Source organism: Polyodon spathula, chromosome 4 (assembly GCF_017654505.1).
Source record: "Polyodon spathula isolate WHYD16114869_AA chromosome 4, ASM1765450v1, whole genome shotgun sequence".
In the NCBI taxonomy this organism is placed as follows: Eukaryota; Metazoa; Chordata; class Actinopteri; order Acipenseriformes; family Polyodontidae; genus Polyodon; species Polyodon spathula.
Window position 1 is genome coordinate 11,114,901 of NC_054537.1, and position 144,179 is coordinate 11,259,079.

At 36.0% G+C, this 144,179-nt stretch overlaps 6 protein-coding genes across 10 annotated transcripts; 5 read left to right on the plus strand and 1 right to left on the minus strand.

Annotated features, from left to right (window-relative positions):
- Positions 1-35,925: 35,925 nt before the first annotated feature.
- LOC121314173 (sorting nexin-16-like) lies at positions 35,926-51,450 on the plus strand. The gene is made up of 8 exons (XM_041247177.1): positions 35,926-36,056; positions 40,260-40,725; positions 42,991-43,077; positions 45,159-45,307; positions 46,916-46,985; positions 47,739-47,875; positions 50,059-50,160; positions 50,695-51,450. The coding sequence occupies exons 2-8, from the start codon at positions 40,360-40,362 to the stop codon at positions 50,792-50,794; spliced, it is 1,011 nt and encodes a 336-aa protein (XP_041103111.1). The 5' UTR covers positions 35,926-36,056; positions 40,260-40,359; the 3' UTR covers positions 50,795-51,450.
- A 3,008-nt stretch (positions 51,451-54,458) lies between these two features.
- LOC121314175 (charged multivesicular body protein 4c-like) lies at positions 54,459-62,441 on the minus strand. Its single transcript, XM_041247180.1, has 5 exons — positions 62,155-62,441; positions 58,036-58,213; positions 56,582-56,696; positions 55,889-56,000; positions 54,459-55,295 (listed from the first exon to the last, which is right to left on the minus strand). Exons 1-5 carry the CDS (start codon positions 62,339-62,341, stop codon positions 55,228-55,230), a joined length of 660 nt encoding a protein of 219 aa, XP_041103114.1. The 5' UTR covers positions 62,342-62,441; the 3' UTR covers positions 54,459-55,227.
- A 426-nt stretch (positions 62,442-62,867) lies between these two features.
- On the plus strand, positions 62,868-67,040 carry LOC121314174 (AN1-type zinc finger protein 1-like). 2 transcript variants are annotated; one of them, XM_041247179.1, is made up of 8 exons: positions 62,868-63,016; positions 63,292-63,334; positions 63,520-63,559; positions 64,050-64,183; positions 64,269-64,360; positions 64,623-64,741; positions 65,649-65,804; positions 66,836-67,040. In XM_041247179.1, exons 1-8 carry the CDS (start codon positions 62,962-62,964, stop codon positions 67,010-67,012), a joined length of 816 nt encoding a protein of 271 aa, XP_041103113.1. In that variant the 5' UTR covers positions 62,868-62,961; the 3' UTR covers positions 67,013-67,040. The 2 variants fall into 2 exon arrangements, with proteins under 2 accessions (XP_041103113.1, XP_041103112.1); XM_041247178.1 differs by lacking the exon at positions 62,868-63,016 and having other exon boundaries at positions 63,023-63,334.
- Positions 67,041-70,369: 3,329 nt separating this feature from the next.
- On the plus strand, positions 70,370-76,962 carry LOC121314177 (inositol monophosphatase 1-like). The gene is made up of 10 exons (XM_041247182.1): positions 70,370-70,588; positions 71,314-71,391; positions 72,175-72,308; positions 72,954-73,058; positions 74,713-74,758; positions 75,210-75,318; positions 75,729-75,837; positions 76,127-76,128; positions 76,464-76,625; positions 76,744-76,962. Exons 2-10 carry the CDS (start codon positions 71,329-71,331, stop codon positions 76,860-76,862), a joined length of 849 nt encoding a protein of 282 aa, XP_041103116.1. The 5' UTR covers positions 70,370-70,588; positions 71,314-71,328; the 3' UTR covers positions 76,863-76,962.
- Positions 76,963-79,091: 2,129 nt separating this feature from the next.
- On the plus strand, positions 79,092-86,943 carry LOC121314178 (inositol monophosphatase 1-like). Of its 2 annotated transcripts, XM_041247183.1 has the most exons (9): positions 79,092-79,738; positions 82,656-82,743; positions 83,043-83,176; positions 83,398-83,502; positions 83,614-83,659; positions 84,221-84,329; positions 84,678-84,786; positions 85,671-85,822; positions 86,703-86,943. In XM_041247183.1, the coding sequence occupies exons 2-9, from the start codon at positions 82,681-82,683 to the stop codon at positions 86,840-86,842; spliced, it is 858 nt and encodes a 285-aa protein (XP_041103117.1). In that variant the 5' UTR covers positions 79,092-79,738; positions 82,656-82,680; the 3' UTR covers positions 86,843-86,943. The 2 variants fall into 2 exon arrangements, with proteins under 2 accessions (XP_041103117.1, XP_041103118.1); XM_041247184.1 differs by lacking the exon at positions 79,092-79,738 and having other exon boundaries at positions 82,078-82,743.
- A 3,755-nt stretch (positions 86,944-90,698) lies between these two features.
- Positions 90,699-105,117, plus strand: LOC121314179 (inositol monophosphatase 1-like). Of its 3 annotated transcripts, XM_041247186.1 has the most exons (10): positions 90,702-90,835; positions 94,493-94,517; positions 95,349-95,441; positions 95,723-95,862; positions 96,051-96,155; positions 96,954-96,999; positions 99,267-99,375; positions 101,796-101,904; positions 102,250-102,401; positions 102,561-105,117. In XM_041247186.1, exons 3-10 carry the CDS (start codon positions 95,379-95,381, stop codon positions 102,683-102,685), a joined length of 849 nt encoding a protein of 282 aa, XP_041103120.1. In that variant the 5' UTR covers positions 90,702-90,835; positions 94,493-94,517; positions 95,349-95,378; the 3' UTR covers positions 102,686-105,117. The 3 variants fall into 3 exon arrangements, with proteins under 3 accessions (XP_041103121.1, XP_041103120.1, XP_041103119.1); XM_041247185.1 differs by lacking the exon at positions 94,493-94,517 and having other exon boundaries at positions 102,561-105,116; XM_041247187.1 differs by lacking the exons at positions 94,493-94,517; positions 102,250-102,401 and having other exon boundaries at positions 90,699-90,835; positions 102,561-102,657.
- Positions 105,118-144,179: the final 39,062 nt, after the last annotated feature.

Genomic DNA, 144,179 nt, shown 5'->3' on the forward strand with positions numbered 1-144,179 from the left:
GGATGTGATATCTGAGTTTCAAGATTTAGGATTTAGGCCAAATCAATTTCAAACTGAATTAGCACTGAGTTTTGAGCATCACAACTCATGAACTGCACTTTCTCAAGTGACACACCTGAATAAAGTGCATTTTTAAAACTAATTTAGACAAGAAGTACTGCATGATTGCATTATGACACGTATGATGAATATCAAGCAATTTTTAACTTTGCAATGGGCTCTGTCCATACCTGTACTATTAGTAGTTTGCCTTTGTAAAATTACCAAACATGAATGGCTTAGTGTAGCCAGTTTTGGCTATAAATAAAAATAAATATATAGTCAAGCCCCTATATAGTCAAAAGTCAATCTATATTATGTATATTTTTATTATTACAGCAAAAACAATAATTTACTTTATGAATATCTTAACAATGTAATTGTACATTATCTACTGGACACAATTCAATCTAATTATTCAGAGTTTGCTGCAGCTTGGAGTTTAAATCCAATACTCTGATACATGGAAAGGGAGATGAAGAAAAACATCCAGACTGGAGTCATTCAAAGAATTCAAACAAAAATGGATTGAACACATCCATCCCTGGCAATAGTTAATCAGTTATTCAGCACTAGAACTGTGTGAATCAAAAGCTGTTGAATGGGTGATGTTCTAGGGGCCGATAAAGAGTTTTTTTTGTGCAAAGAGTTAAAGAAAGCATGCCTAAGCAAATCAACGAATAATGAAATATAATGGTGGAGATGTTTTTCTAATGTAGAAGATTGAGCTATCACCAAAAACAACCTCACAGACGCAGCAACAGTCTCTAATGTCTGTTGAAATGTAAGCTGTAAGCACTGGGCTGCTTTCATGAATGGGATTCAGCTGATGTGATTTCAGCTTACAAACATCATTATGGATGATTACTAGTGTGTAGTTGTCATGCCGTCAAACACCTATAAATACCTCCAATGTTTTGATTCAAACACAGGCTCCCTTGAGAAAGATATGTACAACATATCGAAACGTTGGGCAGCTGGCTCTTTGAGCTAAAATATATATTACTGTATCAGGAATTCTTATATGCCAAATAGCCACAGTCTATTTAAGCAATAGTGACCATCGATGAAGGCTCCGCCCTTTGATAGATCAGTGACGTGAGTACTTCGTCCCGTTGTTGGTTACAAACTGTATTCTGAGTCTATAGTAACACAACTTTTAGACAGCAGTCGTGAATCAGGTGCTAATTTAAGCTGATATGTGCTTCAACAAAAGTTTTTACTGTTTTTTTTTTTGTTTTTTGTTTTTGTTTTTGTTTTTATAGCAACAACTTTATAATAGTATAAATATAAGAATATTTGATTATATCACTCCCCTCTAAGTGGTGTGTACTGGTAAAATGAAATCCCCCAATAAAACATTCTATCAGAGTAGCATTTATGAAGGAAAGAACACTTCTGTCCGATGTATTTAGTAGCTGGGGTATGGAAGCTTCTAGACCCTGTCTATCTGCCTGCTGAGAGAATGGATGGAAGGCATCCAAGCTTTGCATGATTGTTGTAGTGGCCAGCCACCTCTGACTGAATGTGAACCATATTTAGCACTGTCTAACCTTGCCGGAATGAGCATCGATTAAGTCAAGAACAGATAACGCTTACTCTCCCTTGTTCCAGAGGATGTGCCACATAAAGACAAATCATTTGTCTTTGTCAACTCTGACTGGAACACATGAAGAATGAACACTTTTCAAGCAGGGTAGAATGCAAATTCCTCCTGCATGGGTGTACGTGAGATAATTGAGCTTTTCAGAGTGTCCAAAAAAACCTAAAACAGTTAGAGAAATATAAAAGGTCGACAATTTGAGTCCATTACAATTTTTTCTGATCATAGCATGTGTCTGTATAATATGGCACTAAAATGGTACATATTGGTGAAAACAAGACTTATATAACTGAATAAACAATATCAATGCTTCATGAATATTCTAGGATTATGCTTATAATTTCAATTGAATATGTTCAATATCTTCTTTTCCAAGACTTAGTTTTTACTACAATTACCAATCACCCTACTGTCTCTAAAATATAGAAAGTCTTAAAATATAAGTATCTTACACATAAGCCCCAAATCATTTTGCTGCAGATAATTTTCCATATTTAATTTAATAATGTTATTTGGCATATCACAACCATATTATCCTATGAATTACTTAAATGATTTACTTGAATTATTTAACTGATGCTATTGTATTGATTATTTAGCATATGGAACGATATTGAATGACTGCTGTAGCATTTGCTGCATTTCTTTGTTTCTATTTGCATGATATATTAGTATACAGTTAATGTTAATTGCTGCTAGCTGACTCTTCCTAATTATAAGCATTAACGTATGAGACAATCCTTCACTACTATCATAAACACCCTAACAACCAAACAAGCAAGATGGGCTGAATGGCCTCCTCTCGTTTGTAAACTTTCTTATGGTCTTATGTTTTTATGACCGCCTGGCCAAATATTATTATAAAATGATATGGCTGAACAAGATCACATGACTGTACAGGAAGAATTGTCTTCCTGCACAGCTAGTGGCTTAAAAATAACATTCTAGATATTTAATTTTTTATCAGTGTTTGTTAGTCAAACACTTACAGAAATACATATAATCTCACAAATCAATTTTCTTGGATTTCTTTTACTTAAAAATCTTGAAATCTCAATCCCTTCGGCTATGGCAGAAGATCCAAATTCAGGATCTGAAATCAGGGTGGAGAGCGGTTGCATTGAATCTTAAAGCCTAGATTCAGATTTTCAGGAATAAAAACAAAGTTGCAGGTGGCAGTGTGTATTATTAAGCACTGAGCAGTTTTGTTCAGATTGACTGATATGAATGACAGTCTGAATATGAATGCCTCCCTGACCGTCTGGGTTCAGTGTGAGTGATTGTGCAAAACAGTGCAGGCTGGAATGTCATTCCTTTTTTTATAGTTTTAAAATAAATACACCTTCTTATTCATTTTACCTATATGAGATTATAACCTACATGTTAGTTTAATTGGAACCTTGAGTGTGATCTGGGGGGCGGCATGTAGCTCTGTCCTGCAAATACTGTCAATCTCCCTATGTAAACCAAAATTCCAAATCATGCCCTTGTTCTGTGTCTTACGTTTTCTACCATCCTCCCCTCCAACTCCATTACGCCTTCCTCCTCCACTATACAGCTCCATCTCTGCCACAGTCTCCCTCTGGGGGCAAGAGAAGCTCACTTCCTAACCTTAGAGGCCTTGACTTGATCCCAATTACAAATTTGGAAAAGCTGGTCCCAGGAGATTCATAAACGTTTGCTTTACCTAAATTCAATTCTACCTAATATTTCAGTCATATCACCCCTAATTCTTCATTGGCTATAGATTGAGTTCCTGCAGGCTATCTTCACCCAGGGATTGCTCTGTCTGCTTTTTGTTGGATTCTCTCAAGGGCTACAATGTCCTTCTGGTTCTGTGGTGACTTGAATTGAACACAGTATTGTAAGCAACCTCATCATAACCTCATTTGATTACTCCTCTACACCTTTCACTATATCTCTAAGCATTCTGTTTGCCTTTTAATTGCTTGCCCAGTTGGTCTGGTTGCTGACAGTGCTGAGTCTATTACAACACCAAGGTCACTTTCTGTTCTGCTACAGGAAAAGATTTTGGTAAGTGAGGGATTATTCTCCTTGGCTAATTTCTCAGGTCAATAAGGGCTTTGGACAACAAACTACTGGAGCAGTATAAAAGTTTAATTTGTAAGCTGGTGTGAAAGGGGTGTGGGTAATTCACTGACCAGGAGACAGACAGGTGTATTCGGGAAACACCACACAGGTGCCCAGTTTTATTTTAGACCGGCTCTTTTTTTTGTATTTTTCTCTCCGGCAGAGGGCACTGTTGACCGTGGGCTGCCTATCAACGATGATAGACAGCACCACGGAAATACCACAGCTGGTACACGAACCGCAAATGCACTCGCAGGTGCTCAAAGAAATAATAATGAAAACAGAAGGCGAAAAGAACAAGGGAAAATAAAACAGTAATAAAACTACAAATAAAAGGTGCTGCACTCGGCAGCGTTATCCCGGTCGCCGCTACCCGCACGACCCGGATCACCGTCCTACTCTGTCGGCTATCTCGCCTGCTCTTTCACAATACGCCGGGGTCTGCCCAAGGGTTCCCCGCTCTCTCTCTCTGTCTCGCTGATTCCCGGTCCCGAATCAAAGTGTCCGCACCCTTAGCGCGTCTAAGTGGGCAGACCTGAGGAAACAACAGAGCGTTATTTTATAGGACCGACAATCACCCAAGACCCGCCTCTCGGCCATTCAGAGAGGGGGAAAGTCCACACTCACACTTTCCCACCTCCCCGTGTCACTGCCATGACTCACAGGCGGTTGTTGGGCGACTGCCGCCCTCTTCCTGCAGCCCGTGAACACGCCAGCAGAGTCAGCACAGATCTCTCCCTGTTACAGCTGGCTTGGCACATCAAAAGAAAATAAATATAAACAAAAAAAGAACTAGAAAGGAGACACCTTTTGCATTACAACAGAATTAAATGATGTATTGACTTTGTATGCTAAAATATTGCTTTTTTTTAAATTAAAGCATTACCATGTAGTTGTTGCTGCATGTACTAAAACAATAGTAAACAAACATACTGTTTGTATGCATCCTAACATCAAATTTACTTTCTAATAAGTTAGTTGACTTTCCTTGCCATAAAAGGATAAGATCATTTCCATTCCACAGCGTCACTTCTGTGTATCCCACTGTCATTAATCTGTCTGTCCAATTAGTTAAAAGTTAATGACCTGCTGTATTCTCTCATTAGCAGACTGTGATTTTTAATTAAAGACACACTTACATTAGTAGGCACATTTCAATTTTAGCAAAACCTAATTTGGACACCAATCAAAAGCTACTGCAAAAAGCAGAATGTGAAGTTTAGAATGCTTTTAATATATTCTTTTATGTTTTATTTGTACCATGTTTATTTGTTATTTCCCACAATTCATAAACAATTAATTTTATCCAAAACAAAAAATCTATTAATCAGGAACATCTTATCTCATCTTATTGGTGCCATAAACAGTATTATAAAATTGACTGGAATGTTAATGTTCTAATCACCAGCAAAATTGTGTAAAGTTTTCATTATAGCATGAACACCTCAGCAAAAAAGAGTTATCTACAAACAGGTACAAAAAGGTCAGACCTGGATTGATGAACATGGTCAAGCTAAACTAGGTACAGTTGTGGCTGCAATGGTGAATATCTCTGAAAAAAGGTTTATGGGTGTCATATATAATATATTACTTGTTGTCAAATTGATCATCTCCTCAGATTGTTTGCTTAATTTCTGCGACTCTAAGAACATTGCTGTCTTTATGTACTGTACCATTTATTTGTATTTCTATGTTTGTCTATTTCTGTTGGAAGTGGATTAACTCAATGACAATCTTTTACATTGTGTGTGTGCAATTAGATGCCATTATAATTAGCGTAAATAAATTAAAAAATGAATAGCATGTGAATAAAATGGGGTTTACAGTAACTCAGACTAATCTGTTGCAATTTTTTGTAATGAAAATTGGGAAGGCTCTGTGGACTTGCATTGGAGTAACAAGCTTGTTTTAATTCTGCCAGGCTAATGTATGTGTTGTTAAAACCTGATAGAGTTCAATCAGCTCTCTGGAGATGAAACCCATCTTTGGCATCCAAATTGTAGTCAGAATGTATTGTTTCAATTCCCTTGATTAGTATATCCCACAGTTTCTAATCCTAGCCTTTGCTTGGAATTAAGGACGTGAGAAATTTGACCAAACAGTACACATTCACGAGTAACATGCCTTCTGGATTTCTCAAAGCAGGATGTTCTTTCAAATTGAGGATTTTTATAAACAGAAGTAAATCTAAAGATTGTATGTCATTTAAATTAAGTTAAAATCAGCAGAATCCTTTTGTAGGCAATTGTACGTTACCTTTATGTACTGTAGAACTGTCTATCTATTCCACACGCAAGGAATATTAACAAGGCCTATGGGGTGACTAAAATAATGTTGTCTACAGACAGTATCGAAATGTCAGAGTTCAAGCAACGCACCTCCAATGATGTACTGAACAATATATATATAATATCAATATATATATATATATATATATATATATATATATATATATATATATATATATATATATTCAAAAGTTAAAAATATTGCCGTGGCCACATTTGGATTTCAGTTTATATGAAGAAAATGTGTCTTGAGACTGTTACATGTTTTATTGTTTTGATTTTATTGGCATTGACAGATCATTTCTGCCATCATGTATGACTGTGACATCTCCAAAGTACATTTTAAATACTCTAACTTCATAAACTAGTTATGCAATCACAGCCATATAAATATGAAAATTGCTAAATGCAGGATACTAACCTTAATATGAAGAGACACATGATTTTGTTGTGATGAAAATAAATATATTTGTACTGTCAACACTGTGGCTTGCCATTTGAAAATGAGTAAGTGACCCTTGTTCTTTTAAGGTCAGTATTCATCCATCAATCACCTCTTTCTCTCTCTCCAGTCATTCTGTGCCTGCTAATCTCTTTGTACATCACTGAGTGACAGACACTGGATGGCTAACTGTGAAGTATGGCAGAAGAACCGTGTCTAATCATGCCAGCCAGCCAACCAGCCAGCCAGCCAAGGGATCCATACATATAAAAGCAGCAGTCCTGACAAAACAAACAGCCCTGCCTGCGTGAAGGATTCACTTCCCCAAGAAACATTTCTGTTTATTCTGTTTAGCCATATTTTTGTTGCTTGAGACACAGATCTAGCCAGATTGCAGCAGTTTTCCGTACTACTTGTTTGCCTTAAGTGTTGCTATGCAGTTCTGATTTAGGAAAAAAAAATCAGCCTTACCAATGCAGATTATTCAATTCATAGTCATTTAGGGGAGGGGATATTTAAATGTCCGTGTCTGCTTACTAAGTAGGAAAAGAACGACTCTGAATATCGTGAGGAGAGCTTCATGTGTTGCCATGAAGATAAAAACATTTAACAAGAGACATGAATTCATGTGTTGTTGCGCACATTCAGAATTACACCACGCATTAGCTATGTGTTTGTCTTGTTTCCTTTCTAACACACACACACACACACACACACACACACACACACACGGCATTTTACAGACTGCTGTAATTTGAATAAATCCTCAATTTTTTTTTTTTCATTTTCATATTCTAGCTTTGTGATGGCTTGCTTAACAAAGAGGCCTGGTTATGCAGCTGAGAAGGCTTTACCACATATCTGGAGACACACTTCTTCAGGTGGGGGAAATACTACTAATACAAATAATAAATATGAAAATGCACATACAGGATAAAAACTGCCAGGTTACAGAGTATTAACAAAACTGTTTTTGTATAGAAATGACAGGGCGAAAAGAAGCATCAGGCTTTGTAAATCGAGCCCTAAGCTCTACACTCAGTTATCTCTTGCTAAAGCGCATATGAAGGCAACCAAACCACAGTTGAAATTCTGAGCAAAACACGCTACTCATGGAATATTGAGGAAAACATTGGCAAAAAAACTAATGCTGCATAAAATCCCGATTTTTTTTTTTGTTTGTTTTTTTATTAGAAATGACGTAATATAAATAATATAGATACACAGTCTATTCATGAAGACTAAACTTACTCTGTTTTCCACCCCTATAAAAATAATGATAATGCATGAATAAACAATCTACAGAGTATCAGAGGAATGCTAGAGCTTCATTCATCCATTGGCATATACCTCACACAGAAGGAAATGTGATAAATCAGCCTGCTAAAAAGTGGTATGAGAACTAAATAAGGGCTGTGAAGCGATTAAAAGAAAGAATCGTGATTAATCTCATGATTAAAAATTGTAATCTTTGGTAATCTTTATTTTAATCACATATTTAATTGATACAATTACTGCATCTATTGCATTAGTTTGTTTTATTACTGATGTTATTATTATTATTATTATTATTATTATTATTATTATTATTATTATTATTATTACCGTTAAGGCCTTACATGGTCTTCAAGATCTGCTTTGCCCATATGTCCCCGGTCGTTCCCTGAGATCAGAAAATGCTAATCTTCTAAAATTCGTTTGAACTCTGTCGGAGGCAGGACATTTAGTTATAATGCTCCTCGTCTTTGGAACTTGCTCCCAATTCATAACAGAAATGCTAGCACAATTGAATCTTTTAAATCCTATTTGCAAACTTTGTTTTTTTGGTCTGTATTTGTATATTTGAATATAGCTTTCTACAGTATATTTATATTTAAGCAGCGCAATGAGTTAACACGAGAAGGTTGGTTTTATTATCTGCAATGATGGCATTCTACTGTCTCAAGCACAGTAAGGGGTGAGTCCAAAATAGAATGTTTTGCAACTGACAATTATTCAGCTTGGCAACAGGCAGAGATGGAGTCTAGACATAAGGAACAAAATGATACCAAACAACCTTTACTTTGCCTTTAAAATGCTAAGAGAGTCAAGACAGAGGAGTACAATTAAAAAAAAATCTCCAAAGAAATTAACAAGCTAATCGCAGAAATTAACTATTGACAGTCCTAAACCAAATGCAATTAGAAATAAGCACATAGGAAGATCTTTCATTCTTTCCTTGAGACTTAAAAGTACATTTAGAGTTAAGCTCACTTGGAGCAAGACTATTATATTAAGTGAATTAACTTCTGTAAAGCCTGCTTTATATTTTCAAAATAAAGAAATAACACTATGAATAGGCCTGCTCATATCATAGATAGTGGTTGAAAATAAAGATCTACCACTGATGATGATGAAGAAGGATTTGGTTGTATCGCAGGTATTCGTCTCCTGACCCTTCAACCAACTGTAATTAAAATGTACAAACTTACTAAATTGCTTTGTTAACTCAGATTCCTCCCTTGCCAGCAGTTTCTGGCTGCAGCCTTGGACTTTCTAAATGGTCTGGCTCAACACAGCAGGGCTATGTAACACTAATTTCATCCCACGTTACTGCCGGATTATCTCTATTTATCTGAATTGAGATGAGATGAAAACTAAGCTGCTAAGTATTCTAATGTTCAATTTCACTGAAGCTCATCATCAGACTGACCTCTAAATTCAAATTCACTTGCATTTCAATGAGTAAATGAAACATGCCAGTAAGTCATTACTTATCAAATAATTGTTGCTTTTCTGTAATTATGATTAAATGCACACAGCACTATTCATTGCAATCCATTAATGAATTTTAAAAGTTATTCTAAAGAATTACTATAAAAAATATTTAGAAAGCAGTACAGGGAGGCATATTTCCAATTTCCAAATTTCCACAGCTTCAGCAATTCTAATCCTTATGGTAGTGTACAAATGGAGCTAAAATCCAGCACTTTAGGTTAATTATATAAAAATGATTCAGTCAAAATGTTTTGTACAGTACATTTTCAAAATACTGGTAGTAAATCTATAATAGGATACCCTACTCACCCACATTTCCCACTACATGATATTTTTATAATAATACTGACAAATACCTGAATGCGAATTCTGCAGGAACAGTGTAAGGCCTAAGGCAATAGAATGTGGTTCTTTATTAAGCTGGACTGAGCTGAGTGGGGGACGGAGGGGGGTGATGCTGGGACACCAGAATCACTGTCGAGCCCTCTTGAGGTGTTGTGGGCTACTCAACGAAACATCGAGGATGGAAGGTGCCCACTTGAAGACCCCAGAGATGTACCCTACTTAGCTCAGTCCAGACGGTTGTCATGTTGATGCGTTGGGGAGACCTCACTGGGTTGATCCCCAGAGCCAGCATCGCAACCGTTGTGTGTGCTGATGTGCTGGGGAGGCAAAGTGAGCTGATCCCTGGAGCCAGCATTACACTTCAGCCATCAACACCTGACAGAAGGATATCTACATCATCAGATGGAAAACAAAGCAAATGGATGGCGATGCAGATGGATCACATTAGTTTACTACAAAGCTATGTCTTAGCTGGTGTGAAAGAACTATCTTAGCGAGAGCCGGGTTCAAATCAGCATGAAGTTCAATATCTACTCTCATGTAATGGAAATTATTGTTGTTGTTGTTATTGTTATTGTGTATCCAGTATACCAGTAGTTCATACAAGTTTTAACACATTTCTCAGTAGATGTTAATCAACAGTTTTGTAACTTTCTGGAACCTCTTTGTGTAATTTTGCAGCAAGCTGATGTTAAGCCCCACATTTGTCTAGAATATTTCTCACGGTTTCCACATAACTGGTAAAACATACGTAGTTTAGTGCACAGCTACAATATAAATATAATACAACTTGCTAGACACATCAAAAAAAAAATAGAAAGATAGAAAAAGCACTGTAAAGAGCAAAGAATACAGACAGGTAAGGATAAGGCTTAACAGCATAACTTATTATTTTAAACTATTTATATTTAAATGTCAGACAACTTTATTATGTTTTTTGTACTAATATGCTGTATTTGTGCCAACTATATATAACTTTATAAAAATGGTGTCTCAGTCTTATTATAAACCTGTATTTCTGTTCTACCTGCTTATTGTTTAATTTTCTTTTATAGCAGTTAATATCTGTGTGAATATTTAAAAGACAAAAATGAAGATTAACTGCAGCCGCTTCTGTTATTAGTGCAAATTACTTGTCAACCCATAATTAATATAAAATAGCTCAGAGTGAATAATGAGCCTCAGAAGAATACTGGTATGTGTTTCATACTGACTGAGCTGTGCTTATCTGTCACTAAATGATTTTGTGCAAAATTCATTTTGGAAGCATGAACTTCATTCCGAAATTTTCTTTTCACTGTCAGAACAGAACAGTTTTGATAGTTCTGTTATTTGAACATTAACACAGCTTCTGCTTTGACATGTTACAAAGTGACAATTCTTAGTATTCTTAACCAAGTGTGAAACATGTAGATTTTTTAAATGTAAACATTAATGTATACAGTAGGTTGCTAGAAAATTAATTAGAACAGTAACTGGTGTGGCTTCAATGGCTATGAAAATAGTATAAGAAGAATGTTGCCATCAATATAATAATAATAAAAGTCAAATAGGGTTTTATTCTCGACTTAGATTTTTTATTTTTTTTTTAAATAGGTAGGCTCAGCAGACATCTGTTTTAAAAATAATATCCAACCATGTTTTAAGTCATTCAAGCTAAAGTTACTAGTATTGACTTTTAATATATTTTTTAAGGTAAAACAGGAACATCTGCAATTTTGCCTATTATTACTAAAACTGCCTTTTAGTGATAACATGGAGATGCAGATTTTTTTTATTCATATTTCAAATAATTACAGTTGCCACCTGTCCCTGTGTTCCTTGGATCATTCTGGTTTTGATGGACTCAGGATTTTAAAATGCCTTTCTGGTAAAGGTCACGTTTCTAATCTTAAACTTTGAACAACCCCCTTCCAGCTTGGATGTCCCGTTTTTTTGTACCTCGGAGATGGAAACCCTTAGTACACTATGCGGGACGCCATTTGCAAAACACCTTTTTTTTTTTTAATTTAAATTGCTCTGTTGTGACAGGCGCAATACGTGATATAAAACTACAAACTTGTGCATAGACAAAAGATTGGGATGTACTTAAGAAATATGTATGATGGAACTGCAATACTAAAGTTTCAGATGCACAGTAATTCATTCACCTATATTTAAGAAGCTTATAAATATTTTAATTTTTTTTTTGTTCTTTTTTTATCTGTTTAATTAACCTGGATACAGCTAAGTTGCTTTTATATATTAATTATTACTTTAGCAGACTTTGTTTTATTTTTTACTTGATAAAAGCATTGATTTTTCAGTGACAGAAACTTGTTAGTTACAATGAGTGGTTTCACACAGTGCACTGGCAGTGGGTTGACCTTCTGTGACAGATCAGGTCAGTTTATAGTGATGTGCAATTATAGTGGGCCGTATATGTCTGCTTTGTCTTCGAGATAACATGTCTTGAGCACAGCCTCTTGGTTTTGTTATTAAGTTTTATTATTGTTTGAACCATAGGTTTACCTTCATCTTTCCCATGCTGATTCAGACACCACAATAAATACCTAAAATAACACAAATAATAAATTCTAAGTCTTGCAGATGTATTCTGTGCTTGATCTTATAGCCCTTATTTCCTGGACCCCCTTCAATATCTGACCATAAGGGTAGATATAGGATTCAAAAAATTATAATGAGCCCAGTATATGAATGTGGGAAGTGTTAGTCCTATTTCCCCATGTCTTCAAATGTCATAATGTTACAGAGGACTGACTGATAGTAATGGAAAGCTTTGCATAAGTCATATTTTAACGAAGCCTATGTGCTTGCATAAATGTCTCATTAAAACCGTTGCTATAAACACAGTTGGATCTCGCATAGTGACAGCATAATGCAGTTTTTTTTTAAACTGTCAGATTAAGATTCAGTTGTAAAAATGACTCATGGTTACTTTCTTGGCACCTCTCTTCTAATTAAAGCTTTTTGTGTCCTGTTTCATAGATGGATATACGAAGTGTTGGCTATGCCAGGATCTCTGATATTTACAGTGTTTGAGTCCAGCTGGAATGCACCAGAACTGGGTTCTGGACCTTTTTGGAACCTTTTTGACAATATAAATCTTTCCCAGCAAACTATGTTCAAACTTGACCACACACATGATAAAAAAAGTGTCAAAGAATATCACCTTCACTTCGTTCTGGACATTTCTGACTGAGCGTGGACATGGACTCACGTCAAATGACACGTCACGAACCGATAATCCTTTTGTGTGCTCATTGGAAAAGAGATTTTTTTCTCTTAATTTGTATATACATATCTGTAATGTATGATAAAAAGCATAGTTGGATACTGTCCTACTTTTCTGTCATTAACAAGAAGCCTAAAAACAACTTTGACAGGTAAGTTACATTTTCATATTCCATATTAGTGTACAATACCATATTTATTAACAATCAATAAGTAAATACAGCAGGGATGTAACTGTTACAGTATGTATACGTTAGCACTGTATGTGCATGTTATACAAATGTATGAAGACATTTTAGTTAATATATGCTTGAAACCTGTATAACATATTTTGTTTGAATCAGTTTTACATTTGTTTTACTTGTATAGAACGTCACCCAAGCTATTCGGATGAACAGGCTTCTATTGTATGTTTTTCTTAAGCATGGTTCGCATGGGACTAAAATCAGGTGTCTTCAGAGTTGGTGCAATGCTTACAATAACATACCTTCATACATACCTTCCAGACAAATGGAAAAATTTAAAATGATAGCTACCAGTGTAACATGAATTATATTAAAACTATGTGCAGAGTAGCATAGAATACGAAATTACAATGAAAAAATTACTGAAGTTTGGTTAAGTGGTATTTAAGACCTAGATGCCCTTAGGTAAAGTGAGGAATTAGTAGCTATGTAAAGTATTTTACAGTTACTGATTTCAGTATGATGAGTAACTTATTGTGTTTAATAAACAGTACAGGATTTAGAAAAAAGATGATCTTCCCAACATATAACATATTTGTTTCTGAAGGCAGAAAGCAACATAACACAGTACCACTATTCAAATACTTAATACACTTGAATCTAAAAGAACACCCAAAGACTCATATTCACCTTGTGCGTAGAATTAGTCTGCTTGATTTCAGAGAATTTCAACCTCAGATCTGTCTCTACATTCATGCAATTTCTGTAATTGTTCTTGATGTAAATAAGGGAAGAAACCTTGTTTCACATAGATATGTTGAGGCAAAGTGAGCGAGTATTTTGACTGTTTGTGACAATGAAGTGAAGTCTTTTTTGAATTGAGAGCCAGAACTGATCAACAGGCATATCTTTGAAATTATCTCTCAAAACAGCAACGTCAATGAAATTCACTTTTAGACTCACAGCAATCTTGGCCTTTGCTACGAAGTCCTCTGAAAACGGATTTCGAACTCAGGCGAGAAACAGTCACCATGGTTGGGAGACAGTCAGCATGGTTTTAGGAAAGGAAGATCGTGTCTAAATAATATGCTTGATTCTTTTGAGGATTCAACATCGACAATGGATAATTGCAAAGCATATGACATTTATTTAGATTTCTACAAAGCTTTTTACAAAGTCCTGCATAAAAGATCGATTTTCAAACTGAACGCAGTAGGGATTCAAGGAAATGCATCCAGGTGGATTAGGGAGTGGTTAACATGTAGAAAACAGAAAGTACTGATTAGAGGAGAAGCCTCAAAATGAAGCGAGGTAATCAGAGGAATACCACAGGGATCAGTATTAGGTCCTCTGCTATTCCTAATCCACATTAATGACTTAAATTCTGGTACAGTAAACAAACTTGTTAAATTTGCAGACGACACAAAAATAGGAGGAGTGGCAAACACCATTGCAGCAGCAAAGGTTATTCAAAATGATCTAGAAAACATTCAGAACTGGGCAGGCACATGGCGAATTACATTTAATATAGAAAAGTGTAAGGTACTGCACGTAGGCAATACAAATGTGGAGATTTGATAAAGGATCATTCAGAACAGAAAATAGCAGGCACTTTTTTACACAGAGAATTGTGGGAGTCTGGAACCAACTCCCCAGTAATGTTGTTGAAGCTGACAGGCTGGGATCCTTTAAGAACTGCAAGCGCATAAGTCTATAAGTTGGTAATGGCTGCGGTTATACAACAGAAAAAAATAGTTATAGTTTACTTTTTCTTTTAATAGAATTGATAACATCATCATCATGGAAAAATGCTATTATTATTATTATTATTATTATTATTATTATTATTATTATTATTATAGAAAACACAAGCATTTTAATAAAAACAGTTAGCACATATCTCGCAGGCACATGCAATCGTTTATTTTTGGCCAATCTAAACAATCTTTATATTTTCAGTTATCATTTATTTTCAAAGCATTTCCCTCTTCAATAAATATGATTTATTTTCTGGCACATGCATATATGCCATTAAACCTTCAAAGGGCTCAAAACATTTTTATTTTTTTTTTTAAATGTCTTTAATATGGAAATTTTGAAATTATGCACTGTTCAATAATATGCTTTTTCAATTGGCATTTCATTTTCAATATGACATGAATTCATTAATCGGTTGCCTTTATGCTATTATAGATGCAGTAAAGAAGGATTTCCCAGAACAGACTGGCGTTTCAGTCAAGCGTTTAAACACCAGTGCAAATGTGATGCAGATGCAGCTGAGGCAATCGACTGCACATATTGAAAACTAATCAAACTGCCCACCCTAACTGGCGAGTACTAGCAGTTATAATATGTTATATTATATGTTACATTTTATCACTTAACTCAAAAGTGCTTCTGTTTTAATATTTTGTCTAGTGTCTTCTTGAGGTAACGATAGCGAAAAACTAGCGTAATTTTTATTATAGTCTGTAGGTGTTCAACAGTTACAAAAGTAAATATATATATATATATATATATATATATATATATATATATATATATATATATATTAGTTTTCAGCTTAATTTTGTTCTTAAAAACAGAAACTTGGCACGTGTGATTGATTGTACCTGCTGCTCAGTTACTGCAGTAATTAAGTGCCAAGTATTAAACAACTCTTTAGAAAGAATACAGAATACAATTAATACAGATTAATTAATACATTTTAAGAAATAAAAAACAGCCACAGAACCAGTACCTTCTGCAGTAGGACCAGCATTACAAAGGTATTATAAAGCAGTACTAGGAAAGGTCTACAGTACCACAGAAGTACTACAGAACAAGTACCACAGAAGTACTATAGTATTCTATAGAATCTGTCAAAAATCTTTTGGGCAAGTTCCCATTTTTGTCTGTGCTTTTAATCAGTTTAACAAAGATTTAAAAAATCAGGGACCTTGTTTAACATTATTTACTATAGCATCAAAGGTAAACTTTAAATGTGCAATTGTCTTTAAAATAGTTTCCACTTTGCTTCAATGTTATTTAAAAGCATTTAGATAGAGGCACAGTAGGCTTATAATGAAGACATCCAGGACATAAGGCATTCGGGCAGAAAATCATGGAAACAGTGGAAACTAAGTCTGCAAACAAACGTATCAACTTTTCAACAGTATTCTTTAGTGTTACAGTGATAAGATGATGAATATAGAAACAATTATCACACCCATTTCTTTTAGTTGTCTACATGGAACAGGGCCAGACCCCTTTGCAATAACACATTGACCCAGAAGGGAAACGACGTGGTGGCTGCAGATTGGAGAGGCGGTTGCACTCTTTGGCGAAGGGGTCATGTGTGACAGCATGAAAGGGGACAGAGAATCGTAACCTGTTCCTTCGTTTGGGTTGAGCATTTAAACTGTAAGGACTGTGAGAGACCCTGTGAGAAATAAACATTTGTGAGTGTTTTTGATTGTTTGTCTGTAATTGTCTTGTTTTGTAAATTACTAGATGGCTAAGCACGATTCCGTAGCTGTCGCCAAGGGCCAGCACCAACCCGTAACAGCACTGCATGATTGTCACTAATAAACTTGTATCACCCACCACGAGCACTGGTGCACGCACCCAGGACTCGTGACCCTGTTAGTATTATTGTGGGGAGAATATCTGTGTTTATTGTTTGGGATTGCAACCCGTTGTTATTGACGCTGCGCAGTACATATTTTTGTGTATTGCCGGGGTCTTATTATTTGGTCACCAGACCTGGATTCCTTTCCAACTGGATTATAACTCTCTTTGTCTGTTTATCATGCACTGCATCACTTCTGCACTTGTACCACTTTGCCAGAGGCTAATACATATTTAATCAGCAAAATAATTGAGGGACATTTTACAGGGAATATGTGTCAGGGGGCTATATTTCATAGGAAAATGTATGACAATTATTCTGGTGGGTGGGACCATTAGTTCGGTGACGGAGACGGAGACGGACCACAGCATATCATGGGCTAAAATAATCTATGCAAAATATTTCAGGGGGGATTGAATTTAATGTAAAGTGTGGAACTTTTTTCATGGAGGGCTAGATTTCATAATGAAATTTGGCCCGGGGGGACCGGGGGAAGAGGATTATCTATGAAAATGAGTCTGGGGCGATGACCATTTTTCATGTGACACATGTCAAGGTCAATTAACGGAACAATACAGATTTATGAATCAGACAAATAATATGTTAATGAGAAAACTGGTCTCTAAGGACATGTTATCCTAACATCACGACGAGTGATGTTTTTTGACGGTAAATGGCGTTTATGCATCACCCGATGAAATACTGTCATCTTAAACATCATTACTTGCACAATAAAGGAGACAGTAAGTTTTATGCATATGGCCCAGTTATATTATAAATGTAATATTTCCACTAAACAAACAAAGTTTAATGCAGTAGTTTTCTTTTCCTTGCAAAAGCAAATTATTTTGGAATTATTTATTTATTTTTTTGTACGATACTCTTTCAAACAACCGTAACAATTTTTTGGTGAATTCCCTTTTACACACTGGGGATTTTAGTACAAGTTATACATTGACGGAATGTCACTTGTGATGTGACTTCTGTTATCCCCAAGCACATTATTAAATGATGAGAAGGATCATTCTGTGACCTTGCTGCACTGATACTGCTAAGCATCACAGATCAACTACCGTAGAGCTGAAAACTGTAGTTTAATGCTTCTCTAGAACTATAAAACATCCTCATTCCTTAACTCTTGAACTGCTTCACAGTAACAGCAATATTTTCTGTGCTGGGATGTTGTGTTCAAACAGTTGGATGTTTTTGTATAATGCTAAGTTATTTAACTTGATTTTCCTCAAATACACAGCATGCACTGGTCAGGTCAACAATTATGAACGTCTCTGTAAAAATCACAATCACTTCCAGTTTACACAAGACATGCTCAAACTGAAATAAATGGCAATATTCATGGGTTCTATGACAATGGTGACCACCGTTGAATTAATCGTATTCTTAATTATCAGATAGAGAATAAGTCAACAAACAGCTTCTTCTTTCATACACAACTTAAACCTCTTGCTGCTAAATATGTTTTCACATACTATTTGTAATTATAATTGTATTGTATTAATGGCTTATCTGACAATTTTCAAAATACACCCAACATAATAGCTATTGAGGTTTAAAACAATAGCTTTATTACTTAATCATATAATTGATATCAAGACTGACAGCATTGGTTGGGAACTTTCCATTTCAAAGAACAATGTGGCAGACAGTGTTGTTTTGGCACATTAATCAATCCCTCCTACTATCAATTAAAGTATCTAATGTCTTGGAACTGTCATCCTTGTCAATAAAAATGCAATTGATCTATGCTAGCATTAAGTTTACCCTGATAGAGTGGAGATATATTGTTTGTATTAGCTTTCTGAGGTAAAACTAGAAGAAACAAAGTCGAACAGGCACATTCTAGGGACAAGGTCAGCCCTGTAAAGATGTACAAATGTAAAAGTTTATCAAGACACATCTGGCCCAAATTTGCAGTAGGAACTATTGGTCAAGTGGTCACATTTGCACCAACTGTTTTTTGTTGAGGTAAAAAAGCAGGAGGAGAGGACCAGGTGTGTAAAAGCCATTTCCAAGGCCAAGCAGGGAGAATGGATGAGATAGGAAAGTGTGGAACAACGCAAGATCAGCTGGCAAGATCTATGGGCAATGGAACAGAGCAGGATTAGTTTCCTCATCAGATCAGCATATGATGTTCTCCGATCACTACAGAACCTAAACCTCTGGGTGAGTGAGGATCTCTCATGTCCTTTGTGTTCATCACCTGCAACATTAAGGCACATTTTGACAGGATGTATGTTGGGTCATAGCCAAGGATGGTTTACTTGGTGCTATGATCAGGTTCTGCGATGTTTGGCTTTAGCATTGGAAGACAAGCATAACCTGACCAATAAGTTGCCACTAGTTCCACCAAAGCATTACACACAAATGACAATATTCCTCCATCCAGGAGAGCAACCACCAAGAAAAGGTGTTAAAACTAAGCCTCACCCAGGACAACTTGAAGCTGCTAGAGACTGGAAGATGCTGGCAGATGGTCAACGGCTTATTTTTCCACCTGAGATTGCCACCACTAACCTTTGACCAGACATTGTCTTGTGGTCTGGATCAGCACGCCTTGTTCATCTGGTAGAGTTAACAGTGCTATGGGAAGATGCTGTGGATGTGGCATATGAGAGGAAGAAACTTCGGTATGCTCAACTAGCTGCTGAAGCAGAACAGCGAGGATGGAGAGTCCGAGTTTACCCAGTGGAAGTTGGTTGTCGTGGTTTTGTGGCACACTCTACAACTCGGTTTCTCAGAGACGTCAGGTTCAGTGGCCAAGAGTTGCGTCGCACAGTGAAGAATTTATCTGAAGCAGCAGAAAGGAGCAGAAACTGGCTGTGGTTGAGACAGAAAGATTTTGGATGGGGATCTCAGGCACAATAGAAAGAAAGCAACACTGATGTACAGGTAAGTAAGCTGGGATGAGCTGAGTGGGGAATGGAGGGGGGTGATGCTGGATCACCAGAATCACTGTTGAGCCGTCTTGAGGTGTCGTGGGCTAGTCAACGAAACACAGAGGATGGAAGGTGCCCACTTGAAGAATCTAGAGATGTACCCTACTTAGCTCAATCCAGATGGTTGTCATGCTGATGCGCTGGGGAGACCGTATTGGGTTGATCCCCAGAGCCAGCATCGCAGCTGTTGTGTGTGCTGATGTGCTGGGGAGGCAAAATGAGCTGATACCTGGAGCCAGCATTACACTTCAGCCATCAACACCTGACAGAAGGATATCTACATCATCAAATGGAAAACAACGCAACTGGATGGAGATGCAGATGGATCACATTAGTTTACTGCAAAGCTACGTCTTAGTTGGTGCTTATCTTGGCTAGAGCCGAGTTCAAATCAGCATGAAGTTCAACATCTACTCTCATTATCACATCTTTTGGGGTTAACCCTTTTTGACATAAAACTTGGCACCTTCATGGATATGACATCTTTATATGGCTGGACATTTTATGCTAACGTGACTGTTTCCGTACTTGTGAAATGTTTTTAGGCAGGTATCACTAGGATTTGAACCCATGTGTCAACATGTACAGTATAGGCTTGGCACAGTGCTGTAGACTGGTCATGCTGCCTTCAAGGAGTAGTGTTTTATTGTATTTATCCAAACTTCAGTTGTCACAAATTTGGATGCAGTCGCTCTATGTGAGGTTATTAAGAGGTTATTACATATGCCAGTTGAATAACTTAAAAAATGAATACCTTCTATTGAGTTCAAACTGATTTTTGCATTACTTAGTTCACTTTTGCATTCACTAGTCTGTATAATTTCCCACAATATTGCTGAATTCCATCCTCATTTACTGCATGTTTTGCCTCTTCAACAAGGAAAACAAGAAGTTACAGCGTTTAGTGCTGTCAAGAAAAAAATAATTGAATGGTACTGAAACAATTGAGATAGCTGCGAAATACAAAAGATTCTTCAAAATGTCCTGTATAGGTAGTCTTTTTCCATCCGTCTAACTAAGCTGGAGTGACTACTGTGACTCCCAATATGCAAAGCGTTGTCCTCTAACTTTAAAACAAGTTATTACACTCTAGAATGAAAATTGTGTTTGTAGCTCTTTAATCCTAAGGAAAAGCAGAAGTACATTAGATTTAGAGTAATATAAAATAATTTGTGCAGCAAACAAGCCTGAGACAGTAATGAACATGATGCATACTTGATGACACATACCAAAGCCGGTTGCATTTGATGTGATAATTCATCATCTACAGTCTCAACACTTGCATGTTAAGTGATTTTATTATTATCCTATACTGTGTGTGCAGTATTTATTTATTTATTTTTATAATATAAATCTGTGTCACTTTATTAGAATCTATAAAGGAAGATCAGGCATATGAGCTATTAAAATAATGTTTCTTTGAAGTTTTTATTTTTTTCTGTGTGGGATTAAATGCATTTTGATATTCATTAAAAACTTTCCTAGACTGTTGTTGGCCACTTCAAGCAGTTTCCAAGACTATCATTTTTAGCTTTGTTGTTTTGTTTGATTCCCTGTTTTTGTTTGAATGTCATTTAAAACAATGCCCTCTGTTCTGATCATCTATGTGTTTTATTGTGTTCAAATTGTAGCTGCTTATAAGGTTCTCTTCTGTTGTGTTGATCAAGTAGTCTGGACACAGATATCTCCAATGCAAGAAAGGTTTTTATTCATAAACAGTAAAGAGCAAGACAACACAGGCAATATAGTTCTTGTCACTCTTAATAGCATCAGAGGATGTTCTTGTCTGAGCCCACCTCTGGCATCAGTAAATGTTCTCTGAGCACAGCACTTCGTACAGCACATATATACATTAAGCTCATATACTTCCTTGACCATATTTGGTCTATATTTCCCTAGTGTGATACATGGTGTAATACAAATTTCAAACACACTGACAGTTAACACCTGCTTTCTCTCAAGGGCAGCAGAAACTTAGATAACAAAAAATTAAGCACATATCCATCACAGGTTCCAGATACCAAGGAAAACTCCTGCATCCCTCCTTACATGAATGAATACACCCCAGGCAAGATAAGAGAAGCTGAGCCATAAAATGTTCAGATGCCACCACACAGAGTGTATTGCCAATATAACTAGAATCCCAAACATTAAGCACAGTTTCAATAATCTCTCAGTTGTTTAACTTTTAAAGGGACACATAAAATCTTACATGCAAGACTTATTTGATCAAATCCACTGATCATATCACTACATTGACTCCCCATTAAGTTCTATACTCTTAATCTACATATTTTTGGTTGAGTTTTAACCATCATAACCCCATACTTTCACTATGACAAAATGGTATGCTTTAACTGTGGTAGACCACAGTAAACCTGAGGGTACTCTTTTCCCAACTGCTTGGATGTCAAATGTTAAATGCATTCAGTTTGTGAATTCATATTAATATCTCCCTCTACCTGTTACTAATGCTGTCAAGCTGTCAACCATTGCCTGATAGACTGATTTCAAGGAGAAAACTGATGTTAACAATTGACAAGCAGCTCAGTTATGAGAAGAAGAATACATTTCAAGAGTGAACACTATGAAATGTTGCTATGATAGGCCCTGTATGCATCAATAAAATAAAACATTCTTGTCATTGATCATTGTTATGTCATCTTTTTAGAACTTTGACCAACACTAAACCTTTCAGTATATATTACGTTATAAATATATTTTAAAATCATAGGGTACTCCATTCAATCTTGACTATATTCTTAAATTGATTTATTTTTACTTATTAGTTTTATTTTAATTAAAAGTAATGTCAGCCAAGAATAGATTTTTTTTTTTTGTGCTGCATATATCATTTTCACAACTTTCTTCTCTGAGATTCTATCAGGCAGTAAATTGTCATATTCTTGATCCTGTGAAGGGATATCAACACAGCTATAAATATGCTGATTCACAGTCCTTGATGTATAAAAACTATTTGCTTAAGCTTTATCTTTTAAATAACTTCTTAAGATGGAAGATAGAAAGGACAGAAGCTGAAAGGCAATCTAGTTTTTCTTTACTTTAAAAGAACATAAGACAGATTTAGCTTCTCAAAAAAGCCATGCAACTGTTAGAAGCTATATTTTTCATACCAAGTCTCCAATGTATGGCTCTCTAAGATAACTGAAGACTCTCCATCAGCTCTGGCAGTTGTATTCATTTGAGGTGAAATTTAGTGTAAGAGATTAAAGCTAGGACCTAGTTCATTCTGTATTGGTTATAAATGGATAACATATGGGGTAGGGCTGCAACTGTGAAATGATTTGCATCAAAAATAGCATCAAACCTTTGGAGAGCACGCTGAAGGGTTACAATGATATTTATTAGTCAGCAGCCTCAGTTGGGATACTGTGACAACAATGGTCTCACTCTGAAACCAGCACAGGTTTTTAATTAGGTATAAAATTGACATGCTTGCTCTATATATTGTATTGCATAAGTAAAGGAGACATTGTCATATGTGCTAGGCAAAATAGTACAAGAATATGCTAAGATAATGCAAAACAAAACTGTTATTTCAATGCTGTTCCTTCCTTTACAACCACTGCATGCTAATTACCCACATCATGTTAGCCGGCAATTTTTGTCTGTAACAAAAATAGTAACAAACGTCATGGAAAACATACATTTTGACAGCTTCTTTAAAACTCTTTAAAATGCTTCCTATTTTTACTCCAAGAAGAAAATTGGAAACAGCTTTCCCACAAAATGTATTCAAAGAACTGGAATATTATAAATATTTTAAAGTTCTTGCCAGGAAAAGTGAACATATTACCCCTGTTTTAGCCTCCTTACACTGGCTCCCTGTGCAGTATAGAATATATTTTAAGATTTTGCTGTTAACTTATAAAGCCCTGAATGGATTAGCACCTAGTTAATTGCAGGAGTTACTGGCCCCATATCATCCAAACCACTCCCTTGAGATCACAGGATGCGGGGCTACTGGTTATTCCTAGGGTCAACAAAATTAACAGAGGAGAAAGGGCTTTTACATGCAGAGCCCCTAAATTATGAAATGCTCTCCCTTCTTTCGTCAGGAAAGCTGGGACTGGAACAGTTTTTAAGTCTGAAAACATACCTTTATAAAATGGCTTTCCTATCTTAGTGGGTTTTAATGTAACTTCTATATATCTGCTTTTTAACATCTTTTTTTTTTATATTTACTGTTATTTTAAATATGATATTTATTATGTAGCAGTTGTGTGTGTGACATGCCTGGGGACCTTTATACAAATGTATTGTGTTGTGTAAATGTAAATGCTTTTTGCAATGTACTGCACAGTGCTTTGTGATACTTTTGTATGAAAAGTGCTGTATAAATGCAATAAATAAATATAACCGGTATTTCTTCTATCTATCTATTGTAAAAAAAAAAAAAAAAAAAAATTAAATTAATTTTTAAAAAATACATAGAGGTATGTATGCAATTGAAAAATATATACTTAATATACAATGATGCCCACATGCAAAATATGCTAGTAAAGCAAATGCTTCTTTTTGAAAAAGCATGGAAATGTTACAGTCTGACATCAGTGAAACAACTCTTCTATTGTTGTAACCCTAGCACAAACTACAAGAAACAGAATTATTAATAGCCTATTTCCCCCTATACAACGTGCTCTCTGTACTTATTTCACTGCATAAACTGTGTTTATTTTCATCAACAAAACAGTTTATTTTAAGAGACAATAGAATACTGTTTGTGACAGGTAATTATTTCGGTGCTTTAATCCACACAGTCTCTTAATTTATTTTGGATCAACACCCTGTTTAAACTATCATTTTTTCAACTGACAGAGGAAGATGAGAATGTTGAAATGTGTTTAAAATGTATGCTGGCAGGTGAAATTTCTATCCTAGGCAAGTTCTTATATGTCACGCATGGCTAGAATCAATAGTTAAGTGATTTGACTGGTTTCCGATTGCTGACATGTTCTGAAAGCAAGAGGCAGTTTCATAGCAGGCATCAGTATTTCAGCATTTGTTATTATTTTCCAGGTTCCTTTTCTATTGCCATCTTTTACATGAGGTTTTACATTCCTTGACCTAGTACAGGGCTGTCACTATGCTCATGCTTGACAAGCTGGTATATTGCACTACTGGTGATTCTTAAAAAATAAATAACAGGGTTCTTCAAAATATATCATTACACATCCCCACGTGTTGCTACAACTGTTAACATACCTGCAATTTTTCTTGTGATTGTTTGAACACTGTTGTTTACTCTTTAAAGTCTGTTTATTAATATATACAGTAACCCCCCCCCAGCTTGTATTGAGACACAGGGTAATATAGATACAGTACCTTTACTTGTTTGAGGCTTATTCTTCATTCCATATTCATGTCTCTGCCCGGTATAGAGTGGTGAAGTCACTTTAAATTATCGTTGTAGCATTTTCCTTTTCTCTCACACACATCTGTTTTGTCCAAGCATGCATTTGTCTCTCTGTGGAGCACATTTATACAGAAAAGGAATATTAAGGCCTCAAGCTGTAACTCCTGGGAACTATACCCATGTTTTCCTCACCAGTTACAGCTAGACATGTTCTTATACAAGTCTAGAAATGACCCTTCTCACTCACTAGGAACACATTTTTCATATACAAGTTGCCATAAGGAAACAAATCCTTGGAGGTATAAAGTATGTACCGGTCTACCAAAGAAAGCTGCTTCTCATAAGCCTCACAATAGTTGAGTAAAAACTGAAAAACAGTTCTTTATTAGTTCTCTAAAATAACTCAAAACAAGATACAAAGTCACACATTAGAGGTGCCATGAAATGACACTATGATGTAAATTTACAACACGCAAAGAAACCAGTGTTTCCCTATGCATTCTGTTGAAAACAAAAGCATTAGCACAATAGTATATCTTCAGGTGTATGATTTAATGTTATACTTGCAGTACTGGTACAGGTTTACACAGACATATATCACTTTCCAAATTGTTTGGAAAATGTGTTTGTGCATTTCTGAGGTTGCAGATTCAATACGCAGCCATAAGCCTAATACTGAAAATGATTTAAGTAACATGTGAAGAAGTAAATCTTTTATATTTAAAAAGTTATCTTAGAGGATGTTTTAGGTTGTTGCAATTTCCATACATTTTTATCTGCACATCAATGGTTCCAGTTGAATAAACAATGGTATCATTTAGGTGTTTTCTTTATCTCATCATCACCCAACTCAGAATAGATGATTGTTCTGATATGCTTCAAGAGCAGTGGCTAAAGAAGTAGTTTATACCAAAGTAAGGTTTATACCATAATTTTATCTGCCACTGGCTGTTTATAAATTGCTCACATTGGTGCATCAAAGCTTTTCCAGGCACATGATGTGTTGCTGAAATCTTTTTAGTAAAAGGTTGCTTGTGAATAAAATATTTTGCAGGACTGGTTCTTTAGTACAAGATTCTCTACAGCACTGTATACTCTTTGTGGCATAACAAAAAATAAAATAGAAGTATTTCTCAAATGCAAACTACCTAAAATTGCGATGTCAATTTCTATGCTTGCACGCAAATATCAGCAGCCTGCAAAATGACAGTTTCAGGTCCAGTACTTATTAATGTTTGTTGATAAAAGAGAATTTAAAAAATACTGACTCTCTGTTATGGTATTTCTTGGAACATAATTCAAGTTTTTTACAAAGCCAATTAATGTTTTATTTTTATTTTTTTAAATCCCCATATTCCCAGGGGATGAGGTAGCATTGTTTTCTGATGAGAATTAATAACTTCGTGTCAGATGGACCCTTTAAAAATGGAATAATAAGAGTTCATACTAACAGACCTGAACACTGTTACCCTGCTTTCCTGTTTTTTTGGGGTTTTTTTTTGGTTTTTTATACATCACATTAGTACGTTTATACTTAAAACTCAGGCACAAGCTGGTTTAGGGTCCATTAGATTAGAAGCCCTTTCATACTTAGTTCGTTTATAAAGATCCAATTTTTAATTCACTTGAAAACTAACTAAAATGTTGCCATTTTTCATCTGCTATTGGTAGAATGGGTTACAAATATTATGGAGAAACACCAACATTTTCTGAAATTATTTTTAAGAGCAACTGGAAGGGGTGGCGGCACATTTATTTCCCATTTTATCATACTCAGATGCCAGCTGCTCAACACCTCATTAGAAAATAATAATAACTCTTAATTCATAGTAACTCTTGTACAATTCTAAAACCCTTAATTTAAATCACATATGCCTTGCCTGGAGAGCTTGACTGGCATTCTGCAGTTTAGCCCCCCCTCTAAATTTGAATCTGCTGTTTAACTTTTGATGATTCCGGTACATCTGTTTTAGCAACTTGTCCCATCCGTCAGGGATTACATCTGATATCAGAGCTTTGCTGGTTGTAATCTAGACAACTTTAGCAGTAACTATACTTGGGAGCAGTGGTGTTTATCTGCAGCACTAAACAGCCCATGAGTTTCAACGTCAGGAAGAATTCACTGTCACGAATGAGCTGCAGATAAAAGATTATGAACATGTTTTAGTTAAAAGAATTATAATGAAAAATATACAACCGGTAAAAAGCTTTTTACGGTAGCATTATCTGTTTTAAAAATGTAGAGCATGAAGAGGCTTCCAAGCCTAATTACTCATCATCACCACTGCCTGACATATTGTGTTACAAAAACCACCAACAAAAATCTGAGTTAAGTGACGACAGAAACTGTATCAGACAGACTTTTTGTCCAACAATGATTCAGCGCTCATAACTTATAAAAATATGAACAATATGAATTATAAAAATATTAATTATTATGTATATTCTTGCTGCTGTTGTGTTGTTAATGAGATTTAGAGCTTTTAAAGCAGGGTTAAGATTTTAAAGCAGGGTTAAAACAATTTTAATAAGACCTATTAAAACCTCTTAATGTCCCCTTGTGCTAGTCTCGTTTACTCTCATGTCGTAAAAGATGTGAATGTACTGGAAATAGGTTTTCCTAATAAATTTGTTCAATGTGAAAATCACAAATACATTATTTTTGCCTTTGCTTAGCCACACTTTTAGAAAGCTGTGTTACATTCCTGTGATAGGTGACAACAAACTTTCCCCCTGTTTTATTATTGCTTTGTGTCTCCACTGTTTCACTTTTTAAAAAACATCATTAATTATTAATCCCTTTATCTTGACACAATAAGTAGTCATATAATATACTCTGACAAATTGACTCTGTAATATGATTTCAATTAAATAAGAAAAAGCCTAAGATCAGGCTAAACAATTAATTCATACAAATAGGGCTTACCAGGTTACATTGTGTCAGGAAATAAAACATTGGGCTTATAATATTATTGAGTACAATAATATTTTCCAAACCACATAAAAATAAGTACTTACACATGTTAGTATAATAGCTGATAATCTTTAGCAATTATAGTTTCATATAGTATTAAAAACAAATGACATTTGGATAGGTTTAAGCCATTAATTCTCTTTTTAAAGTTAAACCGAAACAAAAAAAAGCCTCATTTTGTAAAATTATAACACAAGATTGCCATGTCAAAGAAACGATTAAGACTGTTAGCAGACAACTGAGCTGTAACTGAGAGTTAGCAGCCTGTCCAGAAGTTGGGTTCCATCCTCTGACTGAGCAGAGAAACATGAAAAAAATACCTGTAATACCTGTATTGTAATCTTGCAAAATTCATTTTTTTATTCAATATATATTTGTATTTATAGTGAATAATACAGTACAAATGTATATTGAATAAAATCTAATAATACTGTGGCGCTGAAGACAGCGGAGTTTCTCCCTGTGGCGCTGGAGACAGCGGAGCGTCTCCCAGCGGAGCGTCTCCCTGTGGCACTGGAGACAGCGGAGCGTCTCCCTGTGGCGCTGGAGACAGAGAAGCTTCTCCCTGTGGCGCTGGAGACAGAGGAGCTTCTCCCTGTGGTGCTGGAGCTTGGCACTCCGGCAGTGGTTGCGCTGACAGCAGCAATGCTGATAACAGCATGGGGTTTTCCGGTGGTGGCGGTGTGTCGCTGGCAGCAGCAATGCTGACCTCAGCGCAGGGCTCTCCGGCAGTGGCATTGGCGCTGGGCACTCTGTACATGAGCCAAAGAAAGGGAGCGGTGGCTGTCCCCAGAGGCGAGCGAAGAAGACACCTCTGGGAGGGGCAGTTGAGCACAAAGTGCCCACACTCCCTGCATATGAGGCACCAGCTTGAGGTCTCAAAAGTGCTTATGTAGGTGTGTGGCAGAGATGGCTGCAGGGGTGACGTCAGACCAGGGAAGCAGTAAACAGACAATACGTATGGGGCAAAAACTGCGCTACTGAGCTCGTATTTATTAAATAATAAGACAAAACACTTTTATAAAACACAAAAGAAAAGGGTACATTGGCCAAACAAATAAACAATAACAAATACAGTATTTCACAAAAACGAGTACCTTAATTTATCAATTTATTGCTCTCAATTTACTATATTCTTCTCAGCTCTTTAAGCTCTTCACTAATGAGGCTGGAGTGGGTCGTTTATTTTCTGTGGCCTGAGCCTTAATTACTCATTAATCTAATAATTAACTTATTATGCTCTGTAGCCAGTGGCTCCTTTTTCTTTAGCTCCGGCACCAGACTTTCCAGCAGCACAAAGGCTGGTGCTGGATTTAACACCGCAACGGGTGGGCACTCCGTCACAAGGCGTCCCCGCTGAACTTGTCCTCTGGCACTCGGGCAGGCAGCACCTCGCTTGCATCCGCGACTGGCCTTTCCTTCCCTTCTAAATTTTCTTTACTTTCTCTGTATTTTTCTTTTTTTCAAACTTGCAGTTCCTGTTCTGAGTCTCTAGTGGTGCTACTTGGCTTCTGACACCACATGTGGCAGGGTAGTATCTACTGGCAAGCTATTTCAACCAGGATGGGAGACTCAGACACAAGAAAGCTGTAGGTTTAAATGCACTAACATACAGCACAAGGACCAAAACAAAAGGTTCTACAGAAACTCATGAAATGTAAACACAGGATGGGATAGCATAGATACCTCCACCTCTATCACCAACATGAACTCTAATCATTACTAACACCCATGATCACCCTATTTATACACCTGTTAATTATTGAATCACTTATTCAATTCAAGGCTCCAGCCACATTCCCACGTGTTTTGACAGGGAGAAATGTAACACCCTACTTGCCAACACATTATTCCCCACAGCAACACATACACGCATACCTCGGCATTGCAAAACAGAAGGGCATACTTAGAATTTGAAGTCTAGAGTTTAAGAACATACTACAAGAAAAGGCCATTGAGCCCATCAGTGCTTGTCTTGTTCCTTATATCTAATTGATTGCAGACGTTTTGTTGAATCCTAGTGATTCGATAGCAAAAAGGTGTCTATGTAACTAAATCCATAGACTCACCTCTCTGTGTAAAAATGTGTCTCTGTTTTTGCCTTAAACAGTGACTAAGGTTAACTTTGTTGACTCCTTTTAGGATTAAAAAAAAACACAGTTCTGATTATATAACTAAGCATTTTATTAGCCTTTCAAAACTCTCCTCACATTGCCTGATTGCTGACAGCAACAAGTTTACTGCAAAGCTCACATATTATTCTTACTAGGCCTGTTCTAGTACAAGACCACACATTTGGTATTTTAATTCTACATTTTTGTTACCGGCATGGATGAAGGGATACAACCTTTAAAGGAGTGTAAGCCACGGTTTTAAAATCAATTTCCATGGTAAACTTATATTGGGGTATCATTTTATTGGGGTGCTTGTTTATTATAAGCACACTGTTAAGGCAGGTCTGCTGCTGTAGTGTTCACTGCTACACGAGTTAGTACTTTACCTTTTATGGTAAAATACTGCCACCTTGTGGTTCTGTTGGGTTAGTCGCAATTGCGGCCTTTTCGACTTGTTTCTGCACCAGTTTCTTGCAACCCTAAATGTTTGTGGATACATTGCACTAAACTATTGGGAAGGCACAGCTGATAGAAATGTGAAGTAGTCATACTGTTATATTTTAATTTGATTTTAAAAGTGTAATCAAAGAGCCCAGTAAGGTGATGGTGACCAAACTTCTGAACACATTTTATAATAGGTAGCAAATGCATCTTGAGTCACTATGAAATCCTCATGTTTCCTTATTTTCCTGTGGGTGCTGATAGGGACCAAATCAATATTTGAACTTCTTAATCAATTAATGAAGGTAAGAGTTTCCTCATGAATGTTGACTTAATTTAGAAATCTGTGAACTTGTAACTACAAGCAGCATTAGGGAATTGATAAATACAGAAACATCTTTAAAAGCTGTAGAGTAATCGTGATGATGGCGTGTCTGTTTCACGTTCCTCAGCAATAATGGAACTTGTTCGTACAAAGAATTGACTCAGGAGTTAACAGTGAGTGCCATTAGTGTCACAGCAATGCCAGTTATCCCTCAAATATTGGGTACATTTCTGTGTGCTCAACTTCTTTTAAAAAAGAAGGCTATGTTGGCTGTCTAGTTTGTTTATATTCCCTATACTTATGGTAGTAGACACACAAGATTCCTCCTTTATAAATGATGTGTGCTCTGTCCCACATGTTGCTTTACTTCTTGCAGCAGCTGAAGGTTATGAATGTCAACTGCAAGGTCCACTGTTGCTCAGAGAAGCAAATTAAATTGAAAGCAATAACTAGTGTAATACAATTCCTGTCAACTGCCTTAGCTGTCTAATGTATGCACAATTCGGAATCTTGTACAGCAAGGAACATACATATTAAGGTCCCAAGAGTCAGTTTACAAATATTAAAACTCTGCATCTAGATTTATTCCACTTGAGCAGCATGACACTGGCTTAGTTGCATAATTTCCTCAACACTCCTAAATATCACTTGGGTGTACATGGGACTGATAATACATCTTCATAACTTATTACAGGTGGTGCTATATACTGTGCTCTCTTTTTGTCCAAAGATTTAATCTTTGGACACGCTTAATTATATTTAATTTCAAAACTCTTTCTTCTCCCGTTGCTTCATTAAGTTATGGAATATCACATGACTGTTCATTCTTACATTTTGCATTTCACATCATAAATCACACACTGCTATCATTACACTGCTAAGCACTTCAGCCTTTTTGAAAAAGAGCAGAAAATGCTGCTCGCTAGCAATGTTAAATGTTACGGGTCAGGGATGCTGACTAGATTTTTACAGTTACAGTCCAGGTCCATAGAAACCAAGGCTAGATGACAGTGAAGAATAAATTACCTGACAGAATTCTATCCACTTATTTTCAATTAAAAAACTAATTGCTTAGCCAATCAGCTTCCGAGTAGAGCATCATTATCCTCTAAACAGATACAGACTCTAGAATTGTGCAACTCCAACATAAATTTCAAGCAGCAGTCTAGTCTAACTATAACCTAAAAATTAATTGACATTGGTTAAGTACATAAGACATTGGTTGGACATTCATATTTAATCAATAGTCTTGAATATTTACCTTTTCTTGGCTGCACTGGAAGGGCTAATTGGGGAAGTCGGGGAAGAAAATAGAAACTAAGGCCCCCCATGGACTGCCATGTGGCACTGATTTATGGGGAGACATTTGACTTGAGCATCATTGTGTTGACAAAAGGATGTTGTGGACAAAATGATGCTTGAGACAAATGGCACAAGTCTGTTTTTAAATTGTTCAAAGGGGGATACATGATAATTCTTCAATGACTGGCACCGCAAATTCTTTTAGACATGTTTGAGATAATGTGCAGCAAAGTCTGTTCTCCAGAACAGTATTGCTTTTGAGACAGTTTCTCATGAAAATTCAATAACTGTTGTGGTCTCGAATACAGAGGGACCTGCCACATTAATTCCCATTCCCATAAGAAATGGTGACATGAAAACGCCATGTGTACTCAAACCACTCTAAGTGAAACAATAAGTCAAGCAGACAGCAAATAAAAACATATCTATGGAAACCTACTGTAGGGATCAACAAAGGGTAAACAAAGAACACTGGAGTCCAGATGCAATGTGGGAATATGTTTACTGCTCAACCAGCCTGGACAACACAGCAACAAGGAATTAATACACTGAGGTACATCTTGACCTCACATATGTTCTGTGTCTGGAACAACATTATAACACATGGCAAGAAATTAATAGTTTTTTGATATTGTTAGGTAAACGTGGAAGCAGAGCTCAAAAGTTCAGTTTCACCCATATAGACAGGTAGGATATATAAGACAGGCACTCATTGGTGCAACTAAGACCAGCTTACCTGAATCCTCTCCTGACGACAGATCATCTCCATACCTAAGCTATCTCAGTGAGAATTAGGTAAATGATCATTATCTGATATCTGTTTAAAACTGTTAACGCTATAGATGTGTACCTTTTGGAATATTTAAATCAATACATGGAAACTTACTAGCATAGGCATTGGTATTGTGTGTACTAGTTTGCAGACAATTAATTCAATTTGTTTTCTTACCCTACCGTACTCTTTTTCAGACCTCTGAGATACAATACATTGTTACAAAATGGGTCCTACTGTACATTATTGTGGCAGAGCAAAGCTCTGCCCTTTAAATTGGCAGGGATGGGGTTAACTTCCCCTGCCTGCCTGGGTTTATTATGTTCAGGTGGCTGGGGTTGATTAGTTGATTAGGTTGATTAACGATCAATCAGCGCCCAGCCACCTGATATAAAAGGAGGCCTCTGCTTCTCATTTGGGGAGAGGGAGCTGAGGAAGCAGGTTGTTTTTTTTTTTGGTTGCTTGGAAAGTTTGAATCCAGTGAAGGCATTGCCCAGCCTGGAAATTGTTATTTTTGTAAGTTTTGCTTTTTGTCTTTCTTTGTGTTGAAATTGCTTTGTTTTGGCCCTTGTGCCCTTTCATTTTTGTGTTTATTTATAATAAAATAGTTATTTTTTGAACTGCAGTCTGTCTCTGGGCCTCTTTCCACTTGCCAGCCTGCCACAATTATATATAATTTTAATCAATATATTATATGGAAATTGTATTTAAATGACAACACACTTTCAACAGCTACAACCTCTGTATTGGCCACAAGGGACTTAAATGTAAATGTAATGTAAATATATAGGCAACCTCCATCACTGTTACCAAATTTTGTATTTAACTGTCTTATTAGAATGGATTGATTTTTTTTGCTAAAGCGCTTTGCTATATAAATGTGAATAAATAAATAAATAAATTACTACATTGCCTCTTTCACCCGCTGTAGATGTTATAAGCGTGTAGGTCCCCTTCTGGCCTTGTCGGGTGCCTGACCCTTAGTGGTCACTAAAGCTTGATATGATCACATAGCCAAGGCAACTTTCCTCCCTGACCCCACAGGCATATGGAACGTTCCCTGTGGGCCCTCAGCGGGTCCCCAGCAAATGGGCCTTTTTCAATTTTGTTTTTTTTAGTGTGCCCAATTATTTCACCCCCGATTTTCTCCCCAATTTGGAATGTCCAATAATTTTTTCTCCTCACTGTCAGCTCAGGAGATCCAAAGTTTCAGCAGGCGTCCTGTGATCGAAAACCAAGCCAGCTTACTCTTTTTCACCCAGGAAATCAAAACTGGATGATAGCGAGCTACTAGCCCTGCAGGTGTCCGCTCTGAGTTCACTGGGCACCTGTTCAGTAGGGTTAGCTGTACGATGCGGAGAAACAGTCCCTGCCAGTTTTGCCTCCCTAACCCACGGGAGCACCAGAGCCAATGTGACGCTCCCTTCTGAATCCCCAGCGAAGACCAGTGACTCTGCACAGCAAGGACACAAACCTGCACTGTATGACTCACCCTGCACAACATGTATTTTCATTTGAAAAATATCACAAGCAAATGATTAAATTGTACACCCCCCTTAATTAACCAATCAGCTGCTTCTCCTTATTACAGTCATCCTTTGCAACCAGTGAGATGCTTTCACTTAGAAGACAGGCAGGGATAATGACCAAGGAAAGGAAACAACCACCAAGGGCGTTGTTGATTTTTACCTCTAGCAGCTATCTTGACAGTTACAGTAAAAACCTCTCAATGTGATCAGGTTTGTACACCTTTGTTTTGATCACACAAAACACTTGATTCATTCGAGAAAGCAGTAGGTTTTGTTTTGGCTGAACTGCAAATGGAATGCAATTTATAACTACAATATGAGTTCGATGAGCATTCTATTAGGCAGTTTCCTCTGTACCAAAATTGCTTCCAAACATAATTTATCTCAATTTAATTTACTTTCATTTACCTTAAATCAAGTCTAAGAAGAATCCAACCAAAATAGAGTATCTGGTGAGTGACGACCACCTTTGGTTTCCATGTTATTTGTAATGTATAATATTTTGTAAGGTTAGATTGTACACACACACGTTAATGAAGCTGAAATAAACTTGTTTTACTCAGAGTGGTACACTCCCTAATAAACTCACATGTTCTCATTGTAGCCTTTAATTTATTCACCACCCCCTGTCTATGGCAAGCCAGATTATAATTTAGAAATATCTCAAATAGCATTTTAAGATATCTTGAAATATTTAGAGATAGCTGTAAATCATTTGCAGATATATTTAAATGAATTTGAGATGTCTAAGTATACCATATTAAAGATAACAACTTAATTTTCAGATACTTCTAAATTAACAGGAAGTGATTTCGAGCTATCTTTAATTTCAGAGATCTGAAAATTATATAAAGATATCTCAAAAACATTTGCAGGTATCTTAAAATAATTAAATATATCTGAAAATGCATTTTAGATATATCATTTAAAATTCCATAAAATCTATCTAGAAATAATTTTCAGATATATCTCTAAATGTATTTATATGTCTTTAAATGATTTAGAGACATATTTAAATATCAGTTTTTTTCTTATTCTTTTCTTTTTTTTTAATAGCACACCGCGTTAACCAGCCTTATGTCACTTGAACCCGTGACCAGTATAAACGCTACTTTGCATGTTTTCACCAGAACAAGAATATGCTAAAAACGTAGATATCTTAAGTAATTCGATTTAATATATATATATATATATATATATATATATATATCTATATATATATATATATATATATATATATATATATATATATATATATATAATATATATATATATATATATATATATATATATATATATTTTTTTTTTTTTTTTAAGTGTCATTTTTTTTTTTTTTCTGTTTTCAATGTGGACTAACATTTGAACTCAGTTACAAAGAATAATTGAGAATAAATAGGTAATTCACAAATACAACCAGACATTACAACTCCAAAACACTTCCAGCAAACAGCCTCCCGGGAAAAGTAAGTTTTCGATTGGCTTCTCGGTCTACGGGTTACGACATGAACGCGGTGACGTGTTGTTACTGGATTAATAACGCCTTTAGCGTGTGGTGTCTAGGTGTTTTAGGATGCGGTAAAAGATGAGAAAGAGTCAGATAAGTTCCACATAAAAACTGGGAGATGTTCTAATGAAAGGAAGAGAGCATAACACAAAATAAAGACCACTATCGCCGTGAGTATGAAACAGTATTGTCACTGTATGGGTCATATGAGGGTTTTGCAAGCAGGATTAAATAAAGCACACGATCTTGTTTATATAGTGTGGAACAGAGAGCAAACATCACGCTCGACTTGTTTTGAAATGAGTTAACTTGGTTTTGTGAAAGAAATTCTGACAATATATATCGGGCATAATGTAAGTTCTGTCTAAAAACAAAATGTAAAACACTTCAGGAAGTACAGGCTGGTGTACGACATAATTCTGCTGTAATATAGTAATACAGTCTCTCTCTCTCTCTCTCTCTCTCTCTCTCTCTCTCTCTCTCTCTCTCTCTCTCTCTCTCTCTGTGTGTGTGTTAAACATAGTTCTACCGTAATCGCCACAAAAGACCACAGTAATATTACTGATTGTGTTGTTGAAACTTTATTATCACGTGTTTGATTGTCAACAACATAAACAGAAACACGTGTTCACATTTGTGCAACTTGACAAATGTAAGTGGTTGTAAAATATCCATCTGTTGACGTGTAAAAACGAAAGAAAGAAAGAAAGTAAGAAAGAAACTTGATATCTGTGCCTGTATTATGTTATATTATATATACTCAGATCAAGGTCACAGCATCGGATCAGTCGCATGCTCTTGTATTCTTTAACAGAACCTGCTTTATAGTCAGAATTTGTACTGCACGTTTTATCAGCACTGGCATATAAACACCGTGTACGTAAAACTATGACAGTGAGTGCCAGTGTTTGATAGCGGTTAAAAGTTTCAGTTTCAATAAAAAATATATCTAAAAACAAAACACAAAAAAAAAAAAAAAAAAACAACAGCGTAGACATGAGCAGAGCTACAGCAATTTTATGTTTACTCCTCGGCTCTGTTGATCAGAGCTTGCTTGCGGAGTTAGGCGTTTTTGTCAGGATGCTTTCATGTATTGCCCTTTGCCAAAGGCACTTTCAAAAGCAGCTGGTAGCCTAGTCCATTCACGCAAGAGGTCACTACAGCGGACAGCTATTTTTAAGTGATTATCTCCTGTAGAAACTCTGTTTTGACATCACTAATGCATGGTATCCTCTTCATCGACGTCTAACGAAATTAAAACGCCTGCCGTCTAGTGGTATTTGATAGTACTACAAAAAACATAAGTGGCAGAGAAAAGTTGAGCAGCCGCGAGCACCACAGGGATTTCTGTAAAATCCTTTTATACAAAAAGAGCAGATCAGGGAAAAATATACTCAAAGAAAGTAATGTTTAGGGAATAATGCTATATGTTTTGTTTAAATACTCACTTTATTTGTTCACAGTTTATGTTAAACCATATGACCACTTAAGTGGACGTCATGCAGTGTTAAGGTTAATATTGCACATTAGGCCTGTGTTGTTCTATAGGCCTATGCTAAGTATGTTTTGTTACAAGAGCTATATGTTGCAGTGCTGCCCACAAATACACATTTGGATCATTTTATCTTCTCTTGACTGTTAAATAATTTTAATTGAAGATTAATTTTCTGAATTATTATTATTATTATTATTATTATTATTATTATTATTATTATTATTATTATATTATTATTAGCAGCAGCTGTGTGATAGTAGTAGCAGTTTTATTAGTAGTAGTGTTATTTCCTTATCCAGGCATCAAGAGCACCTAGTTACAGGGTAGTAGAGGAGATTCCATCACAATCAAGTGACAGTGATAGTGATGATGGTGAATGGCAGCCAGACATGCAGGGAGCCCGAGGCGCAGCACTGAAAGTGGCAGTGTCAAGGCCACCCCTGAAATGAGGTTCAGTGTGGGGAAAAACCAGCCAAAGCTAACTGATGCAAAAAATGCTAATTGTGCCATGATGCGGCTTGTACACGGAAAACTAAGTACGTGTGCATGCAGTGTCTTGAGCCATTGTGTCCTGGGTGCTTTGCCAACTTCCACACCCAGCGCTAACATCAGACAAATTCAGTTCACTAAAGAGGGAAGAATGGTAACTTGATGTGTATGACACTATGAAGTAAAAAAAAAAAAATGTGGACATATGTTTAGCTTCTTAAATTTTGTTCTAAAAAAAAAAAAAAAAAAAAATTTTTTTTTTTAAATGTTTTTGTAGGCCCTGAAGACTAATAAAAAACATTTGAAAAAAATCTTGTTGAAGGTTGTCATAATTCATGCATGAAAGGGCTATATTCTAAAAGCAATGCATTTACGGTAGTTGTGATGGTCACATGTAAATATTATATTTTGGCATAGGAGTTATCTGTATTGAGGATCAGGTATCAGTGTTACTGTAGCATCCTTGGGGTGAGGATGAGTTCATTATTAGTTCATAGCATCATTTCATGACTCAGGGTTTATGGTTTCAAAAATGTGATGGATAATTTGAGGCTGAGTGGTGATTACTTTCCATACAGACTAAATCCTGAATGACACTTAGTCAGATAGACTGTAAAAGCGTCAGAAGTGGAAAACTCTTTAAATTCTGTAGTTGAATCAAACTAATACATTTTGTGAAGTTGTGTTGGACATGTTGGCAATTTTTTTAATTAGCAGTATTATATATAGTATATATATATATTATATATATATATTATATATATATATATATATATAATATATATATATATATAATACCATATAGTACGTATGGTATCACTAATGTGTGTGTGTGTGTGTGTGTGTGTGTATATATATATATATATATATATATATATATATATATATATATATATATATATATATATATATATATATATATATACAGCTCTGGAAAAAATTAAGAGACCACTGCAAATTTTTCTTAAATCAGCATCTCTACATGTATGGCAGCCATTCCATTCCAGTGTCTGTTTAATCCAACACAGGCACACCACATTCTACTGAATGAGTTACTGATTAGGGGATCACCTGAACCAAATCTTATTTAACAAGGAAAAATATAAAAACCACTCCTGTGGTCATCACTATAACAAGATGAAGCAGCACACACTGGGGAAAACAAAGCTACAGACCGACAGAGGGCGAAAATGACTCTCCACTGACTGGGATGACCGCCAACTCATTAGAATGTCACTCAGTAACCGTTGGATGACATCAAGTGACCTACAAAAAGAATGGCAAACGGCAGCTGGGGTGAAGTGCATGGCGAGGACGGTTCGAAACAGGCTCCTAGGGGCAGGGCTGAAGTCGTGCAAAGCTAGAAAAAAGCCCTTCATCAATGAGAAGCAAAGAAGAGCCAGGCTGAGGTTTGCAAAAGACCATAAGGATTGGACCATAGAGGACTGGAGTAAAGTTATCTTCTCTGATGAGTCCAGTTTTCAGCTTTGCCCAACACCTGGTCGTCTAACGGTTAGACGGAGACCTGGAGAGGCCTACAAGCCACAGTGTCTCGCACCCACTGTGAAATGTGGTGGAGGATCGGTGATGATCTGGGGGTGCTTCAGCAAGACTGGAATCAGGCAGATTTGTCTTTGTGAAGGATACATGAATCAAGCCAAGTACAAGGTTGTCCTGGAAGAAAACTTGCTTCCTTCTCTGACAATGTTCCCCAACTCTGAGGATTGGTTTTTCCAGCAGGACAATGCTCCATGCCACACAGCCAGGTCAATCAAGGTGTGGATGGAGGACCACCAGATCAAGACCCTGTCATGGCCAGCCCAATCTCCAGACCTGAACCCCATTGAAAACCTCTGGAATGTGATCAAGAGGAAGATGGATGGTCACAAGCCATCAAACAAAGCCGAGCTGCTTGAATTTTTGCGCCAGGAGTGGCATAAAGTCACCCAACATCAATGTGAAAGACTGGTGGAGAGCATGCCAAGACGCATGAAAGCTGTGCTTGAAAATCAGGGTTATTCCACCAAATATTGATTTCTGAACTCTTCCTAAGTTAAAACATTAGTATTGTGTTGTTTAAAAATGAATCTGAACTTATTTTCTTTGCATTATTCAAGGTCTGACAACACTGCATCTTTTTTGTTATTTTGACCAATTGTCATTTTCTGCAAATAAATGCTCTAAATGTGTGTGTGTGTGTGTGTGTATATATATATATATATAATTATATATATATATATATATATATATATATATATATATATATATATATATATATGTATATGACACATACACAATCCATGCAACCAGCGTTGAAACTTTTATAATATATGGTTCTTGCACTTCTGCAAGCTGACATTGTTAATCCATATTTCTTTCTTCCTTTTAGCATTCTCAGAACAAGTCTCCGCTGCTAGCTACTTTGCATTATTTCTTCCCTTTATGACTGGTTCAGAACTACTGTGCATGCAGAGTGTTTTCTCAAGGAGATGGCTACCCCTTTTGTCCCTGTTCCAGTTCCCATGGATAGTGCCTCACCAGGTATAGCCAGAAGCAGATGCCAAAGAAGTTCCTCATTTGGTAGCATATCCACCAGTTCCAGTTCATCCAAGGGCCAGGCCGAAGACTGCATTACAGGCAGCAATAAAAAGAGTAGCATTTCTGACCAGCCTAGTTCTACTCCACCACAATGCAAAAGTCCAGTCATCAGGACTAAACTTAATGGCGCAGACTCTTCAATTGAATACTCAAACTCTCCCATTGGACAAACCTCAGAATCAACTGGCTGGGAGGATAGACCCTCTACGCCAACTGTGCTGGGCTATGAGGTGATGGAGGAAAGAGCCAAGTTCACAGTAAGTGCCCTCCCCCTCCTACACACTTTCAGATTGTAAGAGAGGCAAGTTGGTTTATACAGCTGTTGGTTAGTCTGATTTAAATGACAATTGTCAGAACAGAAAAGCAGCATCAACGTGCTGATGTGGATAATTTATGAAATGTGTTCAGTACCATTCACTGTAATTTTTTTATTCTAGGATGTGTGAATAAAAAGATTAGTCACGGTTATGTTGAAAAATATATCACAGGATGCAGCAAACATAATATGCCTGTTGCAAGCAGCTACAAGGAGCATTTTGATAATACTGACTTAAGATCAGAGTTACAGGGAACAGGTGTGAGAATAATGGAAAACACTTGGGTGGAAACAGTAAGTTGAAAAAAAAAAAACATTGCAAATCTGCTTCATTTAGCATCAATCACCACCTGTGTTAACTTTAGAAAGATAACCTTTCCATTAAACCAGTAATTCAATTGGCTTCAAAACTGTGGTTTCAAAAAGATCTGAAGTGCAATGGCATTTAAATGAAAAACCAGGTGAATGCTGGTAAAAATGGCAAGTAGTTACTAGTATCATTTTCATCATTTCCCTTTCTTTTTTTATGAAGGTTGCAATCAGTCTAAGTGGTTGTAGTTTCTGTTGCTCCACTATTTATTTTTTTTAAATCCCCTTTTACCTGGATTGGGGTTTGATGTGAGCTCCAGGAGTGATCAGCTTTCATTTTAGGAGATAAGCAATAAACAAGGAAGTGAAGATCACACATCTATCAAAAAACACTCACTATTTTCTTACTATTTTATCAACAAACGTGAAGAAAGGTCAAAGTACACATACAACGTGCGAATACGAGTGCTGAGATCACATGCGTGACGATGGAGTCTATTGCGCTTTTTATTTGCCAAGTAGAATTGTTGTTTTTGTTATTGTCAGTATCACTTCCTTTGCAGTAAAAATCTCTATTCAAGAATCTAACTTGTTTTGTTTTTCCCCCATTACTGATTTGGTCAAATATTGCAAACTGTTTTAGCAATTGCTACTGCCTACAGTACTGTCACTGTAATGACTGCAGCGCGGTCAGGCACTGGAGTTATAAACAAGAAAGAATAACTGATCTATCTAGGTTAGAACATTCACAAACCTGTAAGACCCCCCAGTGTACTGTGCTTTAGTTAAAACGTGCTTCATAGTAAGGTGTGGTTTATGGCTGTGCTATTTTAATTTACAAAGCAGATTTGAAATCCATTCTGCAGGAGTGTCATCTTACCCTTTCAAAGCCGCTGAAGTGCCTTCAAAGAATGTGCTGTGCAATTTAAAATGATTGTAAGAAGCTTTAATGTAGTTGTCCAATGTGCTCAAAAAAACTGCTCATAGACAAATCTAATTGCAATAATCATTTGTTGTTGTTATTACAGTGGCAGACGTGTCTTGCATTTGAAGTTGGTGGCTTTGTGGATAGCTAATCCATTGGTTATTTATATACATAGTAGGAAAATCTGTGTGCGTATATACTCAGAATTTAATTAAATGCTGCATTTTAACATCACTGCATTGTCTGACAGACATTATAAATACAATTACACTGAAGATGTGACAATTCGGTGTTACTGTCCATGTGCTGTCTGCAAAAATATTTTTATGCAAAAGTTGATCAGATGATAATAGAGGGATTGAATATGTGTGGAGAGTTTTGATCTGATGTTGCATCAGTAAGGAATTGCCCTCTATAAAAAAATCCCCTTAACTTGCCCTGGGGCAACAAGCATACATTTTCATGGGTTGCATTCTCCGCTATATAAACTTCATGACACATTTAACATAGCAGATACAATAAACAAACTGTACATTACTAAATCATAAAAAATAAAAAAATGCAATTATATGACTATCATATATGTACATATTGTAGTATAGAAAATAATTCCAGTACAAAACACTAAATTCCATTTTCTACATCAAGGTCAAAGCACAAAACACCCACTGTACATCTAAAGTTTGTATCGGAAAACATTTATAATCCTATCTTAATTTAAACTCTTGTGGGAAGTACTGTAAGTGAGGACAATGTAATTCAAGATTAGAGTGCAACTGAAAAGCCATATCACCTCGTCTTGTGTGATATGAAAAACTAAGCAAGGTTGGGCCTGGTTAGTGCTGGCAAAGTTATCTCCAATGTAAACCAGGTCCTAGTAAAAGTGCACTGGTGTTTTAGTCCTTTGGATAAGATCTTAAAAGCTACATGGATGAATTATAAAACATATGTATTTTTCTTATATTTCTTTAGGTTTACAAGGTCCTGGTAAGGAAAAGTCCAGAGGAGAGTTGGGTGGTCTTTCGAAGATACACAGATTTCTCACGTCTGAATGATAAGGTTTGTACTTGAGACCTCTTACTGTATGAGCAGTCTTGGGCTCTCTCAGTGCAGCTGTTACATTACACGGCAACACATATATGAAGAATTGCACTCTAAATAGTTAGGCTACAGTACTTGTGATGGGCTTTATATTAGTTGTGTCACCCCTCGCCATACTGTGGATTCGGATATATTGCAGTCCTGGAGTTGGCTCCCCATTTTTATAGTCTAACTGTAGACACGTAGACAATTTCATTTAGAATTACTGTTCATTTTATTTCATACTGCACATCACAAACAAAAATATAGAAAACAATTAAAAACAAAGCATTAATATTGTACTGTTGTCATATACACACGCATTGCACAGTAACACAAAACAAATTAAATATCTACTTGCTGAAGTGTTTTTTTTATTTTAGCCAGTGAGGTGTTCACCTATGGCAGCAATTTACTAACAAAAGTCACAGGGCAGTGATGTCCGCTCCCTAGCAACAAGCCTCCTATGTTGGGAATGGGTTCTTTCAATGCGGCGCGTTTGTTTATTTGAGAAAGGAGAGGAAGATTCATGAAATTAATTGGAGACTTAAGTTGATGAGACGCAATTACCCTCTGCAGTGTGAATTAAAAAAAAAAAAATACTGCTTTTTATACGAAAAATGAGAAAAATCGGCTTGCGTAGATGATTTATATTTGACCCTGGCGTCCCTGATAAAATTAGGGAGTGGTTGTACGGTATTTATTAGCCTATTTGTTTTTCTATGGGTCTTTTGCTATATCGCTGCCCTCGATATATAGTGGGTTTATGTTGGACCCCGACACCCACGATATATCGAGTGGGGGTGTACTTTATCCCAAATGTTGTGATGCTCATTTCATTTTCGAACCACACTTGAAATATTTGGGTTTACTTACTGCAAAGCAAGCACAGTTGAATTTAAGGGATGAGTGCAACTGTAAATATGGTTTTAGATGTTATTCATTATCTTTTGATGTCCAGAAGACAATGAATAACATCTGCTGCTTAAACGTAGCAGCAGAATAGGGTTCTGAATACATTGTGAGTCGGTTCATTGAGTTTGTCTTTACTTCAGTAATGATGTTAAGCAGAATAAACTGTTCTTTGTTTTGCAGTGTTCCTACCAGTCTAACTAACAAGATGTGATGTATCTGAAGATAGTAATTATGCAGATTAAATATTCACTAGAATTGCAAATGAGCTGGCAATATTCCAAGAAGTCTTGTAAAACTGTATTTATTAAACTTTATTATGTATTGACACAAACTTTCACTGTTCTGTCTTTCCCATTGGAAAGGGTATTGTTCCATTGACATCTTTTTTTTTTTTTTAAATGTAATTAATTTTATTCATTAAGGCTACCCACTGTGATTTTACCATGTTTCACAATCATATTATTGAAAGGAGCACTGTGCTTTATTTATGTGACCCAAGCTGGCAATTAATTTGTGTAACAAAACAGAAATATACAGAATGAGTCCTTGAGATTGAGAGAAATCTTAATAAGACATACATGTTGTTCAGCAGTCTTAACATACAAGTCTAAAATACCCAAATGCAATAAGTCATTTATGTAGGTTTCAACATGAGCATTCATACCCCCAACTGTAATGCTCTATTAAAGTACATAGCGCCATCAAAATAATTCCAGTAAATCTTAAATCTGTACAGGCATCACTTTGTAGGTCTCACATTTTCTACTGTAAAAGCTGCCCATAATATGGTAAATCTGTATTGGTTTTTAGTGCTATTTTTTTTTTTTTTTAAAGTAATAATCAACAAAATGTACTGTTAAATAATTCCAACTTGTTAACTCTATTTAATGTTCTTTAGCCAGATTTCCTTTGCTTCAGTTTAGCTTCGACCTAGATGGGGGTGTATTTTGGGTTAGGTTCCTAACATATACACCACTTTGAATCAAAAACAAATAATGCAAGAGCAGTCTTTCTAGAAGACTGCTCTTAGTCTTTCTCTTAATTGTTAATTAATACATGCTTAAAGATGAAGCATAACCATAGTGAGGTTAAACAAGGCAGGTATTAAGTGAGGATTTACTGGGCCCTTAATCATTGTTTTTTAGTTGAAGGAGATGTTTCCAGGTTTCCGTCTCGCTCTTCCTCCAAAGCGCTGGTTCAAGGACAATTACAACTCGGACTTCCTGGAAGACAGACAACTGGGACTGCAGGCATTCCTACAGAATCTGGTAGCTCACAAAGACATTGCTAACTGGTACGTAATATAACAGAAATAGAGCAAGCATACAGGGCCAGATTTATCAAAGCCTTTCCACCAAAACACCAAAAAGAAATTCAAGCAACTTTTAATCTTGCGTATGGTATGTATGGTCATTTTGGTAATGTGTTCAATTATTTATTTATTTTTTTTGTCTTTAAAAAAAAAAATGCTGCAAATTACATTTTGGTATAAAGGCCTTTGTAAATCTGTCAGTGCGTCAAAGCTTTAAACACAGACTGAAGGGAAGAGGAATGAAAAAAAAAAACTGGGTTAATACAGTAATGGGGCGTGGGCAGAGCTCTTTGAGGAGGTAACTTTAGCAACTTCAAAACCAGGAAATAAAACTAGGCAACCTACAGTAGTTTGAGAATTCCAACAACTCTGCAGTTTACTTTTCATTCAGGTTTTATTTTTTGTTTGTTGAATTATTTCCTCTTTTTTTTTTGACTAGCGCTTGGGTCTATCTTTAATTGTCTTGCCACTGCATATGGCCTGTGGTCAGCTTATGAGACTGACACATTTCTTCCATTTCCTCTGTGGTTAGTATCATTAACAGCTCTGCTTATTAGTAGTCCTGATTTGTTTATCACGAAGCAGGTGGCAGTGACATACCAAAAATATGCTGAGGAAAAAGTTATACTATGTTTAAATATAAGTATCTGCATATGGTTTGGTGAGCATAAAGATATACTTGGACACGAGGTAATCTCAACTTGATAATCTTTAATAACAAACCAGTAGTTGCAGGGAGCAATTTCGGTTTAATTTACTGAACGCCTAAACTTCACGTTTAAACATGTTTAAACTTTAACATGTTGGGAGTGTTTGAAACCAATCAGAAAACTGTCTTGAGAAGCCCTTCGTCACTTTTCCTAAATTACTTTTACATGTATTTGCACAGCATTTAATTGTGTATGGTAAACCTGTGAAGAAATATCTCGTGATTTAAGGATGCACCCATTGATTCCATGTCGATAATTGGATATCGATTCTGATAACATTTAAAAAATAATTCTTCTGTTTTTAAATGTTTTACTACTGCCGGTAGCTGACACAAAGGTTCAAGAATGCAGATGAAATATACTGAAGTCACAAGCATACAAACAGTGGTTATGCATGAACATAGAACAAATGTTCATATAGCGTTAACAAGAGAAAAACATTGATTTTAATATTAAAGTATAGAATACAAATTCCAATTCTGGGGTTCTGGCAAATATAGTGTTATACATCCCCGCGTGTTTGCTACAACTGTTTAAATAAGTTGCCTGTCATTTAAAAAAAAAAACTGTTTGTATGGCCTGTGTAGTGTAGACGGTAGTGACGTTTGTCTCCTGTCAAAAGCTCCCAAGTAAATGTTGAGAAATTTGTTGATATTTTATTTTATTTTTTTTCATGTATTTGAACATGATTGTGGGGCACTGAAGCTTAGGGAACATTGCAGTTGTCAAGAACTGGCTTGCAGTATTTCTAAATGAGTTCGTTACCAGGGAACAGGCAACCGCTGCCTCCAGACTGTTGACAACCTCTGAATCAATCATATATTTTCTAAAAGGCGTGGTGGTTTGTTTTGTTTTTTTTTGTTGTTGTTTTTTTTTTCAGCCTCCATGTGCGTGAGTTTTTGTGCCTAGATGACCCCCCGGGTCCATTTGATAGCCTGGAAGAGAGTCGGGTAAGTCCAAATCGGTTTTGGCAATCGCAAAAATGTTTAACCAAAAATGTTATATATATATATATATATATATATATATATATATATATATATATATATATATAATAAGTGATTCTAAACATTTGAAAAAAATCAGAATGTATACATATTTCTGCTGAATGAGCTCAAAGAGCAAACCAGTTGACATTTATTACAATTTTCCTACAGTTCTTTTATGCATTTAACATATTACCTTGACTAGAAATGATATTTAAATTGGTACATATTTTACATATCAAAAATGAGGGAGGAAGCTGCTACTAAAGCATATCTACTACAATGTAGAGTAGCATTAATCTTTTTAATGACTTGGGAATGATCATGGCAATAATAGTAAAAAAATTCTTGCTTGTTTGGTAATCAAGAGGTACAATGAAAAAGGTGATAATGATATCATACTTCAGTCATACCATGCAATGCTATATTTAAAAAGGCAAATTTTAAATCTGACCATTTTTGCTTTGTAAGCGTGTTCCTCTTCTAATGTCCTGCTTTACAGGAACTTGTCTGAAAATAGGAACTTACCTTGATTTGTTTCAGCTTAAAGGTTTCTGGAGCAAAATTGTGTAGTGATTTTAAAACATGGGACTTCTGAGTCTTTATTAGGGGTGTTTTGTGTTAATTAGGTAGACTTATGCAGTTCTTTCAATGAAAAAGATCTGGAAAGGTAATAGTATATTTAGGAGTTGACTAACTTATCTTTTTATTTTTAAGGCTTTCTGTGAAACTCTTGAAGAAACCAACTACAGACTGCAAAAAGAGCTAAATGAAAAGCAGAGAGAGATAGAACATTTGAAGACAAAAATAGAAGAAAAACAACAACGTATAGATTTTTTGGAAAGCGGGATCAAGTAAGTTCACTTTATATTTCATTTTTTTATTTCACTGGGGTAGTAAGTCTATAAAAATCGGTGTATAGGTCGCACTGGTGTAAAAATCATGCCCTCCTTTTTGAGGCTGAAGTTTTAGGAAAAAAACTTTTTTGTGTATAAAATATATATTTTTTACAATTGTTTTTTTTTCCCCCTACATGCTGAACACTGATAAAGAAAGAGAGATGCACAGGTTTAGTTTTGAAATAACCCTTGTTTGCAACATTTTATTCCATAAATAATTTTACAGTGTTTTTAATTAAACTGCTAGAAAGTTTTTTCAACATTTGTAATATTTAAAGAGGAGTAATTAAGTGTAAAAATCAAGTTATACATCCCACATCACATCTGTATTAACCTATTTTACTTTAGCTTGTAAAGTACCGAAACACGTTCAGAAACATATCGTATTTGCTTTACTGAACATTTCTTTCCAAAACCATACTTAGAAAACAGTTCCAGTTGCATTGACGTTTACAAATTCGTTGTATTAGTTCAAGTTTAAAAGAAAAGTATTAAACAGCGTTGCTTGCATCAATAAACAAAGCAAAAAAAAAACCCAAAACAGTAAACTAAACAGTGCACCATCTAATAACCAGTAAAGAAAAGTGTTGCATACAGTGCAGTACAATTGCATTCAATTTACAGCTGTACAAATACATTTATTTTGTTTTGTTAATCAGAACCATGCACATACTTTACAAGTGTACCACTGTGTTACAGTGACATGTAGAACAGGTTACAGTATGTATTATAGTCATTCAGTGTACTCAATTCAAACAAAATGTTTTCTACATCGGGCTATAAACACTTTCCTCCTCTATCAGCTCGTTTTTCTTTTGCCATTTTAAGTTTGGCTTTGTTTCGTCTCCAGTCGCGTACTATTTTTTCAGCATTCGATTGCCATGCATTTCAACAAATTCAACTATGTGCAATTTTAAACCTGTTGAGTAGCATTTTTGTGTTTTGTCTGATTGTACTGCTTTATCCCGTCTCAGTCATCTGCATTGTTCTACAATTGCACTTACAATGAATGGAAGATAAGTTTACTCTGCTTCCTAGCCAATAGCTGTTTGATACTGTTCCCAGGGGCAAGTTCATTCTGAATATTGACAGATCAATGGCTCAGGAGGGTGGGAATAAGGATGTTCTTAGAGACTGGCAGCTATTGTGTTAACAGGGAAACACTGTGAAGTTTTCATATTTCTGAAGATTGATAACTTTAACCACTATTTTGTTTTTCCATGTACGCATTTATTTGGGTCGAGAGGAGGTCAGTCAAGAGTCTGAAAGCTTGCGTTTTATGTTCAGAATGACTAAGAGTATCGAGAGTAACCAATTCAATTTTTTTTTATTAGAACAGTGGTTTTGTGTTTCTGCCTAGCAACTTGACCTGAATGACATAGATCCTGAAAAAATAAATTGGGTTGTTGATGGTTAAATTTGTGTGAGCCATACCCGTGGCTGTAATAATCCCCATGTGGCTCTGGTACAGTAGTTTAATATTACACACACTGGCGCATACGTCACACAGGTGTATTAGTCACAACCCTCTTTTAAGGGCCCCGCAAAAATGTCTAGAAAATCGACTTATTCAACGTTTTTACAGTATATTCCATACGAACAGTGTGAATCCCTGAGACATCGCACTTGCAGTAACTTTTTACAAGTGTAATGAAAGTGGATATACTACTGCAGTGTAATGAAAGTGGATATACTACTGCAGTGTTAATAACCTAGTAGCAGTTAATTGCTCTTTTTTTGGAAGTAATTTTTCTTTTAAAATAATAAAATAAAAAAAATGTGCACCATTAGATACCAAGATGACTTCTTTATAGAAGTCCCCTTATTTGATTCTGTACTAAAGAACATGGCTGAATCAGTTTGTTTTCGATGTTCTAGAAGAACAATGCAGACATCAGGAGATCTAATCTATTATGTAAGATAAGACACTCACGTCTGATAGTGCTCACCTCATCAGATAAGATTCTAATTTTGAACTCTGATCTTCATACAGAAGCTTGTGTTAGTCACGTATTATTATTATTATTATTATTATTATTATTATTATTATTATTATTATTATTATTATTATTAATAATAATAATAGTTATATATAATGTCTGTTATATAGTATAACCAACCTTGGAGGTTTCATTTAGCCAAGAAAACAGCTGCAGACCATCGGAGCAGGGAAGTGGGTGCAGTGACGATGTGGAGTCCTCTGCAGTGGAAGCAGACCAAGAAATGGGAGTGGAAAATAGGTAATGTCACATATTCATAAAGGCAGTCAACTTTATCACTTGCAGTACCATGCCTTGCTGGGAAATACCAAAACTAGATTTTATTAATGTTTCACATCACTGAGGAATCACCCTGCATATCATAAACAACTACTATATAACCCCTAAAACAGGTGGATTCCCAGTGCTGTAAAATTATTTAATACAGAAATGAAAAGATTGATCTGAAGTCGTAATTTCTAGACCTGCAGAAAAGAGGATGATCTTTTGTCTTAGAATGGGTTGTTCATTTTTAAATAATCTTAATTGTTAATTTCATTTTTAAGAAATGCAGAGCTGATAATATTCAACCACATGAGTTAAGTTGGTTGTTAATTTTTTTCATCTACTTTTTTCTGCTTTTATGATCAGCCTGTTTTGTAATAGTTGCTTACAGCAGTGCTACACATGCTGTTGGATGTTCCTTTTAGCTGTTCAGCAGTGCTACAGATGTGTGTGTGTGTGTGTGTGTGTGTGTGTGTGTGTGTTTTTTTAAAATTCTTATTTTATTTCCAGTCCTCGAATACATGCAGCCTGCTGGTGTGGACCTGCATCGGGAAACTCTCCTCCTGTGATTGAAGTTGCTCAAGCTGCAGAACTTTTTGAAGAACATTGATTAGGTTTTTCTAAAACTGCGTTTTGAGTATTTAGTTTTTACTTACAGTGCTGCTCAAGACTTCTTGCCAGATTATGCAGAAAAAAATTGTCAGCAAACAAGTTCACTAAGTTTACTGATTTGATTACCAAAGCCAGCCAAGGTAAACATGAATGTGTGTAGCTCTGTTATTGGGCTAAAATAACCAGTTTACTGTAGCAGCCTCAGTACTCCTAAAAATCTACAAAATGACAAATGTTGTACTGCATTATTTGCTTTTGTGCAGCTTTTGATGTACATACCTGTGTAACATTTGTAATATATATTGCCGTATGTGTTCACTATTTTCAGACAGAAGCTCTTTGTCATTGTTTTACTCTTTTGGACCTGGTGTATTGATGGTCTGATCTGTCAGTTACTCACTGTCATGCAGCTGCAAGGCTTGCACTATGCAATCAATCACTGTTTTGTTTTAACCTCAAAATTAACGTGGGGGGGGAATAGGCATGACTATTCTTCCAGATCACATAGATTTAAATACTTGTGCTACATTCAGGGCTCTAAGTTTGTTGTCATTTGAAAAGTGATTATGTGCAAATAGGCATTGGAAACTACATTTTTACATTGCCATGGATATTTATTATGATCATAGCTATACATAGATTACATTTATTAATAAAATATTTTGAATGTTTTATATATATTTTATATATATATATATATATATATATATATATATATATATATATATATATATTATTTAGAGGGTATCTCCCATTCGAGAGGCGGGCGATCTTATTCTCTGAGTGAAATAGAAATCTAAATCTAAAGATTATTAATGGTTTGATTCCATACGTAGGATTGTAAACAAACATGTAGGAATATAGGAGTGTATTACCAAATAACTTTAGTTAGTATGCAGGTTACAGCTCTGGGAAGAATACTACTGTTATTTCAGTAAAAGCCTTATTCAGTGTGACAGCACAACACCTGACCAAACTCACATGTACAGAGGAATGCTGGTTTTAGTACAATGCTAGATTATCTTGCAACTTTAAAAAAAAAAACGCTGCTTTGTTTTTAGGGGGGCGCAAAGGTTTATGGGGTTGCATTGTGCATTTTATACATTAAAGGAATCCTTTGTGTCAAGTTTCTTGACCAAGCTGTTTCTTTTGTTTTTTCTTTGAAAAGTAACTTTGTGCCTTTTATGTGTCTCATTGTTTCATGCACAATCAGTTTACCAGCTCAGCTTATACCTTATTCTTCACACTTTTAATACGTAAATGCTACAAGTGCCTTGCTTTCTTTTACTATGAATAAAACTGCATGTCTTAATTCTGCTACTACTTTTCATAGTTGCTGCTATGACATGTATTCATTTTTTATTAGTAAGTTACTCATGGTGGTATGCACAGTGGAATTCATTGGCATTTGATAGTGTAGGAAATGCTCTTAAGAGATTTTTATGCTTTGTCTTTATTCTTCCTCTGGAAGAAAGATTTATTGTCAAGTGGTGGCCCAGAAATAACTGACGATTATTTCCTAAAGGCAGATCTGCATCCCGAAGTAGTCTGCATTGTGCCTTTGGTAAAATGAGAAATATTCCTTATGTAAAAAAATATTTTATCTTTTATTCGGATCTGAGTTGTCGACCTGCAAATTTGTTTTGTTTTCCATGATGGAGTATTTGGGCGATTACTTCCCAGATATTTGTATAGCATGGATAGACTGGCTAAAGTATCAATGAAATTAAATGTAATTGTATTTATGTGCTTAAAATTCTTTATTTTGCATAAATTCAGTTTTAATAAATTACATGATTATGAAGTTGTAGTCTCTTATTGTGCCCCACGTTACTGATTTTGGGTAAGCAGGGCACAGCCTCTCCCGTCTTATTGACAGGACAGGAACTTGATTTATAGATAGGGCTTCTGATTTTCTATTTTTTCCCACTAACTTTTCTACTCTCCTTTTAAAAATTAAATTGTTATCTGTTATGCTTTTCGTGAATCTCAATCGCAGCTAGCTGGGACAAATATCTGAATATTCAAACAAATATTTTTTGACATGTATTTGGATAGATGCTGTAAAATAAAGGCACACACACGGGCCACGCCCCCTGCCCCTGCTGCAATGCTGTCTCTGCCTGCATTCTGAGCAACATAATGGCTTTTCTTAGTTTTTGAAAACAAACGAATATTTAAATTGAGCAAAGTCACAACTGAGAAATGTGTTATAGTAAAATGTATGTAATTTAACTAAATGGGCTTTCTAATCATAAGTCTTACTTTTTCAAATTTATTAATGGAAATACAATCACACAGAACAATTATAATAAAGTATGTACAGCATAAAATACTTTGTCATTATAGCTTTAATAAAGAATAAATGCTTATTAACATGCTGTGATCTCGTTTGGACGTTCTGCTTGTAAACCAGAAATGAAGACTTAGACATTTTAAAAGCCAATTAAGTTATTTAAATCAGTTTTACTATTAACAAGTGTCTCAGTTGTGGTTGAGATACACAAATAGCTAACAGGTATCAATTGAATTCTTAAAGGATAGTAGACAAGTCAAGGTAAAACCAGAAGCCTCATTTATAAAGCATTAGTAGTGAAAGGTGGGTCTTTAAATGGTAACTCTAATCTGAGGTCAACAATGAAGAGACTACTCTTTTGGTAAAGTGATCGTTTCAAATAGTTGTAATAAGAATTGCACAAGACTAGTAAACAATGTTTGAAATAATTTAGCATTGTTTCATACAATCATTAATGCTGACTAATTGCAGTATATAATGAAGTCTTGCACTATTATGTTTTTTACACTGTGTAATTTCACTTATCTGGTTTTGCACCATGTTGCTTTGATGGAACAAACCACTTACTCCCTTCCTTGATAATGTCTGTAGATATTTGGGATAGGTTTGATTTTGTCATTCAATTGTTGGGGAGTACTTTGGGATTTCATAAACGTGCTGTATAAGTCTGCCTCTCTAACTACTTTTAGGGAAATTTAAACCAACTGCTCCGTAAACAATAAGGTCACTCAAATTGTATTGCACATTTAATGATTTTTTTTTTTTTTTAATGATTTCTGTGTCCCATTGTTTAAGACTGCTTATTATATTTTAAAAACTAAAAATAATGTACTATTTTTATTTATTTATTTGATCACATAATGTAACTTTACAGAGGGAATCTGGATTGTTTACCACCTCCACAACATGCACTGTGTTTGATATAATATTGTGTTGACATTGCCATGCTCTTTACTGGATACATGCTATGTTAAATGAACTGGTATCTCAAATCCAACAGAGCCACCTTGTGGTGAAGAGATGTAAATATATAAACATGTTTATTTTATAAATGTGTAAGTCATCAGCAACAGTATTCATATTTATGCAGCTATATATTTAATATGACACTTGCCATATTGTGTGTTTGCACCTTGTAACTCCCATCCATTTCAGGCCCTGGGGTCACAAATAAGTTATTTTAATTCAGTGATTTTGGCTTTATTTTTGCATTCAGGACTAAAAGGGATATAGTAAAGGGTCTTGTTTAATTTCCCAAGTAATGACCACTAACCACCATCAAAACAGCCTGAAGCCCCTCTTCAAAGCAAATGATGGCCGTAATATGTCTAGAAATTCATGCAAGAACATTTACAGGTACAACGTCTTCTGGTGATTGTCCTTACAAGTTTATTTTTTTTTTTTTCAAAAGCAGTACAATAAGGTGCTACAAGAGTTAATAATCACAATGCATTTGATATATTATTGCATTGCATTTAAAGAGGAAATCACCTGTAATAAGAAATATATTATTCAGCACATTACTTAGTGTCATTTTGTGAGCTTTGAGATACAAGAATGAGATTATTTGAGCAAGATGTTTTTCACCTTGTATGCTACACTTACAAGACTTCATGCAACCCAACAACAGTCACTTAAATGGTGAATGAATTAATATAAAATCTCCAAATATTAGGAGACATGCTGGCATCATGCTGTACATCTTCAGAAGTATGTCCTATAATTCATGTGCAACACAACCTTGAAAGTGATACAAGACCTTCAATAATTAAAATGCAATGCAGAGTAGGTTTATCAACCTAATCCAAAAGTAAAGAACAATTACACCATATTAACAATATTTGGTTGTAATATTATAGTTACTAAGTCATCAGGCCCTCTGCTGTCAATGAATGCTGGGTTTTTGTCGATTACAAGCTTAGAAAAAAAGTACTTCGTGTTTAGATAAAATATATATGTATATATTTTTTTAAATAAAAAAAGTTTTTCACTCCAGAAAAACAGTAAAAAAAAAAATCCCCAAAAGCACCTCAATACAAAGTAAAAAAAAAACCCACAATACTACAACATGTTCAGTATACTTAAATCTACAACGTAGTCTTTTGTAAGTAAGCATGTAAATATTTTTTAACGAATTATGTTGCCCAGGCTGCCAGCTGTTCCATGTCAAGGTCGTCATTGACATCCACCTTCTTCTTGGAAACTAGAAAAAAGAAACCGGAACATTTTAACATCATGATGTTAATGGGTGTACAGTACAATTTGATAAATGAAATTTATTTTTTTCTTCATCAAAACATGCAGGTTCAAAATTAAACAGTTTTAAAACAAAGAAATGTTGTGTTTCTAACTGCATGGTTATGATTCATAATTTTAAGTGCATTTCAATGCTTATTTTCCCCAACCCAGGCCAATCTCGGAAATTCCTGTTGTGCATCACAGATCACTGGGGAACTGTAGAATCATGTTGCGTTTTGTTTTGAAGAAACCGGTGCTAAAAAAACAACATAACCATGGGCACATTAGAAATAAAAATAAATCTGGCTGAGAAGGAGAACACAACCAAACAAACAGCCAGGTTTTGTAACTGTGCTTATCATGAATTTTCATTGGACTACATGTAAAGTGAGTATGATGAACAAACAGCTCTATGGTTCACTGTCACCTACGACATGCACCGCCTGTGGGTTGGGGAGATCATAATAGTGTATACTCAAAGATTTAACTATTAATTAATGCCAGGAGTAGGTACCCTGTTCCTTTTCCACATTGCTATTATCAATCTGCTCCTCTTACCTGGCCTAGATGGCAGAGATGCTGATGGAACACTGGGCAGTCCTCCCATGCTAACCATGTTCTGGTCAAGTTCCTCCTGTTCCAACTCCTCCAGCTCAGCCAGCAGCTCATCCTGTAGATGCAAACAGCACATACTTCAAACTCTAATTGAAATCAAGACTGGAAAGATACATTATCATGGACCAATGGTGCTGGTCCTTCTAACCGTATTACTTTACTAAAGGGAACTGTTTCTCTATTAGTGAAAAGTCCTAAATAAATGGGTTTAATTTGGAATGCATTGAACCACTGCTACTATAAATTTACTGGTGTTAATCAGCATGCACACATGTTAAATTGCACAAGATTTGGTAGATGAGAAGCTCCATCTACCTAACCTGGCAGCCCTTCTGGCATTGCTCAATCAGCTCACTCTCTCTTCCCTCCCTTGCTTTTTGCCCTTTCTTACTTTCGGATGGCCAGGCCCTTCTCAGTTTTTTAGATCCACTTTCTCGTATTTCCTAAATTGTACGTACAGCCTTTGATATTATCGGTCCTTATTCATAATGAATGGACTGTCAAGGTGCATAAATAAATAAAAGTGATAGCAGACATCCAGCTGAGCATTACACATACTGAATTTGTCACATCAACCTCCACTTTTATTACATATAAAACAAACGCTTAAACAGTATTCTTATACTCATACATTACCTCATCATATTGTTCCCCAAATCCAACTGGTCGGGAGATGGCGTCTGAGATTTCTTGTGCAACCTCTTGCTGCTCATTAATGTCCTGCATAAGCGAATCAATTTTATCCAAGTCCCTGAAATGTATAAAATACAGATTTTTTTTGGAAGAAGAAGAAGAAGAAGAAGAAGAAGAAGATTTGGAATCAGATTTGGCCCTATTCTGTGTTCAATCACAACTTTAATTTATACCATTTCTCAAAGTGTCAAAACACCTGGAAACACTGTAACCGCACATTTCATTCTGTGGTTTGTGTTGTGGAAATATACATGTACCACACTGTAGTTCTGTACAAAAAAAAGGACAGTGATTAATATGGTACTCAAATAAAGGATTTGAAACTTACAGTAGGCCCTAAATAATTAAACAAGTATGTGAGTAACAAACCGCTGCCACACCTGTAAACACAAAATCACAGCGAATAGTATCATTAGAAACTTAACATCACTGAGCTGCATCACCTGTATCCACATGTAAACATGTAAGTGTGACATAGACAGTTCACATGTTTAATCCCACATTCCAAAATCCAAATAACTTTTAAACAATGTTCTAAACCATGTTTCATCACAATTGCAGGACAAAAACACCACTGGCCTGAACAAGTGAATTTGGCTTTCTGGTAGCTTAAAGCTGGGTCTACACCTGAGCGATCAGTTGCATGCAACCTAGTCGCTTATATGTGGACGTTCCTGCAAACAGCTGCGAGCAGTTGCGCACCAGTTGCTTGAAGTAAAGCCAGGCTCTACTTTCCAAGCAACCTCCTGAGCGACTTTTGGAGATCACGTGGCAATTCGCGAACTCTGATTGGTTCTCGTACAATGCTGACTGCACGGTTTACATATCCTGTCATAATGAAGCACTATTCCGAAAAACTTTAAAATATATATATATTACATGGCTTTGTTTTTTCTTTAGGGAATATGGCATTTAAACAAAAAAAAAAGATAAACAGCCTATTCTTCCTCGTTAATTACTGCACACATTACGACCTGACCAAAAAAAAATTGTCACCTCATTACATACAACTGTAAACTTGTAGAGACGGGACAAAAAAATAAAAATAAATAAAAAATAAAAAATAAAAAAAACACGTGTCAACTCAGTTGTCAAAACCCCAAAAAAATAAAACTACTTCACTTACAGATGAAATAAAAATGTATTAAAAACCTGTCACCTCAGTTATCATAAAAAAAAAAAAAAAAAAACCGTGTTGCACAAGTAATTGCTCAGATGTGGACACAGCAATTGTTTGCATCCGAGTTGAGCGATTTCAGCAGCAGTTGGGTTGACAAACTGATTGTTAAGGTGTGGACCTGGCTTAAGATATGATGGTTAGAGATTTATTTCTGAAAGTTGCACTTTCACTATTCAACTCAAATGTTCCAGTTTACTTCACCTATTTTTCTACTTACATGTTCTCATGCGCTCCTTTAATGGCTTTAGCTGCATATCCCATATTCTTCAACACTTCTGTATTTGTGTTTGCATTCTCCAACGCTTCTCTCTGGAATTCGATGGTAGAAATTGTTCCATCAATCTGAGCCAGCTGCTGCTCGAATCTCTTTTTTCGTTTTAGTGCCTGTAAAGCAGCTTTTAAAATAAAGGAAAACTTTAGTCAACATATTAAAAAACAGTAGTCATTCTAAATATCTGATGTACTTAACAACTTTTGTGGTTTTTGATGTACATACAATTGTTCAGCACATCAATATTTGATGCTGTTTAATACAAACTGCACTGTTAATCAATTAATTACAGCAGAAATACATTTTTAGATATGTCACTGTTAGGCCATATTATTTACTTTAAATCTTTTAATTTTACCCTTCTCAGATCTTAGACAAATTCAGTATTGTGAATGAATCAATATATTTTGTATCGCTCATTTATGAATGAGCCATTTATGAATAAAGTAGCTGAGTGAATAATTTTAAAATGAATATGATGTCATCCAAATATTCACCATTTAGGATTGATTTATTTAGAGTGGTAAAGTCCCAATCTAATTGTGTAAAACTTTTTATTAAAAAAGTAAAAGAAGGTGCATTAGTTCTCCTCTTCCTAGCCACACTAATTTTGACATACAGTAAGCACACTATCAAAATTAGCAGTGTAGAACCAAACATCAATATCATAATTAAACATTATCATAGTTAAACACCTACACAAGTCTCTGATTTTTCTATCATTCATTTTTGAAGAAATGTAAGTATCAAAAATCTTAAACAAAGGCACTTGTACAAACATGAAAATGGTCCAGTCCCCACTGGGTTGAAGATCTCCTTTCAAAACTAGACTGAGGGATGTTTCTAACTCAGTTTACCCATCAATGCATACATGTACCATATGACTGCAGATAAAAATGGAGCAGATGGCTTTGTGTTACAAAGAAAGAAACAGGAGTCGAATTTCCATACTGAATGCAATACTAATTGCAGAATGTGCTCAGGAACTTGAGATGTCTCTTTAAACATAACACCGATCAATGGTGTCAATGCTAATGCAAATGGTTAATTACCTAAATAAAACTTTGCAAATCAATAAATAATAATGAAATTACTTTAAAGTGTATTTATGAACAAGAACATTCCAAATCATTATTTACAAACAGTGATCTACAGTAGTAATTAGTACTGTTGTTTACTATCAATCCTTTCTGCAAGGTTTCTGCAAAAATTCTTTTGACTGATAGAAATGAAGTGTATTGTGCATTTGTGCAATGTATTTTCCTACAAAAAAATTATCATATGCTACTGTACAGACAAATACCAAGAAGCAATACATTGATTAAAATGTAAATAATATTTTGTTTGTTTCTTGACCAATTATCTACAAATGTGACAATTTTACAAATACAGCAACTATGCATGATCTAAACCTGACTACTGGATGTTTAGACTTGGCACTGAACTTTAGTTTATGGAGTCAAGCAATTTAATGCAGCTTGTGTTTTATGTGAGCTGACATGAACAAGCACAAAAACAATCTTAAAAAAAGAAAACATATAATTTCAACACAACCAGAAAACTAAATTGTAGCACTAGTCTATTTTAATGTTTGTAAAAATCGCTGCTCCAAGCTTAGGCACTTGTATAAATTGTACTTTTTGCTAAAATTAGAACAAAATGTCATAGCATGAAAATAAAACACAACTATGTTGAGACTATGAAATAATTTCAATAGCATTTGCTTACTTTGTAGTACAGTACTGTGGTGACAGACCACTTTACATGGTTACTGATTGTGCTACTAAGATGTACACTAATGCACATGTGGTATAAAGTGCTTATTTAACACATCATCTATAGTTTCTATAGCATTTTTTGGTTTAGGTTTAAGCAACACCCTTGAATAATTTCAGCAAGTATTGTACAATATAATACCCAGATCACAGTATTTACTATAATCTGGAGTTAATACACAAAATACCTTTAATATCAGATGTGCAAAACAATTGCCTTTTGATTTTCACATAGGTGTAGGCTATCTGCTGAAACTATCATGCTTTCAAATATACTGATGCACAAAAGAAATGCAACACACGGGCTAATGGACTTAGTTAAATATTATAAACATAGATATCCAACAAAATCACAGAAAATGTGAACAGAAAATACTAATCAAAGAATAGTGTGAAGTTTTCAGTATGAAACGTGTCACAGTGTCAAAATGAAAACATAAAGTTAGTATCGGGTATGACTTCCCTGAGCATTAACACAATCCTGGCAGCATTGATGCATAGACCAGATCAGTCTCTCAATAGACTGGTTTTCCTGTGTAGCTGCAGGCAGCTGGCAAAGGCTGGCTGGTCGCAGCTGTCTCCTGTGGATGACAATGGCAATTTGGTCCCACAGATTTTCTATTAGACTCAGGTCAGGAGAAAAGAAGACCTTGACATTGTTTTCTTGAAATTGTGCAATTGTAATCCTAGCACTGTGTGGCCTTGCATTGTCCTGCTGGAAAATCAACACTTCCAGATTGGCTTGCAGGAACAGAACAATTATTGCCTCAAGGGCTTTGTCAATGTATCATTGAGCAGTGAAGTTATCCTCAATCAGCACCAAAGGTGTTCTTGTGTTAAAGGAGATTCCTTCCCACATCATCACACTATCACCACCCCACCAGTTGGCTTGAACAATGCAAGAGTCAGCATAACGGTCCTGGGCCGGTGTGGTGAACCCCTGCCTTCCAGGACGTGGCCTGCCCCTACAACAACTGGTTTCCTGGTTTCTCTGGACTAGTCTGCTGATTATTGAAGTTGAACATCTCACTCTACGGGCAACTTCTCTCACAGAGGCCGCCTTCAATCGTGCCGATATTAACCAGATGATCTTCATTACTCAAACACATCTTTTGCTGTTCTTGGGTTCATTAAAATCATGTCTTTTCAAATGGCTATTTATGCTATTTTAATTCAACTCAAATACCAAACACTGAGCACCTGACGTTTTAATGAAATCTGATGACTTGAGCAGTATTTTGTTATCCCAAGGAACAACACTACTCAACAATCAATAAACATATCTGCACACTATTTAAAATATAACATTATACATATGCCCAATGAGCTATTGATGTAAAACTTAGGCAGTTTCATTGTGCATCAGCATATACACAGTAGTAGTCTAGTTTCAATACTTAATGACTACCAGTCAAAACCTGTTTAAATATTTGACCTTGCATATGGTACAATACTGTAGGGCAACAACCTTTAAATGTACTTCATCTATAGAAAGAAACAGAAAACATGCTTATGTTGTTGATTGTCTACAGTTTGCATGTGCCCGCCTGTTAATGATGGGTATACAGTAGTCTGAAATAAACATCCTTCACACTGTCTTGCTAAAGTTAGGTTGGAGTTGCCAATATCTGGAAGTTCCTAACATTTTCAAAATGCACAATACATTACCATACACTTCATTAACTGCACTTCAATTCACTTTACAACAAGTCCCCATGCTTTTTTTGCAGGACAGTCCCTTTTAAAATAGCAGTCTAAAACCAGGGTAATAACGAATGAATGGGTAAAGACATACTGCAATACCCCATACTACAGAAATTATCCAGTTAAGGACCGACTACTGTATATAGTATGAACTTGGCCAACAAATCACCATGTAAAGCCCTCACTTTATTATTAAGATAGATTATTTATTGTCAACAGCATTCTCTCGGTTCTCAAGATAATACTGTAAACAGGTAGCCATCTCCACAGGGGATATAAATTACAAAACCTGGCGACGAGATGCATTTACCAGAATCACTTGCACTACGTATGCCCTGTTCGGCGTGTATAAGGTTTATTAGAAGAACGTTCAAAAGAGTATTAATCCAAGGTCTGAAGGATAAGTTAGTAGCCTAGCTCGTGCGCGTCACAGAGTGCAACAGGCATCCTGTTTGTTGTTGTTGTTGTTTTTTTTCTCTCTACGTCTGTTCCATAATTAAAGGTAGTCAAACAAACGTTTCGATTTTTTCACATCCCACCCACCGCTATATTTCACATCTTGTATTATTCGAGGTATTGTCCTTACCTCTTTTATTCTTGGTACCGTGCTTTTTAGCAGTGGCTAGCTCTTGTTGTATTCTGTTTTCCAGGTACTCCTGTTTTTTAGTTAGCATTTCCTCAGTCTCCCTGAGTTTGTGAATCGCCTCTTGAGTGGTCGGACCTCGGTTTTTCGAAGTCGACCCTACTTTGAAAAACTTGGAAATTTTACTCATTATGTAAAATGTTCAAAACTGTGTGATCGAAATGTAAATAGAAAAACCAAATACAAGAAACTAAACTTTCGATGCTGTACCAAACAAACGACGACGAAATATGTCACTTCCTCATAATTAAAACGTCAGGAATGAAGGGAGTGTCGACAGCCTCGCCAGGTACATTACTTACACAGTACAAAACGCGTCATCACATAATTACACTACGTTGTTCTATAGAACTGACTCTTAATGAATTACAGTGCACCGCTGGGATGTCATTTGGATGCGCATTATTTAACTTAATTTACTAATTGCAGATGACTTCATTTCTGAGTGACGTGTCTGTAAAATTATCCCAAAACAGGAATGTTTTGTTTTCGTTTTCGTTTTTCAGAGAACACGTTCAACGAAATTGATACAGTCTAGTAGTGAGGCTGGCTATGGAGATCTTTTCATACACTCGAAATATCAGCAATCCCATTTTATAACATATATTCAATTCGAAACATATTTCAGGGGGCGGGGGAGTTTCTTCATTAGTTTCTAATGATGTGAACATTATTGTTTACTTAATTCCTGCCGGCCCGTCATAGTCATAGAAGTGAGTCATATTTCAAAGGTGAAAGTTGAAAACAAACATGGCTGAACTGGATATCGGCAAACACTGTGTTGTGGAGGACTGTAAACAAAAGGGTAAAACAAAACATCTAATTCCTTTAAAACGGGTAATTAATATCGCTCATTTGAGTACGATAAATGAAGGTTGCTTGCTGACAACTATGGGAATCTGATATCTGGTATTGAGCAATGGTGATGTGCAACACATTTTCTTGAAAGTGCGATTGATCAAACAAAGGTACTGTAGAAAGAAAATGTACACTTTATGGGTTTGTATTTATTTTTTATTTTTTTTATAAAGCGTAAACGTATCTTGTGTGATGTAAGTGGCTGTAATTGTTTATTTTCAGATTTTCTGCCATTTGTTTGTGATGGCTGTAAAGAAGTTTTCTGGTAAGGCCTTTTATGTAGTACTGTATTTACTTTTAACAAGTTTGAAGAGAACAAATGAATAATACAATCAGTCAGTCAGTCAATCTTTATTTTATATAGCTTCATAGTGGACCATCGTCACAAAGCGCTTCATGGTGCACTCACACAAGTTTCAATAATACTAGTATGTTGTTTGTTTTTTTAAGTGTCGAACACCGAAGAAGAGACTCGCACTCCTGTTCTGAGGTATGTGTATGTCGGTGATTATAATGCTCTGCTACTCAAAAGTGTTTACTGTAGAAACAGGTAGAGGACTGCTGACCTGTTAAAATATTTCTGCATAAATATGGTAGCTGCTCATGTGTTACAGTTTTGAAAATTAGTATTAATCATTTTTAAAATTATTAATTAGTTATGGATTTTTCAGGTGTGTTTGCAAGTGTGTTTGCAATTGTATTGTAGTTGAAGTCAGTCCTTTGCACAAGTGTTGCCCTTTCAAATAACTTAATTTGAACACATTTATACACACGTTTTTTGTTTGTTTAACAATGAACGTGATAGTTTCACTGTGGATTCACAATATCCAAGATAATACATTTTGTAGAACACAGCACTGCAACTTCTCAACATGTTAACGTTTATACTAAAATGTGTACTGAATAAAATTTATAAAAGAGAGTATATAAATTACTGACGTTTTCTGTGTAAAAACAAAACAACATTTCTTTTAATGTAGATCAGTATAAAAAAGGAAACCGTGAAGTGTGGAGGGAACACCTGCCCTTCCTATCCATGCACATACCATGGGTGCAATGGGAAAGAGCTGTTGCCAGTTGTCTGCTCACATTGTGAGAAACATTTCTGCCTAGTGTAAGTATAGCTATTACGAACACAACTAGTTCTATCCAGTCAGTGATTTGAAATCCTCTAAGTTGTCTTTTTTTGCATTTTACAGCCACCGTCATCAAGATGACCATGAGTGTGAGAAGCTGGAGGTTCCCAAACCTCGCATGGCCGCCACACAACAACTGGTTAAAGAAATCGTAGGTTAGTATTGCATTTATATATTAAGATGTTTAGAATGAAAGGGTGTGACTGCTGTTCAAAAAAAAAAATCTATATGTTCTGCATGTGGTCTTGATAGTTGTACTTTGATTTTATTTATTTTAAAACAGTATTATAAATTAAGAATCACTCAATCGAGGAAAAGGAAATTGTGGTTTAAAAATGTTTCTTGACTTTGATTTTATGTTTTTTCTTAACGCATACTTCCATATTGCAAGCCATTATACATTGTGTTACTTTACAGAATCAAAGAAATCTGCTCCAGCCAGAGGTAGAAGAGGTGCCAAAAACAGTGAAACTGCTGCAAAGGTTGCACTGATGAAACTGAAATTGCATGCAGTTGGAGATAAATCATTACCACAGGTATTTATTAGTTTAATTGTATCCCTTGTTATGTTATGAAGTCCTGTCCACAGATCAGGTGTGGAATAAGCAGCTGCAATGTTGACTTTTTGACACCAGTTTGCCTGTGAATATGTATTGTGCTGTAGAGGAGCATCCTCTTGGAGTTGACAGGGCCATTTGTGGACTATGGGTTTGATTTTTAATATGTTGGTGTGTGAAAGAAAAGTAAAACTGCTAATTTTACAAAACTACTGTCAAACAACACAAGTTTTATTTAAGGTCACAAAAGTGTTTTGTTATTTACACCTAATGTTAAAACCAATCATGGACCACCTTACCCAAGGCAAATGCAATTTGCACCGTTACTGGTGAAAGGAAAATGTTACTGCTAATGTAACAAAACTAGTACCAAATAAACCGGAACGTTAATTTAAGGCCCAAAAGTATTTTAAAATGATTTCTGTACAATAATAATGGAAAGTGTGTGGTAAGGGAATACAATTATTACGAGACAATCTCTTGAGTTGTTTAGTTCAGAGGAAAAAAATGTCTCCACTAGGTGGTGTAGTTATTCTGCAAATTTATTGAAATTCCAGACCAAAAAGTATTAAAAAGATTACACAACTCCCAGACACAGCTCTCCCATTGTTTTCTGTGCAGGTCTGCCATTGTGTTATTACTCAATAATGGAATGTCAAACAGAGCACAGTTCAGATGAGACCTGTACTAAAACCATTGCATACTCATTCTTCACTCAGCTGCTTGAGCCCTGCTCTTTCAGTGGACTATAATAGTAAATGACAAAGGTAAATAAATTAGTAACTATAAAAGAGCCCTCCAACTTTGACTCGAGTTCCATTATTGACTCATAATGTGCTATAGCAAGGCTATTATCCCTGAATGATTTTTTTTTTTCCCACTGCAGACTGAAAGAACTTATTTTCAAGTGTTCTTGCCAAAAGGAGGCACAGATAAAAGTAAACCCATATTCTTCTGTTCAAAGTGGAGTGTTGGCAAAGTGGTGGATTACGCGGCATCGCTGGCAAGTCTCAAAAATAACAATAACGTACTAACAGCCAAGGTAACTATATCTGTTCTGATAAACTGTGCCTTGACAAAGTCTTGAATTGAGGAAAGAGATTTTTTTGTTAAACTGTTACAAGATTTCCATTACATGAGAGTAGATGTTGAACTTCATGCTGATTTGAACTCGGTTCTCGCCAAGATAAGCACCAACTAAGACGTAGCTTTGCAGTAAACTAATGTGATCCATCTACATCTCCATCCATTTGCTTTGTTTTCCATCTGATGATGTAGATATCCTTCTGTCTGGTGTTGATTGCTGAAGTGTAATGCTGGCTCCAGGGATCAGCCCATTTTGCCTCCCCAGCGCATCAGCACACACAACGGCTCCGGGGATCAACCCAGTGCGGTCTCCCGAGCGCATCATTTCACAAAACTGTATATGTCCCCACTTTCCAAATCAAATCAGTACCTTGTGTTATAAGCACACTCCTAGCCTAACATTTCCCCAGTACATCAGCACTAGATGAAAGATACAACATAACTATGCCACCTTGCTGTTCTGAATGCATTTGGTCATTGTATAATAATCCGTATGTGCCCAAATATCTACATAATGCCACACTGCTATGTCCAAAATCACTGTTCTCAAGCATCTCTTCTGAGCCAAAAAATACGACTTCCGCATGCACCCTCACATGTGCTCTGAAACGTGCCGGCACATTCCCAATGAAGCGTTGTATAAGCTATAGTAGCTCCGTGTGGAAACACACTAGTCTGTGACAAACATGGTCCATATAATTTCAGAACAGCGAAGTGGAATAGTTTACGTTTTATCTTTCATGTAGTGCTGATGTACCCTTTTTAACATAACCATCACCCCTATTCATATCCAAGTCAAAAGTTATGAAACTACCTTCACTGTGAGAAAACAAAAATGTATAGTATGTTGTTTTTTTTTTTTTTTTAATGTTTGAAGCTCATTTTGTTTATTACAGAATTAATGTGCACATTTGTAATTTCCACCAATCCTTCAACTGTTTCACTATCTGAAGCAATTACAATGTCCTAATTTTGTTTGTTTTGCAGAAATTGAGATTGTGCCATCCTCTCTCGGGTGAAGCGTTACAAATGGACAGTACCTTGGAATCATGGGTGTCCAACACTGTGTGTCCTCTCTATAACGGTGGAAATGTCATTTTGGAATACCTAGACAATGACTGTAAAGGTGTAGATGATGTGAATTCCTATTTTGCCTGCCCTTAATGAAACAATTTATAACAAATTATAACAATTTAAATATATTTACATAATATATATATATATATATATATATATATATATATATATATATATATATATATATATATATATATATATATATATTGCATTTTAAAAATGTTCATGGACACATTTACAACTGGTTTTGTCTTTCATTTCACAATTTATTAAAATACTTTTTTGAATGTACAATTTTAATTTTTTTTCTTTGTTTTTTAACATAAATGTAGTGTTCTGGGTGGAGAGTGTGTGTTAAGTGTGGAATTGAAGGATTAAGATCACTGAAGTTGGTGTTTTAGATCAGAAGAATAAATCAGTCCACTAGGTGGTGTAGTTAGTTTTCATAGTTGCATACTGTATTGTATTTAAAAATAAGTTATAAATATGCAGTGTGCATGCAGACATCAGTAGTTAAGTGTAGCCCAAAAGTGACTGCTGCAGTATTCTTTGGTTTGTGTATGCTCTGTTAGGATTGATAGTTTATGTATAAAAGGGGGATATGTAATAATAATAATGTGATTGTCTCGTATGACTGAAAAGTGATGTGAAGCATGTTGGTGTGTGGTTGTATTTAGAAGTGTTTTATGTGTGAAGCTGCACCCTAATTTTGTTTTAAAGGTTTAAAATTCCTATCCATAATTAGATTCTGTATTCTTTTCACTTCCCTTTTAATGTTTAGTGTAATTAAATTTTTTTTAAAAAGATACATTTTTTTTACTTTTTTTTCAAGTATTTCTTTCTTCGTGCACTCTGTCAATCCTCCATGTAAGTAAACTGCCATCTGCTCTCTGTGCTGGACATTTCCCCCTTGCCCCACTCTTACAGTAAAGGATAGTTTAGCATTTTTTGGTGAAAAGTTTGTGGTACCGACCAGCATTGAGAGTCGTGTGTCTCCCCTAATAATAACAATAATAATGAACCAGAAACAAAATACCAGCATTTTTTAACTTCAGTCTGTAGGTTGCTCATTGTTATTCTGGATAGTGGAGTACAGTACAGAAAGTAGAGGTTAGTTGAAAAATACACAATGGCTGAAGTCCCAACCTGAAAGTCTTCTGTCAGTTAAGAGCTATTTAAAGGTGTATAATTAGGAGGGGTAACTACTACATACAGTTTTTCTCCTACACTGATAACACATTTTGAAATTTCATAATGTAATTTGTATTGCCAGTCATAATTATGCACCCTGGCTTGCATTTAGTCATGACACATGTTGCCCTGATTTGACCTCATTTCTGTCACATTCCCAAGTAGGAACATACTGCTCTGTATAGATTATTAATATATGCAGACTCACTGACCATCCTACTTTGAGAACTGTAAAATGTGTTGTTCAAAAACACATTTACAGTAGACGTTCAATTGTGTATTAAACTGTAAACCTGTAGAGGTGGTCTTATTATTGGATGGGGAAGAATTGCAGAGTTCAACCAACACACAGTCAAAATAAAGTACTTGAAAATGAGGACAAGAGGATGTAGTGTAGCTGACACCTTTTTACTTCACTCATGTTTTCACTATTGGGATGTATCCTGGAATAAATCAAATTGTGAAGTTTGAGGGTTAAATATATAAAATGATATCATGCTCATTCTTGAGACTTGTAAAGTGTGTAATTTCAATGGCAATATGTTTTTATTAAGCCTGTAGAACCTAAGAGATGTTTCATATTCTATAGCACAGTTACTGTGATTCAGCAGTTTCTAGCATTGTACTGTATTGGAAATATTAGAAAGAAAAAAAAACATTTGAAAAACCAAAGCTTCTCAGTCCAATTAAAAGTGGGGTTGGTGGTGTTAATGAAACAAAGAGGTAAGAGCATGTATTTGAAGAAATTGGGTAGCAATCCTTTATGTGAACACAAATTATTCCATTAAACATTTTCATCGTATTGTTTTTCTGATGATTCTATCAATCATACTTATAAATAAATGTGCCTTTGACTGCAAAATCGAGCTAGAAACACAACACAGTTTGTGGAAAAGACCGTCCCCTGTTGCTCTTGGAACTTTTATACAGTTTATTCTAACACCCCTCTATGGTTATTTACTGACTTGAATATTTGGCCTCGATCAAGCCTTGTCAGTTGGATTGGTTATACCCTGCTCCTGCCCGGGTGAAGGTGGTGGGTACCTGTTTGCTCTGCTGGATGGAGATGTTAAATTGACCATGGGGGGGGGGGGGGGGGAGCTATATTTTTCATGAAAGTTGTCTTGTCTTAATGTTGATTATTTCAAAATGCAAAATTCCAACATGTAAGCAAAGTACTTTACACAGATTGTTCATTAATTAAATAAAAGACTATATATATGTACACTACTGGCAAGCTTTTTTAGTGTGAGAATCTGCTGTGTGGCCACTCTGATATCAATATTTAAATGTTGTTGGTCTCCATTATCCTGAATCCAATCACACATAACCAACATGTAGCAGCCAAGTTTGCAGAACATTTTGACCGACAAACATTAACTCTTGAGTAAATGAGAAAAAAGGTTTACTTTATTTAAGCATTGGAATTACTCACGCTACAGCATAGATTAGATTCGATAGAGTAAACACCATGTGTTAGTAAATCTGCAACTGCTGGTATGACCACCTAGTACAACCAGACTTCCAGCACAAGACATCTGACCAGTCACCAGAGATACTGATTGCAGAGCTCTGTGAATGTCAGACTGTGTTAACATACTTGACATACTGTTACTTATTTCTCAATTTTGTTTTATTGTTGAGATCTTGGCTGACTTTAGCTTCTTTGGCCCTGCACATGATAAATGTTTTTTTTTTTTTTTTTTTTTTTTAATGTTATTGCAGATGTGTCCCTAAGCTAACATCAATCAAGAAAGTGTTTTTGAACACGCCCGTTTACTATGCTGTATACCGCAATACACTTGTATAAGGGGTTTGGTATACATTACTTGTACATGTGCACCCCCTCACTTGACAGACTAACACGTGGTAGTAATAGGAACATTTTATCCCACTGTATTGATACCCGCACAGAAAAAGTCATTTGGATAATTACTTATTTATTAAATGAAATTGCTCTTTCGTTGACGCCACGTGGTTTGGAGCTCTTACCAGCCATGGAGAAGCAACTACTTTTCATACCTGCTGGCTGTTCACGTATTCTGCCACTGACGCTCAAATTGTGTAATTCAACAGGACCCTTTATATTTCTCAGGGGCCTTATGGCTGTAGAAGATGTATTTTGTAAAAATAATCGTAATAAATAATAATAATAATAATAATAATAATAATAATAATAAATAATAATAATAAAGCAGTGTTAAAGTATTTGTTTTACTCATTGACTGTCAAAGGACTGGTGCATATTTAATATGGAGATGTTCTGTATTCAGTCTGGTGTCAAAATAAAAAATACATTTCAAGTGTACAATTTAGCAGCACTAGCTTTTGTCATCTATGGCGGAGTAAAGTGAGTGCCTTCAGTTGTGAACGCCCGCCCCCTGCCTGCGGCAAAACACTTATTCATCAGGAAATGGTCTACCGCACTGCACTGCAAAACGAAAAAACGGATTATTAGAACATTCGCAAAAGGTATGTTTCGTGGTGAAACCAACAATAAATACTTGTTATCTACGTTACCAAAGATCTAGTAAGTGAATAGCACAATTTTAAAATAAAATGAATAATAAACACTGTTATGATACACCGTTAAAAAAAAAAAAAAAATCCGATAATGAGTAGCCTGATTGCCTAATCGCATAATGCAGTACACAACAGACTACCTTGATGTTATCAATGTGTTTTTCTTGCTAATATAAATATTAAGAATGCTACGGTATATCGAGGTGAAGTACAATCAGGCCCGTGCTCTCTATCTATCAGTCTATGTATCTATCTATCTATCTATCTATCTATCTACGGTTAGAATTTAGAAAACAATCTCTATAGAGTACAACCCCTCCCAGCAGCAGCTTGTCTCGCCGCGCTGAAACAAGGCTGAATGATGCACAATACATTAAATAAATCATTTACAAAAATGCAGTGCAGTATACTTCAACACAAATGTATTGTTTTGAACGTGTAGTCTACCAGAATCCTGAACTGCGGTCAATGTTACCTGTGGCAGTATGACGCTCGACGTGATTCTTCTTAAATTTCATTAGCTAAGTTCTCAATTTCAACCAGCCGTTTACTGCAGTACATATTAATGACTGCCTATTGAAGGACGCTGGTTTTGTTTTATACAATATTACGTCAGCAGTCGTAATTGCAATTACTGTATTCAAGTAACCTTCCACTTTATCGTGACACTTTAGGAACTTATCTGAAAAATGGCAGATCCGTGGCAAGATTGTATGGAAATTGGAATCAGTGTGGCCAGACAGGCTGGGGAGGTAAGTCTATCCTAAAGTATTAAGTTTATGTAAGCATTTCGGAGTGCTGTATTAGAATCACGAATCCGCAGCGACGGGAATTAGTGGAATTCAGTTGTGATGAACCCTGGTCTGGACATACTCAAATCTTTAATGTTATAAGAGTCGTGGTCATGCCAATAATACGTTCGGGACATCCTGTCAAACTGCCATAGGTTTGGGCCTGTATATAGAGTCACAGCAGTGTATTTTCAAGTTCTGTATTTCTATCTCTAACTTGTCTATATCTGCTTTCAGGTTAAAGTGTTAATTAGCAAAGACAATTCTGTTTACTCCTGTCACCAGAATAGAATATTAGATGCTGTATTTTTTTGTAACACGTGAAATAGTATGACCCCAGATCATGATGCTGATAAGTGAGGAAATCAGTGCAAGTAATTGTTAACTTGTTCTCTTGTTAATCAGTAAGTAGATTAGCTAGGAGGCATAGAACTGAGGTTAAAAATGTGTCAAACAACCAAACCCTTCAAACAGTATTCATAGGGCATAGTCAGTGCAAAGAACCAACCCCTTCAAACACGATTCACAGGGCATAGTCAGTGCAAAGAATCTTTAAACGTAAGTGATAAACATCAAATAAATGTTTCTTGGTTTCAGAAAAGTTGGACTTATCACGTACTTGAACACTGCCGTCTTCAATCATTTGTAAAATCATCATCTCCTGTTCCTCAGCTACTAGGCTACACTGACATCAGCGTTACTTATTTTGCATAATGTGATTATAAAAAAGGGTGTTTCTTGCAGGTGATACTTGAAGCTTTAAAAAATCAAATATCTGTGATGTCAAAAAGTTCCCCTGTAGATCTGGTAACAGAGACTGATCAGAAGGTGGAGTCAATGATTATATCTTCAATCAGAGAGAAATTTCCAACTCACAGGTGATTTTTTGAGAAGTGGCACATTATGATTTTATTTTTAATTTTTTTTGTAGGATGGGAAAACAGTTTGAAACCAATTTCCTGCCTATTTTTTCTAACTAAAGGAGGATCTAAATAGATTTATATATATAGATATATATATATATATATATATATATATATATATATATATATATATATATATATATTTTAAAAAGATATTTCATAGAGTATATCTCCTTTTTTTTTTTGTATAAAACAAATTAAAACTTTCTTCTATTTCATGAAGCAAGTGAGAGAAAAAAAAAAACATATTTTGTTATTGATTTTGATGATGGAGTGTTGCCAGGTAAAGTACTAAACATGTTTGCCTTTTCAGACCATGTTTCTGCTACATGATTTAAAAGCTGACATATTTGTCAAGGTTCTTTTTGTAGGTTAAATATCCATCAGTAAAATCAGAAACTTCCATTGCACTGATAGGTTCAGACAACTTCTGAAAGATTAGTTATTTTTTAAAAGAAATGTGTTAATGGGGGGGGGGGGGGTGAGTTTCTTTAGCTAAAGTCTGAAACTAAGTTGAAACAGCATTTACAATTTAGACAAAAGCTTTTAACATTTTTGATCACCTTTTAAATTGTTTGGGATGGTGTTCTTTTTTTTTAGTTTTATTGGAGAAGAGTCCGTGGCAGCTGGAGCAGCTAGCATACTGACAGACAACCCCACTTGGATAATCGACCCGATTGATGGGACCACCAACTTTGTGCACAGGTATTTATAACCTTTAATTATATTGTTTAGCATAGGCTGTGCAGTAACAAAAGTCACTCACATTTTTGCATATTCCTAGAGAACTGCTTATCCAATTTCAATTGAACGTGGTTTTGTGGTACCGACTCAAATACCTCTAATTTAGTAGATGCACAGTAAGAGTTGGTTCATACTTCTGTCTCAGATGAATGCATTTTGTCAGACGTAGAGAACTATAAAAGCAGTACAGCTTCACTCCGACCATGTAGCAAATGTTGACATTTTTCAACATTATCTGACCCTGTGTGATTTCAGGTCGCAGAGGCATGAGAAATGTCTGTACGACTTTCCAAAATAGACGCACGCCGCAAGAGTGTGGATGACGTAATTAAGACTCCGACACCGATCAGAAATGATGTCGGAGTCTTAAGTATGAACCAACCATAAGGCTGAGGGATATCACTGACATGCTTGATTTGTATTACTTAAACGGGATGTAAACAGAACTAGTCTAGCAGTGTAATAAGTGTGCCAGTTTGAATTGCCATGACTTCAGATTAATGAGATTTACAAGAGGTCAGACTTCAGAAACTTGAGTGGAGTAAACAAAAACTTATTTTCTGCACCTTTCATTCCAGTCCTGAATTAAATAATGTTAGAATTCAGACAGCAAAAGTGTTTTTTTTTTTAACTTTCCAGACAAGCCATGCCTCAAGCATGGGATATAAAAGATGACAGATTAAATATTATTTTTCAACTTGGCCTTGCATTCTGTTTTCAGTATCAAGTGTCTTTGTATTTTGACGCTGAACAATGTTGTAGGATAAACCTTTTTTTTTTGTTTTTGTTTTTTTTAGCTGTTGTCGGTGTTGTTCTCAGCGCAGGTGTGTCAGAAGCAGTCAGAGTACTGAAATGACACACAGCATAACCTTTACTCAGGATAAGTGTCAGCGCAAGTGTCTTGCAGTCATATGAACATATTGGACATCACCCTCCATGGTGCTAGGGTATGCCCTCATCAGTAGAGTGAATAGTGCTGCATCTTCAGCAGACAGTGTTGATGAAAGTGAACCCAAACTGTTCCAAAGGGATTTGTCCATTGGTCTGTGCCTACTGGTGCAAAATGATCAAACCCTACCCTAATCAAGCCCCCTCCCCCTCTCTTCAGTGAGTTTGTAGTGCAGTTAAACTTCCCACATGACACAGGTCATGCGAGTCGTCCAGACCCAATGAGAAACTAGCATCATCTGAGGTTGCTAAGCAGTAAAACATTTTTAAAACATTGGCTGGTGCTAGGATCTCACGCTATATCACTATATTTGCAACCCTGGTTAATCTGTTTTCCTAAAATGAATTGAACTGATATTACAGACAAATGTGATTTACAATCTAAATTATTTTAACACGAATATGGTTTCTTCTGTAAACAAAATAGGTTGACATGATAGCAAGATTGATTTTGAAGCCCAGCCTTTAATTAACTGCTTTAAGAATATCACTTCTGTGTTATAAATACTGTACTCCCCTGTACTTGTCTTCTGTTTTTCACTGGAGACGAAGGCTGGAAACAGTCCACTACCCTGTCTACTACCCACTCGTGCACCTCACTGAAGGAGGCTGCTTACTTGCATAAGCAGGGATTTTTGTAACTTCAGCTGTTATGTTTTCTTTATAGGTTCCCATTTGTGGCAGTTTCTATAGGATTTGCTGTCAACAAACAAGTAATGTTCATAACTACCTCATTGTGAAACTTTATATACCTGTGCTATGTACTATTCAGTGTGTTGTGGATTAGCATGTGTTTTCCTTATTTATTTATTTTTTACATAAAAAATGTTTTTATGTGTGCCACAGGGTCAAAGCCTTGTATCTCAGAAACTATTTTAATTTATGACATATTTGCAAGGTTATATAAACTCTTCACATTTCATGCTTCAAGCTCACCATGAAATTGACCTCTGACCTAATATGGCTGATATATTGAGGTCATGTGACTTTTTGTCTTAATGTTTGGTATTTTTTTTCTTAAGTTCTTTTACCAGAGTTTCAGTGCCATAGCATTTTTTAAAATTAAAATTCATGTGTTTCTTTTAAAGAAGTTATGCACATTTAAGACATATGTAGCTAATGGAAGTGAAAAATGGCTAAGGTTTTTCTCTTTGTGATTTATAGATCGAGTTTGGAATCATTTACAGTTGTGTTGAGGATAAAATGTATACAGGAAAAAAAGGGAAAGGAGCATTTTGTAATGGAGAGCAACTAAAGGTATCAGGACAGGAAGGTGGGTAGTAATGTGAGAAATTTGAGAAGAAGTGTAGTTTAAGGGCCAAACAAGTCCAGTGTTTGTGTCGGGCTTCATGGAAGGTCGTCTGTATCATCTGGCACCGGGTGTTTTACTGCTGTGTAGAACCAGAAAACCACAATGAAAAAGTATGACAAGCAGTTAGTGTTGCTGTTTAGCACCTGAATAATAATAATTAAAATGTTGTAATGTATCCTTAATGGATGCATTTAAAAATATTTATATTATACCCAATTATAAATACATGGTTGCCAGCTATAAAAACATAACGTTTATAATGGTCTGTATTGAAATTTATATTTTTTTCAGGGGAAATGGATAAGGTTACTCTTTCACTAGTGTTGAAACATCAATGTTTTTTTTTTTGGTTTTTTTTATTTTGTATCCAGATATAACCAAATCTCTTATACTAACTGAAGTGGGATACAAGAAAAATCCAGACATTGCGAAAACAATGTTTTCCAACATGGAAAGACTTGTGTGTATTCCAGTTCATGGGTAAGTGCTACCTCCCTATGTTCTGTTTCATGAATTAATTGAGTAAGAAACACGGCTTATTATCTTCTTGACATTTTAAGCGTTTATTTTTTTATATATTTAAGCCAAAATCTAGAAACACAGACATAGACACCCCCCCTGTGTTTCCTGTGTCGGTACATACCTTTACGCGTATATCTGTTTACAGCTCAGCCTGGGAATGGCTATTGAGCACCCTTAGTGAGGTCATGTTTCCAGTTATACATGGTTTCAATTCCAGCCGCGTCAATGTAGTGGGTGTACACAGGAGTTGTCTAGTTACATGTACAGTTGTGGATTTATAAATACATGTTCAATTGAAAGAAGTAAATATGTTTTACAGTACTCAATTGTTACTGTATTTCATGATTAGAGATATTCAGGAGTTGACAGAATAAATTATTTGACACTTAATTCACAATTTCTTAATTCACAGTTAGGCCATGTTAACTCTAAAAGCACATTTTGTAATGTCACTGCCAGCAATATATATGTGTCATATATATATATATATATATATATATAATATATATATATATATATATATATATATATATATATATATATAATATAATCACGACACTGTGTAATATTTCACTTTGCTCCAGTGTCCGGGCCAGACACAATTGTTGGAACGGCTGCAGTTAATATGTGTTTGGTAGCTACTGGTGGAGCTGATGCCTATTACCATATTGGAATCCACTGTTGGGATATGGCAGCAGGAGCTGTTATTGTTGCTGAAGCAGGTGGTGTTGTAATGGACACTAATGGTAAGAAGTCCCTGTCACACACATTTTGAATATGTTCTGATTTGACTGGTGTTTGGAAATACTAGTTATTCACGGTACTTGTTTTTTTTTTTTTTTTTTTTTTTTTTTTTTTTAATAGGAGGACCATTTGATTTGATGTCCCGAAGGCTGATAACAGCTAGCAGCAAAGCCGTTGGAGAAAGAATAGCTAAAGAGATTCAGGCTTTTCCATGTGGACGGGATGATGGGAAGGATTGAGATAATATATTTTTATTTGTATTAAATAATATTGCACTTATTACATTTAATGAACGTAAACTCTGCGATTGAACTTTAATATACCCGTATTTGGTTATGATAACTTTGCCAATATTATTTTTCACTGTACTTTATTTACATCATCAATCAATCAGTCTATTTTATATAGCGCTTTTCATAGTGGACCACCATCACAAAACGCTTTACAAGATGCAGTAACAACAAGAAAATAATACTTTAAATACAGAGAAATACATAAATCATGAGATACAGTGAAAAACAAAAAGCATAATACATGATAGTAGCATAACACATAAACAGTACATTAAATACAGTGGAAAGTGCATAATACTTGATAGTAACAATACATAAAATAGTAGCAGCAACACAACAGCTAATAGCAGATATTTGGCTTAAAGAGCATGGAAAGCAAGAGAGAACAGCTGGGTCTTGAGAGTTGATTTAAAGCGAGTGACTGTGGGAGAGAGTTCCAAAGAGTTGGAGACATGAAGCTAAACAAGCGTTCTCCAAGTGTGGTGCACTTATGCTTGGTGATAACAAGCAGTTCAGAGCCAGAGGACCTCCACTTGCATGCAGGGTCATTGCGGGTCAGCAGGTTGAGGAGGTACTTGGGACCTGTGTGATGAAGGGCATTGTAGGTGAGCAGGAGAGTTTTGAAAATAATCCTCAACTTTACAGGTAGCCAGTGCAGCTGGGCAAGACGGGGGGTAATGTGATCACGTTTTTTACATCTAGTAAGGATCCTGGAAGTGGCATTCTGAACTAACTCCTGTTGGTTTGTAGTGCGTGCCAGTAGACCACCATATAGTGAGTTGCAGTAGTCGACCATTGGAGTATCATCCTTACTAATGTACTACATGGGATCGTGGGTCCATTTCAACCATCTAAACAGCAACAACTCAAATACCTTTGTCCTAAAACTCATAAACCTGACCTTCACTTATTGAGTAAAAACGTATTTACCTTACACTGCTAATATGATATGTATTTTTTTTTAACATTGTCCATTCCTTTACTGTGGCCCAGCTGACACTGCTTAAACAAAGCCATAGGGCTTACTAAGATTTCTGGGGAAAATATGTGAGTTAGAATGACTGATGGATTTGGTAAAGCATTTTTTCTCAGTTTGTACAGTAACCTCCATCAAATATAACTGAAAGAAGAATGCAGTTTTAATTATATCCATGAAAACCAACATTTATCCTTTTAAAGTTTTAAAAACAAACCTTCATTAGGATAACAATTCTCTCAAGTTCTTCAGTGTTTTGGACCCGAGCCTCTTACTGTACGTGCTGCACATGGAAATGTACGTGGGTGAGATTCAGGGCTATAAACAGTGAACGGGGTGAGGCTACTGCTGTCATATGTGGGGACCACCTTATATATACCACTTTACCATTTTTAGGCACATAACAAAACTCTTGAAACTTTTTGGAAGATGGTTTAAATGTGTAGTCTTGCTGCCATGCTGATGTCCTCCACATGCTTTATATCGGACTGGATGACTTCCAGAGACATTCTGTGGTCCTAGGTGTACAACCCCCAAGCTGTTACTATTACTATGAATATCCAAGGAATTATGTATGATGAGCAGAATAAAGTGTATGCAATTCCAGTTCTTTGAGGAGGACAGAAACTTGTACATAAAATAAGATTAGGTAATGCAATTTAAATGGAACTGGAAGCAGGGATACAGGAAACAATTTTTAAAAAGTACAGTGACTGGACTGAGGCATGAGGTAAAGCAACCAACTAGGAAAGAAGAAGGTAGGCGAGGAAAGGAAATTCATTTAGATGTAAAGTCAATGTAGTAACTTGGCTCAAGTTAGATTAAAGAAGGAGAACAAATACTATATACAGTATAGGAGGACCCAACTGTTTGCCGGAGATGTTACAAATGTTGAAATGCCTAACATCCCATTCAGCAACGACATTTTAAAATCTTACGCATCAGGATAAATTAAAAAAAAAAAGTTTTTCCTATAATTTTTGATAAAACATGTGCTTCAATTAAAGAGCTTGCAAGACCTTAGCTCAGGTTGGAAAAAAATAGTTAAGAGTTTGAATACCACCAATGCAGGTTTTTAAAATAAAACATACAAAATAATGATTTATTTAATAAGTATTGACTTTTGGTTGTAAAACAAACAAACAACAACAAAAAAAAAAAAAAAATCCCAAAACAATCTAGTGTAGAAATAATATTAGATTTCCCTTTTTTGAGTTGATCTTTTACTTTATTTTATTTATTTATTTACAAATTGGCCGTTTTCTGTTGATATCATATCTTTTCAGAGCCGATCATTTAATTTCTACTTGTGTGTTTTTGTACACGTAAAATTTTTTGTGTATTATTTCGAGAATAATGAATGAACAGAAACTATGAATGATGTGGTTTTCAAAGGACCTCATACATATTTGTGTTGTCTGCATCTTGTGTTGAGACAACAGTATTTAATTTAATCTGTGACGACATTCTCAATCCACAAGAAAATATGGGAACAGACGATATCTGTCTTTTTAAATAAATATCTTAAACTGTTCAAATCCTGTTTTTTTTTTATACCAAAGCATAGACATATTTCAGCAAATGCATTTATCATTGGGTCAAAAGGTCAGAAAAATAAAGTGCTATCTACAAAGGGCCACATTAAACTGTATACGTGAGCTAGAAGGTACCATGGCTCAAGACCGTCGTACTTTTCCATTGACTTGGCTACTGACCAATAACTTCCCTCTTGCCCAGTAGCTAAGCTATATAAGATGCTGGTAGGTCCATTGCTCTGGCAACACACTTAAAAATCAAGTACGAGGAGAAAGAATACGGTCAAGAAATGATATTGCAATAATTCAATGTAAGTCTTACGTTACAATTTGTATTTATTTATTTACTGAGGCAAATTCTTAATTTGTTGTAGAAATGTTGGCTGAATTCTGAAAAACTCATCGAGAGCAGGGGTTTGTTAGTAAAACAAAACAAAAAGCGTAATTTTTCTTTCTAGTGTAACCGCAAAGATTTATTTAATATACGCGTGTATTTAAAATACAGCTTGATAAACAACACTTAGCAGCAGTAACATTGTGTCTTGAATGTTACGTCCAGATTAATAACAGTGGAACATACAAGTTAATTAGAAATTAAATTAAATCCGCACACAGCCCGGGAGGGAATGGTTTCGTTGTCAGAGTTTGTGTATTATTTCGTCATCTGTGATGTACCGATTTAAGCTGTGTTAACACCGATTCCGTTTAGAGGGTTTGGTCCAGACTCTGTACGTTTGGCATGAAGTGTTAAAATCAAAGTACGCTTGGGAAACTAATCGTAGCCTACCTAAACTTTAGGTGGTCTCGGTCTGTTTGGCAACTGATCTGGTTTGCCTGCTAAATCTCAATGTGATCAACTGCTGGGATCGGTCCTTTTTAATTTAATTATAGGGTAACCTGACAAGTAAACATTTGCCAGACATCCCGGAAAAACTGGGATTGTTCCAGTTTTCAGCCATAATTTGTTGTCTCGTTTGGAAACAATAACATTGCTAAATCCTCACAGCTTTGCTATTGTAGTCACTTTTTTTTTTTTAAGTAGTCATCTGTGTGGTCAGCAAGTTAACAGTAGATTAAATTAATGTATTGGGTTCTGTTAGCGCCATTGGAAAAAAAAAAAAAAAAAAAAAAAAAAAAAAGATTATTTGAGTATATCTAGGTACTAGCTGATCTATTTCTTTTTTTATCTGGCTTTTTGTACATTTAAAAAGTTTTGATTGGATGACAGCAGAATGAGAACAATAAATTGGTATGATGTATGTGCATTGCCTAGACACAATGTTTAATTAATAAAACCAGAGCAATACATCAATTGCTATAATCTTCCAATATACCTTGCAGTATACTGTAAACATTCCCAGACCATATGCGAACTGCGTTGTACACACAAACAAACTCAGCCCAGAAACAAGTTGGAAAAGGATCATAAAAACAAACTTTAGCGTGCACCTAGCTCGGACCCTTTGCTCCTCGCGGGTAAGTGAGAGCAACAAGAAGATTGATATATTGTTTAAAAAGAAACCAACCGGGCAGCGATTAAAACGGCCCCAGTGTGAATGCACAGCACAGTACCAACAACGAATTCACCAATTAAATACATTTTAATGTCGACTACAGTAGACTCAATGTAGAGAGCTTGAGTTACAGTCGCTTACAAATATGCTTCACCTTCTCATCTGCTTGTGGGTCGCGGTTTGGTGCCTTGCTATTGGTGTCGGTGGCATGCATGTCGATCTTTGACTTGCCATGTTTTGATGTATGTATCAACAGGTATCAATTGCAAGTAACTGAAATCGATGTCATGGTTAATCCAGAAGACGAATCGTCGGTTTGGTTTTAAAGATGATACATGCACTAAATAAAATGCAACATTTGTCTGGCCCCTAGACCCGTCTAAAACATGATACCAAACAATGAACCCATAGTCGGCCACTCCCTTTCATGCAGGCACTCCAAAACATTTCGACAAGTTGCAGTTAAACATGCCCTGTAAGCTCGCTGTAGGGATACTCTTGTTTTCAAAAGTATTATATTCCAAAGAAGCTATGGTGAGAACCACAGCAAAAATAAACTGCTCTCCGCCTTCTAGAGGCAGTAATTTAGCTTTGGCTGGAGCAGTGTCCAGTGTGTTGGAACTCAAGGTAGTAAGTGTAATACTGTTTATAGTGTTGTTTTGCAAGGTAATTTAATATCATTCTTTTTTTTTTTTTTTTTTTGGTTTAGGGCTTGTGGTTGTGGATACTTAGAAAACTGTGAAGTGGCTATGTCATCAATTTTGGTGCAAACTTGAAATTCTGCCTTTGCTCTGGTTAGGGATTCCTCCAAAGCAGTTTGCATTATTATTTGACATAGATAGCTACTTCACCATTCTTTACGTATCCATACAACTGCTTGTAATAAAATGTCTTGCAGTAAGTAATGCAGTACTCATAATGCCAAAACAGTAGATTCAATTTTATATTGATGTTGGATTACACTACTTGTATATCACTATTGTATATCATAATATAATTGTTAAATCACAATGTAAGTGTTATATTATAATGTCATTGTTAAGTCATAATGTAATTGTTATATCATAATGTCACTGTTAAATCATAATGTAAGTGTTATATTATAATGTCATTGTTAAGTCATAATGTAATTGTTATATCATAATGTCACTGTTAAATCACAATGTAAGTGTTATATTATAATGTCATTGTTAAGTCATAATGTAATTGTTATATCATAATGTCACTGTTAAATCATAATGTAAGTGTTGGATTCTACTTGTTTAATGTATCTTGTTATAATCCACCAACACGTTTCCTACAGTAAAGCCATACTGGCCTACCTACAGAAATAGAAAGGATTGTTTTAAGACCACATATTGTCCATAAGTTCAGATTTTGTGGGCTCCTTTAGGGGGTAGAAAGTAAAGATATGAATTTTAAAACTTAGAATATAATTCATTTTCCATGTTCCAGAATCTTTCTAACTTATGAGTAAACGTGCATCTCCAACTTAACATGTCACCCAGTGGAAAAGCTTGGGAAGATCGACTTCTAACCTTATTTAATAAAAACTAAACAGGCATACTGTAACTTGAGAGCACCCCTTACAAACACTGTCCTCTTTGTATACAGTAGAGGACCGCTCCACACAGTTTTTAAACTGGAAGTGGGGTCCTCGTGCTTTTGAACTGACTGATTTTTATTTATTTATTTGTTTTATCTATTGCTGCAGTACAAGATAGCAAACTATTGTGAAAATGGCAGATTCTTGGCAAGAGTGCATGGAGTTAGGGATATCTATTGCAAGGAATGCTGGAAAGGTAAGCAACAAGAAGTCTTTATAAAGTCTTTAGTCTTTAAAACTTTATTTTGAGTTTTTGTCAATCTTTCAGCTATCAAATGTAAGAGTTATGTTATAATGGGCCAAGACTTGATGCAAACAGGCAAAAACGCATTTCTTTTGATTTCTAGGCGAACGAGGAAAGTCAACAAGTCACCACTTAACTTCATTATGCTGTATCAGCACAGTATTTCAATAAAGTTAGCTTTAATATATCACATTGAATGGTTTTAAAATTATCTGTTATTACATAGTATAAAAATCCTTACTTTCCTACAGGTGATTTGTAAAGCTCTACAAAATGAACAATCAGTGATGTTAAAAACGTCCCCCGCTGATCTGGTAACTGAGACTGATCAAAAGGTGGAGAAAATGATTATCTCTGCAATCAAAGAGAAGTTTCCAACTCACAGGTAATTCTCTTTTCCCCTCCTCTGGGTTTAATATAAAGCCGGCACAATTGCGATGGTAAGGTAACAAATGGTGCATTACAGTGTTTGCATTCTGTGTGGCTTTTCTTAATTTTAATAACTGAGAATCGCTGGACAGTTGTTGGACATGTCGTATGCTTTTGTTGAGTTTTATAAATGATTTAAGGGTTCTTTCAGTATGACGTAAACACGCTCTGTTCTAGTTTCATTGGAGAAGAGTCTGTGGCAGCCGGAGCAGAATGTGTACTGACAGACAGCCCCACTTGGATAATCGACCCCATTGATGGGACCACCAACTTTGTGCACAGGTTGGTACACCCTTGCTTATTTTGCTCTGCTTCCATCAGTTTTGTTTTTGTTACAATTCTTTATATCTAAATGTATCCTGTATCCTGTTTTTTTTTTTTTTTTTTTTTTAGATTTCCATTTATGGCAGTATCCATTGCATTTGCTGTCAACCAAGTGGTAAGCGTATGTGAATATTGACATTTTGAAAGACAAATCTGTCAAATCTTTTTTTTTTTTTTTAACACAAAGGTGTTGGACCAAAATGGTAAATACAAGGCATATGTAGCACACATAACTCCTTAAGTGTTCTGTTGCTATCTTGTTGTAATATTAGTAATAGTAATACATATGTTTTGACATTCACTGGTGAAGAACATGAGACGCTTCATCTTCTCACTAAAACCCCTTACGAGGCAGCAATCCAATAAGGAATTAGCAAGTCACTCCAGAGAAATTATTTACAGACTTACATAATATTGAACATGATATGGTTGGTGTTTTCAACAGCAGTAATTGCATGGCAAGAGCATGTGCTTAAAATACTCACATTATGAAAGGTCTGTGTGCCATTCATAGTGTTGTCTTTATGAAGGTTCCTGGTTTATTGAAAGTGTTTTTTTTTACAGATTGGGGCAGAATTGAATTTGAGAGAATTCAAATGGTGGCTGTAACCAGGCAAAATCCATTCTTGCTGAACTAGTACTTGGCAGCTTTTTAATTCCCTCTCTTGTCTTGCAGACTGAATTTGGAATAGTTTACAGCTGTAAAGAGGATAAAATGTACACTGCAAGAAAAGGGAAAGGAGCATTTCTTAATGGCGTGAAGTTAAATGTCTCCGGGCAGAAAGGTGAGTTGCACAACATTGTTGAAATAGTTTTTATATTTACATATCTGGACTCTGGCATTGTGGGTGTGCAAAAAAGGCCCTTGAGCTGTTTTAGATTGACTGAGAGGTAATTGTTCAAGAGGATCTGGGCACTGTTTGAGTAATTGATTACATGAGAACTAACTTTCATAATGAACCAAGGGTATTTCAGCCATAGCGGTCTGCTGCTCTGAACTACAGTATAGCGATTTTAATGATGTGGAATGGGTCCTTATTAAAAAGTCCCTTCCAACTATACAGTTAAAACATGGTTGCTAGTGTACACGTCTGTGAACTATGTTGATCAAAGTCATATTTTTTTCTGTGCAGATATAACCAAATCCCTTGTAATAACTGAAGTGGGACCTGAACGAGACCCTAAGATATTGAAAACACTCTTTACAAACCTTGAAAAGCTTCTGAACATTCCAATTCACGGGTCTGTGCTCTCATTTCTTTCAATGTCTTTATTATTATTATTATTATTATTATTATTATTATTATTATTATTAGTTTATTTGGCAGACAATGCCTTTATCCATTGCGACTTACAGGTGTTACAGACTACCAAGGTCCATCATTCATAAGCCTGTTCCCACTCCTCTGAACCTGTGCCAGAGTGAGCAGGTAACATAGATGAACCAATGAAAATGCTGAACCTTGGGAGAGGAGTTGGAAACCAGTTAAATGTTTCTGTTTGAACAGGTTGAATTTGAACAGCCGATGTTATGAATTCAGAGGACATTTGACAGGAAGACCTGAAGTATAACTGACGTGAAATGAAAATAACGAGTTCAAACTGATTTATGCACTATGTTAATAAAAATATAAAAGCAGTTCCCAATTATGTTGAAAAGGATATTGCAAGAATATGTACAACAAAGCAGAAAGTGAGGGAAAGTAATACGTTGTGTTTTAAACCCTACAGCCTGTTCAGTAATTCTTACACTGCTGTTGAATTTTGTATTGACCGCCTAACTTCAAAACATTTGATCATGGTTTCAGGTCACATATAATAATAAAGTATTCCTTATGCAAAGTCTCCTGCATTTACTGTACCACAGGTTAATGACTGTATGAAATTAGTCATTGTTTTCTACAGGTACACACACACTATAAAACTGCAACCCAAAACAGTTAAATGACTACTCTGTAAAAGTAATGTTTCTGAAATGTGTCTTTTTAAACTTCAAATTGTTTGATGTACAAATCCACCTTTTTTTTCTTTGCATACTGTATTTGATAGACCATGGCAATTGAGCAAACCAAAGAGTAATGAATAAACACAAATGAGCTGAAATCTTACTTTCGTCATTGTTCCAGATTCCGTGCTGCTGGCACAGCAGCAACAGATATGTGTTTTGTAGCTGCTGGAGAAGCTGATGCCTATTATCATATTGGAATGCACTGTTGGGATATAGCTGCTTCTAGTATAATTGTTACAGAAGCTGGTGGTGTCCTGATGGATACAGATGGTGAGTAGCAAGCCACATATTTGTTCCTTTCTTTGTTCTCCAGGTAACAATCTAAAAGGTGTGGCATACATGTAGCCTAAAAGACTTCTTCAATATTGGTGGGTGTGAATTTCCAGAGTAATTTTATTTGCACTACTGGTATGATATGTATTAATTGCATTTAAATTTGTATCCTGTTCCAAGAACTCTTGTTCTTTCTGGACACTCCAGCCATACCTGTACTTCCTGGTTTATTTGGGGGAGGGGGGAGGAGTAGGGAAGTAAACTGACATAAAGCCTAGTTCCTTGATGAACTGTTGCACAAATATTTCATTTGCTCCTTAAACGCAGACAAGACATATTTGAGAACACGTGCTCGGGGCTGGCTGTGGGGAACTCACCACAACAAGGTGAACACACAGTTAAGCAGAGTTGCATACACTTTACTAATCACACTTTACAATATTTTTGTAATTACAGCGTACAGAATTAGTTTGTTTGCCCTTGTACCCAGCTCGGGTCCAACCAAGCTCATACTTCACACCCCTAGCGTCAACGTCTAGAACTCTGGGAAGGGGGGCAACTAGAGGGGCGGAGAATGCATTCTTATTAATACATTCTTAAAGTGAGAGTCGAGTCTACATGAACATTACAATCTCTAGGTTGTGGTAGGGGCAGAGCTGTGGGCTAACTAGCTAAATTTAATAAAAGGAACAGAAATAAAGTCTGACATATTCGGCTACTTTTTCTCTGTTCTCCTCCTCCCATCCCACAAGGCACTGACAAGACCTCTGGTTAACACTGTTACTTTAAATTGTTGAATGGTCCACTGGATTGACCTCTCTCTGGTAGGATTTATTTGTATAGATTATTTTATTTTATTTATTTATTTATTTTCTAGGAGGACCATTTGATATGATGTGCCGGAGAATCATTGCAGCGAGCAGCAGGGCTGTTGGAGAAGCCGTGGCAAAAAATATTAACGCTTTTCCATGTGCAAGAGATGATGAACAGATTGGTGTACATGCCAATGGAAACTAGTTTATTGTAAAATGGGGGTGGATGCTCAGAATTTGTACTGTAGAATGACCACTACATGTAAAGATATAGCCAAAAGTTTAGCATCACGTAACATTTTAGGATTGAGACATAACTTTATATATATATATATATATATATATATATATATATATATATATATATATATATATATATATATATATATATATATATATATATATATTTTCATTATGAACATAATTTAGATCTTTTATTTAACATCATGTAATCAAAGTAACTACAAAATCATATCACAAACGTCTACTGGAAGCCATAATAGTAGTACAGTAATTAATTATTTTTTTCGTTAAGTATATGGAAAACTACAAAGTGGTATGTAATTCAATATGTTAAAGTAACATTATTTCAGAAGGTTTCATTTGACTTTATGAATCAAAATGAGTTAATTCTATAGGTTGATGCAAAAATTTTGGCCATAGTGGTAACTCAATTGAGACTAATGGCTGAATAGCAAAACTTGTCTGCAGTGTTCATTTGAGAATTAAATTGTATCATAAAATCAAGGTTTATATTTAAGTTGTGTGAGCAGTTTAAATAAAGCTGATCAGAACAAAAATTTATAATATTTGTGTTCCTTCTCTCAACCCATTGGTTAATATCTACTATTATAAAACACCAGGCATCACAAAATATTAATAATAAAACATGAATTTGCTAAGACAAACAAAAGCAAAAAGGAGATGGGGAAATTCAAGAAAACAGGGACTCCACACAGCCCTGACATTCCAAAAAAAAAAGTTTTTAATGAAAAGACATCATTCATGAAAAAGATAAGCAACACTAACATTCAATGGAAAAATAAACACCCCACACTGAAACAAACAAAGAAATCGCAGAATGATATATGAGGACTAATAATCCACTCTGTCCGGTACTCCTGTAATCCTGTAATCCACTCTGTCCTGTACTCCTGTAATCCTGTAATCCACTCTGTCCTGTACTCCTGTAATCCTGTAATCCACTCTGTCCTGTACTCCTAGACGCCTCCCACAACATCACCCACTCGCTGGAGCCAATGAGTATAAATGACCTTGGTTCAGCAATGTCGAAACTGAGCAAAGCGGTGGGGCTATCAAATAGATGTATAAATCCTTCAATAAAATCTAATTTGAGCATATTGGGGCCATGTATTTCTTTCTTCATAACTTGCTTGATTTATTTTTTGTGACCTGTTATGGACATTATTTACTGTGTTTAAAACCCAGCTGAGAATATGAACAGAAGTAACACCAGATGTTATAGAATATTTTTTTATATCTTATTTGCTCTGCATTGGTTTGTAATGGTTTCTTAAGATTGGCTCAAATATTAGTCAAATTTGACTAGTTCTGTAGTATCTTGGACTATTATTTTACTTTGGGGAAGGTAGTCATGCAAAATGAATGCTAATCAGTGAAGTCAAAAACTGTAATATTTTAAGGTATTGTAATGATCTGTGCATTTGTGTTGTGCGGTAATTCCCGTTGTAATTGTGTTCCCGCCCGGCTCTGTATTTCCCACCGCTTGTTTTGTTTACCTCTTGTCTGTATCTGTGTAATCCTGGCCTGCGCGTGAACATGTTCTGTGTCTCCCTTGTGATTGGTCCTCTTTCTGTCTGTCAGTCGTGCTGCACATGGTCTGTGTCTCCCCTGTCATTGGTCCTCTGTCTGTCCGTGTCAGTCATGGTGCGCATGGTCTGTGTCTTCACGGTGATTGGTCTCCTTTCTGTCTGTGTCAGTCGTGCTGTGCATGGTCTGTGTCTTTCCTGTGATTGGCCCTGTCTGTAAGTCACTGTATGTGCACATGTTCTGTGTTTTCCCTGTGATTGGTCCTGTCTCTCTGTATCAGTCGTGCTGCACATGGTCTGTGTCTCCCCTATGATTTGTCCTCTGTCTGTCCGTGTCAGTCATGGTGCGCATGGTCTGTGTCTTTACGGTGATTGGTCTCCTTTCTGTCTGTGTCAGTCGTGCTGTGCATGGTCTGTGTCTTCCCTGTGATTGGCCCTGTCTGTAAGTCACTGTAAGTGTACATGTTCTGTGTGTTCCCTGTGATTGGTCCTGTCTCTCTGTATCAGTCTTGTGGTGCATGGTCTGTGTCTTCCCTGTGATTGGCTCTGTCTGTGAGTCACTATATGTGCACATTTTCTGTGTGTTATTTTAGGGCTTCTGTTGGTGTTGTGTTGTGATTGCCATGGTTCCTGTATTCTGTGCGTGTAACCTGAGAAGCTGACAGAGCTGTGGACCAGTGTCTCTCCTGTTTTCTGCCTTTCCTGCTGAAATGCTACAGTATGATGGTATGGGTTTTTGTAAAATGCAGACAATTTAAATGTCAAACATCAAATAAATTGTTGTCATGAAAAGTAATCATTGTGAGTAATATTGTAGCGAGCACAGGAATTACTGGAGACACGCAACAAGGATCTCAGGTCAGTACAATTTATTAGGCAACTAACAGCAAATTGGCACCATCCACACACTCAAACACATACACATAGACACAAATAGACAGCTCTTCCCCACCCCAGAGCACTACTCCACCTCTCATGGTGACATCCACATATTACACAAATAACACTGGAAGGGTAATAACTATTACAGTGTAATACATTTAACAATATTGAAACTTTACAATAACTAATAATGAAACACAACAATAATAATACAGCTTTCCCCTACCATATTTCTCACTACCAGAGTCCTCTGCTGTACAATAACATAAGTGTAGAAAGCTAGCTCTGGACACGGCTTTCCATTCACCCATTACAATATAAAAGGAAGTTAAAGCTGGTGTCTCAGCTATCCACCCTACTGTAGTCCACCAACTAAACCCTTGGTATAAAATGCAGTACACAAATACCAATTTTATTATCAAATATTTCAGTCAGCAGTGTAACAGAATTAGTGTTATAAATACCAGGACCGCACTGAAATGATCAGAATCAGACGAGTGCTCACCCCTCAACAATTAAATTTAACATGGACACTCTGAATATCCACATACAATGCAGAGGAATCGACTGGTATATTTGAGACATAAAAAGTATTTAAATATAATTTGTGTGAGCTCTCTTATCTCCAAATTTAGAGAATTCATCATTCGTCACAAGAATCAAGCACAATCCAATATTAAGTGCAGTTAGTTTATTGCAAAATAATTGCAACTTATTCCATATTCTATTCTATACTTATTCTATACTTCAACTACTTAAGCTGTATAATTACTAAGATAAAATGTTAGACTTAATTTGAATTTCAGCAGTGTGGATCAGTGTTCTTGCTCTTTTTTGGCCCCAAAACCAGTTGTAATTATAAATTTGGTGTAATCACATCACAAATGTAGCTTTCCCCACCCCTGGATTGTAATTGGCTATATTCCAGTTACCATGGGCAGTGATCCTCCTCAAGGTGCAATTTAAGATGTCTCTCATTAAAGTTATTACTATGAGGAGAAGCTTGCTTTTAACTCTTGACATGATAGATTTGAAGCATCTATGTTTATTCATATTTTTAAATTGTATTGTCATTTTCCTGAGGAAATTATCTACAATTAGGTGCTTAATGTGATTGTACTGTACAGTTCTTTGCATTTCTGAATATTACAAAATACCGTTGCATAGTATTTAGTATAACTCGCTTCCATTAGAAATTACTTCCCAATTGAACTGTTATTATACTTGTCATAAAACCTAATATTTAATATTTGACCCCTTTATCTTGATCAACTGTAATTCAGTTACAAGTTAAGTTAAGTTAAAACTCCGAACACCAGGTGGCGCAAATAAGTTGACTTGTAAGTTGTAGCGCCACACAAACCCTGAGGAGAGGAAGGGGAAGAACAATGTAGGGCTAGACGTTCCAGGAAGTGTTCTGTTTTATTTCGGTGTTGTGTTTAGTGACAGGAATTGCTTCGATTAAGTTTTGCAAACAGTCTTTGTTGACAGACAACACAGGAGGAACAAGTAACAATTAAAAACAGGTATTGTACTATATGGGGATTTATTATTATTATTATTATTATTATTATTATTTATTATTATTATTATTATTATTTATAAAATACTGTTTCAAATATTAAAGAAAGGCTATAACCTTGATTAAGTATAGTTTGTATCTGTTCTAAGGTACAGATCTGGGGAGACAACCTTTAAAGGAATGTTGTTAAAATGATAACTTGATCTGAGAACTTGTGCTTAGAAGACACACACCGGGTGGATTGCAGTGTACCAGTGACTTAGTCCGCATCAAGTGGTCATTGCACATCCTGCAGATCTGTACTGTTAGTCCTGATTGCAGCGTACGAAAGAGCTAATCATGAAAATTGGTTTAGCTGACCTGAACAAGTGGAACAAGTTAGACTGATAACTAGGACTATCCTATAATAAGCCATTGCAAATGCGGATGGAAATTCACAATTTGAAATGTAAACGCAATATTACGTGTACATTGTCATTACTAGCATTTCATAAGAAACTACATTGAAGCCATTCAACCGGCAAAAAAGTCAGAAATATTAAAAGGTATGAAAAAAGCAAATAACAAATACATTAATGATACAATGGCAAACTCGTTTTTATTACATTAGGCGTGATTCGGGCAAACACGTTTAAGTAAAAGTACACTTATATTCATTAATATAATTGTAATCTACTACATGTCTTTTTATGCACCTTCCCTACACGGATCAGACTTGCATTTTAACTTGCATTTAGCCTGTTGCTTCTTGACACTGGACGTTACATTCTAAATGTATTGTTTATATTTAATGCACAATGCACTGACATTTCAGTTAAAATTGAATACAGCACACGTGCTTGCTTCTTAATTATATAAATACACAGTATCTTATTGTGCAGAACGTCATTTAAGATTGTACAATATTTTAATGAAAAAAAAAATTAAACCAATCTCTTCAGAACACTCAACCATATAAATTTGACAAAAAGGAAAAAGGTGCCACATTGCTATAGTAGTTTAAACTACTGTATACATTCGCTGTCTACCTAAGATAATGAAGAGTAGCTTAAGATAGGGTATCAACAATATATTAAGGTACATTATATCATTAGGTAGTGCAATTGTCAAATTTATGGGTGGTAGTAAAGGAAGATTGGACGATTGACTGCAATAGGTCCCCCCTTTCACTAGATGGCAGTGCCAAGTTTCTGTCACATACAAAATAAACTACAAAATCACTGTTTTCTAACTATTTCTAGATTGCACCTGGTGTTACAAAAATATATTGGGGAAGATGGCCAATATACACTGCCTAGTTACTCAGATCATTATTTTCTAACTGTTTGTACTGTGAAGATGGCTGTTACATTAGTTTTTATTAGGGGAAATGGGCAATAAACACTGTAGTTACTCTGATCACTGTTTTAAAATAGTTTTTACTGGGAAGGTGGTTGTTGAATTAGTTTTTTTTTTTTTTTTTAACACTGTTTAGTGAGAATAATATGCTATGCTAAACTTTTCATTTCAACTATAATTTTCCTGTTATAGTATTAAGCAAAAAACAAGTTGATGACTATTAATGTGCTACATGCAGTGGTTCTAAAAAGACCAAAAAAAGATGCTCAACTTTTTAATACTTTTCACTCAAGCTTCAACCGGCTGAAACGTGTTACTTCTACAGTGTATATTGCCCATCTTCCTTATAACAACCATCTTCCTAGTAAAAACAGTTTTAAAACAGTGATCAGAGTAACTAGACAGTGTATGTTGACCAAACTGTGTGCTATAGCTAGCTTTCCATTAACAGTAGATAGTTGTACAACATTTTGTGTAACTACACAGTGTTTGTCATAGGCTTGTCCCCAAATATATTTTAAAGTAAAATCTTTTTGCCTTTTTCCTCCACTGCAGACTTTATTCATAACAGCATTTTTCCAGAAAATGTATGTTGAACTGCATAGAAACATTTATTGCAGTGGCCCCTTGTGTATGTCAGAGTAATTGCAGGCAGTCATCCCATCTTCTCGATCTTCCTTTTAGTACCACCCAGTTTAATTAAGGATAGTTCTGTGACTCGGCGAGCGAACCTTACTGAACCAAATGCTTCAGGTGTTTCAGACTGAGGTTCAAAAGGCTTCGCTTTTCACTTCACTAGTTTTTATACGTCATTTCAGAGAATAATGCCGCTGTCTTCATTTTAAAATGTGCTGTACAAACGTAGGACGAGCAAGCGTACTAAGTTAGTCCACCTGAACAGGATCATCTCACATCCGATTTGGTATGCTGCTGCAATCTGGATCTTGTTTAGTCTGATTTAGCGGATGATCCACCTGTGGTGATTATCTTCTTGTACGCTGCAATCGAGATTAACAAGTGTACTAACTTTAGTCTACGAAAGTGGACTAAACCTGCTTAATCCACTAGTTATACGCATCAAGTGGACTAACTTTGGTAAGCTGCAGTCAACCCACCATGTTCTTCTTTGAACAAAATCAACGACCTGTACAAAGCATTCTTAAATTTTAAAACGTCAATAGAGTGGGTAGTTGACACTATTTATGCTATACTGTGCACTTGTTTGCAGAGAGGAATAGAATATGCATTGGTACTTGAAAGTAATAGAAAATGTTACATTTCCTCCAGGTATCTTTTATAACGTTTGTTTGTTTTCAGGAGATAATTGCATTTAGTATACTTTTACGTGCCAGAGTGGAGGGCACACTACACCCTACATTTTATTGTTAATTGGTTGTGTAACCTGTCATTTTCAGCTTTGTGCACACTGGTTATTAGTAGGACAAAAAAATGGAAACACTCGCTGCTTAATATTGGTCATGTTTTTTTTGTAAAAGGACTGGCTGTGTTGTGCATTGGTTATACTCCAGAGGCATTTATAGTAGGTGCTCAGCTGGCAGGTGCTACTCTATCCTCGACTGCACATTATAATACTGGTGTTTTATGAAGAACCCGTCTCATTGTGGATGTCAGACCTTTGCAGATTTCCACACCTATCCTATCTGTAGGGATTAAAGGTGTGATAATAACTGAGGAATAGTCGGCTACTGGCTGTTGTCAGTGCTATGGCAGATCCTTCTATTTTTTTCCTAACCATATCCATAATGCAGATACATTTTATAAGACACATGTACAATATGCATATATGAAAATTGCTTTTAACAGAAATATATATATATATATATTTCAAGAAGTGTTGATATTGTGACATTGTATACCATTTCAATTTAGTGCAGTAAGTCAAAATCAATGTAAAATTTCAAATAAATGTAGAATTAAAATATAGACTGAGTTAACAGTGCATTTTTTATTATAGGATTATTAAGCAAAATGTTTAAACATAGTTCTATTGAAAACATTGAATACAGTTTTACAGCCAATTTATTTAAACATTTTTCAGAAACAGTCAGGGGCATCACCAAGTTTTCCTAAAACATTTATAGAAATTTCTGATTTATTAAACAAAACTGTAACATGAGGTTTCGGTTTGCAGATTTGAGGAAAATGCAACTATGTAAAATACTCCAGAAAAGGGCCTGGGATTTTGCTAAGACAAGACACCCAGAGCAGAAGCGTGGAAAGAAATGAGTGCATACAGGGTCTCTAACAGGCTGCTGGAATTGTATGTGTGCAATGTTAACAATGTTTCAAATCACATTTTCAGATTCCCCCCAAACTTCATGCATTTGGTAAATAGCCAATCAGTTAAATTATTGTACACGCTGACTTGATTAAAACAACACAACCCTTTAATGATACGCATGCTGTTTGTTTAACTAATTTCTTTGGTACCCAAGGTTCACTAGAAGAATATTATCACCCAGGTTTTACATTTTGTTTGACACTTTGGTCTTATTCTGTGTGTTTTGGCACTGATAGGAAACTTGATGCTTGGCTGATGCTTTTTGGGCGCTCTTGACACTAATCATCTTGCTGTCTGACAGAAAAAAACTTGTTATTCATCATATTCATTTTGCTTTTGAACTTCTTACCCTATGCCATCGGGGATGCTTTAGTTTTGTTCATGAAAGTGTGTACTTCCTTTTACAAAATACCTTAAGTAATGCAAGTATTACAACAGGCTTTTCAAATCTGGGACTGCTTGATCACTTCCTACTTATTTTAATCTATATACCGTTAATAACAGTTTTGTTTAGAACAGATGAAAACATTTGAAACCAAAAAATGATAAAAGTTACTTGTTTTTATATTTGGCTAAAGACCATTTGGCATTATATCTACTTAATTGTAAATAAGCTCATCTTATGAAGAGTTAAGAGATCAACTGCAAGAACAAACTATGGCATTACCAATGCAAGGGCACCTGCAAGAAGGTACTGAATATTGTTTGGTTGTTTTTTACTAAAATATATTGCCAGTGTAACATTGTTCGCTTTGTTTATCAGTGTTTGAGTAGAAATAAATAAGTACGTGAAATTACGTATTGCCAATCGTTTATATATTATTCAGAATGTAAGAGGGCAATTTTTGAATTTCTTTTATTTCTTTTTTGCCAACAGCTGCTCCACACAAGAATACATTGAGGAAAAATGTCAGATGATTGGCAAGAGTGTATGGACTGTGGAGTGTCTGCTGCTAGAAAAGCTGGAGAAGTAAGTGAAAACTTGCCTTTTTGTGCTTCTATTTCATGCCTGGTTTAAAGCAAGCTTTATATTCGAACAGCAGTTTTTTAATAAAGATAGCATACAGGTAGAATTAAATATTAACCTCTGTAAAATACACTGTTTACTGGAAGCCAGTCTTTGTTGTTATTACTGGTATTTTTTAAAATATAATATTTACAATACAAAAACACTATTGAATTTACAATTCTTAGTTTGCTCCCTATAAATACACTTGTTAGTATCTTTGTTTTTAATATATTCCTCTGTAGGTGGTTCGGGAAGCTTTAAAAAGTGAAGGCTATATGTCTGTAATGCTGAAAAGTTCTCCAGCTGATCTGGTAACAGAGACTGATCAGAAGGTGGAGTCGATGATTATATCTTCAATCAGAGAGAAATTTCCAACTCACAGGTAACTGTGTTCAGAGTTAAGACAATGCTCATGACCAGAATCTAGATCATAAAGTGCGCTTGAGAATAAAAAGTGATTTATGCTTGACCCAAGATGAAACTATGTGTGCTGAATCATTGTAAATACGTTTGTGTTCTTATTTTGTATGTTCAGGTGATTGTGAGAAATTGTTTTCTGTTATATTTTAGTTTTATTGGAGAGGAGTCTGTGGCAGCAGGAGAATCTAGCGTACTAACAGACAACCCCACTTGGATTATCGACCCCATTGATGGGACAACTAACTTTGTGCACAGGTTTGAATTGAACTTTCCTCAACAGACACTGAGACTGACTCTCCCCATACCCAGAGTTACTTCATTACAGTATTTGCATAAATTTTAATGAGTGATGTGCATTATGAAAATATATAAATCACATGAACCACAAAATTTTAAATAACTAGTTGAATTGTAAAGTTATTTTTTGTAGCTCAGGTACTTCAGTCACAGACATTCTTATTTTCTGTAGGGTTTTTGCTCATTCTTTTCGACTAAACATTCTTCACATAATATAATACGATTAATCAGGTCTATAGATTTTCCTCTTGACACATGGACATGCTAATGATACTGTTACATTGAAAACACTGATGGTAGTGTGCCATAACTTTTTATATATATATATATATATATATATATAGTGTCACAGTTTGTAGTTAATTCAGTCCCATATAGATTCATTAACAGTGTAATGTTTAGCCAATAGATTCAATGGTATGCTAATTCTAGCAACCGTCATAGGAAATGTAATGCTGTGTTAACAGATTTAGTTGTGTCTGTGTGTGAATGATACAGTGTATCTAGAAAGTACTGCTGAAGCTTGAGGATTTACAGAAATATTCCTGAATTTTGCTTGACTTGTTGATGAAGTTCCACATAGCAAAGCACAATTGACAGATCACACAAAGCCACTAAAATTGCACCTGTTGTACATTAACACAACCCAGAGAGAAAATGATCAGCAGCTCCATTCAGTGGCTTGATAAGATCCGAAATCTTAAAGGTCTTGTATTCAAAATACGTTTTCTCATTGTCATTTTTTTTATTTTTTAGATTTCCATTTGTAGCCGTGTCTATTGGCTTTGCGGTCAAGAAAGAGGTACCTATACTTCTGTTTCTAGAGGAACTAAATCCAGCTTTAAGATGGGTGGTATACAGTGGCTTGCGAAAGTATTGACCCCCCCTTTGGCATTTTTCCTATTTTGTTGCCTTACAACCTGGAATTAAAATAGATTTTTTGGAGGTTTGTATCATTCCCACTTTGAAGAGAAAATATCATTTATTGTGAATCAGAAAACTTGAGCGTGCATAAGTATTCACCCCCCCAAAGTCAGTACTTTGTAGAGCCACCTTTTGCAGCAATTACAGCTGCAAGTCTCTTGGGGTATGTATCTATAAGCTTGGCACATCTAGTCACTGGGATTTTTGCCCATTCTTCAAGGCAAAACTGCTCCAGCTCCTGCAAGTTGGATGGGTTCTGCTGGTGTACAGCAATCTTTAAGTCAAACCACAGATTCTCAATTGGATTGAGGTCTGGGCTTTGACTAGGCCATTCCAAGACATTTAAATGTTTCCCCTTAAACCACTCGAGTGTTGCTTTAGCAGTATGCTTAGGGTCATTGTCCTGCTGGAAGGTGAACCTCCGTCCCAGTCTCAAATCTCTGGAAGACTGAAACAGGTTTCCCTCAAGAATTTCCCTGTATTTAGCGCCATCCATCATTCCTTCAATTCTGACCAGTTTCCCAGTCCCTGCCGATGAAAAACATCCCCACAGCATGATGCTGCCACCACCATGCTTCACTGTGGGGATGGTGTTCTCGGGGTGATGAGAAATGTTGGGTTTGCGCCAGACTATAGCATTTTCCTTGATGGCCAAAAAGCTAAATTTTAGTCTCATCTGACCAGAATACCTTCTTCCATATGTTTGGGGAGTCTCCCACATGCCTTTTGGCGAACACCAAACGTGTTTGCTTATTTTTTTCTTTAAGCAATGGCTTTTTTCTGGCCACTCTTCCGTAAAGCCCAGCTCTGTGGAGTGTACGGCTTAAAGTGGTCCTATGGACAGATACTCCAATCGCCGCTGTGGAGCTTTGCAGCTCCTTCAGGGTTATCTTTGGTCTCTTTGTTGCCTCTCTGATTAATGCCCTCCTTGCCTGGTCCGTGAGTTTTGGTGGGCGGCCCTCTCTTGCCAGGTTTGTTGTGGTGCCATATTCTTTCCATTTTTTAATAATGGCTTTAATGGTGCTCCGTGGGATGTTCAAAGTTTCGGATATTTTTTTATAACCCAACCCTGATCTGTACTTCTCCACAACTTTGTCCCTGACCTGTTTGGAGAGCTCCTTGGTCTTCATGGTGCCACTTGCTTGGTGGTGCCCCTTGCTTAGTGGTTTTGCAGACTCTGGGGCCTTTCAGAACAGGTGTATATCTACTGAGATCACGTGACAGATCATGTGACACTTAGATTGCACACAGGTGGACTTTATTTAACTAATTATATGACTTCTGAAGGTAATTGGTTGCACCAGATCTTATTTAGAGGCTTAATAGCAAAGGGGGTGAATACAAATGCACGCACCACTTTTCCGTTATTTATTTTTTAGAATTTTTTTAAACAAGTTTTTTTTTTCTTTTCACTTCACCAATTTGGACTATTTTGTGTATGTCCATTACATGAAATCCAAATAAAAATCCATTTTAATTCCAGGTTGTAAGGCAACAAAATAGGAAAAATGCCAATGGGGGTCAGTACTTTTGCAAGCCACTGTATATTTGCATTCCAGCTGTATAAAACTGAAATGAATAGGTGGCATAATTGTTCTTGATTCTACCAAATAAATGTTTCTGCAACGATCACTGGCAAGACTGGAGGGGCGGTGCAAGTCCCTGTATACGTTTATTTTCCAGACTAGACCTATTGATCATTTGGACAGAGTTTATTTTCAATGATGTGTGAAGTTTGTGTGGGATGGCGGTACCCCAGACTGTGGAAATGTTATGTGAACCTGTTTATACTCATCGAACCTGTTCCTTAGAAATTGGTTGAGGATGAGGTTCTTAACAGTGGAACCATGAACAGTGATGAGGTTGTCTGTGCACCTCTGTATCTTTGCAGCAAGCAAGAGTCTGTGAGATTTGTTATTGTGTCCAAGGTTTCACTGGTTCACTTATCTGTGTACAAGAGGCATTTTCTCTTGAAAGCAGAATCCCAAACTAATTGCCTCTTTGGTTAATTATTGAAATTAACCCTCCACCCTAAGGTTTTGCTCTATGACTTTGTTTCCAGTTAGAAATTACTCGTCAGTCGTCAATTCTAAAACCACCTCACTTTAATAAGGGTAAATAATCCTTTTGTATTCTGTTTTACAGCTAGAATTTGGAGTTGTTTACAGCTGCATGGAGGACAAAATGTACACTGCAAGGAAAGGGAAAGGAGCATTTTGCAATGGAGTGCAGCTAAAGGTCTCCGGGCAAGAAGGTGACATAGCAAAACAATTCTAAAAATAAATTGTTGAAAATCTGTAGAATAGCTAAGCGAGAGAGAGAGAGAATATTGTTTAGGATGCTGTACTATAGAAGCTTATCAACACATAAATAGGTCAAAATGGCTTAAAGATCACTCAGGCCTTGACTGTGGTCAAAATATACTATAAATATATAGTTTTTAATAAAATATAGTAAATAAGAATAATTAAAAGGTATAACTAACCTTCAGTTGATAGAAAATATCTGTTCCAAGCCATCTCTTCATATGGCAGTATGACATGTATCACATCGATAACAAGTTTACAACTACAGAGTTGGATCTTTTGAGTATAATTATGTTTGACATTGTAGCTCCACAGGTTGCAAGTAGTACTCGTCATATGCAACAGGGAATGCAGGTCTCCTTATCCAATTGTGTTGTAACATGTTAGCAGCAGAAGCACAGTTGCCACTAACTTGGTGGGTAAGGGGGTGCCAGTCTGCAAGTTTGTCACACAGACAAACAGAATAAAATGTATTATTATTTATTTTTTTATTTATAATTTGGATGAACAAAGTTTGCACTCTGAATGGAAGAGCTACCAGGATATACAGGAATCCTTGATTTGTAGCAAGTGTTTCTAATTAATATATATTTTTTCAGGGCAGCCCAGTAGCAATTTTATGGTATATATTTAAAAATAAAACCTGTATTATTGACTATTTTGACTTAGTATTATGGTGTGTAACAGGGCGACTGTCTGAGCTTACCCCCACCCACAATCGCATTATTCTCTCAACAACACCAAGGTATTCAGAATGCAGGAAACAGCAACTTGCTAGTGTTCACAGGTATAAATATTTATTTTCGTAATGGTTACTTCACTCAGATTGTAACTGACTAACAGGTTACATACAACGACTGGCATTCACAAGACAAGCTCATGACTGACCACTCCCTCCTAAGGAAAGGCACAATATTAAATACTAATTTAATTATTTATTCAATAACAGGTTAGACCTGGAATAATTTTATACAATAATAAATTATTTAACATTCATTCCATTTACAATAAACATTCATATACTTTACTCACCTTTCTTCTCATTTATACTTATTTGTTTAACCTGATTGAATACCATCTTTGTTTACAAACACAATCGTTAAACTATTCTATTGTTTACTTGTTGTTGTTGTTGTTGTTATCATTGTTATTCTCTAGTCCCTAACTATTACCAGTAAAGACTGAACATTAGCATTACCCCTTCTCTTGGAAGATTACCGAACATATGGCAATAACAAAACCCTTGTTCCACATGTATTAGCTACGGCAACTTCGAGGGAAGGGATATATAATAAATTACTGCTGTTTCGCCAGTAGAATAACATGACAATAATAATCACTATAACATGCTTGAAATATTACAGCAGAAATAAAAATTATTATTCTTTCAAACTCCTAAGCAAGTTACAACCTTACCAGTGCCATTAATCAATAAAACAAACTAACTTACGTTTTTTTTTTTTTTTACTTCAACTATTTCCCTGTTGTAAAAGGGTGTTGGGCACAGACAAGAATCCCAAATTTGCTGTGGTTTATGTTTGTTTTCATTTAATTTATGTTTAGCGCTTCCCATCTGTTCTACAATGGTTTGCTGAATGAAGTACGGAACAGCACATTACCATTGATGTGAAATTCATCCTTGCCAAGCTCATTGATCCCATCTTTATGGGTGGTTGTTATTGTTTTCGGCATCTTTGAACAGCTCTGAATATTCTGACATCTCTGATATCATTGAAAGTCCACGTTATTCTTTGTTATTTCTCAAACGGATTCCTAGTATCCCTGCTGCTGCACTACATAATCAGATTGGTCGTGTGATACGAAAAGGCGGCCCTAAGTCTGCTTTGCTTTCATATATATATATATATATATATATATATATATATATATATATATATATATATATATGGCCCTGGTCCTGGATTGCAGGCCCTCCGCCACATAGAAATGGTGGCCTAAATCTAGGCTGGCCCTGGACAACCTTAAATCGCAAGTATGAATGGGATCTAATAGCAACCTAAGTTTACTTTGGATCTACTTTAATGGTCTGATTAGCAGTATATCCTATTTTTTTTTTTTTCTATTATCATTTTGTTTCAATAAAGTATACAGAAGTATATAAGAATATATTTTAGGTGCGGTATATTGTTTGCCTTGCCTCTGCATGGTTATTCTCCACAATGTGTCTTATTGCAAAAGAAAATGGACAAGAAAAACTTGTAGTGTAAGAAAACAAATTCCTTATAATAATGAGGCAGAGATCCAAGCAGCAGTGCTTGGAGTGTTAAGCAGCTGTTCTGTCCACTCGAACCATTGCATAATGGCATTTAGCACCTAATTTTTCAATCTTTTCTTTTTTTCTCTCTAGATATAACCAAATCACTTATAATTACTGAACTGGGTTCCAATCGAAACCCAGATACTGTGAAAAGGGTTCTTGCAAACATGGATCGGCTTTTGTGCATTCCAATTCACGGGTAAGCTTTTTCCATGTGCACTTTTTTTTTTTTTTTTTTTTATATTTCTGTAAGCCTTAGCATTAAATGGAAAATGATATATTGAATATCTTACTTTTAACAGTTATGCAAGTAAACTGTCAGTTGCCACGTTGCTGTGCTTTTGAATGGGATGGATTTTTTCATACTGTATTTGTGCATGACAAATGTTTTATCATATTTAATACTGTACAATATTAATTTATAAATATTACAATAAACCATAGACATACAGAACATGTAACCATAGACATACAGAACATGGTTTTACCCTTAACTGATTACCAGCATATTTCCAGCTACTGTAAATGTTTAGATCTTTTACAGAATCCGAGCGGTAGGCACAGCTGCAGTCAACATGTGCCTAGTGGCCACAGGCGGGGCAGATGCTTATTACGAAATTGGGGTCCACTGCTGGGACATGGCAGCAGCTGCAGTCATAGTTACAGAAGCGGGAGGCATTGTAATGGATGTCACTGGTAAGAAACAGAGTGTAGTCTGTTGACTATGTAGGTTAGCATACTCCACTGGGAACTTTTTATATGGTAGCAACATATGTTTTGAAAGTAGATTTTAATAACATTTCGCAAAAAACTAACTACCAGTATTGTAACTTTTGTCGAACATTTATGTTGCAGGAGGACCATTTGATTTAATGTCCCGAAGATTGATAACAGCAAGCAGTAGAGCCATTGGAGAAAGAATAGCGAAAGAGCTTCAGGCATTTCCATGTGAAAGAGATGATGGAAAGAAAGAAGATTAATTACATTGGATTATGTTAAGGTGAATATTGTAGGCTAAAACTGTTTATTGTATGTTACTGTGTAATGAAAAGCATGGACCATGCATTGTATGCATGACCATGCATTGTTTTTATTGTTCAGCTTGGTGTGAAAGTTTTACTGCAAAAATACTTTTTACTAGATATGCACAGACAAATGCGTTTTAATAAATAAGTAATTTTAAAGGATTTAAAAAAGAGAGTTGTATTTGGATGAACAAAGTGTTCATAAGTTTTCTCAGACTAGTGTTACAATTGTATATATTAAACTACTGGTGTAATTTTAGAAAATATTGAGCCATTGAGTTTTTGTGTTACCTCTTTGTACGTTGGTGGGGTAACCACCAAGATCATTTTCTTACCTTTCATTAGCACAACCTTTTTTTTTCATTTTGACTCTAGTAAAGTCCTTTTAACCTGCCTCAGCAATGTACATTGACTCTGTGTGGAACAGGTGTCAGGACTTCGGCTAAAATTTTAAACTCCCTTTGCTCTATATACGTATTTATTTGAGAATACTCAATGCAGGTACATCTGTGATTTACGGTAATGGACTTTCAAGAACGTTTTCATGCTATGATTATTATTTTTTTGATAGGCCTAGTAAACCTTTAAATCAGGTTGGAGAAACCTCAAGGCAAAATAACTGAAACACCCAATAACAGACATTTCAAGGTGCAGAAGAGAATGTCTTTAGCTTCGCTCAGTGTCCAGCAGGTGGCAGCAAATGGCTTACTTTCTTTGTTAAAGAAATGGCAAAACCAAGCATTTTACTGAAGAATTGTATTCAGTTTGTATATTTAAAATTCTAAAGTTTACTTGACTTTACAGAAAATTGGGTATGTTTACGAACTCTGCTCCCTGCCGGTTATCTGTTCTTGTTGTACAAAAGCAATGCTGGATGCCTGCCAGTAGAATAAGTTGCCTGACAGAGATTTGCAACTTGTGCTGTGGAATTACAAATAGCTAACACTTAAAGACTGTGTTATTGTAAAGATTCCACCCAGGATCTCCAACACTGTCAGCAGTGAACTCTGTATTAGTCAGTGCATCACCATCATCCCCCTTCATCTGGGCGTTTCTTCAGTTTTTCTCAAACATTGTGATTAAGTGATGTGTCATAGCAAGTTAAAAAAGCATGTGTAGTATAATAATCTGCCTTGATGATGTCGGAGGTTCTAACAAACTTGTATATGAAGGGAATGGACCTTCAGCCTACTACAGACACAGTGACAGTAATTTATGTGAATAATGTACTTATGACAAAAGATTCTTGTAGCTTTTGCTACAACGTGAAGTCTAAAACATGGACAGAAAAAAAAAAAAAAAAAAAAACATCAGTACTTCACTCCCAGGTGGGGTTGTGCATCAAGCTGTAAAGTCAATAGCTGAGCTTTTTCTCTGCTTGGAATATCCACATTGGACCTTTATTGTCAAACTGGGGTGGAATAAATTACATTAACTGAAACCCGAAGCACAGGCAATCATTGAAGTTAAAGAAGCTACTGTGCACATTGGTATTTGTGTTCTTCTAGGTTTAGGTAATGAATTTATCCCGAAGGAAGGTCTAGTTCCTAATAACACATGCAGTTACAGAATACAGTAAGACTGTTTAAAAACACAGTTGTTAGAGAACCGCTTACACTTATTACCAACCAGAAACAGCAACACATTGATTGCTTAAAAGCAACAGCAAAGGTTCTCGTGCTCTGATTTGCGTTACCTGAAACAGATAAGCCGCCCCCTGGGTACAGATATTGTGCAGTTGGCTTTACATCTGTTTACACTGTATTTATTGTACACATTAGAAGTTTACATTTATCTAAACAGTAATAAGGACATTAGCACAAGTTGGTATCAGAGCCTGGAGGCTACATGTTGTATTTACAATACTGGATTAAATATATCTGCTTTACAAAACCATTGTCCAGTTGTTGGTCGTAGTAATCAACTTTTTTTATATTTTGTTCTGATTTTCTATTTATAGTCATGGGTTTGCATGTCACAAACACTCATTTAAATAAACCACGGTTTAGCGTGATGGGGAATGGGGGAAAGAGTAGATGCAGCAGTGATAGCCCTAGCACCCAGACACTTTTTAGACTTTGACTTGATATTTGGCTGGTAACACTGCATGAAACACTCCCTAAATGGCAAATGCAGTGTGATCTTTGCCAATTTCCAACACTGCATTAATGTAGCAGTTGTTTAAAGTCAAATTCATTATGACTGCAAGAGACCCGTCTTTTATACTACAAATCCATTTTAATAAGGTCACTCCATCTAGCCCCACTACTACTATTTGTAATGCTGTTCTTGGGCATTGCCTTACATTAAAAACAGTTATTATTGTGTATATAATCAAGAAATATTTTAACAAGGAAAACATTTGACATGTCTAAGGCCTCAGAATTAAAACAAAAACACAGTTGGTCTAAGAGAACATTTTTTTATTTATTTTTTGTATAAAAATAAATGATAAAATGCAAAAAAAAAAAAAAAAAAAAAAAAAAATGTTCAATGGGAAAATGATCTTGTCGTGTTGTGATTTTTTTTTTACTAAATACTAAACTTTTGTCAAATTCAATGAAGTAATTGAGAGCATATATATTTATTACAAACATATCAATGCATATACCGTTCTAGAAAAAAAAAAGTGTTGTTCAGTCAGAAATTGCGATTATTTATTAAAACAGACTTGACAACACTACTACAATGCACATGATTTATACTACATTCTTTAACTCCCCGTTAGACAAAGCCAAAATTCAGGTCGAGGCAAACTCTGGCGCACAGCAGGGACATAGTGGATCGAGATAAGATGGAAATGATTTCCTTGCCGATCATTGGACATATTGTTTAGCGAGGGCTAAATAGGAAACTAGCCATTCAATTGACGAGTTAGTCTGATATTAGTAGCGCTTAAAATACACTTGATATTTATGTGATTTGATCTAAGGGTAAAGTGAGTTCCCTGCCAGAAACCATCGCTTTGCTTAATTTCACTTGAATAATTATCTGCTGTACATGCCTCGCTCACTCACTCCACCTCTCTAACAGGTCCAGCGAATGTATATTAAAACTTTGCTGGGCTGCTGTAGCAGTTGTAGTTAACACATTCAACATGCTAGAAATATGCAGCATGTATTTTATTTGAAAACGTCATATCTAGTACTACATTAGTTGAAAGTTATCAGTTTGCTTTCCTTGGCTTCCCAGGGAATCTGGTACCGTTGTACTTCCTCAGTCATTTTACCTCTGCAGTGTCTTCTAGATCAAAGCATCTTATCCAATGTCATCATGGTAAGTTGCCTGGTTTTACAGATAATTTTCAGACATATATTTAAGGTAAGCTCTGGGTGAATTATGTTTGAATAACATGAATTTCCTTTTAGTGTCAAAGTATTATTAGAAATTTTGTATTAAATGGCCTCCTTTTTTTTCTTAATTTTGAAAACAATTTTTGTAAATCTGAAATGATCCTGTCAAGATGTGAACCAAAAAGTCCTTCCTTCTACAGGGAGCCTTTATACAAGATGCAATGCAGTGCCTGGCCGACAGTTCAGCTGGTTTAATCAAGCCTGCACGCTTTACAAGAAGTTGTAGCTTGAATCAATCTAAGGGGGGTTTATGCCTCTGAACCATATTTAATAAGAAGAACTAAACAAACATACATGGGTTTGGATGCAATGCAATGCAATGGTATTGTACGTTAGTGTTTTTGTCTTGATAGCCTTCTATTCCAGCCACGTGTTTCTCTCTGAAACACCTTAGTTTGGATATATTTAAAAGGCATTGCAGGGGGCTTTTCATAACAATGCTACCTGGAAAGGAAGGCAGCACCAGCCTTACTGACCCATGTTTAAATGAACTGGCTTTTTGAGTCTTAAATGCTTTCCAATCCAATCGTACCTCAGTACTGGAATAGATAACAATAGTCTCTGTACAAAAATCTGCAAAATATTATTAGATCCTTTTAGAAGGAATATATTTTTAAATGATTTGTTGTTGCAAATTCTCACTGTTGGTGTTTTTAATTTAGATGTGTGTACTTATTCAGCCAGGCAAGTGTCACTAACCCCTGTGGAGCACTCAATATCATTTAAAAATCACTTGTGAAAGTAATTGTGAAGCATATCATGAAGACCAGTTCAATGTGATTTCAATGTGAAACTGACTTTGCAGCAATCACTAAACCAACCCCAGTAATAATATACAACACCAAGAACTTAGTATGTGCACAAAATGCATTCACAATACACTTTCAACATTCCTGGTACAACTGATTAATCAAATGCAAGATTATATGACATTATTTGTTTTACCTACATCATCATCATTAATCTTCATAATATTTAGCAATAAAGCCATGAAATCACATAAACACATTTCTCAGATAGCAATTTCTGTCTGAGGTATAGGGTTAAACATATCACCTTTGGTTTGTACATTCTGGTCCTGACATGTAACCCAGCATTTGGTGCAGTAGGTTGATTAATCCTCTCTCTAATTTCTCTAGAGTCACCCATTCATCTTTTCTCTGCTCTGTGGAACTCACTCCATCCTTTATTCTCAACTCAGAACAGAAGAACTTCCTGTTTTTAGGAGTGCAATTTTAGTGAATGAAATGCATTGTTATTTACCCCCTCCACCTCTTCTCAAGGCAGCTGTTCCTCTTGCATTTCAAATACTTTCTTATTTAAGGTATATTAAACTGAACCTGTGTGTATATAGTGGCTCCCAATATTGCTTCGTGGACATGGGTTATGCTATACTTGACTGTTGGAAGGCCTATGCAAAGAAACAAACAACTTTTTATTAAACTTTTCCCTAGTCATGCAGTATGTATTATCCAATTTGGAATTATTGTTACATGTGAATTCTGCTTTAAATTTTTTTTTTTTTTTTTTTTTTTTTTTTTACTGGACCTCACTGGGACAGTTTTTTTAGGAATACATATTAGCAATTAAAATTGAAATAATAAAACAATAATGATATCTTCAAAAAGGTTATTTCCATCCCAGTAGTGAGAAAAATATATATCAAAAAAACATCTACATTGATGAATGTTACTCCAAAATGGTGATTTTCTAATAGTACAGGGAAAACTGAATTATGTTATAGGGTGCTCCACTCTTAACAGTGCTGCTTCTTAATTTTTGTTTGTTTTTACAATATAGCGCCCAAAGTCTACAAACTAACAGAGAAAAAGTAATTTAGATCTGCAGAACTATCATTATGTTGTCAAATGTTCTAGCATGTCCTCCCACGTCAATTATTCCACTAGAGGTCACTGTTATGCTTTTTTTCAAACAAGGTCATTACTGTCATTCTGTACATTTAAAACCAGTAAAAACACAAATATTACTTGCTGTGGGACATTTCCATAGTGTCATGTTAAATGTTTCTTATTTTCAGCTGTTTACCGGCAGAAGTAGGTAGAAAATGGTTTTATGGAAAGAAATGTGAAACTAATCTCATTTCCACACTTAGATAAAGCACTTGTGAAGCATCACCCAGAGAAATCCATGCTGCCAGTGAAGCCTTAAATGCCAATGTGTTTGATTACAGTGTGAAGGTGACCTCCAAATACAGGTAGGGCTGACTGCAGCTTCGTAATGGAAAGTGCATCCAGTAAAATTTTATTGTTGCAGTACACGAAGGATGTTTTTTTTTTTTTTTTTTTTAACAACGAGGGACATCTTTTTGACCACAAATTGCTGCACTGATACTGAAATAATAAATATTTTTCAATTAGTGCTAACTTAAAGGTGTAGTGGCCAATACAATTTAATTATGAAGATTACTGCAATTGATTTTTACTTCAGAGTTCGAATGTGTCATTCAGCTGCTGCAAAAGTAATACTGAGAGAGCTTGTGTTACTGTAAAGTGTCTTTGGAAAATGTGAACGGACTAGAGAATCTACACATGTCACATAAAAGAATGTAGTAAGCAAGCCGGTATGAAAGAATGCAGTACTATATACAGTAGAGTGCAACTGGGGTGTGGGACTATAACTGCACAGCTTTTCATTAGTTGCTCTAACAACAGTGGATAAAATATAGGAAAATGCCCACAAGTACATTATACTTTATGTACTCAAAACCTCTGGGGCTAACTGAGCTTTCTTTAAAAAGTATCATTACAAACAACATTAGAAAACGAAAAGAAAAACTTCAGTGTTCCACAATTAAGTTCATTTTACAATTATATGATCCATTTGTAATACACTTATTGGCAATCAAGCTTTCTTCCCTCATTCAAGCTCAATCTTACGAGAGCATCGCTCTGTGAACCAAACAGGTCTGCTTCTGCTATTACTCAAAACAGCAGGGTGCCAAATGTATTCCTTCAAAGTGCATTATAGCATGGCAAATAAACAAAAACAAGAATTGCCTTTTATCAGATTTATTTTATTATGCACCATTAAGGCTGAGAATGTTCAACTTGATAACAACCGTATCAAATGGAAGCACATACAAGCTATTTTTACCTTTAAATATATATTTTTAAATCAACTATAACCTTAATATTAGTTCTCCAGAATAACTAATGAAAATTACCTGGGGGCTGTTGATTACTGAGCGTTGTTGAAATGTTCTGTTTTTGACTGGACTTCAAGTGTTTTCAAACCCATTTTTGCCTATTTATTTTTAAATTACTCTTAAAATAACTGTTAATTCCCTTATTTATAGAACACAGGGTGGCTATTTTTTAATCAGTTGTATTCAGCTAATGCAGCTTTTTTGACTTTGGTAGATGAATGAATAGCGTGAACCACTTCCAGCAGGCCAGTCTTATCCTTTATTGGGTATGAATTAAAAGGAAGCATGGCAAATTTCACCAATGTGACATTTAATGAACTGTATCATCTGCTAATGACTGTTCAGAGTGATTAGGCTTTGGATTGCTCAAAGAAGGGAAGCGATAAGATTCATCATGATTTCGAAGTCTTTAAAAGGCCCAGGGGTGGCTTGACTGAAGAGCAGCAGAGTGGGATTCGCTGAGAGGTGCTGTTTGAAACAGAGGCAGAGCGCTGCTCCTCTTCCCATGCTGTGGAATCTCAATCCCATTCGCATGGAATACATATATTGTGAAAAGTATTTAATTTAAATCAAGGGAAGTGATTTTAAAACTGTACAATGCATTATTAAGACCTCATCTTGAATATTGTGTTCAGTTCTGGTCACCTCGCTACAAAAAGAATATTGCTGCTCTAGAAAGAGTTCAAAGAAGAGCGACCAGAATTATTCAGGGTTTAAAAAGCATGTCATATGCAGACAGGCTAAAGAATTGAATCTATTCAGTCTTGAACAAAGAAGACTACCTGGTGACCTGATTCAAGCATTCAGAATTCTAAAAGGTATTGACAATGTCGACCCAAGGAACTTTTTCGACCTGAAAAAAGAAAAAAGGACCAGTGGTCCCAAATGGAGATTAGACAAAGGGACATTCAGAACAGAAAATATTAGGCACTTTTTTACACAGAGAATTGTGAGGGTCTGGAACCAACTCCCCTGTAATGTTGTTGAAGCTGACACCCTGAGATCCTTCAAGAAGCTTCTTGATGAGATTCTGGGATCAATAAGCTACTAACAACCAAACGAGCAAGATGGGATGAATGGCCTCCTTTCGTTTGTAAACTTTCTTATGCATGCATGCTTGTTTAATTTTTTCAACTTATGTTCTGTTCGTTTACCAGTATCATGTTGTTTTCTTTTATTCCACCTATGTCAGCTGAGACTAGCTCATCTAAAGGATGCAAGTGATAAGGTAAAAAGAAACTCACACCTAAATAAGAACAGACCATACAATTAGAATATCATATAGAGTGTGTAGGTGCAGATGTGGTGCCTGATAATGTAGGTCTTGATTTTCCACTGTTGCACAAGAGGTGAACAAGATCAATTCTGAAAAAAAAATTGCAACTGCCTACTTATATTTGGGTATATTTACATGTCTAAATGTATATATTTTAATTAGCTTTCTGATTTATAATACAAGTGGGATGAGTTACATTTTCACATATCTTTAATGAATTAATTTATTAAAAACTTACCTTACACTCATTAGCTGTAATGTCACTATCTTCATTGCGTTTATTGCTGCCAAGTTAATGAATAGTACTTGAAAACTTTTAATGAGGTACACTTGTGTAATAGAAGCGTTTCAGAAACTGCCTTTATCATTACACATACAGAGGAATTTTTCAGCTCTGCTAGAATGATTACAATTATCTGCCATCGCCTAGCCTATTTATACAGTCATATTTTATCTGTTATTGCAGTGCTTGCCTATTATAATGCCGTAGAAGGGAGTCATATACACTTAAGGTGTTATTTTCAAAGGCATGTAAAGTAATTGTTCTGTTTTCAATAAATGGTATGTTGTAAGGTTACGCGATGGGTTTCTGTGTGAATGTATGCTACATTAGAAAAGTGAACACATTGGTCTCTGAACCAGCTCACACAGACCATGTACACTAGTGTGGAATGCCTCCATTGTTAGTGACAAACAGGCACAGACAACAGGAACAGGAAGTTTGGATTGTTACTATGGCAACAGAACCAAAAGAGACAGAAGCAGAAGATTCCAAAATACAAATAGACTTTTATATTTGTGCTGTAACTTGAGAGGACATTTAAACATGTATATTTTATGCAGAATAAATGTGAAACAAGCCTGTTTGCCACAAGACTGTTGTCAGAAATATAATTTTTTACACCTATCTACAAAGGCTGTGATGGTATCTTTACATGTACCATTATGAGGGAATGTTCAGTTTTGTCGGTACCTCGCTCAATCTAGAATTAAATTAAAATGACAATAAAGTCGGTAAGAAAATAAAAGGTTTCTTTTCAAAAAAATAACTTCCTATTAAACCTGAACATTGCACTTGTTTATATGCATCATGGCACTAACAATTATACAACTTAAAAAATATATCGGCAAGCTTGTGGCAGTTTAATCATCAATTTCAATATATAGGCTTTGTTTTTCAAAGTGACTATCCTCAAAAGTGCTGTGATGTGAATATATATATATATATATATATATATATATATATATATATATATATATATATATATATATATATATATATATATACACACACACACACACACACACAGTAACAGTCAAAAGTTTGAGTACACTTGCTGGAAACCAGGTTTTTTTTCTTAATTGACAATGTTTTACATTGGGATTGAGGTCTGGAGACTAGGCAGAACAGGTCATTAGATTGAGTTGTCCTTCACTTTCTTTCTTCGCCAGATAGTTCTTGTACAAATTTGAGGTGTGTTTCGGGTCATTATCTTACTGAAAAATGAAGGATTGACCAACTAGCCATAATCCTGATGGAATGGCATGCCTCTGAAGTATGCTATGATAGCCATGCTGGTTGAGCTTGCCATGGACTTGGTAAAGATCACTAACTCTGTCACCAGCAAAGCAACCCCAGACCATGACACTGCCTCCTCCATGTTTGACAGTGGGAACCACACATGCAGAAGTCATGCGCTCACCCTCTCTGCATCTTACAAATACTCACCGGTTGGACCCAGATATTTCAAATTTTGACTCATCGGTCCATAAGACCTGCTTCCACTCCTCAAATGTCCAGTTTCTGTGTTTTTTGGCCCAGGCAAGTCTCTTCCTCTTATTCTGCACTCTTAACAATGGTTTCTTTGCAGCAATTCTTCCAGTTGGGCCAGCTTCACGCATCTCCTCTGAACAGTTGATGTTGAAACATCTGTACTTCTAATAGCATTTAGCTGAGCTTGTATTTCAGGGGCAGTTAATTGCTGTTTTTGCAGACTTGTGACTCGAATAAACTTGTTCTCTGATTTTGAGGTCACCTTTGGTCCTCATGAGTGCCAGTTTCTTCAAATCATTTGATGTTCTTGGCCACAGCAGTTACAGACACTTGCAAAGTTCTTGTGATTTGTCTTAAAGATTGACCTTCATTTCTTAAAGTAATTACAAACTGTCTTTTTTCTTTGCTTAACTGAGCGTATTTGGCCATTTTCTGCTCCCTTACATTCAGGAATGACAAACTTGTGCCTATGTTACCTATATTTATAATAATCATCGACCCTCACCTGTTAACAATAATTGGTAACATGCTAGTTAACTCAGAGAACATCTAACAAAGACACTTTTATACTTAGGCCAGTGTTCTAACACCGTGTTATACACATTTCATGATTATCAGCTTATATAAGTACATGTATCATATAATGACATATTAAGTGTTTATAGACAAGTTTATACAGTTAAAAGCATAGATAATCATGAAAAACCTGGTTTCAAGCAGGTGTACTCAAACTTTTGACTGGTACTGAATATATATATATATATATATATATATATATATATATATATATATATATATATATATATATATATATATATATATATCAGTGTGTATATATATATATGTATGTATGTATGTATTTTCACCGGCTTCAGGTCCAAAAAGCACTTTACTTTTAAACAAAGGACCGTATTCACCCCAAGAAGTACATCTTTCTATTTATGAAAGCCTTTATTTTTTAAATTGTGTCGTCGATAGTACTGTGATGCGTTGTTAGTATATGGTGAATAAACTTGAGTTCTGGGGGAGAACTGTTCACAACTGACAGTCGCAGATGTTTTTTCAAAGCTATTAAACTAATGAGTTTCACATTTGTTGAATAACAAAAATAATTATTTTCTTATCCATGAAAAATAAACAGGTTATTGTTTACATTTACATATAAGAAGAGTTGTTAGACTGATGTGTCAATGTATAAAATAACACATGTTTCTTTAAATGTTCACCTACCCAGGGGTGCAAATCGTTTTCAAAACTGGTGCTAAACTGTTTTGAAAGTTTAGCAACAGATAGCCTGTTGGCACTAAATTATCAAACCCCACCCACTTTAAATATGTCTACTATTGTTAGTTATATGAGGTACCCTGGCACTGTAGCACCAAATTTGCAGCTGTACCATCCCTGAAGAAGAAACAGGTGCTATTTACATATCAGAGGAGTCTGCCAAGCAAGCAGTACTGATATGGACGTTTTCAATGCTTCACTCCATTTCTGTCGGCAAAATGAAATCTTAATTTGCATGTAACGGCCACTTTGAAGTAGAAACACACAAGTGACACAAATGACAGATTTAAACACTTTTGCCTCTGTATTTTGGGGAGGGAAATGCTTTCACGCAAGGGGTGATCGATATGATGTCATTGGGCACACACGTCAGTTCAGTGCATGCATATGGGGGCCAAAACCAGCTCAAGTGTAAACAGGTGGCTCAAATGATAAGTATCTTTTTATAGGATCAGCCCTAAGCCAGTCCAGGTCCGAGATGTAAGTGTAAATATCCTTGACCAGTGTGAGTTGTGGCCGGGATCCATGAAAAGTGTCTATCAATAAACTACAAATACCACAATAAAATGTTGACTTAAGGTAATAAATAAATGACGAAGTGGCACCCACCACAAGAACCATTGCGTGAGCGACGAAAGCACTCTGGCACCACTACACACCTCTGACACAGGTATTCAATAGTGAGCGACAAGGTTTATCACTTTATTTATTAAGTATCATATTTACGTATTACTTTCTTCAAACAAGCCTCCGATTTCGTTTGTTTCCCTACCACTGAATTTTCTGCAGTTGACAGCACTCACATGGGCTTCATACCAAGCAGAGGTTGAAGTTATGTATTGAAATAGGAAAAAAAAGTTTCAGTTCACAGAAAAAGTTCACACTGCAACACGCTGGTCTTGCGAGACACTTGGCAAGTGTAAAACATAATAATGTAACCCTTTGTTTTTTAGAGCTTCTAGTAAGGAAATACTATTTGAGTGGGTGCTACTTTTTGGAGTGCAGAATAATAATTCCAAATAATGCACCATCATATTGTTGTATGCTCCTATTTGTTTTTTTTGTTTTTTTATCAGTGATGTCAGATTTTTTTAAAATGTTCGTGCACATTAAACCCAACACAAATTTGACATATGCTTATAATAACATGAATCAGTTTGGAATTCATTACTTTACATGTCTATAAAATGAGGAGCTCATATCATCTTTATATAAAAGAAACGGTACTGAGTGTATCTAGCCACAACATAGCCTTGCATGTGTTGCCTGTTTTGGTACTCAGGCTTCTTCTGTGAGCAAGTCAGTCTGCTTTTAAATGAGCAAGAAAGTTTTCAAATGTTTGTAAGTTAATAAACATGACATGATCACAGTTTTGTGAGCTTGCTCAATAGGTGCTACCTTCATTCTTCACATTCATTATTATATTGAATTAAAATACATCGGTACATCTCGGGCTACAGCATATCATGATATGTAATACTGAACAACAGATTTGAGTAGGTATGGCCGAATGCTGTAAGCCCTAGCCTACTGCAATCTGATGCCAGTTATAAAATGATCAATGCTGGGTAAAGGTGTGTAAAAATACAAACAGCAACACAAATACATTCTACTGCTAAGCATATTGTGTATCATTTAAAACTATTTACCAAATGTTGATATTCACACAATACCAAATATTTTGATGGAAATAAACTCAATTTTGACTTAGAAACATTTACAAAACACATACTTTGTGCTCTCTTATAAGTAATGGTAACCATACAGTACCTTCTAATGAATCAGGGTAGTTGCTGTTGATATCTTACTTACAGTGAATGTAATCATTTGTGGCATTAAAGATATTTAATGAAAAACCCTGACTGACAGTATTACTATATGCAGTGTGCACTGGAAAGAAAACATGCCCAATCACACTCAATGTCATGTTTTTTCATGACATATCCTCTACCTAGCTTCTAGAGAGTTTTATGACTTTTGTAGTTTTGCACACCATCTTTAGTTTCAGAAACAGTGCCCATCACTTGCAAAATAAGTAATATTTTAATATATTTCTGAAATATGTTATTATACTGTTAACAGTTTTAGTTACTGGTGCCAATGCTTTCTGAGGCATATCTCAGCAAATGTGAAATTACATTTAGCAGCTGTATCTCTTAAACATGTACACACCTTTAGGTAACTGCTTTAGCTGGGGTATCTCTTCATTTTGTGGTTGTATTTGAGTCGTTCGTAATACCCTTACTACTTTATTACCATAGCAATCTCTAGACACTTACCTTGAAGGCAGCTATATTTACATGAATCATACCTGAGGCTTTGCCCTAAAGCACTTTAATTGTAAGACAAAATATTAACCCTTGTGACAGGATAGCCGCAGAGGGAAGAATCAGGCAGGAAAATGCAGTGAAACAAACTACTTTTATTTACAAAAACACGAAAGGGCCAAACAAAAGGCATAAACACAAAACAAAAGGTTTCCAAACTAAACACCTATTTTTGACAAACACATACTCAACATTTACTCCACCCTGGTAATAAATTCCTTCTGGCTTTTTATAGTCCGTGGCTGGAGCCCAATTAATCAATAATTAACAATTAGCCAATTAAGGCTCCAGCCACAGTCTCAAATGTATTTGGCAGGGAGGAATTTAACCCCCTCCCTGCTGATCTAAAACAAACAATAATGCAATCACAAATAATGAATCATAATGAAAACAGTACAAAATGATAACAAAATTATAATAGGCAGGCAGGCACTCCATCATATTCGCCCCACTTGTGTGCAGCACATATGGCCCCAACGGCCACACAACCACCCCCTCAATCTCAAAGTCCTGGAAGAGGGGTCCGGAATAATCCATGGAGGTGGCCGTGGTGGGAGGTCCTCCTCCCCCCCATGTCTTCATGGCTGGCAGCTCCCCTTTGTTGGGCTTCAGCCACCGTACTTCCTGCCGCAAAAGTGTGGCTGGGGGAGCTGGTCTCCTGACCTCCTCCCCCTTCTTTGTAGCCGGCAGCCCTCTTTTCTGAGACGCTGGCCCCAGTGCTTCCTGCGGTGCTTGTAAACTAGGATTTTTTTAAATGAACAAAACCAAAGCATTCTCAGCGGCATATCAGTAAACATAATAATGTTTTAGAAAGAAAAAATCTGTAATATATTTTGAGAGGTTGGCAATGAAATGGTTCCTTTGTACCGGAGCCCATCTATAATGGAACTTTTTTAGAGAATCTGGGATTTGTTGCCTTGACACTGGCGATTGTAGCATTATAAAATAACAAGCATGGAAGGGTTTGTTTTTCTTGTTTAATAACCACAATCAAACGTGACTGAGAGAACCACAAAATCAGCTGTGTACAGAGTATGAAGGCAATACTCACTCAAAGCAGAAAATCACATGCCCCCAATATGGCAGCCATTTTAGGTCACAGATTAAAGTGAAAGGTGATTAGTTGTGCTTGAAAAGGTCAGTAATCCTGAACATGTGAAATTGCAAGCCGAAATGGTCTTTGAGACACTAGCAGTTATCGTAGAAGTGGACTAGTAAATTCATACAAGCTTCCCTTTCAGGGATGGTTTATAATGGGTTGTAGGATTATTTACATAACGAGTATAAGGATGTAGCTGGCTATAAACAGAATATTCATTCATATAAGTTTGAAAGCCACTTTGTGTATAGACCTATCCCATGGAGACTCTAAGAGGTGTATGATACAATTATGTTAGTGATATGTAATGTCATCTGATCTGGCATCTTGGGAATATCTTTGATGGGAGTTTCTAAAGGTACACATCTCTGTGCAACAGACAAGGACATAGCACTTGCAGTAATTACATCATTGTTCAATAAAACATGCTCATAACTATTAAAATGTGCATTTTCTATTAGACACTTGTTCACAAGACACTGTAGGCGCACATATAAAGCAGGGAACGGGATTAAATAAAAAACTAAAAAACACTGAATTCCAAATACCCTTACAAATGAGGTACAGTAGTTTTATATTTAATCTCACAATGGTGATTTTTCAGCGTAAATGCCTCAAATGAAAAAAAAAACAGCCTGATATAAAAAGCCAGTGGATTTGAAAGGCATGAATAAAATGTGCTTTCTTTCATTGCAAAGATGAACTGCTATATTCAGGTTTTGTTTGTCAGTCACTGTTGAAGACAAATAATTAAGATTGAAAAATAGTTTAAAGACTGAAGTAAATAATTTGGGCACACTTTCCACGTTCTGCTTTAAAGTTTAAAAACTATCCAGATAGTAAATATTGTGCTAAGTCTTACAAAAAAATGAGTAATCTTGTGTATTGTTATTAGGATAACCCAAGGTCATTGTTTGTTTACAGCTCCAAAGTACAGTATATATTGTTAATAAGGTACTGTGTTTTATAAGCTTTGGTCATCGAACATGAAACAGACTCTAATGGCAGATACTGTCATTTAGATTAACAACACTGTAAATGTATAAAACAAGATATAAAACATACCTACTACTTACCTCTTTATGTGGAATATATGGATTTAATTCATGGATTTAGGTATGTATGTATCTACTTATTAAACATATACATTTCTTCAGAACCCTGCTTTGCCATCCCACCCCCCCTGCTGCAAATAAGAACATTTACATCCAGTAGAATTACAGTCGAAATGGCAATTCATATTAAACAAATTATGTCCAATGGGTTTGGAATCTATATATATATATATAATCTTTCTAAATGCAAAAAATAATTATGTGCCAATTACTTTAAAACAGTTGCTCCAGGTCACATACTACAAGTGCAATCATTATGAACCTTGGTAGGCATCTTTCTGTATAATAAAAAAAAAAAAAAAAAAAAAAAAAAACCCTGCATAGTAATAAACTGGATTTGACAAAATACCCCTAAGAATGCAGGCTCAATTAAAAAAAAAGAAATGTATTCGAAATAAATATTAGGCCTTGTGCTAATTAACGCTGTGTGAAAGTGGGACTTATTAAAACAGTTTTTGTATGAGAAATATTGAAAGCAAATGTAGGACTCATTAAAAAAAAAAAGACTACTCGCAAAACTGTTTTACAAAACTGTAATTACCACAGATGACTGAATTGCACATTACAAACCTTATTAGACCTAAACAACACTTAAAATATCTTACCAGCCTTCTCCTTTTTTTCTTTCTTTCTTTTTTTTTTGCCTTTTTGGAACACATTTACCTGTTAAAAGGATGGACACATTCTATGGAAGTCTACTTTGAAATCTAGCCTCACTGTTACTGATCAGAATTTCAAGAGAAATCCTAAATCCTAAACTGATTCAGCTCCTCTGCAACCTAAGTGATTCCCGCTGATCAAAATCATTGGTTTAAATAAACATGCCTTTTTTTTCAATAAAAGTATTGAATTCCAAGTTTGTTTGTATAAAGATATCTCAAGGTACATAGAATTGCATTCAATTAGAATGGCTTTTCTTAAGTGTAAGTGTTGGTCTTGTAGTTGTGAAGGTAAAATATTCCCTGCTAGTTTCTTATTGTGACAGGTATTCATTTATATATACTTCAGTTAGTTTGGTCTCTATTCACATCAAATTAAACCTGCAATAGAGTCCTATAGACACATACAATGTAAGTGTTTCTGAAGGATCAGACAGAGCAAAAGTTCGCCACCACAACGAATTGCTAATTCACGCTAAATGATTCATTAACTTAAACACTCTGGAACATAAAGGGGACTTTAAGAATCAAAGTATACAAGTACAAAATTCAAAGGGGACTTTTCAGATCTTCGGTTGTGGGACTGTTGCTTAATTAAAATTGTTGCATTTACATTTCATTTCAATTATTTTTGATTGTACAGCTGCAGTTTCAAATCTAAAACCGTTCATAGATCAAGCATGTATCCAATTATCAAGTGCCAATCATATCTTAATTGAGCAAAATGACTCTGAAATGTGCGTCGATTCCAGAGGAGTTTGTTATAGACTGGCATACCAGCTACTGTTTCAGATCCACAGTGGGTAATACGAGAAATTACAGCTATGGCCAAAAGTGTAGCATCACTCTATAGAATTAACGCATAGCGGAAAATCGAACATTTTCCAAAAAGCAATGATGTTGGATTCATTCTCGTCAGAAATTAGCAAGCATCTCAACAACTGCTTTGTGTAGTGTCACTTCATGCATTCTAAAACCCCTTAATCTAATGGTTGAATGAGCAACATTACGCTCGCTGGGAGGAAAAGACACTTAATGGTATCGTCTGGAGTCTGTAGCTGTTCTGAGAGTGGGTGAGCTGTAGCATTACCAAGAAGCAACTTGCCCTTAATATCCATTTCATTTTCAGTGTGGTACTTCTACACTGTTGTGACAAACACATCATAAAAGCAGCTGGTGTAAAGACCTGCGACTATCCACATAAGAGACAAGCAGTGCATTTACATGAATATTCGTAAAACAGTGAGGCTTCTTAGCCATTCCTACAAGAGCAAGAGGTGCATGAGCCAGTGGCATTATAACAAGCAAGCAGTGTCAGCCTTTCTTTAATGACCTTGTAGCCAGTGTTTTTTTCTCTTGCTGAGATGCCAGGGTCTTGGAAGGCAGTGCTTTCCAGTAAAGCTCTGTTTCTGCGCAGTTGTACAGTCTATCTCGGCTGAACTCTTCCTGCTACACTAGCACTTTATTTTAGTCACCATCTTCCCCACATCTACCAAACACCATGCTGACTATGTCATGTCCTATGTTTGTATAACTGAACAGGTCAGATAATTAGTGTTCAGATAATTGTCTCTCGGTTCTACTTATGTATTACAATGCTTTGCAACAGTGGGATTTAATGCTATAATCATAGAAACCCAGAGGAACTGCTTTATTTTATTTTATTTTATTTATTTATTTATTAATAAATATATAAACAGATTAAAATGTTTTGAGATTACTCAGGAAAGTCTGCTGAGAAATGCCTGACAATGCACCTTGTGGAAATGCACTAATACAACTCTTTGGAATTGTTTTTATTTTTAATTTTTTATAGCACGCTTCATTGGCTCTTGTGTTACTTGTTGTGTTGTTGTGCATTAAGCCTTTCCTAACACAAGCTTTGCAACTTGTTTACAGAAGATCAGGATATGCGTTTTTGTCTGCGGAAGATGACCATTCTTCAATTTGTCCTTGGTATTTGATGCATTTTGACCCATGGGAACAATGTTAATCGAGTCAGACTTGCATGGGCTTTCCCAATTTCACAAAATTTCATGACATCCAAAAAAATATAGTACAATGACAGTATGATGACATAAGAAATCTAGAAAAAGAAAGGTCCACAAAGGCCAAAGGCCAAAGCTTGTTGAAAACATAGTCACTGTGTACTGGAACTCACATAAAATAGAGAATGTAGGGCTCTTAATGTAGGGCCCAATATAGGGTAGAATTAATGTGGTGTTATGTTTCAAAGAAGCAATTGAAAATGAACTTGGACTGGGAGCAATTACCTTTAGGAGAGTGACCATAAAGTGTCAGGAGATCCATCCATGACATTTAATGTCAGGGTAGACTTATTTGCACTCATCAGCTCTTGGGCTGTTTACTCTTTCCATTGGGCTTGCCCATGTTTCATATGAGCTTTCATGTTAAGACAGAAATAAACTCAGATAACATTTATGAGGCACAAAGGCATATTTTCTACTATAAAATTAACTGTATAACATATCTAAGATATACAGACAAAGGTTTGAAAGGGTTTAAACTGTAAGCAAGATGGCTACTGATACTTTAAATTCAGTGAGGCAGTGCAGTGATTTAGAATATGTAACAAGGCTCCAATCCATCCAATTTACGGACAGCTGAAACCTTGCTCGACCAATCACATTGTTTGTTTTATGTTCCATTGCCAGAGCTGGATTATAAATTGATATATAGTGAATGAAGTGCATAGAATAACACAGTGCAGCAGCTTTTAAAATTCCAAAAAGCCTGGTTCAGAAGTGTTATGTTTTTCTGTGGAGATGATTGCGTCAGGATCTCAGAGCATCAGGGTAGGATCCTATCACTGTGATTCAGAATTGATTCACCACAAGTCTGATGAGTTAAAACTGGCTGCAAATACAAAATGCAGTACATAATTGTGAACTCCCTTCCTTGGCCCTGCATTCTATTGAATTCTAGCACGCTGATAAAAAAAAAAAAACATTTAAGCCCATTCATATATTTCAAGTTCTCTCTCAAGTGGTATGTTTATTAATCATAGCATTAATGTGAAATTCATGTACTCAACGGTCTTTTTTTTCATGCTTTAATGCTAGAACTTGAATTATTTATTAAATTACATTAAATAAGGAATTACCTTTTCATGAAATATAGTGTATTTGTAGATTGATTGTGCCCAAAGTAAGAAAAAAAAAAATAAAATAAAAAAAACACAGCTGTTTACTTTTGCAGCTACGTTATTTCTAATATAAATTAGCCCAGTCTATTAGTACATGTCTTTGCATCGGCCATAATGGAACGTTAATACCAGTTTGAAACGGACCGTTTATAGTTTCTAGAAGCAAAGCATGTGTTTGCGTTCATATTAGCATAACTAGTTAGTTGTTTTTACAAACTTTTATCCAGAGTTCATCATTCAAGTCGACAAGCATGCAAATGTTTTATTCTCAATAACTAAAAAATGAGTTCATATTTTAGCATTCAAAGTATGTGTTCGCTTTATAGCAGGCTGACCTTCTAACAGTAGAAAGCACATTCAGTCAGTGTTTTCTTTTAATTATTGTGCTATCAGTCTGGCTACCAAACCAGCATCACAAGTTAAAACCATCAGTACTTCAGTCTGGTACACATGGAAGAACCATTTGCTATTTTCTCTTGTCTAATTTGAGCACACGTGCCCAAATATGCTGCTGATTGCATGCCGATATTTATCTTATAGCTTCACAGTATCGTAAAGTATAGGCATGAAGGCTTGTACTCTACAGACAGGGCTTGTGTGACAGGATGCTGGCTTGATAAACGTAGTCCTGCTCGTATTTAATTTCAAAAGGATTTGTTTTATAAAAAGCACAGTTCCATTTGGTTTTCGGGTTCCACATACACAGAAATTCTGAATTTAAAAATAAATAAATAAATCTATTAGAGGGGAACTCAATTCTTCTTTTGCATTTTTCAGAATTGGGCCCTAAGACTTTTGTTAGCGACATGGTTTTTGTTTGCTGGTGTACAATTTAAACAGTAAAACACCCCTAAACATTGCAAATCCTACTGCAGCTACTGTTCAGCAGAACTAGACTGTTGAGCTGATTCTCAAATGGCTAGTCACTGCCAGAGTGGCTCTTATTTTACATTGACCCAGTGAAGTGAACCTTATGCTTTAATTGTAATTCTGTGCTGTGACTGGCTGGTTGCTTTCACTGCAGTGTCACAACAGTACATAAATACGCATCTATTGCGTGCAAAGGTTGTATTTAAATACATACAAATTCTGAATGTCTGGTGAGTAATCTGTATGACTGTGATAAAATCAGACAGGCACAGGTTTACATTTGGAAATGGTAGATTAATCTTTTATGGGATAAATCAGATGGGAAGTTTCAAATATAAGGCTCTAAAGTTAAATTTTGAACCAACTTCGTCTAAGTTATTTTGAAAAATGCCAAGAATGTCTATATCATACTGTATAAATAAGGTACACTCCATTAGTTCAGCATTTAAATATTCTACATCATCTTTACAAAACACAATATGCATGTGGTTGCTGTAGTTTTACATGTAGCAGTTCTCTTGTAACTGCATATTATAATCTGATACAATTACAGCAACTGAATGTATAAACATATGCAAACTAAAGCAAAAGGAAATTCAGGTACAAATCAAACCCCTTAAAGGGTTACTATGGTAAGCTGTGTTTAAAGCACAGCATTATGTAGTAATGCACAGCAGAAGCACAGTTAAAGCATAATACATTACATCTTGGTAGCATTATTTTGATATGGAGCGGTTTCTTATCATTAGGACCCCTTGTCAGCATGAACTATGTAAGGTAATTAAAACTAACGGTCTAAAAAGGCTAACCTAAGAGTTCAAAGAGAGCAAATTACTAAATTATCACAAAGGTCTATCTTAATGGATATCAGACTGGCACTGGTAGAGCAATTTGTGTGAGAAAAACACAGTCTGTCTTTTAAAGCTTTTAAATATGCACAGTATACACTGTGACCAGCAAAATGTGTGGTCTTGTTGTTAATGAGAGAAAACATGTTTTTAAATTTGAATGCCATTGTCACAAGGACAGTAGAGTGGTGATGTCAGAACAAGGAAGTAATACAGAGACGACTGATGATATGATGAATGCACTGCTGTGCGTTTATTTAAACAGAAATAAAAGGTTTGAACAGAAAACACAACACCAAAACAGGACACGGCACTTGCGGCCAAAATGAAAAGGTAACCAAAACTGACAACACTAAACAAGACAGTGGACGAACACTAAACACACAAATAGAGTTCTGGACCCCCAGCACTTGTAGCAATCATTGTTTTTATTTTAAATTACCTCTTCTCTCTCTCACCCGTTCTCTGCTTCCCGAACACACCACCCTGAGTGAGTGACAACATGCTGCTTTTATGCATTTGTACTGAGACTCAATTGGCAATCAGTCATTCAATTGGAGTCTCAGTACAACTGTATGTGAATTAATAAAAGTGCAATTCCCTGTGCTCACATATTATTATATTTTACCTGCATGTGAAGTGCTGTGCAATCCTCGTGCCTATATACATTTTAAACATTCTTGCTTGTAACCCATATTATATCCTGTGTACCAAATACAATACACCAACATTAACAGCATACATACAACATATAACACAAAAATATGCACAGGGGTTCTCAAAATCAACTGTTTTCACAGTATCCCAAAATACGTGTCTCTAGGGTGGCTAGGAGTGGTGTGATCCCCAAACTGTAATCCACTTTTTAGAGTTTTAGACTGAAACTATACTCAATGATAAAAAAAAATAAATCAAAGTTGTTTTTAAAGAACTTTAGTTTCACTGAACTATTATCGATATGCTAACTGTATTTTCTTAAGGAAACTAGGAGTAATAAGTAGTTTTGTTCTGAACAGCTTCTGGATAAAACTAAAGTAATTTGTCTAAAACAGTGGTGCACAACTTGCAGACAGGATGTTGGTGGCTCATGAGACATTTTAAGAACATTCCAATGATATAGCCTTTATATATAGTACTGTGCAAAAGTTTTAGGCAGGTGTGAAAAAATGCTGTAAAGTAAGAATGCTTTCAAAAATAGACATGTTAATAGTTTATTTTTATCAATTAACAAAATGCAAAGTGAGTGAACAGAAGAAAAATCTACATCAGATCCATATTTGGTGTGGCCACCCTTTGCCTTCAAAACAGCATCAATTCTTCTAGGTACACTTGCACAAAGTCAGGGATTTTGTAGGCATATAGTCAGGTGTATGCTTAAATAATTATACCAAACAGGTGCTAACGATCATTAATTCAATATGTAGGTTGAAACACAGCCATTAACTGAAACAGAAACAGCTGTGTAGGTGGAATAAAACTGGGTGAGGAACAGCCAAACTCAGCTAACAAGGTGAGGTTGCTGAAGACAGTTTACTGTCAAAAGTCATACACCATGGCAAGACTGAGCACAACAACAAAACACAAGATAGTTATACTGCATCAGCAAGGTCTCTCCCAGGCAGAAATTTCAAGGCAGACAGGGGTTTCCAGATGTGCTGTCCAAGCTCTTTTGCAGAAGCACAATGAAACGGGCAACGTTGAGGACTGTAGACGCAGTGGTCGGCCAAGGAAACTTACTGCAGCATGCTTATTTCCCTTCGCAATCGGAAGATGTCCAGCAGTGCCATCAGCTCAGAATTGGCAGAAAAAAGTGGGACCCTCGTACACCCATCTACTGTCCGGAGAAGTCTGGTCAGAAGTGGCCTTCATGGAAGACTTGCAGCCAAAAAGCCATACCTCCGACGTGGAAACAAGGCCAAGCGACTCAACTATGCATGAAAAATGGCAGCACGTGCTCTGGACTGATGAGTCAAAATTTGAAATATTTGGCTGTAGCAGAAGGCAGTTTGTTCGCCGAAGGACTGGAGAGCAGTACACGAATTAATGTCTGCAGGCAACAGTGAAGCATGGTGGAGGTTCCTTGCAAGTTTGGGGCTGCATTAATGCAAATGGAGTTGGGGATTTGGTCAGATTTAATGGTCTCCTCAATGCTGAGAAGTACAGGCAGATACTTATCAATCATGCAATACCATCAGGGAGGCATCTGATTGGCCCCAAATTTATTGTGCAGCATGACAACGACCCCAAACATACAACGAAAATCATTAAGAACTATCTTCAGCGTAAAGAAGAACAAGGTGTCCTGGAAGTGATGGTATGGCTCCCACAGAGCCCTAATCTCAACGTCATTGAGCCTGTCTGGGATTACATGAAGAGAGAGAAGCAACTGAGGCTGCCTAAATCCACAGAAGTACTGTGGTTAGTTCTCCAAGATGTTTGGGCCAACCTACCTGCCAAGTTCCTTCAAAAACTGTGTGCACTGTGGTCACACCAAATATTGATTTGATGTAGGTTTTTCTTCTGTTCACTCACTTTGCATTTTGTTAATTGATAAATATAATCTATTAACATGTCTATTTTTGAAAGCATTCTTACTTTACAGCATTTTTTCACACCTGCCTAAAACCTTTACACAGTACTGTGTGTATATATATATATATATATATATATATATATATATATATATATATATATATATATATATATATATATATATAATCAATTGCTTAGTTTCATAGATGATGCTTCAATTTAGCAAGCTCATGCATATGATTAGTTTAGGGAGTAAGCTGGGTCCTGATGGTCTCCTACAGCTACTCCCTGCTGAGCAGAAGTATTACTAACTAGTGAGTTCCTGACTTTGATTGGTTCACCTAGCTGCCATTTTTTTACAGTCATAGCTTTGCCAATTTATATTGTTATGGCATCTTGAGGCAGGGTAGCATGCTCATGTTTTCAGAGAAGTACATTCACATAATTGGCTGGGACAGTCACAGCAGTAGCAGCTCCTGACTTTAATAAGTGGGAAGGCTAAACAACAAAACCTGGTTATATATATATATATATATATATATATATATATATATATATATATATATATATATATATACAGTGCCTATAGAAAGTCTACACCCCCTTGAACTTTTTTTCACATTTTGTTGTGTCAGTGCCTCAGAGTTTCATGCATTTAAATGAGGATTTTTTTTTTCCACTTATCTACACACCATACTCCACACTGTTAAGGGGAAAAAAAGTTTTTATTGAGAAAAAAAAAAAAATTATATATTAAAAATTGAAAACTGAAAGATCATAATTGGATAAGTCTCCACCACCTGAGTTAATACTTGGTGGAAGCACCTTTGGCAGCAATTACAGCTGTGAGTCTGTTGGGATAGGTATCTACCAACATTGCACACCTAGATTTGACAATATTTGACCATTCTTCTGTAGAAAACTGTTCAAGCTCTGTCAAGTTCCTTGGGGTACGCTAATGGACAGCAATCTTCAACTCATGCCGCAAATTTTGGATTGTGTTTAAGTCTGGGCTGTGACTGGGCCACTCAAGGACATTTACCTTTTTGTTCCTTAGCCACTCCAGGGTAGCTTTGGCTGTGTGCTTTCGGTTGTTGACATGCTGAAAGGTGAACTTCCGTCACAGTTTCAGCTTTCTTGCAGAGGGCAGCAGATTTTCCTCAAGGGCTTTTCTGTACTTTGCTCCATTAATTTTCCCTTCTAACGTGACAGGTGCCCCAGTCCCTGTCAATGAGAAACATCCCTGTAATATGATGCCGCCACCACAATGCTTCACAGTAGGGATGGTGTTCTTGACTACAGAAACTCCTGAGTGTTTTTTTGGCATACTTCAAATGGGATTCAAGGTGGGCTTTCTTGAGTAATGGCTTCCTTGTTGCCACCCTACCATACAGGCCAGATTTGTGAAGTGCTTGGGATACTGTTGTCACATGCATCCTTTGACCAGTCTTGGCCACAAAAGCCTGTACCTCTTGCAAAGTTGCCATTGGCCTCTTGGTAACCTCTTCGATCAGTCTCCTTCTTGCTCAGTCATCCAGTTTGGAGGGATGGCCTGATCTAGGCAGGGTCTTGGTGGTGCCATACACCTTCCACTTCTTAATAATTGTCTTGACCATGCTCCAAGGGATATTCAGCCTTTGATATTTTTTTATCCCCATCCTTTGATCTGTGCCTTTCAACAACTTTGTCCCGAAGTTCTTTTGAAAGTGCCTTGGTGCTCATGGTTGAGTCTTTGCTTTGAAATGCACTACCCAGCAGAGGGAACCTACAGGAACTGCTTAATTTATCATGTGAATCACTACAATTTAACACAGGTGGAGGCCACTTAAATTGATGTGTGATTTTGAAGGCGATTAGTTACACCTGAGCTAATTTATGATTGCTATTACAAGGGAGATGGACACTGATCCAAACAAACGATTTCAGTTTTTATTTTTAATTAATTTTGTACAAATTTCTAGAATATTTGAATATTTTTTTTTCACTTAGAAGCCGTGGGATAGGATGGTTAGATAAAAAACAACAACAAAAAAAACAACTATTTTAATTCATTTTAATTCCAGGCTGTAAGGCAACACAACAACAATATATATATATATATATATATATATATATATATATATATATATATATATATATATATATATATATATATATATATATATAAAAAAAACAATCACACACACAAGAGAAATGACATATGACCAGTTTGAGTCAAGTCCAAACCAGTTTAAATGTCCTTGATTAAGCCTCTGGTAACTGGCCTTGAGGACTCCAAGATTTCATGACAATAATAGATTTCTTACATTTTTTTCACCCCTGAAATAATCACTTTGTCTTCATTCACAGTACATACCTATCTCAATACAACTTAAGGGTGCAAACTGTGCAAAAGACCTTGAAAATGTTGATGTATTGTGCACAAAATTAGAAGCTAGCTGTACAACAGTTTATATAACAGCTAACATCAATAAGGTTGTAGATTACTCAGCCCAAAATTATTTGAACTGCAGATGACTGAAAGTGCAAACAGGATACATTCTCCTGAAAAAAAAAAAAAACATTCTTTGGTGAATGAGAAATGACAAAAAAAAAGAAAAATAACCAAGATGTTAACATCAGTCAAACTCCTGACAGAATTGATATTTTTACGACTAGAAGAATCTATTGGAATGCTTGGAGCCATGTTACACTTTGCCACTTTCCCACCTGCTTTTCATGCATTTAGATGCCTCAAAAATCAATCAGCTGGTGGATCTAAGGAGCAAACTACCTTATTTACACACCACTAAATTGCTTTTCTGTCCTTGAAAACAATGTCCTACCCAAATATGTTGTTCAAAGAACTTTCTGCTCTAGTATCAATAGCTCTGTTACAGACTAACACCTTGGTATTGTTTTTATTTCTAATACTTTAATAGAATAACCTTTTATTGTATTTTTGATATATATATATATATATAATATATATATATATATTATATATATTATATATATATATACGAACCTTTTATTGGGTCTAACCGACGTCTCGCTGATCGCTGCAGATATATACACAGTAAAAGTTTCTGGTTTTGTCTTAATTTAATTATGATTTAATTCTTTTAATTCTTTTTCTTCCCACAAATGACAGGTAGCCGTGTTATAAACGGTATAAACCACTTCGGGCCATGCGGTTCTGATGATATATACCACTTCTGTGGTGGTTAAAGGTCCTCGGGAACCGCACATATCATGGGAACCGCACGGCCCCTCGTGGTTTATATATATATATATATATATATATATATATATATATATATATATATATATATATATATATATATATATATATAAATATTAAACTTCTCCTTGAAGATGAGAAATGTACTTTAAAGGAATCTGACAAGGTGAATCAGGTGAAAGATATGTTGCCTTATTGATGTAACCTGTTAAATCCGCTTCAAACAGTGTAGATAAAGGGGAGACAGGTTAAACAAGGATTTTTAAGCCTTGACACAACTGAGACATGGATTGTGTATGTGTGCCATTCAGAGGATAAATGGGCAAGACAAAAGAGTTAAGTGCCTTTGCGGTTTCCTGTGTGTATCAAGGATGGTCCACCACCCAAAGCACATCCAGCCAACAGCAGGCCAGTGGTCAAAAATGGCTCATTGATGAGAGAGGCCAAAGGAGGTTGACACAAATTATGCAAAGCAACAGACGGGCTACAATTAGTCAACTGAGAGTCCAGTACAACACTGGTGCCGAAAGACCCATGAAAGAATGCACAACTCGTCGTACCTTGACACGAATGGGGTATGGCAGCCGACGACCTAACAGAGTTCCACTTCTTTCAGCAAAACACAAGAAACTGTAGTTGCAGTGGGCTAAGGAACAAGGAAACACTGGACACTGGAGGATTGGAAAAATATTACCTGGTCTGATGAATCCCAGTTCCTGCTGTTTCACGCTGATGGGAGGACTAGGGTATGTAGAAAACCACCTGAGTACATGCATCCATCATGCTGCGTGTCAACATTGCAGGCTGGTGGTGTTGGTGTGATGGTGTGGGGTGTGTTTTCATGGCACACATTGGGCCCCTTCATAAAATTGCAGCAACGTTTGAATGCCACAGGATATCTGAACATTGTTGCCAATCAGGTGCATCCCTTCATGGCAGCAGTGTATCCATCTGCTAATGTTTTTTTTCAGCAGGTTAATGCCCCATGCCACAAGGCTAGGATTGTATTCAGCTTACTGCAGTGGCCTGCCCAGTCACCAGATCTCAAACCAATTGAGCATCTGTGGGTTGAGATGGAACAAGCTATTTGGAGTAGAGATCCACTACCAGACAACTTGAGGAAGCATTGGAGACCAGCATCCCTGTGGAACGCTTTCGACACCTTGTAGAGTCCATGCCCCGAAGAATTGAGGCTGTTCTGAGGGCAAAAGGGGTTGCAACTCAATATTAGGAAGGTGTTCCTAATGTTTTGTACACTCAGCGTATAAATAGTGACAATAAATCTTGATTGCAAGCAGCTCTTGTCTCAAGTGTTTATCTTTCATAAAGGTCACATTGCAACCATCTGTGTCAAATGCAAAGAGATGCTTAAAAAGAAAGGGAAAAAGGGAGAAAGACACATGCCCTTGAACTGTTGTGTATATTGAGATGATCAGGCCAGTGAATGACAGGTTATGGTGTACTGTGCCATATTGACAAAGTGAATTTTTGGGAGAGAGCAGGGGGAGTTTGGAAAGAACATGATTAGTGTTACATTGCAGGTGAGACACCTAGAGTGAGGATGAGCACAGCTGCTGGGATGGGGGTGGGGTAAACATTTTAAATGCGTTTTACGACTGTGGCCTTTTAGTGGATCTAATGTGGTGAGGGAAGTAACCAAGTTCTAGACAGTTACTTGTCTGTTCAGCAGCAGAATAAAATTCCATAGGGACCTGAAATTGAATTGATGCGTTGTGGTGTGTTGTTGCAAACCCAACATGTTACAATATGCCTTTATGCAGAAAATAAAAGAGAAAAACTAAAAAAGTAATTGTTTCAGTAAACTATTCAAAAACATGCATGAATACAATTATAGGAAATGCAAGCCTTGACAATGCAGGTACAAAAACAAAGGCACAGAAAAATAATGAAGAAAAAAGAAACAGTGGCCACCTGCTAACGTACAGTTCATTTACATAAAATGCAGATGGATAATGTTACAGTTTACATATTCATGAATACATTGTTTAATAAAATTAAAAAACACAAGTGTTTATATTTACTGACTTTGTGAAATCCAGAGCATATACATATAAAATTATCTTTTCGTCTACAAACAAGTATGAAGTTTAAAACCAAATGAAGGAAAATGCTTTAAAACAAAGCATTACCTGACTGTACAAACCCACAAAACAATACCTACAACCCGACCAGGTGTTTATTTTTAAGCTAATTGAAGTAGCGTTCCAGTGATCCCCCCTCCTTAAAATGTACAAAACACCCCCCGTTGGCTTGGTGTTTCAAAGTGAATTAAAATGACCTACACTTAAGCCCATGTATATGAATTATCCTTAACATATATATACATAATGTCTGTGTGTGTGTCTTACTGCATGGGGCTCACACACCACAACGCATCAATTCAATTTCAGGTCCCTATGGAATTTTATTCTGCTGCTGAACAGACAAGTAACTGTCTAGAACTTGGTTACTTCCCTCACCACATTAGATCCACTAAAAGGCCACAGTCGTAAAACGCATTTAAAATGTTTACCCCACCCCCATCCCAGCAGCTGTGCTCATCCTCACTCTAGGTGTCTCACCTGCAATGTAACACTAATCATGTTCTTTCCAAACTCCCCCTGCCCTCTCCCACAAATCCCTTTGTCAATATGGCACAGTACACCATAACCTGTCATTAATTGGCCTGATCATCTCAATATACACAACAGGTCAAGGGCATGTGCCTTTCTCCCTTTTTCCCTTTCTTTTTAAGCATCTCTTTGCATTTGACACAGATGGTTGCAATGTGACCTTTATGAAAGATAAACACTTGAGACAAGAGCTGCTTGCAATCAAGATTTATTGTCACTGATTGTGCTTGTTCTTATCCAGCTGAACACTATTCTTATTATTGCTTTTTCTCAGCTTATTTGTAATAAGTCCTGGTAAAGGATGTCCCATAAACTAATAGAGCTATATGTATACGTCTGCCTGACTCCCATATAATATTTTAAATGAAATGCCAAAACAGTCTGGAGAGTTTAATCTTAGTCATCAGGCTGTTTTCAATTATATGCAGCCATACCTGCCAACAAATTAGTTGTAGCTACAGCATCTGACAATAAAAAGCATTATGCTGTATAAGAATTTTTAGACAGATAGCAATTAATTATGAGCTATTCATACCTTTTTTACTGTTTACCCTGTAAAGCATGGTGTGTTGCTGCAAGCCTCATTCTGTAGTAGATATTTTTTACTTGAAGTTTTTACAGTACTTGTCCACGCCTTATTCACACTGTAAAGAGGCTGTAACCCAGCGTAAGTTTTCGAGGCCAGGGAGGGGAGGGTGATACAGTGTGTGAGCCCCATGCAGTAAGACACACACACACACATATATATATATATATATATATATATATATATATATATATATATATATATATATATATATATATATATATATATATATGTCTGTGTGTTAAGGATGAAACCCGGTGGTCTGGCGAGTCTACTTAAGCCAAAGGCTTCTGGGCAAATCCTGAAGTTACCACTTTTTTTCAGCACTCGTCCGTGTCTAATCAGGTGAATCTAGATGTGCCCAGAATTTGAAAAAGATGAGTTGGTGAAACTCGTATTTTCAACTGTTTTCACTGAATTTTGGGGCTAGACTGGGCGAGTCTAGTTTCGTCCAATGCTTCAAAGTCGATGCTGGGCGAATCTGGCTTTGCCTATGACAATTATTTTGGCAAATCCAGTTTTGCATTTCTACAGTCTCCCCTGCTATCTTCTAAAGCTTCAATATCGATGCTGGGCCAGTCTAGTTTTGCCTATGACAATTATTTGGGCAAGTCCAGTTTTGCATTTCTACAGTCTCCCCTGCCAGCTTCCAAGTGTGTGTCGGGATACCTGTCTCATTTCCACTTCTGACAGCGATGTAGCGACTGTGTGCTGGGTTTCCAGAGGCGGTGCTAAAAAGGCAGGATACCAGGGCTGATTTTAATAGCGGTTAAAACCACTCTTTTTATTAGGTATGTCTTCCAAAAAGTTAAAAAGTCTTGCTCCTCCATACACGCAGGCAAGCTCACCACACACAGGTGGGTAAAACTATAAATAATTCATTTAGTCGATACCCAATAAGGCATTACAAGGGAACTGAGTGGAGAAGCTATTAGAACGTGATAAATCAATTACAAAGTGCCAGTCGACAATATATAAAAAATGTGCACCAATCAAATCAAAGTGTACAATTATAAAAATAAAACATACAAGTGTGTCACAAAGACAGCCACAGTGACGACAGACCAGAAACAGGAACTGACTCAGATCACAGGTTTTGGAATGATGAAGCCGCTGATGCGCAGTTTAATAATTAAACAGACAGAAAATAAAAGGTTTGTAACAACAGCACACGGCACGTGAGGCCAAAACAAATAGACAAACAAAACGAATAGACACTGACAAAACAGGGTCGACGAACGGTATACAAAACAATTGATATTTATAATTACGCTTCTCTCTCTCTCTCCCCCGTTCTCCACTCCCGAACACACAACACAAAATACACATAGGGGCGGGCACTTTGCCACAAAGTGACAAATAAATACATGAACTATAACAGGGGCATTACTGATCCTGTTACAATCTTAACTCTTTTAATGAAGACGAAACAAAAGAAGGTTTGAACAAGAAAAATTTATATATTATTTCTCACTCTGTTATGTGTGTGTGTGTGTGTGTGTATGGCGAGTTTGCCTGCATGTTACTGTTTCTCTCTCTCAATCTCTTTCTCGTGTGTGTGGCGAGTTTGCTTGCGCATATGGAGCTTTTTGACTTTTAACTTTTGGGGAGAGAGAGCTGTTCATCGATTCCTCCTGTACAATCATATCTTGCTACTGGTTCTCATCTCCTCTAAACACCCTTGTCTCCAGAGCAGGCCTTCCACCTCAGTTCTATACCCCTCACTCATTTAGAATGGGGGCAGCCACTTCTACAGACAAGGCTAACATTAATCTTCATCTAATTAAAACTATGGTGCACTGGACTTCCTCAACAGTTGATTCATATATCCGCTTATCATCTACCGACATTGCCGCACACCACCAGAAAATAGCTAACATGCCTGGAGTGGGGGCTAACTGACCGCCGGAGGCCACCAGAGGTTTTCCCCTCATTAGTCAAGGGTTTTTTTCCTCTCCATTGAGCGGCAGGTACACACATAACGATCTTACACTAACCTTGTCTAGCCTACTCTTCTAGTTTGTCTTGTATGTCCTTCTTGCTTTTATGTTATGCATTGGCACGTCTACTGTTGTTTGTCTCACGGTGGGGTTCTGCGGGGAGCCAGGGGTCCATCCTTTGGGGGCAAGTGAGTCTCACTTTCCTGACCTCCGGTCAGCTACGCTACCTCTTCCTTCGCATAGGGGAGTTCTCATCACGTGAGTCAGAGCGGACCCCTGGCCTTACTATCCTTTCACAGCTCATGCTCTTATCTTAGCTCACCACATGAGGCCCTGCTCTTTTTGCTTTCAGGATGTGGCCTGCTTTACACTCTCTCTGATCATGTCCCAGACTGACCTGGTGTTTTCCAGGTTCCTCTATGCTTCCGGCTTAAGAGGCCTGTTCCTCACCTTATCCGAGGGCAGTACCAGATGAGTCAGAGAACACTTTACTGTCATTTCCTTTCAAGTCCTAACTGCACCAGGATTGCTCCTATCGCCCAGAGAGGCACCTCTGCCAAGTCCGAGCCCTTTTATGTGTTTTCTGATCCTTGGGCTAGCACCCCTAGAGACCAAGTCCTCTCCTCTGAGCAGGATGGCTGCCCGGTCGGGGATCTCTTCCTAGCTTAATTTCCAAGTTCGGACCCTCTCAGGCTGCTTCTAAGTCTGGGCAAGCTGACTCCTCTGTCTTAAGTCCAGGCTCTCTCCACCACCTACTCTCCCACTAGCACCTTGTTTCTGCTTCCTCTGAACTATCCTCATAGCCCCAGCTCATGCTCCATGAATTAGAAGATAGAAGATATCTGGAAAAACAGCAACGATAGTACGAGAAGGATTACAATCGCTGGTTTTGTGTGAAATTCTAATATCTGCTTTTTTTTTTTTTTTTTTTTCTTACTTTTGCAAAGGATACTTATGGTTTTAGAAGTAATAGCGGCATTTTAAAGTATTAAATACGAGTTAGTTTTATATTGTGTTTTCTATTAAAAAGTTAGTGCCATGGCCCGCTTGTGGCTTTTAGTCGAAATTGATTTCTGCTGTGGTGTTGTTGTTCCGCACTGTGTGTTAGAAAATAAAAACATTTGATTCTTACCTGTTGTGGTCCCTCGTTTCTCATTGTCCAGTGGTCTGGGTGGGCAACTCAAGATCCAAAGAAGGTTTACAGGGGGAAAAGAGAAACATTAGTTATTTATTAAATATTACCATTGTCATGAGTCCCCATGTGACAATAGCATTTTATTTCCATTGACTATAGTTGCTATCTGTTTACATATAATCCAAGTGGCACACTTACTGAGAGCAATCAGACAGGAGATTGTCTTGTTTGTAATTGACCTTTTTCTAAAATTATCACATTTGTTCTTTGCGGTTGTTCATTAATTGCATAGAGTAAACCATTCTGTCAATCAGTGCCTATGTGACTGTAAATGCAATCAAGCCATAATGAAATAAATAAATACATAAAAAGTCAAGTTTATTTATGTATTCCCCTTTTACAAAACGTAGAAGTAGTACTTTTGCTTCAGTGGATGACAACTGGAATCTCTTTGCATTCACTTGAATTGTCATTCCTATGCAGGAAAGAAACAGAAAAGAGTAGTTATACAGAACACCCTGGAGTGTTAACAAGAAACAGATGACTTTGCTTTTGCTGTATCCTGCGCTGTATATAGGGCGCTATATATATATATATATATATATATATATATATATATATATATATATATATATATATATATATATATATATATGTTAATTTATATTGGCGAATATTATTACCAATGGTATGGAATCGTTACCAATGCCATATGGTCAGGACAGTCCCTATTTCCTAGCAAATGTCCCGATGCATATAAACAAAATGCTGGTATTTATCTTTGAAAGTTTTTCACAGCTCTAGGTCTGTACTGTTTTTTTTTTCTTTTTCTCTCTTTCCCTCTCTCTCTCTCTCTCTCTCTCTCTCTCTCTCTCTCTCTCTCTCTCTCTCTCTCTCTCTCTCTCTCTCTCTCTCGGCTGCTGACCCTCGTGCACTGCACTGCCTAGCACGGATTGTGTTCACATGTATTGTTCCCTCACTGCAGCTGCAATATGATTTGATGTGTGTGGTTTTTATTAAAATGCAGGAGCCAATGGAACGTGAAGGTCTGGAGCTAGTTAGTATTTAGACCTTAGTGTTTTGCACAAGTTTTAAGACATGCCGCAAGTGGTAGTCAGTATTTGAAAAGATTATTTTGCTTCTCAATGGAACACAATACACACTATGAACAAACTATTTCCATGATTTACTTCTGTAAATCTTGGAAATAAGGGTTTTATTGAACTGAAATAAGATTGTCCCCTCATGTTGATATCGTGTCCAAGGTGATATTTTATGAATATAGTATATCCCATTTTAATGCTGTCTTGCCTTGCATTTACTGCATGTGCGAAACACACAGTGGAGTTAACGTAGATAAAATACATTATTTATTTTTACTTTCAAAATCCATAACAAGTCTGCTACATTATTACACCAAATAATGTGTGGTTGTATAATGTTGAGTATAAAGATCAAACTGAGTAAAAATGCCAGGTTGAATATGTAGCACTGCTTCAACCTGAGGGGACGATCACAGGGCAAGACACTACCATTAAAAAAAAGGTTGTTAGTGATACCCCAAATAGGGATACAGTTAATGAATATGTGTAATGGGTTGTTAATTTAATTAGCACTCTTTATAATTGATTCCTTCCTTATGAGTTCAAGGTTACTGAGACTAACAATTGAGCTGTGAACCATACAACACCATTATATAGTACCTAATAGGAATTTTATCAAAAAGTTAGAAAATAGATACAGAACAAAAGTAGTAAAGAAAATTAATATCAAAATTTAGCACATTTAAGTCTCAGCAATCAATACTATTCAGGTAATATCTCAGCTTCAATGTAAATATCAAGGACACAGAACAGAAGGTCAGTTGTTTATAATGTGTCTGTTCTAAAGGAAATAGTAATACTCTTAAATCAGTAAACAAATTATATGAATATGCAAGCAGGATAACCGTCTGAGTAAACATGAGTCAGTGAATATCAAAATACAATCTCAGTGAATTCAAATTAATAAAATGTTGTGAAATCTTGATTCATTATTTTATCAATCTGTTGTTAAATTATATTTCTTTTAATTAGAATCCATGTTACATAAACTTAACACCCATAAAATATTACTTCAGCCTCTTTGTTAACTGAAACAATGTCTTAGTAAACCCCTTTTATATTTCACAAACATCAACCTTTCTGTAAATATCATGTATTATTCTTTTAGTTTAATGGAAAACACTCACTTTGTTTCTGGGGTGATAACTGTGTCCTGTGTATTCTTATGGCCCTGCATTATTAACTTCAAATCAAATCAATTTTCACTGACATCAGAATTTCTAAACGCTATACATCACTGTTAAATAAACATTAGAACACTGTATGGTCACTTCCTGAAAGAAAACCAGGTGACGTCACCCGAGTACGAGCATCTGTATGAGTATTGGTTTCTGACTAGGAGTATGATTATGACCACGAATACTGGGTTCTCTGCACACTCCTAATACAAATCATTTATATGTTCCTTCCAACCTGAGTCTCACTTCAACCGTATCAGTTATTCGACTTGGTGACAGTCTTCTGTCATTATGAACCCTTTATTATATTTGTTGTAATATTAAGACATGGATTAATACATTTAAAAAAAAAAAAAAAAACATCCCTTAGCGAAAAAACTCGCAATATGCAACAAACCAGTGTACATTGCACGTTAACAGTTGCTTATCTCACTATTGGGGTAGGTACTGCAGACCTATTTGAAATGGTGATCAGCATTTATTGTCCTGTAACTGCACTTCACCTGATTAGTAATAGCTGATGTAAAATATCCCCTGCTGTAGATAATGGTTTACTCATGTATTTACTTTATTTTGTCTTTGAGATGTTCTGGAAAAACGATTTCAACCTGTTATCTGAGGCCAGTCTGAAGTTTATCTTTTGATTTTTTCAGCCGGCACATGTTATTTTATGTGTCATGCAGTAGGATTAGGTTCAGGCCACAAATCTCAAATGAAAATAAATAAATAAATAAATAAATAAATAAATAACTAAATAAATAAAGTCTGTAAAAGCCTAGTTGGTATATTTAGCAGAAAAATCTAAGAAAACAAAAATATTAAAGTAGGTGAACTGATTCACTGACAATAACAGAGTCCACCTTGTTCTTTAAAACTATTTCATTATCTTGTGCTCCTTTCAAATGGCATTGTGGTTCAAGCAAATTGACTAACTGGTCAATAACAGCAAAGCTGGTTTTAACCAGCGTGCCACTTCATTTTAATTTAATTATTTCTACAGTATGTATCATTACGGTGTATAAACACAGGGCAATTTGTGAAACACTTGCAATATAAAGATGTATGTTTATTGTGTTTCATAGAGTTATTAATACCTTTATGTAGACTTACTGGCTTCTTACAATCTATTTTATTTATATGATAATATGATATAAATTTCTTGTTGTGAATTTCATTTCAATTTTTTAATTCCCAAAAACAATATTTTTTAGCATATGCTGATATTACTTTTTCTACCCCTCTACAGGAGTAATGCTATGATGATCATTGCTTCTATATAATCTTCTTTTAAACTGGTGCACTGACACAGCACAGCTCAGTAAGTTTACAGCCCCAATCATACAAAGTTAACAGGGAGTGAGTCACAGACTTCTTCAGGCGGTTGATGATGTGCGGTTGCTGACCTAGTTTTCTCCAGCCACAGTCACTAGCTTTGCCTAAAAGATCCAAGGCATGTAATACTGGATGGGGGTCACAATATACTTTATTTTATTCTAAGAACTGTTGCCTGTATTGATTACTTTGTACAAGATGTTCCTTGTACTTTAATATTGATGTAGGCACTTTGCATGCTAAAATGACAGCAGCATTATTCAGTTGGGAGTCTCTTGATCTTTCAAGTACTCTGCCGCACTAAATTGAACACATATCACTTCGTCATTAGCCATGGCTTTTCTGTGTTGAATACAGAGGTCAGAAATCTTGCTGTGAGTTAACCCGAGCTAGCATTGAAGTCATATATTAAAGCATTACCAACGTAGTACTTCTTTTGATCACTGAATGCAAAGAAATTGATTGATACTTTCCACGTCAAACCTTATCACTGCAAAGCTTTACAGTCCTTGCAGGTCTTCCTTATGACCCCCATCAAAATTGTATCAAAATCTAAATCTGCTTCGTTCTCTAATTAACAAATCTGTATGGAGCTTTTCAGCTGAAATGTTCTGAATCATGACGATTGCAAAAAAAAAAACAAAAAAAAAAAACACTGCACTTATAACTAGCTTTGAAACATTTTTTAAACAAATTTTTTGTATTAGATACACAATCAAATATAATTTTGATATTAAAATCAAATGTGTCTGCTTGCTATGAAAATGAAAGTTATTTAAATCTAAAATGTCAATACAGGAAAACCTTTATTTCACCTCGATTGCTTTTATCATTTCAACAGAAGAATAGAGGTAGAAATCAGTTTCCTTATGATATTCAAATGAATGGGTGGTGCAGTTGGAAAAAACAAGAACATCAAAGAATGGTATTCATGCATTGGGATTTATATGACTTTCTTGTGTGGTTGTTAATCATCTTCTTTTTCAAGTAAAAACAAATGTAAAGTTAATAATAAAATTCCCCTGTGCTCACATTATTTGTTTGATGTAAAAAAAAAAGTCCTTACTGCAATGAACTTAAGAAAATATCTTACTAGTTTTATTTGTCATGGGTATATCTTTTATAAATTATACATAACTAATGGGAGGCTTTTGTACCTTAGCCAGTGGTTAAAAGGTAAAGCACTAACCTTTCATCTTATTTGCCATATGTTTTGTTTTTTGAAATACCTGTAGTGAACCTAAAAAGCACCAGGTATTATTGGATAACACTGCAGGTGTATTGCCCCATATGAATTATTAATGTTTGAAACAGGGTGGGCAGGGACAAAAAGAACACTTGGTCATTTCTTCATCTTGTCCAGAGCAACGGAGCAGACAGATAAAGTTAACTGTCTAGATCAAATTCTACTTCTGTTCATTCATGCATTTAAAAAAGAGAAATACCATTTCCTATTTTGCCAGTAAATTAAATGCCTTGGCGCTACTGAATTCAGAGCAGGTAGATTGGGAGATATGAATTATTCACAGGGAACTGTAGCAATAGCAGAAAAAAAAGCCAGTAGATACAATAAGAGATTGACATTAATTCAGTTTTTGATTAACATTTTAAGATGTACGCTGTAATGCAATGCAGTGCTATCAGATGACATTACAGTTCAAAGCATAGCATTGAAACAGATGACGAAGGATAAAAGGGCAAACAAGTGCCAGCTGCTCTAGGAATTAAAACACTAATCTTATGAAACATGCAGGAAACAAATGTTATATTCTAAGCCATTACCAACTTTTAATACATTCATGTCAAAATCTGCTTTTGCTGTTAGAATGTTCTATATTTTAGCAATACTGACCGCAGTAAAGATGGTTTTAAAATGATCCATGTGTCACATTCACTCGTGATTGATCTTGGGATAAAAAAATTGCTTTTTGGTATTACAGAGGACAACAAAGAAGATGGTCTTTCCATCCTATGCAGAAGCAGCAGCAAAAGAAATGGCTGAAAGCCTTCCAGACACTGCATGCTAGCGAGAGGCCAGTTATCAGACGGCAGACCAGTGGCACGATGCCCAACACCTCGAGGGTTAGATTAACCTCCTGGCCCAAAAATCTCAGGTCACCTTTAGGAAAGGTCAGGGTTTTTATCCCTCGTCTAAACCACAAATAATGCATTTTAGTTACCTCTGTAAAATGACTCTGAATTCCTTGAGCTGCCTCGTTAAATGAATTGTATTGTTTTATTTCATTAATTACCAGTTCTATCAAAAGCACATTACAGTATGATCAGTTTTGCTTGTAATATTGTCACAGACAGTATTACCACTGCCCCACTTTCTTCTCTTTGGAAATACTGTAGTTCTTTGCATGTTTTATATGCTTGTGCTAGCTATGAAAAGGTATGGCTGCTTCCCAGTACCTAATGACTTCATATGTTGTAGTTCAGACCATGTGAAGTTTAGCTAGGTACCAGGAGGTAGCAGTGTTTATAGCTAATACAAGTGGTAACATGTTACATTGTGTCTCTAATGACTGTATTTACAAAGTAGTTACTTCGTAAACACATGTGTACTCATACATAACTACAATGTCATTATGCATAGCTACAATGTCCTTAATGCATACATCTTTTTGCACAATACATGTAACTGCACAATTGCATCAAAAAAGGTTTAGGGTTAGGGGGTTAGGCTTAGGGTTATATAATGCAAAAAGATGTACACACAAGTACATTGCACTATGCATAATAGAATTGTAATTATGTGTAAGCACACGTATTTACTAAGTAACTAATATGTAAATACACAGTAATTAGAGACACTTCACGTAAAGTGTTACCAACAAGTGAAAGGGTCAAATGTTTTCAGCGCAATAAATGGGGGACCTGCGATAATGTTAATAAACTTATAAAAGGTAAGTGGGTAGATTGTAAGGTTGTGGTGTTGCAGTGGTGACAATGCAGCTGCTCCCCTCTAGACATCATTCTTCCATGTCTTTCCACTTTTTATTATACCCTTTCTCTCCTTGTTGGAGCTTGGCCACCTGTAGAGAGATTACACCTACAGTTGTGAGATGTGTGTCAACGATTCTCTCTTAGATGTGCTTGACAAGCTGGCCCCTGTCCAAACATGAGTTTGAAATGGACTGGACATGATTTAGATGTGGTTGCGTTTTAAAGTGTAGTGCTTGCGTTTTGAATTCAATTTACTGCTCTGACATGCCAACTTTAGAAAGTATAAGAAACATGAAGAGCAACATTTCTTAACTAATGTATTCTTCCATTTGTTTTGATTCACTTTGGATATCATATTATGATTCAAATTGTGGTCTTAATATAGCTGCCAAAAAACAGAGTTTAACCATTAACCTATCCACTTTGCTCCAAGTGGCTATGAGGAAACGTCACATTATTTCTATGTGGTATTTCTTACTGATGTGTTTATTATATCCTCTAGGGACAGTGTTGCAGGGGGACAGGTTACATTGTGTTTTACCAGATGCACTGTAATTAGACATATTCCGGAGAATAGGTATTCCAGAGAATCAGGTAGTCCGTCACACCATGGGCAGTTAAACAAGGCAGTCTTCCCAGCGACAGCGAGTGGAAGCGACAGCGAGTGGGAGAAGTACAGGCGTGGAAAAGTACAGAGCAGTTTCGAAGCAGAAAGGAGAAATTGCATCTTGAATTGCTTTAATCAGAAAACAGAGGACATTGGGGAAACACAGCAGCAGCTCAAAGTCAAACAGCCGCGTGTGTTTTTCTGATAACAAACAAGCTGAAACTCGGAGCAGCTGATTCAAATTCAGCGCCGTTTTGAGACACGGGCGAGGGGAGGAGCCAACAGCACAGCAGAACAACGCAGTTAAACGAGGCAGTCTTCCCAGCGACAGCGAGTGGGAGAAGTACAGGCGTGGAAAAGTACAGAGCAGTTTCGAAGCAGTTAGAAAGCAGGTTGACGGCTGCAGAAGAAACTAAACTTCAAAAAAAAAAAAAAAAACTCAACATGGTCTTCAAGCCAGTAATCTGTGACACCTGCTTGATGTGGGAAATCCGAGAAAACCCAGCGGAGCTAAACCAAGTGTGCGTAAAGTGCCGCGCGATCCAGGATTTGCATAAACTAGTAAGTATGCTAGAAATGGAGCTGGAAGAAGTGACACAGCAACAGGATCTTGAGGAACTGGCACACCCACAATTCATGGAAGTCTGCATCACCTCTAACAGACTGAAAGCCACCAGGGAGATAGAAGGTCAGAACAGCTGGGTTCAGGTAGGCAGAAGCAGGGAAAAAAAGAAACTTCGTCAAACACAACCACCAGAAATCAAAACAACCAACAAATTTGAGTCACTTCAGAATTTTGATGAGCAGAACCAACAACAAGAGAATGAAAGGAACAACATCCAGGATCCCATTGACAGTGGTGACCAGACAGCAAAAAGAAGGGAGGTCATGATTGTTGGGGACTCCATATTGAGAAACACAGCAAGTTCAATTCGCAGTTTGGACCCCCTTACTACAACAGTGTGCTGCCTTCCAGGAGCCTCGGTCAAGCACATCACTGAAAACGTGGACAGGCTCCTAGAACGAACAGGAGACGACCCGGTAGTAGTCGTCCACATCGGTACAAACAACATTGGAAGAGACAGACCAAAATCCCTGCAAAACAAATTCAGAGAGCTAGGAAGGAAATTAAAAGAGAAAACCAAAACTGTGGTATTTTCTGGTATACTACCGGCACCTTGCAAAGGACCATATGGACAGCTGGAAATAATTAATCAAAACGCATGGCTGAAGACGTGGTGCACACGGGAAGGCTTCACCTATCTTGATCACTGGACCACATTCTACAACGAGG

What these genes read in the sequence shown, in the direction of transcription:
- LOC121314173 (XM_041247177.1), top strand. Translation starts at nt 40,360, where the DNA reads ATGGCTACCCCTTTTGTCCCTGTTCCAGTTCCCATGGATAGTGCCTCA. An exon ending in TCTCACGTCTGAATGATAAG is followed by an intron (nt 43,078 to 45,158) that starts GTTTGTACTTGA and finishes ATTGTTTTTTAG; the next exon opens with TTGAAGGAGATGTTTCCAGG. An exon ending in GAAATGGGAGTGGAAAATAG is followed by an intron (nt 50,161 to 50,694) that starts GTAATGTCACAT and finishes TTTTATTTCCAG; the next exon opens with TCCTCGAATACATGCAGCCT.
- LOC121314175 (XM_041247180.1), bottom strand. Translation starts at nt 62,341, where the DNA reads ATGAGTAAAATTTCCAAGTTTTTCAAAGTAGGGTCGACTTCGAAAAAC. An exon ending in AAAGGAGCGCATGAGAACAT is followed by an intron (nt 56,697 to 58,035) that starts GTAAGTAGAAAA and finishes TATACATTTCAG; the next exon opens with GGACTTGGATAAAATTGATT. An exon ending in ATCTCTGCCATCTAGGCCAG is followed by an intron (nt 55,296 to 55,888) that starts GTAAGAGGAGCA and finishes TCTTTTTTCTAG; the next exon opens with TTTCCAAGAAGAAGGTGGAT.
- LOC121314174 (XM_041247178.1), top strand. Translation starts at nt 63,207, where the DNA reads ATGGGTTTGTATTTATTTTTTATTTTTTTTATAAAGCGTAAACGTATC. An exon ending in GGCTGTAAAGAAGTTTTCTG is followed by an intron (nt 63,335 to 63,519) that starts GTAAGGCCTTTT and finishes TGTTTTTTTAAG; the next exon opens with TGTCGAACACCGAAGAAGAG. An exon ending in GAGAAACATTTCTGCCTAGT is followed by an intron (nt 64,184 to 64,268) that starts GTAAGTATAGCT and finishes TGCATTTTACAG; the next exon opens with CCACCGTCATCAAGATGACC.
- LOC121314177 (XM_041247182.1), top strand. Translation starts at nt 71,329, where the DNA reads ATGGCAGATCCGTGGCAAGATTGTATGGAAATTGGAATCAGTGTGGCC. An exon ending in ACCACCAACTTTGTGCACAG is followed by an intron (nt 73,059 to 74,712) that starts GTATTTATAACC and finishes TTTTCTTTATAG; the next exon opens with GTTCCCATTTGTGGCAGTTT. An exon ending in GATTTGCTGTCAACAAACAA is followed by an intron (nt 74,759 to 75,209) that starts GTAATGTTCATA and finishes TGTGATTTATAG; the next exon opens with ATCGAGTTTGGAATCATTTA.
- LOC121314178 (XM_041247183.1), top strand. Translation starts at nt 82,681, where the DNA reads ATGGCAGATTCTTGGCAAGAGTGCATGGAGTTAGGGATATCTATTGCA. An exon ending in GAGAAGTTTCCAACTCACAG is followed by an intron (nt 83,177 to 83,397) that starts GTAATTCTCTTT and finishes GCTCTGTTCTAG; the next exon opens with TTTCATTGGAGAAGAGTCTG. An exon ending in AAATGTCTCCGGGCAGAAAG is followed by an intron (nt 84,330 to 84,677) that starts GTGAGTTGCACA and finishes TTTTCTGTGCAG; the next exon opens with ATATAACCAAATCCCTTGTA.
- LOC121314179 (XM_041247186.1), top strand. Translation starts at nt 95,379, where the DNA reads ATGTCAGATGATTGGCAAGAGTGTATGGACTGTGGAGTGTCTGCTGCT. An exon ending in CTGCTAGAAAAGCTGGAGAA is followed by an intron (nt 95,442 to 95,722) that starts GTAAGTGAAAAC and finishes ATTCCTCTGTAG; the next exon opens with GTGGTTCGGGAAGCTTTAAA. An exon ending in CATTGTAATGGATGTCACTG is followed by an intron (nt 102,402 to 102,560) that starts GTAAGAAACAGA and finishes TTTATGTTGCAG; the next exon opens with GAGGACCATTTGATTTAATG.